At 41.9% G+C, this 136,622-nt stretch overlaps 2 protein-coding genes across 3 annotated transcripts; one reads left to right on the top strand and one right to left on the bottom strand.

The window, feature by feature from the left end:
* Nucleotides 1-16,223: 16,223 nt before the first annotated feature.
* On the top strand, nucleotides 16,224-31,712 carry PPIC (peptidylprolyl isomerase C). 2 transcript variants are annotated; one of them, XM_048503777.1, is made up of 6 exons: nucleotides 16,224-16,434; nucleotides 22,218-22,331; nucleotides 24,312-24,405; nucleotides 25,359-25,543; nucleotides 28,229-28,390; nucleotides 31,519-31,712. In XM_048503777.1, exons 1-5 carry the CDS (start codon nucleotides 16,312-16,314, stop codon nucleotides 28,361-28,363), a joined length of 651 nt encoding a protein of 216 aa, XP_048359734.1. In that variant the 5' UTR covers nucleotides 16,224-16,311; the 3' UTR covers nucleotides 28,364-28,390; nucleotides 31,519-31,712. The 2 variants fall into 2 exon arrangements, with proteins under 2 accessions (XP_048359734.1, XP_048359733.1); XM_048503776.1 differs by having other exon boundaries at nucleotides 31,515-31,712.
* A 3,853-nt stretch (nucleotides 31,713-35,565) lies between these two features.
* SNX24 (sorting nexin 24) lies at nucleotides 35,566-121,197 on the bottom strand. Its single transcript, XM_048503253.1, has 7 exons — nucleotides 120,896-121,197; nucleotides 88,467-88,550; nucleotides 86,114-86,218; nucleotides 42,127-42,221; nucleotides 41,023-41,055; nucleotides 39,008-39,072; nucleotides 35,566-36,418 (listed from the first exon to the last, which is right to left on the bottom strand). Exons 1-7 carry the CDS (start codon nucleotides 120,953-120,955, stop codon nucleotides 36,348-36,350), a joined length of 513 nt encoding a protein of 170 aa, XP_048359210.1. The 5' UTR covers nucleotides 120,956-121,197; the 3' UTR covers nucleotides 35,566-36,347.
* Nucleotides 121,198-136,622: the final 15,425 nt, after the last annotated feature.

The raw sequence follows: 136,622 nt of genomic DNA, 5'->3' as shown, positions 1-136,622 counted from the left end.
CTGTCTTCCCCCACAGGCAGAAACCTATTTTATAAATACCTAAATATCCTTCTGTAGAGGTTCTCCTCTAACTACATTTTATTTTCTCCCCCGCACCCCAACTTAATTAATTATTTCCCGTTCTCTCCCAGGGTAGCTGTTACTTTCATGCCATTCATAAATACTTATGGGTGGAGGTTTTAGAGATTTTTTTATTTTTTTAACAAGCCAAGAACATTGTTCAAAATTTTATTTTATCATAATTATGCAATTAGAAAATTATGATTATTTTCAAAATGAAAAAGATGAGTGACTTGTCTTATGACTGGCAGCTTCCCAGTCAGTACCTGGGCAGGGAGTGAGGCAGGGAGGGACTTTCCCCAGGCCAGCCAGTCCCTGGGCCAGAGAGTGAGGCAGGGAGGGGCTTTCCCTCAGCAGCTTGCCAGCCAGTCCCTGGGCGGGGGTGGGGGGTGGCGGGTAGGCAGGGAGGGGCTTTCCCCAGTCCAGGAGTCTGGTTGGGCTGCTGCTGGGCCCAGGTGGAGAAAGGCAGCGCCCTGGGCCCAGGAGTTAAGTGGGGCATTTGGGGGGGGGGCGTAGTGCAAGGACCCATGGGGGGTGGAAAACTCAGAGTCTGCCCCAGGCTCCATTTTGGCCAGCTACATCTCTGAAAGACAGGATATAAATTCTATAACTAACTATGAGTAACCAAGTCATGGCAATTTCATACTAAATGGCTATAAAGAACCACCTGACTGGGATCTCCCAAATAATATTGGTAATGTGAGATTTTGGATCTCCCTTCCTCCCTTTGAGAAATGCCTCCACCCCTTAATTTAGTAACAGAACCATGAGCCCTGGTCATCTTGTTTTAGCCCAGCTGACTTCCAGCATTCCTAATTTGTTCTGCAAAAGGGATGGAAGCAGCTCACAAATATCTGTTGATGGAGAAAGAGCCAGATTAGACAGTTTTCCTGCAGTAAAAGTCGCAATAGTAAAGGGCAGTCTGCCCATTCTACAATTAAGTTGAAAGAATAAGCATATCTGGCTTCTTTCACAGCAAGCCTATACACATTTATATGTCTCAAATTGCTGAATGTACACAAAGCCCTCAAACATAGTCTAAGTTTGGGTGCATGACCTTCATGGTTTAATGGTATCCAGTCTAAGCTGGAGAATGCATACAAAACTTCATTATTACAGTAATAACAGGACCATAATTAGTAAAGTCTGACTAATGGGAAAGAGATGAAGAATGGTATCTTTTCACCACTTCAAGCTACTTTTTTACATGTAGCAAGTACAATTATGTTACTTTATAAAAATCCATTGTTGCAGCTAGTAATCTTGAGTACTCTAAGGAACAATGAGCAAGACATGCTTGCATAGGACTTTGAACTTTCTGTTAATCAAACCAACAAACTCCGAAGCATCAAGCCTCAATGAATCACCTGCTAAGCTTCCAGGTAATCTTTACTGTTAGAGATTTTTTTTCAATCCATATAATTTTATAGAAATATCTGTCTTATTATCCATGGCTCCAGTCTGCAGATTTAGTTATCTGCAAATTTGGCCATGTTGAAAACTAGATATGAAGACAAGTGGGTGATTTGCAAGTACATACATACATATAACTTTTAATGGTATAAGATTTGTAAGTAGTTGCAAAGGCTTACAGGGGACACCACCTTTCCCTATATCTTTTCCTCACACCATTTTCTCTTTCCACATCCACGTCTTTCCTTGCTTCCTTCTTTCCTTTCCACAAACCCACCTTTTATCTGCTCCTATCTTCAGTAACATGTATTATTTACTTACTTCATTTGTATCCCAGGTTTCTCCCCGGAGGAGACCCAAAGCAGCTTATATTATTTCACTCTTCTTCATTCTGTCTTCATAACAACTCTGTGAGGTAGTTTCATCAGGGAGTATGTGACTAATCCAAGATCACCAAGTGAGCCTCTATAGCAAAGTCAGCATTCAAACCTGGATCTCCCACATTCTAGTATGAAACTCACTATACCATGCTGTCTTTTGTGACTTGGTTGCTGTTGAACAGTAGCAAGCAGCTAGCCCTAGGTGAGTCATGCAAGTCACATGGTATCAAATCACCTGGTGATTGGTGGCACTTGGCCCTGATGCAGTTTGTTATCCATCAAAGGCCAAAATAGCTCTCTAAAGGGCGCTTCCCCTTCTTACTGATAAAAACAAAGGCTTGAAGGTTGGCAATATTACTATATTTACCTAGCAACAACTACTGAGGGTATTCATTTCTTAAAGTTACAATCTCTGCTTCTATTATTTCAGGTGAAAAAGACTGTTTGGCTGTGCCTGTGATGGGGTGGCCCTGTGATAGAGTGGCCCACTGGCGATGTCATCCAGCAGTACAGTGGTCACTGGGTGGCCCCTGGTTCCATTGGCCATGGCTCCCCATAGGCAGCCATGCTCTCGTCGCCCCAGAGGCACCATTCCAACCACTGTGGCTGGTGGAGGCTGGGCTGTCCCATATGCAAATGCCTATGGCAGCTGCTAGAAGAAGAGCTCATAGGTCAGTGCTGCTGGACCACACCTCCAACTGGAGTCTGTGGTGGCTGCAGGGAAGAGGGCACATGGCCTGGAAAGGGCAGGCCCCACGAATGGTCCACTACTATACTGGGGTAGGGTGGGGATCCCAAAACCAAAGTGATGATATATGATTTCCTGATGTCTAGAGTGATCTCCAGGCAGCCATCAGTCTCCCAGTGGACAGGGCCATCTGGAGGGTTGACACTATTGTTTGACCCTATTGGTGACACTCTACTCTCCTTGGTCTTAACCACCATGTGCTCCAGGGCTTTGCCTGGTCTGAGCTGCCAACCCAGTGGTGAGGGCTTGGGATCCAGAGCAATTGACATGCTTTCTTGGAGTCTTTTGTGGGGATGGGGAAATATACCTGGCAGACAGCCTGCAGCAGCTAGTGTTGAGCGAGCCCTTTGTAAGTTTTCTCCTCTTGGCCCACCTGACAATACCTTTCACAGGAATCCACAACATGATTATCTGGGCTAACAGGACTTTACTGGGGGAATCAAAGGTCATGGGTGCATCCAGCCACTGTCTCCACCAGGGACGTAGGTATAGATTTTTAATGGGGGGCGGGTTTTCAGGGATGGGGCCACACACACACCCGCCCCTAGGGCATGGCCACGCCTCCCCAAGCCCCGCCCATGGCCTAGTGCTTAAAAAAGCAGCTCTCCGAGGTTGGGGATGGCAGACTCCCCCGCCCTGCCCCTCCCCTCTGGGCAGAGGCATAGAGGGAAAATGGAGCCTGGTGCAAAATCTGAGTTTTGCACCCCCCCCCCCATGGGCAGCCGCTGTGATGCTGGAATCCACCCCCAAACAGCATCACTTTCAATGGTGTTTAAACTAGAGAGCCCAAATTCTCCTTTTAAATCCACCTTAAAGGGAGAATCTGGGGTCCCTGGATTAAACTTTAACATTGAAAGATGATCGCTGTTTTAGAATGAATTATCCCCACCCTGAAACAGCATCACTTTCAATGTGGCGTAGTGGTTAAGAGCAGGTTCATTCTAACCTGGAGGAACCGGGTTTGATTCCCTGCTCTGCCACTTGAGCTGTGGAGGCTTATCTGGGGAATTCAGATTAGCCTGTGCATTCCCACACATGCCAGCTGGGTGACCTTGGGCTACTTACACAGCTTTTCGGGGCTCTCTCCAGCCCCACCCACCTCACAGGGGTGTTTGTTGTGAGGAGCAAAGGGCAAAGGAAGATTGTAAGCCCCTTTGGAGGTCTCCTACAGGAGAAAAAAGGGGGGGGGATATAAATCAAACTCTTCTTCTTCTTCTAAACAGGGAGGGACCTCAGATTCTCCCTTTAAATCCCATGCCGAAGGGGTGGATTTAAAAAGAAGAATCTCAGAAAAGGGGAAATTGAAGAGGTGCCTGCTTTGGCAGGGGAGTGCAATGGTTAAGCTAGAAGCACAAAACTTTCAGGAGGTATCTTTAGGAGTCTCTCCCTAATGATACCACCCGAGTTTAGTGAAGGTTACGATTCAGGGTCCAAAGTTATGGACCCTCAAAGGGGTGTAGCCCTTCATCATTATTAGCTCCCTTTGGAAACAATGGGGGGGATGAGGGCACGCCCTTTGAGAGATCCATAGCTTTGGACTCCCCGGAACAAGTTCGCTCACAAAGCATACTGGTGGTATCAATAAAGAGAACTCTCCTGATAATAACCCATCCCAGGTTTGGTGAGGGGACGTTTGGTTCAGGGGGTCCAAAGTTATGGACCCTCAAAGGTGTAGCCCCATCTTCTATTAGTTCCCATTGGAAACAATGGAGGATGGGGCACCCCCTTTGGGAGTCCATAACTTTGGACCCCCTGAATCAAACCTCACCAAACCTGGGTAGTATCATCAGGAGAGTCCCCCAAACAATCCCTGAAATTTAGTGCTGGTAGCCCAAACAATGCGCCCCCTGCAGGCCAAAAACCGAAAAACACTAAAAATGTTTTAAAAACCCACAAACGGAGGGGCGGAGCTTCGGACATGAATGGGGGGGTTCAAACCCGAGAACCCCCCCCTTACCTACGTGCATGGTCTCCACCTCTGGGTCTGCCAAGAGCTCATGTACCACTCATGCCTCCAGCCTCTTTCCAACATGGCTGGTCTCCAATGGGGAGTGCATCTGACAGCACCAGTTTCATTCTGGAAAGGTTGCCAGCCTTGTGCAATATCCCACCTGTGGCTTGCCATGACTTTCTTTTGGAAAGACAACAACATGCATGGCCACAGGAAGACACCATTGACTTCCTGGTGGGTTCTTGGGGGATCCTCCAGGATGCTTGACTGGTCCAGTCAGGACATTTGAGGGGCTGGATTACTGTCATTGGAACAATGGGCCCTGCCCCCTTTGGCTTCACCGTGGCACAACTGACACCTCCATCTCATGCCTGGTACTGCTGCACTCACCAACATTTGTTGTTGGATCCTGCTTTCCCTCCTCTCATGGGGAAAAGGGAATTGGAGTTTTGCCCAATGATTTGTGTGTGTGTGTGTGCTTGATTGGCATATGGGTGCTCTCCATTGGTCAGGATATTGATTGGCAAAGTGGTTACACTTTGGCACCTTGTAGGTAGATTGCGCCAATGAGGGGGCCTTGGGAAATGATCAAAATGATGTCCTGTGGGCTGAACCTCCTTTTGGCAGGTGTAAATTTACATCTGTGGGAATGGGAGCTCCTAGGCCCAAAGGGCTTTGGAAGCTGAGTAAAGGTGGCTCTTTCCTTGGGACTGCCCCCTTTTATCCCAGTGCAGAGGTTTGCCCTGATGCTGCACTTTCACTGCCTTAGCACTGGCACCACTGTGCTGCCCTTCTGCACCACATGCTGGTGTTAAGTTTCACCTCCACAACATTTGTGAATTGCCCCTGATTGCGCTGCTATTCTATCATATTAGTGGACTTCTTATATTACCTAGAATCACACAGCTGAATATTAAGCAAGTGTGGTGCAGTGGTTAAGAGCGGGTTTAACTCCCCACTCCTCCACATGAGCAGTGGAATCTTCCCTGGTGAACTGGGTTTCCTTCCCTGTTCCTATGCATAAAGACTGCTGGGTAACCTTGGGCTAGTCACAGTTCTTCAGAATTCTCTCAGCCCCACCTGCCTCACAAGGTGTCTGTTGTGGGGAGAGGAAGGGAAGGAATTTGTAAGCCACTTTGAGATTCTTTACAGGAGAGAAAGGCACAGTATAAATCCAAGCTGTTCTTCTAAGCCTTGTGGAAAATGCCTTGTAATGAACTTGCTTCTTTCTTCTGTGGAATTAATGAATTTACTTCAACGAGGAACAAAATCACCCATTTTCCATGCTAGTCCCCAGTTCCCCAGTACCAATGAGAACTATTTTCCTTTGCTCCAGCCAATATCAGCTGAGGAGTTCTCACTGTCCAGTAGCACATTATGTTATCCTTTTTGCTCCACTTTTTTTGGTTTCAGCAGATGCATTTCCCATTATTCTAATCTCCCGAGTTTCTATTTCCTTTTACAAGCCAAATTCTCAATATCTCTATTCTTTGTTGTACTGCCAAGATTTTATATGAGAACTAGAGCAGCTACCACAGCTTCTGAGGTTTACTTTCTCAAAGGTTCCATGTCGGCGACAGCAAGAATTTTGACAGTCAGGAAATGCAGCAGAATTGAGAACAGTTGTTTAAGAAGTTTTCTTTTCCAAGGATCCTAACTGATTCTTATTGTGAGAGATCTAAATGCAAAAACAGCCTGTGAAAAGAAGAGACTGCAGCATTCGAGTTTGCTGAATTCATACTGAATGGAAGCCAGCTACACAGCGCCAAGTGAAGGGGAAGTGCCTACATAAATATCTCCCTCGACATCCTCTAGCAGTATTTATAGCAAACCAGCAAATAACTAAAGAACTTACTCAAGGTTGTAATAAGCCATAGTTTGGCAATGGACATTGGTACAAATTAATCTGGATGGTGGCGAGGGAGAAAATGAGAAACAATATTAACAGCTTCCGAATATCTGCTAAATATTTCTTCAGCAGTAATCATTATACTGTTAGAGAATTTGCTTCTATGACTTAATAAATTGCTAGGGAACTATTACAGTATTTTAATCAGAGTAATGCTTGGTTTTCCAAAACTGCCAAGAGCCTATGGTACCGTCATTGAGGGGTTCTATCCCATAATAATTAACGGCCCCAATAAAAATGCTAGCTTTTAAGGTGGCAGAAGATACTTTGTGGGTTTTTTTCTTGAACATTTCAACATGGTTGCTTTTTTAGAGCTGGAATTTCAAAGGGATGTGTGATTGAAAACTATGTCAAAGTGTCACTCAAAAGGTAACCCACGATTCCCAAGTTATGATCTGGACTGGATAAAAACGAACAATGAAAGTAATCAGTTAAACATTCCTAGCATTAGCTATCAATATTACAAACTAGCGAAGGAGATTTACTGAGTTTGAGCTAATTTTATAGCCATTACTCATACAACCCCATTGGATTCAAGGAGGATTACTCATGAAAGGGACTGGGTCCTGTAATACTACTTTATTTTTCCATTCATTTGCTTTTCGATCAGACTTTAGCTTGATGACATCAGCAGACAGCTTTACATATTCTACTAAATGATTTCCAAATTACATTGTTAACCATATTGTGTCTGGTTATAATTTTCTATGCTATTGCTCATTTTAATAATACAAATATGTATTCATTTTAATAAAACAAAAATGTATTCACATTTTTCTAAGCTTCTGTTTTGGAAAACAATCAGAGCCATTAAGGTGTCCAAAGGGTGTTGTTGTTGTTGTTTTAAAAAAATCAGAATTAAACAATGTGATTTCAAGGCAGTAATACTGCAAATGTTTATTTTATTATACAGAAGGCAGCAAACTGCATGTGAAGCAGTTATTACAATTTCTGACTTCAATAGAATATATAATCATTTATTCTAAGAGAATTGTTTTCTTCATTCTATGATCAGTCTAGATGGGAAATCCAGGGCTTAAATAAAATCCAGGCAAGCCAAAGTGTGTCTGGGGCTCTTTCTTCACTTCTTTTGTCACTCCAGAAAATCTGTCCATGCCTATAGTACCTTGGTCAATTTCATGACGGCTTACACATATCTTGTATATAGCCAAGTACTGCTGAAAATGATCCAAGATTGCTGAAAAATTGGATATATGTGTACTTTCAGCCCAATCAAGTTGGGGGAGCCTGCACCGCTACATTTGAACTCCCAGCCTCTGTTATTTCCTTTGCCACATGTACTCTCTCTCTCACACACATTATTTCATATTCCAATAGGAGTTTGGCAATGCTAACGCAGAAGACAATCTTTATTTGAGCAAGGTACTACTTCCTATTTCAAGTAATAATCTTTTAATGAGATGGGAACAGTAGAGGTGAAAATGAGTGATTAAGACAAAAAGATAGCCTGCAATTAACTTCTACTTATTTTTGTGTACAGGATGAGCACATGAAAGTGTCATAGAGTGAGTCACAGGAATGTTAGATGAATCTACAATTATGATAGTCACATATTTCTGTGTGTGAAAGACTGATTTAAGATCTGACATCTCTTGATTTTTTTTGTATTTGAAAGCATTGCAGCCATGAGACCTAATGTACACAAACCTATTTAAAGCAATAAATAAAGAAATAAACACAACAGTTTTAAAATAAAACTGGAGTACAACAGTAAGGAAAGTTGCTTCATGTTTGAAGTATATTTTCTCATGGCCAGATGTTAATATAGAAAATCAGCGGGGCCAGACAAAAACTGCTTAATGAAATAGAGCATAATAAGGTAATACATGGGAGAGACAAACTGAGGTCTGCTTATCAACATTCCATTATTGTAATCCAACAATAGGCTATTCCCTAATCCACTGCTTGAGGGTCCCAAAAAAGAAGGGGGAAACTTACTTATGTACCAATTCACACTGGCCTGTTATGAATGAGAGAATTCTAACAATCTATACCTTTTCCTCCCTACCTGAGATTGGAAGGGAGGATCCCTTGGGTAAGGACTGTTAGTTGTTTGGGTGGCAGTGGAATTTAGAATTTTTTTCCTGAACTGAGATAGAGAGGAGTCTTGTTTTCCTGATATAATTAGATTTAATTCTGATATGACAGGATTTGGCTAAAGTTTTTAAAATATCAATGACCTTCCTCTGACTTCTTTTTTGCAAACTCGTGGCACTGATAGGGTGTTTGAGGCCCCTCTGGCTCTGAATCACAGACAATAGCAACAGACCTACTTTGAAAACTCACTGTGTCACATGGTGTTTACTCCTGAATGAACCACATCCAACAGTGAGGTCTCTGTGGTTCTTTTTCAATTACCCCACTTAAAATGTTCTTATAAGGAGGTGGCAAAGTTGAATCCAGTCTTTTTTATTTCAAACTCTTCCTTTTGTTTTCACTATGCTTCTGAGTCTCATTTCCTAATTAATGACAATATAATTTATTCACCATGTTATTTAAAGACAACACTTGTGAAGAGGATGACAGTGTTTATCTTCCATGGGAACACTGGTTGCTTGAAACATGAACACATCACCAGGATGTTTATGAAGAGACTGTCAATTAGATCTTTGGATGTGAAAAAAAAATTGCTGGTTTGAATCTATAGATTCAAATTGGATTAAAAGTATGGAAAAAAAGCAGTTTGCAATTAATCTTTTGCCTCAAGTCTGATTTTATGGGTATGTGTTTTCACAGCAGTTGTGAATATAGACTGGATTTACAATACTACTAAGCTCTCCTACCAAGAGACACATATAAAGCTGTCATGTGGCTGCTTATGCTGTCTGAGGTTAGTGGATGTTGACAAAGAACATTGCTAAGACATAGAAGGCATTGAATTTTCTTCCAACTGCAAGTGAGACAAGGCTCGGGCCAAAGAAGGGGGAAAAAATAGCTATTGGCAAGTTTACTTAACTGTTCACCATAACCTCCCTGTCTTGAACAGTGTCCAGGGCTGGCAATCTTAAGAATGACTTTTTTCTCACTTGTCAACTTGATGGAAGGAAAGACCTTAAAGGAAGAGCTCTGTAAAAAGCTAATTTGCTAGAAGTCTGTTCATGTAATGGGCCCAATGTAATGATAAGAATGCTAATGTTTAAAAAAGCTTGAACATTTTGGAACACAGAGGAATATGGACTTTATCAAGCTGATGTTTTAATGAGGAGAAAAATGCCACCAGTCGTCTTGCCAAGCCAAAATCTTTCTACTTCTAAGAATACCATTGACATGTCCCTAGATACAATCAAAGAAACATCTGCTCTGCTTCTAGGCCACTATTGCTGCTGCTAGAAACCAGGGACATATTCAGACATATGCAAAAATGGACTTTAGAGTAAATCATTTACAGGTAGACATTTAAAACCCATGTTTGAATCCCCAAAGCTTTATTGGAAAAACACTCTAAGATAACAGAGAATGTTAGTATTTAAATAACATTACGTAGTTTTGATAATAAGATAATTATTCCTAACTAATTATGATTCATAAACAGTTTTCACCATCAAAAATTGAACAATATTTTCAAATAATGAAAAAAAGGTATTGAGGAATGACTGCTAGGACTCAAGAAACTGCATCCCACATTCTCCCTTACAATAGGAATGATCAACTTAAAATACTTTCAATTTCATTAGCAGTGACATCCCAAGAAAAGTTACACTGTTCTCAATCCATTGAATTCAATGAGTTTAGAAGGGTGTAAATCTGTTCATAATTGTATTGTAAATGTAGTTTGACATCTCTGTGAAAGATGATAATAACAAACTACAACAGCAACTGTATTGCTTGAGTTTCTTCACCGCAAATGCCTATAGCAGGGGTGGCGAACCTATGGTGCTCCAGATGTTCATGGACTACAATTCCCATCAGCCCCTGCCAGCATGGCCAATTATGTGGTTACTTCTGCATCTAGAAATTAGAAGAAATGTACTATAAAGGGCTGTAAATGTATTATATTCTGTAATTATCTAAATAAACTTTTTAAAAAGTCTGCACAGCTTTTTAAATGCCTGATCAAAATTCTACTGCCTTCGAAAGGCATTGATTATTATTTTTTCTTATATATATCAGGCCAGTTATTGCACTCTCATTTTCTGTGAATGCTTTCAGGTGGGTGAACAGAAGATCAGATTGTGGACTTGCTTTGATTTTTGTCCTGCTGCTTCAACACATATGTTGTCTATATATAAAAAGTTAATTCTGGTGTTTTGAAAATATTTCCTCAAATGTGCTGTCTGAAACTTATGGCAAAAGCAATGTAGGGCTGCTTAGCAAATGCTGTCCATTATATGAATAGCATAAACAGGCTATGTAAATGTGAACAGTGCAGTAATACTCCAGAAGTGCACACACATGAAATCCATGCAGACATCTGGGTTTACAGGGTCTCTTCCATGTCTATTTTCAGACTGATGCTTCTCAAAATTTGCTGTGGGCCTATTTCAGTGGGAATAATGAGGAATGTGGGAGCTCCTCCTCCTTGATACATATACACTCCATATACTGTGTTTTCCCCAAAATAAGACCGGGTCTTATATTAATTTTTGCTCCAAAAGATGCGTTGGGGCTTATTTGGGGGATGTCTTATTTTTTTCCCTGATTTTGCGCCCCCCCCCCATGTGACCAGATCAGCTGCATCGGGGAATCTGTAACTAGGGCTTGCTTTTGGAGTAGGGCTTATGTTTCAAGCATCCTCCAAAAATCATGAAAAATCATGCTGGGTCTTATTTTCAGGGTAGGTCTTATTTTTGGGGAAACAGGGTATGTTCATTCCAGGAGTGATTGTAGAATAATTCACTTGAGGGAGCAACTGGATAACAAAAGAACATTATTGGTGGAACATAGCCAGGTGAACATTGGTGTTCGTAGCCAGGCCAGTTGGTTAGAATGCTATGACCCTTCCATCTGGATTCACTAGCTCCTGTTTCCTTGGTTAGAGACAAGAATGAAGAATTCCTTATTAACAGCCACAAGGGTTTAATGTGTTTAAAAATTAAACACAGACTTTAATCTACTGAGATAAATTGATAATTAAATTGCTGTTTTCTGCTTTTCTGATGAGATGGTGTGGTGTTGGAGAACATCTTTTTGGCAGGGCATTTGGTACCCTTGTAAGCTCATAGAGTGCTCACACAGCAATATGAACACATACAATCTAGCCTTGCTTTTGGCTCACTGGTAGAGCAAGTGCTTTACAAGTAGAAGGTTCACTCCCTGACATCTTCAGTTAAAGGATCTCAGAATGAGGAAGGCTGATGTAATAATTGGGCACTGGGGAAGGCTGATGTAATAATTGTGGACAACAGTTAGTAAACTGGTCATTGTGGGCTTTCTGGGCTGTGTGGCCATGGCCTGGTAGATCTTGTTCCTAATGTTTCGCCTGCATTTGTGGTTGGCATCTTCAGAGGTGAATCACAGTGTGTACCACACTTCTCTCTGTGATACACCTCTGAAGCCACAGATGCAGGCAAAATGTTAGGAATAAGATCTACCAGACCACGGCCACACAGCCCAGAAAGCCCACAACAACCAGTTGAGTCCGGCCGTGAAAGCCTTCGACAATACAGTTAATCGACTGATCAACAGTCTGATCTGGTATAACACAGCTTCATCAATGTAGCGAATTCTCACCATATCCTGTTTGTGGATGCTTAAAGTCAGAGACTGTGACTATGACCAGACCAAACAGTTCTTTCTACAAGACAACCCTAGGCTTGCAGAAAAACCTGACATCTTAAGAAAAACTTAACAAATCCTATAGCTTTAAGAAACAAATGCCCCCTGTGTCTATTGCTAAACTGCAATATCTGTACTGTTCAGGCCTTGGATTTTATAACTAAAAGGCAAGAAGGAGGAAATAGGGCACTTTTGGCCTTTTAGAGAGAACTCTAAAGGGGCCAGGCCCTCCAGCAACCACCAGGTCACTTGCTATCACACAACTGCCATGATTCACCCAGGCCCAATTGCTCACTGTTATTCAACATCAGCCACCTCACAAAAGTCACAGTGGTATATTGGTTATACTTTCAGACTAGGGTCTGGAAGACCCAGGATCTTAAACCTGCTATGCTATGGATGTTTACTTGGTGACCTTTGGCTAGTCACTTACTCTCAGCTTAAGCTACATAGCAAGGTTTTTGTAAAGACCAAATGGAGGAGAATGGTGTGAGTTGCTGTGAGTCCCCATTGGGAGAAAGATAAAAAAGAAAAGTTTGGATTTACACCCTACCTTTCTCTCCTCTAAGGAGACACAAGGTGGCTTACAAACTCATTTCCCTTCCCCTCCCCATAACAGACACAACAGAGGTAGGTGGGGTTGAGTGAGTTTAGTTCAAGAAAAGCTTTATGTGATAACTATGCTGCTAGAAGCTAGAATGACTAAACTGAAACTGCTGTATTTTAGTCACTGGAAAAGACAACAGTGCTAGGAAAAGTTGAAGATGGTAGGAAAAGAGAAACACCTACCAAGAGATGTATTGACCCAATAGAGGAAACCATGGCCCAAAGTCTGCATGACCTGAGCAAGACTATTAATGAGAGGATGTTCTAGAGATCATTAATTCATAAGGATGCCATGTCAGATATGCAATAGAGGCTCCCCTTCTTCCTAGCGGCAGCCTAATTGGGGGAATGAAGCACATGCACTGAAGAACAAGTCATCTGTTTGGGGCAACTGAGCCTCCCCCACCTCTGGCTTCCACCCCCTCTCTGCCCACCCCCTGGGGCAAGTGTCCCATCTGCCCCCATAAATTTATCCCTGATTGCGGCACATAATTGTGACATGGGCTGAACTGGTAGTGTTTAAGAACTCACTCTTTGATGGATATTGAGAAGCAAATAGATTCTAGTCCAGAAGCACCTTAGAGACAAACCACAGTTTCAGGGTACAAGCTTTCGAGTGGCAAATGTTTCCTTTGTTAGACACAAGTAGTGTAGAAAGTGGGTCGGGTACTGTAAAGAATGCTTGCAAAGTATGCAAAGGCACAATACAAAAAGTTTGGTTTAGAAGAAAAATACTCAAATCAATTAATCTAATGGGGATTCATGTGGGTATACTCCTTTAGCTATCCTGACTGATTGTTTGAATATAGGCCTATTTTTATTTAAAATATGTATAGGCCCACCTATTCCTCAACAGTATGGAACTCAAGGCAGGTAACAATACAAATTAAAACAATAAAATATCATGACTTATACAGGAGGAAGTTGCAGGCAGAAATGAGTTTTCCATTGAAACCACTGATTAACTATTCTGAACACTTGCCATTACAATATTAAAGAATCTGAACTGATTGAAACACTTCCATTTCAGATGTAACAAAATTTTTACTTAATCACATTTATATTTTCAAAGACAGAACTGACTACCATAAACTTTTTGATTCTTATATCTAATGCCAATTTAATAGCGATGACCTAAAATTCCTGGCTGCACATACACAGTTGCTTCTTTGTAAAACACATAAACTTGCAATACTTTTTTCCTCATTTTAAAATTAATGTGAGGGAATGGAAAGGGGAGAGTTAGTAACATCATAGGGTCTGCAATCTTTAACTACTCCCCCTTTTAAATAAAGTTTAAATTAATCTTCTTCCAAATATAATTTAACTATCAGTGCTTACACACTTTCCAAGAAAATTCAAAACAGATTTTACAGTATTAAATTACTTTTTTCCAAGTTCAGTTTTCCTCTCGATGCTATCCAGAGTCCACACTGAAATCTCACATTTCTAAAATGAATTATACCATATAAGAGCATGTACTGGAACTCAGTGTTTTGAAATATTTAAGAATGGAAATTTCACTGTATTTATCCTGCAGTAATACTGTAGTTTTCCTTAACTGATCGCATTTTCTTCAATTTTCAACACTAATTATATAAAACATTATTTTCCAGAATATCCAATCTCTTTTGCATTGACTTTGAACCATTAGTCCCTATTCATCTGCATTGCCAGTGCCATGCAGAAGGGCATACAGCGAACTGACCAGGTGCTATGCCAGTGGAGATACACTAGGGTATCATCACAGTGATGCTGCGCTACAGCTGGGCAAGTAAAGCTTCCCAAGTCATCCCAGCCCAGGAATCCCCCCTACAGCCAACAGAAAGTGATGCCAGCAAAATTCATGGCATATACCGATATGACAACAAAGGCTGAATGACCCCCCCCCCAGATGGGCGTGTGTCTGCCCACAAATCCCAGTGTAGCACAAGATGCCAACAAAAACAATAGCAAAGCCCTTTCCCCCACTAATCTATGATGTGCAGACTGGATTATGAAATTGCATTAAAAATGGCTAAGTCTTAAATCTTGATAGTGTGTAAACTAGGGCTGTCATCTCTGGGTTGAGAAATTCTTGGTTATTTTCAGTGGGGGTGGAATGGAGACGGAGAAGGACAGGGTTTGAGGACAGAAAAGACCTAAGCAATCATTTTCTCTAAACAAATCTCTGTCTGGAGATCAGTTGTAATTCCTGGAGGATGGAACCTTAGTGTTGACTCATGCAGACCAGAGCGTGTGAAGAATACAGTGCACTATACACACACACATCAGTTACACTGACAGATTTTTCAAGCTTGCTTAGGAGAAGAACTTTTTCGAAAACTACCCTTTTTAATATGTCCACCCCCCCCCCTCCGAAGTAGACATGTAGAAACTGGCAGTGACTAGATACCCAATAGTATACAGAAACCATTCTGATTAGAAGTGGGCAAAGTTCCTTCAGAACCCAGCAATAGGCTAATGCCTTTTTTGACATGGAACACACATGGAACCACAAGTCAGTGCCATACATAGGGGAGATATGGGACAAAATCTTGCAGTTCCTGGTTGTTGTTAGGCTGCTGGTCTGCGGCTATACAATAAAGAGCAACTGTATACCCTTCTCCCTTGTTTCCTTTTCCCATCACTCAGTTTGATTCCATACAAAAAGAAATGGGACAGCTGGGTCCTCCTTGGTGATTCTTTTAAATGGCAACAGGTGGACACAATGGTATCATTTACATGACTATGGTAGACTGGTCACCAACAAACCCTCTGAGTGTCCCTCTGAGCGGCCACTTTCTCACACCAAAGTCATGCGGCTGTGATTTGTTTCCATATGATTTTTGGTTGGGTTGCAGTGGTGTGAGCCCTACTGGATCAGACCATGGCTCCAGCTACCAGTAGCTCTGATGGGCCAGAAATCCATCAAGTCCTCTGCTAGGCTAGGAAACTGGGCACCGAGGCCTTGTCAGTTCTGAACCCACGAGCAATCAATTGTGTGCAGTTCTCCTGAGTTCTCCAATTATGCGATAGGAAGAAAACATCCTCTCTCTCTCTACTCACATTCTTCCTTCCATGCAAAGGGAACCGTGGCGCCCGGCCGGGGGGGGGCGGGGAGAAAAGCACAGCCAGCCTTGTATGGACCTCGTATGGACTGCAGCCTGCAACTGCCTTTAGCCTAAAACCCCTGGACTGAAGAAGGGCCTCTTCCAGAGCTAGGCCAGGTTTTCTGAGTGCGTCCTAAGATAAGTTGCCCACAGATATGATCACACCTCGATTGACAACGTAGATGACGGTTTACGTGCAACGGCGTCCTCGCCTCGCTTTCTTAAAAGGCAGCTTGAAAATGGCGGCAGGCGTCCGCCCTCAGCCTCTTCACCCGCGCCTTCGAGATCCTTGCGCGTCGCTCCGCCCCCTATCACGGTGTCAAGGGGGGCGGGGAGTGCCGCGCAGGCGTCTAGAGCGGCTGGCGATTTAGTCTCGGTGATGCTGGGCTCAGCCTAGCCGCGGGAGAGGGTCGAGCATGGGCTGTGGCGTCGCCCGTGCAATGGGGCCGTTGGCGCTCGCGTGCGTCTTCTTGTGCCTCTTGGGATGTCTCCCCGAGGCCGACGGCTTCAGGAGGAAAGGACCTACCGTGACGGCCAAGGTGACTATGAACCCGCGGGGAGCAAGACTGGGCTGGGGAGCTCGAAACAGCCCTCCGGATCTGCTGCGAGGGTAAAAGTGGTTTAGGTCCATCCAGCTTGCTGTTGATTGGAGGACAGGTTTTAAGGTTGCCATTTCTCTCTTTCCAGGCAAGATTCCTGTGGTTTTAACGGTTGCACCACTGGAGAAAATTCACCAGCAAAGCTTTCCTCGATCCTTGCGTTTTTAGTCTGGCAAGTTAGTGCTTGTTGGAATTTTGCAGTTCTTAAAAATGCTGGCTGTCGGAAAAATTGGCTGCTTCATGAGGTTGTACCCATCTGATAGCAGCTCTACATGCAGAACTTCTCTTTCTATTTTTTGAGGAGAAATGTTAATTGTGCTTCTTCAGGTCAGGGAGAATCTATATTGTCATCCATTGTGTATTGGGTGGCACATGTCCTGATGTAATCATCTGTGCATCTTATAAAACTTTACACATTCTAGAAGGATATCTGTGTAATTGGTTATAGCAGAATCAAGCAGAAGTGCAATAGCATCTTAATGGCCAACAGATTTTAATCCATTTTTTGGGAAACAGAGCTCACTTCATCAGATAAATTGAGGGTCCACCCCCTTTTCTGTTTCTTGAAGTCTAAAGGATAAATTTAGTTATTTGGATGGACGGTCGGTGGATCTGCTGAAATGAGCTCTATGACTCACAAAAACTTATGCTAGAATTGATGCCCTGCCTCTAAAACTCCTGGAGATACTACCAGTAGCCTGGCACCCCTACCTGTTGAATGATACTGTTCTGGACTTTATATCTGGATTGGAATTCAAGACCTGTTTCTTTATTTTCATGGCAGGCACCACATGCTCCAGATGTTTGCTGAAGAAGCAAAAAAAATCTGGTAGTGATTTGCTTGTAATAATGTTTTCACAGGTTTGAAAGAAAAAGTGGCAGGATTTTATGCATACCTGGTTCCAGACAGACAGGGGGTGAATTCCCACTGGGAAAATAAACTGGGTTCCCCCCAGTTCCATAAACTACAGCACCTTTTCATCCCGGTCTTTGCCTCCCCATTGCAGTGTGCGTCTGTTGAGGAAGTCAAAGTTAATCCCAGGATCAATCACTGTAACTATTTCCATGAACCTCTGACGTTCTTCAGTTCATTGTTCCAACTGGCTGTTGTGTTGGAGTGGGAATGCAGTCCCGCGGCCCCTCCTCTTTGCTTGAGGAAGTTTTTTTTTTTACTTTCCGGCTGTGCAGCTTTGTTGAAACATAGCATGTTTATTTTTTTAACTTTTTGTCTGTGCAACTTTGTTGGTACACACACTCTGCTCTAGCTCTCCTTCTCTTTGCAGGGTCATGCCTACGAAGCAACAACCAGCACAACCCCCCCCCCTTTGCGCGCTCTGTGCCCAGCCCACTATGCTCTGATTGATGCGTGCCTCCTAGGCGGGAAAACTAAACCGGATTGTTTTTCTTCTGCCTCCCCACTGATGTGGAGTCAGCCAAGTTTTTCAAAAAGCTGTACCTTCCTGCAGGTTTTTGAAAAACCTGGGCTGAGAAGGAGAGCACGCACCAGGACCAGGACAGAGTCGAGTTAGGCACGGAAGCAGTGGGAAGTCCTTGCCCAAACTGGGATTTTTAGGGTGAGTATCCTGGGATATTTTGGATGTGGGGATTCGCCCAAGGGATCCCTCCTTCTTGCTATATTGGATGGGAACTGGGGGGTTAGGTGGGTAGCTTTGGACCAAACCCTTTGGCCTTTGTCTAGTCCTTCGAAGGATGCCCAGGGCAACTAGTTCCATTGATTTGGGTTCCCTTTACCCTGCTAATGGCAATGTTGAAGCATCAATGATCAGTATAGAGTTCTCCATTGTACATATTACTTACAGAAATTTTGTTGGAGGCAACCCAGATTATCTTCTGCATTTCCTTTTTCTATGACCATAGGTGTATGTATGTCCTACCATCAAGGACGTAGGTAAGGGGGAGGGGGGTTCTCGGGTTCAACCCCCCCATTGCATGTCCGAAGCTCCGCCCCCATTTGTTTTTTTACATTTTTTGTTTTTTTGTCTTTGGCCTGCAGGGGGCACGTTTTTTTAGGCTAGCAGCACCAAACTTTCAGGGATTGTTTGGGAGAATCTCCTGAGGATACTACCCAGGTTTGGTGAGGTTTGATTCAGGGGGTCCAAAGTTATGGACTCTCAAAGGGGGTGCCCCCATCCTCCATTGTTTCCAATGGGAGCTAATAGGAGATGGGGGCTACACTTTTGAGGAATCCCACAACTTTGAACCCCTGAATTCAAACTTCACCAAACCTGGAGAATATCATCAGGAGGAAACCTCTACTGATACCACCCAGGTTTTGTGAAGTTTGGTCCAGGGGTTCCAAAGCTATGGACTCCCAAAGGGGGGGTTGCCCCCAGCCTCCGTTGTTTCCAATGGGTGCTAATAGGAGATGGATGCTACACCTTTGAGGGGTCCACTTAACTTTGGACCCCTGAACCAAGCTTCACCAAAGTTCCTCCTGGAGTGAAGTATCGATAGGAGAATTTCCTAAGTAAAGATACTCTGAAAGTTTGGTCCTGCTAAGCTTAACGAATTTGCACCCCTGACAGCAGACACCCTCATTTCCCCAGATTCCTCCTTATAAATCCACCTCCTTCCAGCATGGATTTAAAGGGAGTAATCTGAGTTCTCAGTTTAGAACAGGGGTAGGAACCTCTTGTCTCAGATGTTCAGGAACTACAATTCCTATCAGCCTCTGTCAGCATGGCCAATTGGCCATGCTGGTAAAGAGCTGATGGAAGTATGTATTCTCGAGCTTTGAGAGCCGCAGGTTCCCTACCCTGATTTAAAAAAAAAAGAAGAAGGAATTTGGATTTATATCCCCCTTTCTCTCCTGTAGGAGACTCGAAAGGCTTTTTTACAATCCTTGCCCTTGCTCCCTCACAACAAACACCCTGTGAGGTGGGTGTGGGGCTGAGAGAGCCTCCAAAAACTGTGATTGGGGCTTAAGGTCACCCAGCTGTGTAGGAGTGCACAGGCTAATCTGAATTCCCCAGATAAGCCTCCACAGCTCAAGCGGCAGGGCGGGGAATCAAACCTGGTTCCTCCAGATTAGAATGAACCTGCTCTTAACCACTACGCTACGTTGAAAGTGATGCTGTTTCAGGGTGGGGGATAATCCACCCCCAAACAGCATCACTTTCAATGAACAGACTAACTCAGGGACCCTGGATTCTTCCTTTAAGGTGGATTTAAAAGGAGAATTTGGGCTCTCTAGTTTAAACACCATTGAAAGGAATGCTGTTTGGGGGTGGATTCCATCATCACAGTGGCCGCCCATGCGGGGGGAGGGGGGCCAAAACTCAGATCTCTCACTGGGCTCCATTTTCCCTAGCTATGCCTCTGCCCAGAGGGTTGGACAGAAAGAACTGCCGGCTGGGAGCTCAGCTGGTGGAGGGAGGGCAGGGCAGGGGAGTCTGCCATCCCCGGCCTCGGAGAGCTGCTTTTATAAAGCTGAAGGCCGAGTGAGGCTTTAAGGAAGCCGAGGGCCATGCCCACAAGGGGGGGGCCGAGGTGAGGGTGTAAGCCTCTGCCCCTGAACCCCCCCCCCCATAAAAATCTATACCTATGTCCCTGCCTACCATGTATGTCCTACTCTTACTGTATAACTGGATTCTGCAGGAAATTCAGAGCTGGTGCTGCTTCATATTCTTTTTGCCCCTTTTCTGCAATGAATGCTATTTGAACATATTTTCCCTCCCACACAACTGATAGCAAATTATATGAAGAAAGACAGGCCAGTACATAGTGCCATGACATCATTGCATATACTTGACATTATGAGACGAAGGAGAGAGATATGGAGCAGGAACAAGTCCATTACTTTTTTAATGTCAAGTTACACCATTATTTAGTACCAACACACTAATTTGTTCCTGTAAAGACCGGATTCTTATTACATCCTCCACATGTGCAGATCCTCTGTGGATATTTATTATAGGCAAGTGGAATATATGTTGGATTTCATGTAGTTACCTGTGTTTGTCTGTTTATCAGCAAAAGATAGCAAATGTCAGATATCTTCTCTCTGATGATCTATAGACCTTGGAAGTTTCTCTGATTCTATTATATCAGTAGCAGTTGCAATTAACTCTCTACCTGTTCAATCATATTGTGAAAAATGTTTGACCTGTTGAATTACATATACACTTGACCTGTTGAATTACTTCATAGAATGGATAAGACACAGTATTGTAACAAGTGTGACCTTGAAAATTTGAACAGATGCATTACATGTATATGTGTTCAAACTTTGTATAACAGGTGTGGTGATTAACACTTGACCTGCTGGATTGTTGCCCAAAAACTTTGTAGGACAAATACTAAGTTGTTTATTTTGTATGAGTAAGGTTATCTTGATACAAAAAAAATAGACAAATTCAAATTGGCTTATTTCTTTATTGGTTATATTTTTGGTACATTTTGGTTATATTTTTGGTACATATAACTTTCAGGTGAGTTTGACAATAAAACTACCAGCATGTGGATATTACGTTAAATTCTATAGCATTGAAAACACTAAACTTGGAAGAGACCCCAAGGGCCATCAAGTCCAGCCTCCTGCAATGCAGGAACACACAATCAAAGCACTCCTGACAGATGGCCATCCAGCCTCTCCTTAAAAACCTCCAAAGGAGGAGACTCCACCACACTTTGAGGTAAAGCATTCCACTGTTGAACAGCCCTTACTGTCAGGAAGTTTTTCCTGATGTTTAGGTGGAATCCCTTTTCCTTCACCTTGAACCCATTACTCCTGGTCCTAGTCTCTGGAGTAGCAGAATTCAAGCTTGCTCCCTCACCAACATGACATCCCTTCAAATATCTAAACATGGCTATCATGTCACCTCTTAATCTTCTCTTCACCAAACTAAACATACACAGCTCCCTAAGTCTTTCTTTGTAGGGCATGGATTCTAGACCTTTTACCATTTTGGTTGCCATCCTCTGCACCCGTTCCAGCTTGTCAATATTCTTGAATTGAGTCCAGAACTATACACAATATTCCAGGTGAGGTCTAACCAATGCACAATAGAGAGGTACAATTACATCTCCCAATCTTGATACAATACTCCTATTGATTCAGCCCAAAACTGCATTGGCTTTCTTGACCGCCACAGCACACTGTTGATTTATGTTCTATTTGTGGTCTACTAAGACTCCCAGATCCCTTTCACATATAGGGTTGTCAAGCCAGGTGTCACCCATCCTATATCTGTATTATCATCAAACCCACTTATAGCACATTGGTTATTACAAAACTATGTAAATCCTTGACATCTCAGTTCTATTTGACATATCCACTCAGAAGACAAAGGCTCTGAGGGAGTTATAAAACCCACAGAAATTATTTGTCGGATTATATTCTAGTTTACTAGGATCTTGAAAATTGGGAATGAAACCTCATGATGTAATGTAAATCCCTTGTATGGTTGCCAACTCCAGCTTGTAAAATTCCTGGAGAGGGCTGACTTTGAAGAGTAGTTTAATGCTGATGTGATATCACAGGCATAATTTACTCTCTGCAGCTGTCATTTCCTCCAGAGAAACTGAACTCTGGAGTATGGGGATCACTTTAATTCTAGGAGAGCCAAAGGCCCCACCTTGAGGTTAATAATTCAAATTCCTTGAATATCACAGTCTTTAAAAGTACATTTCTTGAAAAGCTTAAATATGTGTATTGATGATGTTTTAATCTTTCATGTTGTTCTATTGTATTTACATTTTAGGTATTCTTTGATATACAGATTGGTGGCAGAGATGTTGGAAGAATTGTAATTGGATTGTTTGGGAAAGTTGTACCAAAGACAGTAGAAAACTTTGTTAAACTTGCAACTGGAGAAGTAAGTTGTTTTTTAAATATTTGAGAGAAATGATGAAAGTCAAAAACACCAATGTAATTTATTTGTATTAAATAATTTTGTTTTGAAACTGAAAACTGCACTAGTGTTTTTTTTTCAGTCTGTTGTGCTTCTCAAGAGAGATATTTTGTCTCTTTTTCTCTCTCTTTTTCCTTCAGTATGCATGGTCAAAATCGAGTCTGACTTATACAGCTATGCAGTTGTATGGCAAACTTATTTATTTATTTATTTATTTTATTTTATTTTTAGATCGCCCTCCCCAGTAGGCTCAGGGCGGTGTACATCATAATTAAAACATACAATAAAATATAAAACAGCAGTTCCATCTGTAATGTAATAAGATATTCCTTGAAATAATGTCAAGAAGCAGTAAAACACCAACTTTCCCCACTGATCCAGGTAGAATGCCATATATGTTAGTTTAATTAAGAATGTGTTCAGACTTCAAAATGCTGTTATGTTCGATTTTGGCAGGCCTCTTTAGGGAAGGAGCTCATATAGCTGAACTGCAGCTGACAAAAACTTGCTCTGTGCTCATAATTATTTCATTTCTTTGACATTCCCCCTTGTGCCTGGCACATGACCTCCAACTACCATAGTTATAAATGCACAGCTAGGTCAGATACACAGCAGACAGCCAGTTCTGCCAGAGTCAGGCTTAATGTGTACATCTGGATAAAAGCAGTCCATACAGCAGTCCTTCTGTAGGGGTTTACATTGCTGATATTTTGCTGCTCTTGTTAAAATGGGTGGATCTGTGTGATTAACTACATACATATGAAATGGTGCTACATTTCAGTTTAACAAGTCTTAGGATTCCACCTTGAATGTCTGTGGGTGCAAAGGCTATATGTATGACTTTTGCTGATTCCCTCCGTATTTAATGAAAATGGTGCCTAAAGCAAGCTCTCAAATGGCCCCACCCCCCCCAGCTGCTTCCCCAGCTGTTTCAAACTCCCCCCTGTGAAAACCTCCCTTATTGCAGTACAGTATGTTTAAAATTCACCTTTGGGAAGTCGGGCCAGCAATAGCGGACTGCTTCTTTGCCCGACTTGCCCACTTTTCTCTTCCCTTTCCCCAGGGTGGAGCAGGGAAGAAGCAGGGGAATGGGGAGAAGAGCAGGCAAGTCAAGTGAAGAGCAAAAGGAAGAAGCTGCCACAACTCCCCAAAGGCCCATTTTAAAGGTATCATACCCCAAGGGGGTTTTTTGGCCGGGAAAAGCACTGGCCCAGTGGTGCCTTTAAAGTTGCAGTGATCTGAGACCTTTGGCACTCAGATGTTTATGGACTACATTTCCCATCAGCTCCCTACCAATTGGCCATGCTGGCAGGGGGCTGATGGGGTTGAATCCCACTCTTTTATCTGGAGTGCCAAAGGTGCTCACTCCCTGCAACTTTAAGTGGTTGCTCTGGGTCATATTAATTTCTTTGGCCCCCCGTAGGATTAAGCTACTGCCTCTCCCCTGTTTTTGAAAGTCCCTTGTCTTCCTGGACCATAATTCAGGGGATATTTTTTGGTTCCTGGGGGAAGGGGCAGTTGGTAAAAATTGCTCTCGTTGTATCCAGAAAAGTTCTAGGTGGGATCCAAGCCACTGTTATTTGATTATAGGAACAGTGTTTAGGTATTACTTACCCTTTTATATAACTTAGTTGGTGAACTGTCCATGTATCTACCTGCTTATTATATAATCTCAAGGCTGTTTATCTTGTCTCTCTATTAATTGTTGTTGCACTGTGACAAATGGGGCTTGGTATTGTCCAAAGTAATTTTATTTTCCCTGAGAGCAGGGAAGAGGGGGAGAGAGGCAGGCAAGCTGCATTCTTATACATGCTTACCTTGAAAAATGGGGTTGTCAGCATTTTTGCTCTTTGAAACATTTAATATTTTATTTAACTTTTCTTTATTACTTTGTATAATGCCTGGCAAAACTGCCACTGTATCATTCTTAATTTTGTCTTTTAGAAAGGTTTTGGGTATAAAGGAAGCAAATTTCATCGTGTTATTAAAGATTTCATGATTCAAGGAGGTGACTTCACAGCAGGAGATGGCACTGGAGGTGACAATTAGTCTATTATGAATTTTTAAATTGTGGACTGTTGTAGCTGAAATCATTTCTAAAGGACAAAAACTTTACAGCAATGCCAATATCTGAAATGTACAGTCATTAGAGTTTCTTCTTACAGATTGAAATCAGAACAAATGCGTCTTTGGCTAAACTGAGCCACCAATAGGTGATTAGCATTCCTAACATGATTCGTAATCCTTATCATCTAGCATCACTGAATTTCTCAACTAGTGTTATAATTATGACATTAAGAATAAATAATTCCCTATGTACTTCTTATGTTTCAAAATGCAAGTTAAAATTTTGAAAATCTTCTAAGTGCTTAGTGTAAAAATTTGACTGTTCTGGGATTGCAGAACAGAAAGATTTTCAGTTACAGGGTTAGTAACTTAGGAAACTTAAAAGGAACAAATCTCCCTTTCTTTCTCAAGTCCTATTTTTGTCTGAACCAACACAGCCCAATTTTATGCATTTAAAAAAAACCTTGGAAGTAAGTCTTCATTGTTTTAAATACTGTCCGTATGACCTGGGGGAAGCGGTGGGGGTGGGGAGTTTCTCCCTACTCATTCAGTGCCTACATTCAATTGAGGGGAGTCCTTCCCTAATCCATTTAATTCAGTGGCGTTAAACAGGATCTTAAAAAAATACTGAGAGGCAGAAGCATAGTCATATGAATACAAATGTAATTTGAGTTCTGCATGTACAATTAAATCCAGCACTCAGAGAAGCTGGATGTGTTACAGAACCTGTAGAGCATGCTACTAACTGTTCTGTTGCCAGCCATGTTTTGAATGCATGGGAAGACCTGAATTTATCTTTGTCCTTTTCTGTTCAGTGTTGCGGGAGGCCAGGTATGAGATACCTACTACAGTGTACTCACATTTTAATTTGTTCTAGGGTGGTAGTCTGTTGATTTTTTATAACCCTCTTATGTTGCTTCCCAGGAGTGAGCATCTATGGAGACCGGTTTCCTGATGAAAACTTTAAACTCAAGCACTATGGTATTGGATGGGTCAGCATGGCTAACTCTGGGCCAGATACTAATGGTTCACAGTTCTTCATTGCCGTGACAAAGCCTGGATGGTTAGATGGAAAACATGTAGTATTTGGAAAAGTCATAGATGGAATGGTAATTTTTTTCCCACAGCAACAGTTTTTATTATTATTTGGGTCCCGTAATTTGGCTCTACTAGTGTTGGTCTCAAAAACATACCTAGAAGTTTAATTTGCTGCATTTCTGGTGTATGATTATGTGAAGAATAGCCATTTAACAATGGTGGAAAGTTGTGTTTACCTAACCCAGTGGTGGCAAACCTATGGCACGGGTGCCAGAAATGGCACTCAGAGCTCTAATGGGCACTTGCGTCTTAGAGTTCCAGAAAGCTCATGTGGTAGTGAGGGGGTGGAAAAATCACCCCCCCCCCCACATACACATCTAGGCTGGCCTGGGCACAATCCTTTACCTGAGAGTAAGCTCAGTTGCTGGCAATGGGGCTTGCTTCTGAGTAAACCCTCCTAGGGTCGTGATTCACCCATTCGAAGCGTTGCATGGTTGCTTCACCAAGCTTACTTCTGAGTAACGCGCATCTCGGAGCCAACCGTTTTTTCTAAACTAAAACCTCAGTATTCAGGTTAAATTGCTGTATTGGCACTTTGCGATAAATAAGTGGGTTTTGGGCTGCAATTTGGGCACTCGGTCTCAAAAAGGTCCACCATCACTGACCTAACCTATTCTATCTCTCCCCCTCCCCCCCCCCCCACAAAAGACCTACTACAGAAATATACTTCTGATCAGCTCAGTAGGCTGGTTTCTTCTATTTGTCTTTAGGAGACTTGTAGATAGTTTGTACCTTTTCCACTCAAGATCTAAGTGCGGTCAGTCGTGGTGCAACGGAAGTGGAAGTACCATGTTTCCACAGGTGAAAATAATCCCAAATGTCTATGAGCATCAAAGAATCAATTTTAAGCGCAGCCTTCGTCAAAACCATCACTTCGTGCACTATTAAACATGGTAGTTGTGATGTAAACCGCCCTGAGCCCTTTGGGGGAGGGCGGTATAAAAGTGGAACAAATAAATAAATAAATAAATAAATAAATAGTTTGATAAAAGAACATATATATTGCATCAAACGACTATCAGCAAAACTTGCCCCCCCCCTCCCACCATAGAACTCTTACTTTCCTTTTTCTAGTGGCCGCTATTTTGTATTGTGCTGCTGCTGCCAGTTGCAGAATGTTCCCAGGAGTTTCTGCTGCTTGCAACTCATCCGTTTCACTATAGTTCATGAATAAAATTTATTTTTCCTGGTGATCCCATGCACATGCCATTTTTCCCTTTTTTTGATTTTGTTTTGAGAGGCGTCTTCATAACTAAGAATCAACACCATGTAAGAATTGCAGCTGTTGAGAGGGCATTAAGCAGCAATGGGTAGACCTACCCATTACTTTCAATTGTGGATAGACCACAAAATGGCTAGAAAAAGGAAAGAGCTCTAAGTTGGGGGTGGGGGGAGGAGGTGGGAAATTGGAAAAATGAAATGTAACTTTGTGTTCCTCTCTCTGGCCTAAGCATCAATCTCCTACAAAGTGGTAAGGGTTTTTACTTTTTTCATTCAAATGGAAAGGCAGGGCGGGAGAATAAGGCAGGCAGTAGGACCCTGCAAAGCATTCTATTACAAATAAGGTCCTGGAAGAAGTGGTGGATAAATTTACATTTGTACATAGATCTTTTGGGTATAGTAGATGCTGCCATAATGCACTATTCCTAATCTCAGATATGGATAATGTTAATATTTTTGTTGTGTCCTCAAGCTGACTGTGGCAGTAAGTGATGCTGTGTCCCAAAATAGACATGTCCCTGTACAGATGTTTTAATTATCTATGAGATTTGTGCTAGGTGCAGCTGGTAGTGTCTTAAACTATTTTCAGATGGGTCTAATTCCTGGGCACATGTATTGTTTTAGTTCTTCAGGACTCTATTTTGTGTTTAAGTGCTTCAGGACATATTTCAGGCTCTTTCAGTATGCCTAGATCAGGGGTGGCCAACTATGGCGCTCCAGATGTTCATGGACTACAATTTTCGTCAGCCCCTGCCAGCATGGCCAATTTGGGCAGGCAGGCAGGGGCTGATGGGAATTGTAGTCCATGAACATCTGGAGCGCCACAAGTTGGCCACTACTGGCCTAGAAGATGGACTGATTTGTGATGAACAGTCCATCAGGCATTTTTTTTATTTCTTCAAATTCAGGCTAACAGTGAATAAAAAGGGTTCACAGAATGGATCTGTCCTCCCCTCTGCACTGTATTGAGAGTCAAGAGACCCTTGGGAACAGGATGGGAAGCTGTCTTGGAGGATACTACAAGAGGGGAGAGTTGTTAGAAAGCATTGGCCTCAACAAACACAGTATTGCTTGTGCTGTTCCTGTTTACACAAGAGCTCATATAACAGTGCAAGGATGTCATTTTGCCATTTTCTTTTCAAGCTGCAGAAGGTCCCTCTGTAACCTGAGGATCCTTGACACTCCAAAACAAAATTTGAGGGACAAAAAGCAACAATTTGTAGAAGGAAGTTCACTCTGTTACTTCCTTTTATTTTCAGTTCACAGGATCCAACATGTGCATTTTTACCTAGTCACTTCCTGTGCCAAGGATCTTTTTGTAGAGTTTGAATTCAGTGATATATAGAGGCAGATTGTCTGTATCCTTAGGGATCAGAGACATGTATATCAGCTTTAAAAAGTACCTTCTCCTTTGCTTGTTTGAGATAAGATATATAATCTTGCTGTATTAAAAACATGTCTTCCTGGATTTTCAGGTTGTGGTACATGCCATAGAACTCCAGCAAACTGATGAACATGACCGCCCTCTCCAAGACTGTATGATTGTAAACAGTGGGAAAATAGATGTGAAAGAACCGTTTGTGGTTGAAGTAGATGAATGGACAAGTTGACAGTGTGTGCAAAAGAACTAAACTTTGGTAAGCACAGTGGGGAAAATATTTTTCAAACAAAAAATGGGTAATCTTACAGGTAGCATTGAAATGTCTGGGTGATAAATCAAGGTATGCTAAGACTACGTTGCCATCAAACACAGGTGGTGAAAATGTGAAACATGGGGTCAAGATGAATGAGACTGGTATCTTACTTGATAAGTAGTACCGATTTAACAGATGGGCTGCCTGACACCCACATAGTGTCACTGAGTTGTCAGAATGAAGCCTTAGAACAAGTCTTCTATTTGGAATATTGAAATGATTAATTGTAGCTTATTTGAATACTTTAATGGAAGCTATCTACTAATACCTCAAAACAGAACTGGCTCAGGTTGAAGTAGCCTTAATTTTTCTTTCCCCAAGAGCTTCTTCCCTGAGTAAGACTAAGGGGGCTGCAGAAGAAATGCCTTTCCCTGCTGGATCAGACCAGTAGTCTATTTAGTATAGTGCCATTTTCACATAGTGGCTGACTGGTCCCAAGGAGAATCAACAAATGGCATAAAGGACTACCTTTGATCTTCTTTCCTAATATTGGTATTCAGAGGTTTACTGCTTCTGAATGTGAAAGGTCTCTTTAATTGTCGTGGTAGTAGCCATTAATGAATCTATCCTCTAAGAATCTGTCTAATCCACTTAAAATCATAATCCTTCAAAACACCCACTGGCATTAATTCCACAATTTAATTACTGGTAAAAAAGTACTTCTTTTTGTTCATCCTGAGTCTATTGCCCATCAGCTTCATTAGCTGTCATAGGCCATTTCCGCACGGCCCATTTATGCCAGCCTGAAACGACCAAAGCCCCAGGCGCCGATTACAGGCGCCCGCTGCTGCAGCAGCAGCGGCGACTTCAGTATCGCTTCCCTCCCCAGAGGCTGACCTCAGGCGCCCTGGCCTAACCCTTTAAAGGGGTGTTGTTGGGAGGAATGCTCTTGGCCTTGATGCGAACGGCATGCGAGCGGCATTCCCCTCCTCCTCCGCCGCGGTGTCCTCGCAGATTTGCGCCTGCGGGGCGTGTAGCCCGCCCACACTGTCCTCCGACCTCCAGGGGTGGGAGGCAGCGTGGTAATGGCACTTCCCGCAGGCATTGTGCAACAAAATGGAAGAAGAGGCTGGGCTCTTCCGTCTTGAGCGCGCCTGCCGTCTACCCGACCTCCGCTTCTCCCGTTCGCATGCTTGCATCGCGAGCAGACTCTGCCGCGCCGCCCGCGCACTCTTGGCGTGAGTACTAAACAAAGCGACCATAGAGTTCTAGTATTATGTGAGAAGTATAAAGAGTTCTATGTTGCCACTTTTCACCACTCCATGCATAACTTTATAAACCTCCATTATGTTTTTACTTAAAGTCTAACCCATATGAATGGTACAGGCAGGGCCAGTATGCTGGAGACAGTGTTGTGCTGCCTCCAACAAGCTTCCTTGGTGGTGTAGGGAGGAAAGAAACTCAAAAGCCCTCCCTGCCACCAGGGATGGGTCCCTCTGCATTTACACCCCCCAATGGGTCCCTCTGCATTTACACCACCCAAAAGGGGCTGCAGGCCAACTAGCACCAAACCCAGGGTGCAAACCTACTAACATTGCCTCCATCCCCAGAAATGCTTCCACTACACTGATGTGACTGGGGGCGGCATGGGAGTACCAACATGAAGCTGGGCACTGCCGCTGGGCTTCGCAGGGCGCTGCAATGACTGAGTGCCAGTGGATTTGCCCCTTCATCGGGATAAGCGCCCTGGGGAGGCCAGTTCTGAAGGTGTAGGCCTGATTCCCCCTTCCGGATTGGGCTTTTCTAAACTGAGAAACTCCAGACCCTTTTTATTGTTGTAGGCCAGGTGCCCCAATCTCTTAATCATGTGGGTTGCCTGCCCACTTCTTCATGTTTCCAGCTCTGCAACACATATGTAGGGACACAACATCCCAAACTGTATACAGCAGGGGCCCCCCACCTTTTTGAGCTTTGGAATTCTGACAGAAGGTGGTGGGCATAACCACTAAATGACTGCTGCAGGAGGTAGAGCCAGTCACAGAATATCAGGGTAGGAGGTTACACACAACACTGATAGTAGCTCTTCAACATTTCTGGCAGCTCTGATTAACAGGATACCTTGTAAATTTAACCTATTGTTTAAAATGTATTCTTGCGTGCATATACGGTCAGCATATATTTTAAGCTAATTATGAAATCCTCTGGCAGTTTTTGTCTTCATTTTGAAGCCATCTAATATATTTACGCAAAGAGGAAAGAAAACAATGCCTTTTCTCCTGCCTATCCCTTTTACATAGCCAAACAATTTTAAATTTGTGTTATAACTGGTAATAACAGTTGGTGCTGAAGGGCTGGTGGCAGCCTTTTATATATGTATACAATAAGAGATTTTGGTCAGATTTTGAAAGGAACATAAACCATTTTTGAAAAGTACCAACATTTGATGCAACTTCCGCCTGACTTGTAAAAATACATTCCAAGCTGAGATCTGGTAACTTCAGTAGACGTTCCAGTTAGAGTGATCCCTAAGAGTTTAATGCATCTAACAACCCTAGAGCTATTTATTATGCATCATTCCTGATTCATAATTCCTGATCCATAATCATTCCAAAACCAAATGTTCCTATTCACTCCAGAGGAGAATTCTCTACCACAGATCTTGCAGCAAACACTACTATCTGTAAACTACTCGGTCAACTGTCTGTTTTCAACTGTCTGCTTCCTAGAATAAAGCTGATCGTCACAGCCATGTTGTTGCCCATGCACCTCTTGTGTTGCTGCTGCTTCAACATGATCCTAGAAGGATTCTAACGAAGTATCTCTGCAAACCAAGAAGCAGTAGTAGAGGAGGGTAACCACATGTAAGCTACTCCTGTTGCCTCCTCCTACATCACTGCCACATTGCCAGTTCACAGCACCTCCTTTGGGAATTGAGTCAGTCTTATCTTTAAAGGCACATATCGTACAGCTTTCCTAGTTGCAAGTTTCTTAAGGTGGAAAAGGAAGAACAGCAGTCTCTGTTTGCAGATTACCACACAGCATTTGCTCTTTCCCCAAAATAAAGAACGTTTGGTTTATTTCCAGTTAACTTGTATATGGATATTGTTCATGAACTTCTTTTTTCCAGACAGATTATCTACATAAATGAGGAATCTTTCCTATACAGTAGAAGAGAAATGAGTTTCAACTTGTTGAAATACAACTTATGCAAAAGGTGAACGTGCAATTGCTACAGCTATATTACGTTGTCATTTAAGAAAAAACTTTCGTTCATTGTACCGAATTTATAGATTATGTATACATTAAATTTCTACTATTGTAAAAAGGTAGTTTGGTCTTCTAAAAATGTTTGGTTTTCTAAATATTTAATGCATAAATATCCCAATATGACCTCAATCAATCAACTAAACATCCTTCTGAATCTGTAAACTTATAGTTTACTGACATGGTACTAAGTGTACAATTTTGAGAGATGTTCTAGATTATTACAAGCTGTATATCTTCTCAGAACAGAGCAGCCTTGAGGGCATGTGTGGTATTGATGAGTTGCTTATATTTGCCAGCATAGTAGTATTCAGGGTTGACACTATTGACCCTGCACTCACCGCGTGAGACCAGAAGCCCCTCTGAAGATGCACCACAGGTTGCTGCAGGGCACGGCCTCAATGAAGTTGTCTTGGGAGTAAGCTAACTTGAAGAAGTCCTGTCGGGCCTCAGAAGCATGTTCAGCAGCAAAAGCCAACCAACTAGAGGCAGCCATGGTGCTGGGATCCAAGGGAGCTCAGGTAAAGGAGCAGGGAGAGTGGGCAGCCCCAGCCTTAGAAGAGATTGGGCGGGGAAGCCAGCCCTTTTAAAAGATCCAGGGAGAAGGGCCAGTAAGCTCACCATAAAGATCCAGTTGGCCCAGGGACCTGTCACTCCCCAAGTTTGAATTGGATAGGGAGGTTTGGCTGAGCCCAGGGTTGCCCTTGAAGCAGCCAGGGAGGAAGAGCCAGACCCATTCCCCAGCACTTGGGAATAGGTAATCAGCAGAGCAGAGTGTGGGAAAGGGGGGAAGAGAACTTCCCCCTGCTGTATTCTGAAGCTATACCTTGGACATTTGAACAAGTTGGACACTTGTCCAACAAAAGCAACCCTGGAGGGTGAGACAATCCTGAACTCAGATGTGACTCCAGCAGAATCTGAAAAGTACCTTTCAAAGAATAATCTTTCAAAAGCATTTATATTTTACTATACTTAGAGCCCTGACTTGCTAGCCCAGACTAGCCCCATTTAATCAGATTTCAGAATCTAAGCACAGTCAGCTCTGTTTATTATTCGGATGGGAGACCACAAAGGAAGTCCAGGGTTGTGATGCAGAGGCAGGCCATAGCAAACATGTCTCTTTTCTTAAAAACGCAATGGGGTCTCCACAGAGGCGTATCAAAGGAAAATGGAGCCCATGGCAAAACCTGATTTTTCTGCCCCCCTCCCATGGGCGAGGGGGAAATCAGCCAACCCTGTTGGCAACACTTTGCATGAGAGTGCTCTTGCTGAAGCGCTGTTGCAAAGCGTGCACAACTTGGCGCAGATGCTGCGACTCCATATCGACTTGGAAACATGGTGATATTTGGCTGAAGACATTCAGTGTGCTTGCCACACATTCCCAGAGCCTGTGAGCAGACAGGCAGGCAGGGGGCCGAACTGGCCCCCTTGCTAATGCAGGTGGGGAGAGTGCCTGGAGCTTGTGCCTCCTAGGAGAGGCTTCCTCGGCATGCGCCTTGGTTTCTGCCTTGGGCTTCTCTATCCGCTTTTGGCACTGGGTCTTCTCCTGTGGCTGCCTCCCCGACTGGACTTCGCCTCGCCTCCATCCCTCCCTGCCCAGTTCAGTGCAGGGGCTTCCCTGCCTGCCACTGGCTCCATTCAATGCGTTGCCCGCTGCTGCATCATTGTCTCAGGCATGTCCCACAGTGTGGGGAGCACTTAGGCAGGCCAGGGAAACGCTGCTTTCTCCTGTGGGGATGGGGGCGCTTGAACAGAGGCATATCAAGGGAAAATGGAGCCTGGGGCGCAGAGGGTTGTTGCCAGGCGGCCGGGGTGTGTGTGTGTGATTTTCCGCCTCCACATGATTAAATGCCCTATGCCCAGGGACATGTGACCCCACATGTCCCCGTGGGCGGTATGCCACTGGGTTTCCGTAAGTTGTGACTTGAGACAAGAAACAAGCAAACGAACAAAAAAATTCCACATAGAAATCTTGAACTGAGGCAAGCATTTAGATTCTGGGCAATATGGAAACAAAATCTTTCACTTCCAATTAACAATCAAATCAACTTTATTGAAAAATATACTTTGATCATCTGTTGCAAGATGATATTTTAACTCCTAGGCAAATGTTTGACAATGTTCCAAATTTATATTTATTCTTTGGGACCAAATAGAGTCATACCTTTTTAAAAACAAGTCTTAGGTCCTTTCCGCACAGGCAGAATACAGCTCCCCAGGGACGGCAAAAATGCCTTCCCTGGGAAAGCGACTGAGGCGCTGCTTTGCAGCAACAAAGTCAAACTGCCCAAGGCATAAAGCTGCTGCTTTAAGCCACCAAGCTCATCCCGAGTGAGGTTTTTTTTAGCTTGGCGTTTTCCCGTCGCCTCCACTGACCTGCCTGTCCAGCGCTGCTCTGGAGGGCTGCAGAGACCCGCCCATGCTGCCCTCCGACCCCTGGAGGTCAGAGGGCAGCGTAGGCGGGTCTCTGCAGCCCTCCAGAGCAACATTGGACAGGCAGGTCAGTGGAGGCAATGGATCGAAGGCGGCTCTGTGCAGAGCCACCTCTCCGGTGTGGTGGATCTGCAGGGCTGCTTGCACGCTGCCGTGCGAGCAGTTCCTGAGCCTCCACCGGCATAATTTATGCTGGTGGAGGTGCATTTCCGTTGCCGTGCAGAAAGGGCCTTCGATCAAGGAGAAAAGTAAACGTTGGATTGTACAAGTTAATTGTCCAAAAAATTCTTCAATATTTTTGGGGCAAAAATTGATTATGTTTTAATTGTGTTTTTAGAAATTGTTGGATTAGAAAATACTTTTAACTTTCGATGCTTGCTGCATTTTATTTTACGTTTTTGCGAGCCAGGGTGGCAAATGAAAGGTAATCCATGGGGTGATGTCGCATTACAATGGTTATTAGGACAGCTATGTTTATGGGGTGGTTTGCCATTGTCTTTCCCAGTCATCTATACTTTTCTCCTTGCAAGCTGTGTTATTTTACTGACTTTGGGAGAATGGAAGGCTGAGTCAACCATTGGCCTTCTGTTGGGATCCAACACAAGTTGTCAGCAGAGCTTGGACTGCAGTACTGCAGCTTACCATGCTGTGCCATGGGCCACATTTTCTTTGGGGAATGGGTGGGTAAAAATATTTAAATAAACAAGCTGTATCTCATGAATCTGTTCTGCTAACAGCAGAAGTTTCCAGTATTAATAAAATGGACTCATGGGTACTAATTATGTTTAATGGAAGCAACTCCCATTGCCCACTATGAGCAGTTCCTTCCAAGTTATAATTTTACAGTGAGATCATTAGCAAGGTTATATACCTCTAAGTCCACTGAATTCACTGATGTTTAAAGGGTGTAATTGTGCTTAGGATTCCACTGTTAGCACTGAAATAACCATTAATGAGAATATATCTGTTCCCAAATATTAGTAGCTTCTGTAGATATCTGGGAATAAAACTTGATGGAAGTCTGAAATATGTTGTAATACTTCTATCAACCCTGAATAATTGTAAAGAATGAGGCAAAGTGAAATTATTGGGGAAGGGAATGGGGTTAATTTATTTATCCCACCACTTAATTTATTTACCCATAGGAAGGCACATTGACACACAACCAGTATGTTCTGAGCTGGCTGAGCTGGTGGTTTGTCAGACAGTTTTATGAAGTTTTTAAACTTTACTTTATCCATAGTGCCAACCACCTTCTAGCCTGGATTTGGCTAGAATTTAAAAATGAAACAGGATAGTCAGGTACTAATTCATTGGGGTCTCAAGTAATCCAAGGAAATTAACATGAAAATATAACATTGATGTATTATAAAGAACCACAAATCAGCATTAGCGTGAAAAAGAGTTCAGCTGGGAGAAGGTAGTGTTTGAATAGTTACTTCCCAGACTCAAACACAAGTAAAACACTAACACATGCCATATTTTATTTTTCACTGTTTATTTAGGAGTCCAACAGCTTGCAAAATAGACATGTTTATGTTCATTTTAGACAGCTGAGCTCTGAATATTTATTAGCTTATTATTTTTATTAGTCGTGTTTTTCTTGTTTTGGTTACAGATTGGGGCAGGTTCATTAATACAAGAAGGTTAGGTTAAACAGGAATAATGTTATTGTCTGGAAGCCCAAGGATTGCGGCCAGGGTCCTGAAGTAAATTAAAGCTACACTGGAGCCAGTCTTCAAGCATATAAGTTTCGCTATCTAGCATTAATATTTACCATCATGAAATAATGACTTCAGAAATACTGATACAATATTTCAAGTTTATATTGCATTTCTAGTTTTGGCAGGTTTTTTCTTAATACTTGCATTTTTCAGCCTTTGTATTAGAATGTCCTTTGTACCTACTGCCAGCAGTGGATACTATACTGATGAACATTCTGAGACAAAACACAAAGGCTTGTGTTATCACTTATTACAAACTGTAAAACATGTAGTGATAGTTTTTAATGCAGTTCTGTTCATGAACCTTTTAAGGTTTCAGTATTTAGAGTTAAGTAAATAGATTGATCAGACTTTTGTTTTCTCAATTCATAATTTTTTAAACAGCAACAATATTAATAACAATGATTTTAATCTTCAAAAGAGACAATGCTCCATAATTACTTTTTACCTTACAGTTGTTATGTCCATGATTTTAAGATAACTGAAGTACACTTGTCATCTTGCTGGAACTAGGTTATTGTCCATACAAACTGATTTTTCTACCTGGGCTGCAGGTGAGGATAAAATAATCCATGGAGTATCCCTTCAATAACTACATTTGGAAAATCATCTGAAAAAAAGAACAGGGGAAGAAAAACTGCTTTCTTAGGTTTGTCAATACGATATAAATGTTTTTGTTGAACTTAACAAGGCAGGGCCCAGTATAATTTAGGATACTGCATCACTACCCTGTTTATCCATGCTCTGGATTATACTATTAGTAATGCTGTTTCAGCACTAAACTCACTTTAGTGTAGCACTGGGCATTGCGTGAATGCACTGCCAGATTTGTAGCTTATTGATTTAAAGGGATGTTCTAATACTTAATGCTGCTAGGCTCCAGCTCTTTATCTGAATGTTTTCTCACAAGGAAGATGGATTACACTTGCAATTCAATTTCTAACAAAATCTCAATATACTTGAAGGAATTCCAAGATTTCTACTGGGAATACTTCACAGCAGTTTTTCCATTGTAGTTTACGCACGGTTTAGTCCAAGTTGACTGGAAGAAGCATATACCATCACATAACCGCCCTGAGCCCTCCGGGGGAGGGCGGTATATAAGTGGAATTATAAATAAAAATAAAAAAAATAAGATTCCCTGAAACAGCAAGACTATAGCATGTCTAGTCCAGGTAAAAAAGGACAAGTTCCTTACAGAAAGTTGCATCGAAAGGGTAATATTCCTAAAAACAAAGAAGCTACTACTATCAATGACATAACGAAAATGACATAAAACTATAATTTAAAAAACTCATTGGGAAGACAAAAATAAATATTGTATTGTATCAGTGTTAGAATTTTCCTCTATACTGTGTTAACTCTGGAGAGACAGACACGCAGTGTAAATAAATAAAAGTTCCTTAAAAACTGAAATACGTCACCTATTTTAAAAAAATACAGGATTGAGCTTTTTTGTTCAAATTTGCCAAATTCTCCTCCTCATTAGTACTGTTCCCCCATAGCTTTTATCAATAGATACCCTAGTGAAGATTTTGGTGGTCAAGTGGATATTTTAATGTAATGTTTTAAAACGGTTTAAAATCAAGCCTTTAAATTTCAACAAGCCCCAACCCCAGCTAGAGCCAGGAAAAAAAATCACTAATCCAATGAAGGTTAAATGCTTGCGGACCAAAGAATCCCTATTTCGGGATATCATTTCTAAAGTAGATGGAAAGAGGCAAGTTTCTTGTGTCGTTTTTCTGAAGAGCTTCAATAGGAACAGAAGTTCCACTGGAACATTACTAGGCTGACTAAAGTAGAGAATAAAACCCAGGTGGAAAGAAAGGTGAAGCATCTATCTGTCCTCGCGGACTTGGCCAAAAGCAGAAGCCTAAGCTTCCTCTTGTCATCTGCTGCTGTTGGCTAGAAAAAATCATGCTGTGAGCATGATGCTGCTTGTGGTCAATCTGTTGGCTATTTTTCCTGCTAAAACTTCCTGTCTGAATGAAGCCTAAGTGAATAAACTAGGCTTTCAAAATATGCAATGGTATATTTTGAAACAACATGCAAAACATATAAAACTAGCACTGAAGCCCATTTTAAATTAAAATGGGCTCAAGAAGGGAGGGAGGAAAATCCCCCCCTCCTCCTCCCCTCCAGGAGAGCAGCCCATATTGTTTGGGCTGGGAGAGGCTTCTGGGTTGGGGGAAGGTGGGCAGGGATGGGATGTCATGAGTCCTTCACACCCATTGGCTGTTTGTTCGTTGTCAGACAGTCCATCATTTAGGCAATTATGTATAAGTATTGGAAATGCTCCATCACATTCTCTTATGCAATCAGAATGCATTTGGGTACCAGGACCACAGGAGCAGCAGTTGGTACAATGTGGGGACTGCAGTGGGAGAAAGAATCTGCAAAAATATCTCCTCACCAACAAAGTACCCCTTTGCCAGTGAAAAACAATGGTTTAATGCAGCCCAAGATTTTAGCCTTTCTTTTTTGTACTTGATACTGGTGTTATGGAACAAATGTAAGGCAGCGAATGCATGAAGAGCCACATATTTATTTTTCCTGTTACTGGTCCTATTCAAGATATAATCCTTCTACCAATGTTTATAGTAAAAAAGACAATCATGTAGCCTGGTTCACAAATCCGCTTTTGCATTGTTCACTGAAATGGCAGTGAAAACTGCATGCAATTATCCCTACAATATAACTCTAACTATACACAACACTGTGAAGCCCCTGCAAGAAAATTATTTTATATGAGCATCATAATCAAGGTCTGGACAGGCTGTGTATCTGCAATAATATCTAAATAGCCATTTACATTTTATATGACAAAAACTAGGGGCAATAGTTCCAACCGAGAAGATGTACAAGTGTTTATTTCTTTGACTTAGCACAAAGTACAAAAAAAAAGCTGTTAGAAATTCACTCTTATCAAAAGAGCTTCAGACTGATGAAGTGTAGCCATAATATAGCATTATGGTGTCATGGTGCTTAAATTAGTGCCTTTGTTATTATTATTATTATTATTATTAGTGTTATTCTTTTTCCATATTTCCTAATAATGATTTTAAATAGGCCTGAAGTAACAACTCCTGATACATAAGCAAATTATTAGAATTTGGGCTCAGCATGTGTTAACAACGTGGTTTGTGTGGTGCAAGGTTAGATCAGTAAAGAGCTGTTAACAGATGACAGGTTTGATTACCATTGGCTGTAGGCAAGACATATGGATCCCTTAGGAACAGCAGCACTGGCTGGTGGGACAGTTTGCTAGAAAGGTCAAGAACAGGAATGTCAGCATCAAGGGACAGTAAAACGAATATGCTACAAACTAGCTCCAATAAAGAAAGATGCAATAGCTAGTTAAATGGTATGTTTGTTTATATAAGCTGACTTTATGGAAAAGGAAAATTCCTTTTTCAAAGTAACAAGCAATTTATTTCAAGGAATAGATTAGGTTAGCATATTTACTTAGAAGCAAGTAACAGTGAGTTCAGTGTTATAAGCAGTGTAGGAACATAGCCATACACGGACATCATTCTCAAATTAATGGCTCTGGAATAATGCCATTGTAAAATGAGCAGTTCAGGACAGTTGTCATAATGCCTTTTTGTGTTAAAACTTCAGCATTAATAAGTTTCTGCTGCTTTGCTACCTTAGGATACTTTGGTCAGATTTTAACATATTGTATTTTTTTACATTTTTCAAATATTTTCTCCAAATGTTACATAAAATATAAACAAGCAGCAGAAAAACCACTTGGCCATTCCTCTGTAAAGCAGAAAACCCCAAACTGATTTAAACAGTTAATTCAAAGAATAATTCTATAAGTTTCTCAGCATCTATAAGTCGATGAAAAATAGTTCTAAATGAAGGCATACAAGATTCTGAACACAAAATAGGTGCTGAGAATCAGTGTCCTCGCCCCCCGCATGTACGAGGGAATCACTGCCCTCCCATTCGCGGCACTAGCACACACCACTTTTCTGCCTAAAAATCAAGGTTTCTCCCTCTATGTTTTTTCCCCACTGCAAAGGGTGGGGGGAGGGTGCTGATTTTCAGTGCCTGTTGATTGGTGGGGTGGCCAGAGTAGTGAGGCAGGAAAAATGGCCTCGGTTCTGCTCCGTGGAGTTTTCCACGGCAGCAGAAGGCACTGGAGCAACAAAGGGGCATTTCAAAAGAACCTCAAATTTAGCAATTCTGGAAATTTGAGGAGCGAAGCCAGTGCTGCAGGGCGGCACTGGGGCAACAATGTGGCAGACACGCTGCAACACCAGAAGCCGTGGAAAACTTCCAGCTGCACCAGACTATTCTCCGTGCTAACAACGGGGCATTTTTACTGTGGAAAATCGGCCTTAGAGGGAAATAAAGATGGCATTATGAGTTATCACAGTGTAGCCTTTTACATACTTGAACCTCAGCATAACACCCCCCCCCCCAAATTACTTTCATAATAAATTAAATGGGAATTTATCTGCCTTTTCCCAACCACCATTTGTATGCCAAAAAGACATCTTCTGAGGGTTAGTGTGTGTGTTGGGGGGAAGGGCCATTAGCTACCTGAAGAAGCGGGCCGTGGGCTAAATCCTCTCCTTGCACGGGTGGAACAAACCCTGGAGCTGAGCTTGTGTTGCCTTAAGAAGAGAAATTTCCCCTGAATCCCCTATTTATTCATTTTTTGCCATTTTCCTGTGTGCCACATTGGCACTTTGTTCAGTAGGATCTTCCAACCTTCAGAAAAGTTTTTCCAGAGCGTGCAAGGAACTGTTGGGGGGTGAAGAAGCAGGAAAAGGCAGGCAAGATCCATCTCTGCCAACTCCTTTTACTTATAGAATTTAGGCTCCAACTTTCAATTGTACAGTACTTATAACAGCGCAACAATAGGCACAACCCAACCAAAGATAAGCACTTTAATTATCAGGGACTCCACTGAGAGAGGTTAAACATGCATAATTCTCTTATTGAAATGGATTGGTCTTCAAAGTGCTCAATTTTGGCTGCTTCATGCCTACTGTTGAAAATGCAAAAACATTCAATATACAGATGTGCTGATTTGTTCAGCACATGGTAATTAAGACAAATCCATAAAGACTGATTCATAAAACAAACCTCATGCAATGCAATACACACAAAATTCTGCTAGGAAGACTGTTTACACAAAACATGACTTTTAAGTATTCCACCATTATCACAGTGATCTCATGTCACTCAGCTTCTTACCTTGAGTCTTCAGATTCTAGCTCTTCAAATGAACTGAAACGTAATAATACATACAAAATAGGTTATACAAAGGATTACATTACTAAGAAATATTTTCTGTTGCACAGGGGCATATCTAATGAAACTGGCACCTGGGGAAAGTTCTCAAAAGGCATCCCCCTATCTGCCCCCCAGCTAAACTCCTCCACCCACCCACCCTTTTTGAGGTATGGTACCTTTAAAATTCACTTTCGAGGAGTTACGGCAGCAGCCGGCTGCTTCCCCATCCCCTCTGACCCACGGAAGAGGCAGCAACCAAGCAACAAGTGAGCAAGGTGAATTTGGGGGGTGGGCTGTGCTGTTCTGTTGGCTTTGGACTTCCGTGCAGTGGCTTCCTTGTCTGGCTTGCCAGTTCTTCCCTTTCCCCATGGAGGAGCAGAAGGAAGAAGCAGGGAACAGGGAAGATGAGCAGGCAAACCAGGCAAAGGAGTAGCCGCACGGGAGTCCAACAATGACAGAGCAGTGCAGCCCCACTGCCTGAACGTGCGTTGCTTATTTGTTGCTTGATCGCTGTAATAGCTGGCTACGGGAACTTCCCAAAGGCGAATTTCAGACACTGCACCCCAAAATAGGGGTTTTTATGGGGGCGGGGGGGACTGGCCCAATGCCCTCCCACATGATGCCTAAAGATGGCATCTGGATCGTATGACTCCTTTGCTTCCCTCGATCCGCTACTGCTGTTACAAGGCAGGGAAATCTCAAGCCTTTTCCTGCTAGTCCCGGTGAATTCTATTTTGGATGGCTAGATAGATCTATATGCCAGCCCAAGTCAAGTCCCCTGTTTCATTTTGGAGGTGTTTAGCCTTTCATTTAAGAAAATGATGGTGGAGGCTTCCCAAGGCTTGGGAAAATATTTGCTGTAACCCCAGGGGGTCTCACTGTTCAGATTTTTTTGATCAACTTGTTGAGACCTTATTTAGGAATTAGATGTATGTTTATGTGAATTAGCAATTACTATTTTCAGGAAGTGGAGTTAGTTTTATAGAGAAAAATACTGGTTCAATTGCTGGGGGCTGGCCTATTTATAACCTACTGCCTTAAAAAAAATTCAGTTAGAAGCCTTACCCACAACTTTCTGCTTTAGGGAGAGAAGGAAAATGCCGAACGTTGAGGAAATCAAGAAAAATTTTAGGAAGTTCTTCATTTTCTAAAATAATATTCTACAAAAAAGAAAAAAATGTATACATTAACATTAATTGTAGTAATATGCCTTTAGAAAAAAAGTTTCAAGACACTTTAAAGCCTAATGAGTTTATTGTGAGATGAACTTTTATGAGAGAGTCCACTTCATCAAATGCATTAAGTGAATCTCTCAAAATAAAGATTGCCTTGCCTGTTTTCCAACTGCATATATTTAATAACTAGTCGCTTCATTTCTAGAGCTTTGAAAGACTCTCATCCATCATGGCAGCATGGAAAAAGAAGTCTCTTGAGTGTCTGGGGGCCCTCCTGGTTTCATTAATGAAAGATTTAGAGCATGTTAACAAGGTGTAGAGAGTGTTTGGCTTGACCGATCAGCTTACAATGCACTGGTTCATCTATAAACAGGTAGTGATCTGGAATGAAACTGAAATGCAGAGAATTACAAGCTCTATGTAAGATGCTACAAGAGACTGAATTTTCACCACAAGCAACCATCACTTAAGAAATGACCTCTCTACATTTTATTAGAAAACCTTAATTGGCAATGGACAATATAAAATAGAACATAAAGTATAAAAAATATACAATAAGTCTCTTTTAGAAGGAACTGGATCAAAATGATGATGATCAAAATAATATAAAACGTTTATCAACCCTCTTCTAGACTTTACTACATCTGTTCTGAAATGTGCAGTTCATATTATGATATGCACACACATGCACACTGAACATTTTTGCCAGCTCCAACATACATATTCCTGAAGGAGAAATGACTAAGTTCTTGACACTTTGCAAACAGATCAGTCTGTCCTTACTACAGTCCATTACTGTAAATGGAAAATGATAGTAAATGGTTGTGTGGAGTAGAAGAATGAATATGACTGATCTAAAATGGATGGGAAAATGAAGTCTGAGACTATCTATTGAAAGTAGTCTTATATGATATAGATAAGTGAGACTGGCTCATAATAAGAATAAGAAGTGAAAGAGATGACCGGGTCATTTGTCCCAACACCAAGGTTGGACTAGCCATTATGGACATTGTGATTTTTCCCAGTAGAACAATGGCCTGGGAGGCTGCTTCTGGTGAGCTGACTTGAGTCCAGTGGTGAGGAGAGTACTGGCCAGTCTGGCCAAGTTGTAATCAAGGAAGGCATCACCTGACCTATGGAGCATAACAAAGGTGCCACCAGGCCTTCACATGTGGCACAGTGAAGGTGCTGCCAAGCCAAGTTGTGGTAGAATGGACTGGCTGGGCAGGCATAGGGCATTGGCTGCATTTCCCTTCCTTAATCGGGTGGGGGAAGAATTGGGGATGGGGCAGGCTGTCGTGCATGGCCTTTTTCCAAGGCCATTTTGTCTGTCTAATTTGCTCCCGTCCAACTCCGTCATTGACTCTGGAACCAATATGACCAAATATTTATGATTGCCAACCCGTGGAAAATGCCTTGAGAGTTGGGGCTAATGCCTGTGGAAGGCAGAGTTTGGTTAAGGAAGCCAACAAGGACATGATGCCCCCCACCCCACCCCACCCCACCCCACCCCAGTCTGTCATTTCCTCCAAGGGAGCTGATCTGTGTAGTGTGGAAATCAGCTTTAATTCTTGGACAACACCAGGCCCACCTTAAAGTTGATATTCCTATTCATAATAAATTTTCCTAGTATTCAAATTAGGAATGTAGACATGGATATACCCAGTCCCAGAAAAGAACCTTACTGGTATTTTCCTGGTAGATCCATATATTTGAATATGCATCAGACAATCTTTGTCAAAGAATCCCAGAACACTAAAGCTACTTCCAGGGACCATTATTCCCCTCTAGTGGTTGTCATTCCAATCAAAGTACTTAGGATACTCCCAGGGGCCGTCCTTCTACTCTGGGGGCTGTTGTTCCAGTCCTGGAGCAGTCTCTCAGAGCCTAGAGATCCTCATTGTAAATCTATTCAGAATGTTCACTGCAACTTTTGTGTGCTAGGATTTCAATGGAGCTTATGCAAGTCAACTGGCATCGCTGGATCTTATTTTATCCAATGGGCATTTCAGCATCTTTCATTGTTTTAAATGGGCAATTCCTGTAATTTGTATGACTACATCTCTCATTGCTGTCAATTTGACTTGGATTCTCTACTTTGACATTAATTGTTTTCGGCTTGCCACATTGCCCTGTTCTATCAGTTTTGCCTAGTTATTGTAGCTTGTTGTGCTGTTGGTTCTGTCTACTTCAAGAGCCTTCTTGCCAGCGGTTGCTTTTGTGTCTCCGGTTTCTGTCTCCATAGCAAGCAGCTGCGAGCACCTTCTTTAGCAGCCTGTAGATCCAATTCACTTGACATTTGGTGGCTACTTAAAGCATGGGCATCAGCAGTTTTGGTGCAATTTTGGTGCAATTTGGTCAAAAAATAGCCCCTCCAGTTCTCTGGAAATATTCCCCATAAGGAATAGGGAATAATGGAGCCAAATCATATTGGAATTCTCTAAAAACCTGGATCGAAATAAAAAACTAATATGTGGCATCTGGTAAACCACAAATACCAATATTTTTCAGCTCCTTTATATCTGGATCCAAGAAATATCATTCAAACCACAGTGCATTACTATACGCTAAGAGAGGTCTTGAAAAATGCACATTACAGAAATATGGCAAATGTTATTTGGGAAAAAAATAAAAAGAAGCCAATATTGTTTTGTCACTCCATCTATTTTTTCTGACTGCAGGATATTTCTACTGGCAGAGCAGATAGCAATGGGGGAAGTGCAAAGTATACTTGATGGTTCCTCAGAAGAAAATAAAACGTTAACCATGTGACTGTCAAGTAGCCAATAAATGCCTGTAATAAAATTAGCCTATCACAAGCTAATTAGTGCTTTATTTTAGCCTTGTGAAAATATGGTTTGTTAAAAACTAACCTATGCAAAGAGGAAGTCAGTCTTGATCAATGTAGGTATCCGTCAGTTCTTACAGGCAAGACATAAAACCTTGGAATTCTGACAGGTACAAAGCCTTTCAGTTCACCTTTAAATGAGAATTCTGCATTAAATGTCTCTTCCATTTGCATTTTGTAAATTCAGCACTCTACCGCTACAAAATTCATCTTGCTCTGCATTCAGGTTATGCATGGTGGGAGGGGTGAAGAGGGATGCAAGTCAAAGGATATGTGAACTGCATAACAATATATACTGTGAGCCCAAACAAAACAAACCATTAATAGTTACTAATCTAGATACTGGAAGAAAACTTCAGAAAACTCTGCAAGCAATTAAAGGTTCCTTTTAACACAGGTAGAAATTACTTCAGTATATGGGCCCACTGGAGGTTATTGGCACAATCCAGTTTTTGTGACCAAATCCAGGGAGGTTGAGCATGCTAGTTGCTGCTACTTGTTTCTAATTTTTTTAAATAATCCTGAACAGAATCAAAGGTTGTTTCCGCACGGGCAGATAACAGCGACCCAGGGACGCTAAAAACTGCGTCCCTGGGGAGGGGTTTGCATGGCCGATGCTGCTGCAACGCAGCAGCGCCTGCCTTGCCACCCCCGAGTGGCACGAAGGCGCTGCTTCCGAACTTTGCTCCCTGAGCGAGGTTTTTTGGAAGCAGCGTCTTCCAACCACTGCTGTGCGAACGGCAGCAGCTGAAAGGCGCCATCCCCCCCCCCCCGTCGCGGAACACTGTACCTCTCCTCCTGGCTTCCGGCGCATTGCAGAATGCGCCCCCTGGCCTGCAACACGCTGGAAGCCAGGAGGAGAGGTACGGCATTCCGTGACAGTGCAGCCTGTGCGAAGGCTGCGCCACTGCCTGCTGCCCTGCCGGGACCGTCCATGTGAACGGTTCCAGGGAGGTGCATCGGCATTGTTGATGCTGACGCCCCCCCGCTTGGTGCCCATTCAGAAAGTGCCAAAGTGTTAGTTAATTACTGTTCATTTTTGCTGGTAAGAACTGTAACAGGCCTAGACACCTTATTTTGCATGAGCAAGAGGAATAAGTTCACAAATATTTTATGGACATTAAACCAACAATTTGCATGCTACCTTTGACATGGCAGTTCCTGTTGCCAAACTATAGAAACTGATTATGCACAAGGGTTTGCTCGGTGGTGGAGGTAAATGTCCATGGTGGCAAGATGTATTTTCTATAGCCCCACTTTCACTTTCCACTCTCTCCAACCCAAGCAAATCATAGCATGATTTTAATTTTGCTTTGCTGCCAGAGCAGGGCAGATTTGCCAGTGGCCACAGTTTTGCCTTGGACCTCTTCCCTCCACCCACAGATGGCCCACCTAGTCTTATCTCCCCATTCCCTTGCACTGCTTTGCATGATTCCCCCTTGCCCTGCTCCTTGTTGCTGACTACTTCCCACTTCTTGTCCTGCTACATTACATCTATTGCCCGTGGCCTCCCTACTCCTACATATCTTTAGATTTAAAAAAATATTAAACAACCATATTGATAGCTCAATAAATCAATACTAATACAAAAAAATGTAAAAATAATGAGACTAGTCGATCAGTCCAAACACCTGATTTGTCCTTGCATTTGATCAACAAAGTGGGAAGTCACCAGCCTCATAGTTTTATATACAAGCAATCAGTTTTGTATACAAGCGATCAGATTTCAGACCACACTGGGAAAAGCCTGTTGGTCTCGACGCTTTGGTTTACAGCACATCAGAAGACGGATGATTGTGAACCTGGGAGTTCAGCAAATGGCAGTTCACCTTTTGTGGTTTTGCAGATTGTATGCTGCATATGCTCCCCCTCACTTCCCACTGTAAAAGACGATCAGTGTTCGGGCAAAGTGTACAGATGCTGTATTCAAGAATTTTCACCTTTTTCGCCTTTTTCTGTCAATCTATCTATCTGTCAAAAGATTGATAGACTGACATATCAACCTATTGATAAGATTAAATATGAAAATTAAAATTAAAAAGAGAATATTAAAAATTAAAGCACACGTGCACAATAGATAACCCACGAAACACTCCTCCCCCCCGGGCGCAAGCAAAAAGCCAGCTGGTGGGTGTTGCCTGGCCCATTGAAAACAGAGCGGTGGATAATAATGATGAACATGGCCCAAACAAAGACTCCCTGCCTGATTCTCTCTGAAGATGCAGGAACCATAAACTGATACTTTTGGAAAAAAGTTTCTTCTAGATCAAATTTAGGAAATTGTTAATGCTTGTCACCACTCCTTCTGGCAAAGATCTTGGAGAGGTGTACATGGAATTGGATCCAGCCTTTCCTTTGCACAAGCACAAGGGCAATTCAAATTAAATAAGTGGGTACAATTTCCACTGATTCCCATGTCCCACTGCAGAGGTTGCCTGTCCAACTTTTACAGTGCTGAGGAGCAGCTCTTTGGAACAGGAGGTTGGGCATAGGATGCTGCAGCAAGATGGGGGGAATTGCTTTCAATTATTAGTTTCTACACCACTGTTCTTTCTTTCAGCATAGAGAAAAGATTATATCTCTGTGAGGAAACTAAAGCTGAAAGAGAACTATTAGCCTAAAGTCACTTAGTATGGTTTACACCTGAGGCAGATTTGACTCTGGGCCTCCAGTCCTAATTAATTTATATTCCATGCTGGATCTGTATTTATTTTATTTTAAAATTAGATACAAAATACAAACATGTTGGCAACACGGGAAAGAATTTTTCTTACAGCCATGAGACACCCAACATTAGTTCCTAGCACCCCATGTTTGATTACTAAGGGTTCAGACATGGTGTGGGTTTTCTAAGATTCCTTCACAAAAGTTTGGATTTATACACAAACTAAGTGAACTTCAGATTATGGTGGTGGAAAGTGCTGTGAAGTCACAGCCAACATACGGCGACCCTGAAGGCAAGAGATGTTCAGAGGTAGTTTGCTATTGCCCCACCCCAGGGCCTCTAATTATCATCCCTACTCATAAATTACTGAATTAGAAGTAGGCTGGGAATTTTTACTGTTTGTCTTTAGACCAGTATTTTGTTTCTAGCTGTTTTCAGCCCAGTGCTTCTAGAATCAAAGCAGAAGTGATTTTGATCACCATTCCCTGTTGACCTACTTTGGCACCTGAAACACTCAACCAACATGGGCACTTTATTGATGTTTCTGGTAAATGTTGATGGTTCCTTGACAAGCTTATAAAATAATCCATTTATGTATGAACTAGCTATAACCCCCCTTTGAGTGAGAAAATACAACTGGCTCTAGAAAGCTGTTGTTTTCAAAGCTGTATCCCGGCTTTACAAATGAGAGGGGGAGCAGGGTACTTGTGAAGATGGGGAGAGTTCTGCCCATCTTCATAGGTACCCTCCCCCCGTTTGCAAAGCTGGATCCCAGTGAGTGCTTGTGGAACTGGGCAGGCAACCCGCCTTAGCAGCTTGGCCAGGCAGGAGGTCTTGGCGTCCAAGAGAGTGAGTGACTGCCTCATTCTGCTCTTTTTTGTGTTGCTTTTTTCCTATTCTGTGTAAGTCCTGTCCCCAAGCCATGTGCATGGTGATTGGCTGAAAGTAAATCATGCATGATTAGCTGGAAGTGGGGTGGAAGTGAGCTATGTGTGGCAATTGCCTGGAAATGAGCTGTCACCACCACAGCGAGCCTTGTATACATACTGAGTATTTGGTCTTTTTCATGGATATGTGTGTATCTAATTTTTAGCAAATAAGATGCAACAAACATGAGATTATGAATTAAGTATGCGCAGTGCTCTTGAGGTGCTCTGAATATGCTCAAAGTCAGTAATACTCTATAAGGAGTTTAAGAAACAGAAGCCAATAACCGCTGTTTCTTGCCTCCATATTAATAAACTGGACGTACAGATCAATGGTAACTGAACTAAAAATTGTGCCTTAGTTTCTTGAAGCGTTTTAGAGACATTCACTATATATTGCTAGATTTTACTAACTGCATTCAGGGATACTAAAATAAAATAAAGAACACTTCCAGAAATGTTTATCAGAAATGTTTTAAAGGCATGCAAGATTATTATGTAATAAATCCCTGAAGTCCCAATTTTTTTACCATTTCAGCTTCATAAAAAACACATTCCCAGAGGATGCCATTGATTAGTCGCACGTGTTCTTTCAGTGACATCCCAAATTCTTAATTGTCAGTTATCTTTTCTCCTTCAGTAAGTAAAATATAGTCACACAATTGCAGAGGGACTTGTTCTGCCTTAACCTTAGCTCTAGATGCCATCATGCAGTGGAAAACAGTGCTAAAATATCACAGGATAATGCTCTCCAGAATGGGAGACATATAAACAGCATAATGATTTCCCACGAGCTTCCTTTTTAAAAAATTGTCACTAAAGCCAGCATAAATGGTGACACATCTTCACACAGGACACCATAAAATCGAACCCTGGCATTCTAGTTAGGTCCAAACCTACTCATCAGCCAATTATAACAGTAACTGAGCAGCTCGCTGAAAACTTAGACAAGACCATTTTGCTAACCTTCTCAGAGCACACCAGAGGACTGCATTGTTTTCACTGATTGATTTTCTTTTTAAACACACAAAACAGCTCTAAAATTCATTTTCCCACCAATCATCCAACCTAGTTGCTCAAGATCCACAGCGTCTTATGCCTTGAAGAGTCAGTGTGGTATATGCTAAGATGCTGTGTTTTTGAAGGTTTAAATTCTTGTTGCAATCTTTTAGTCTGAGATGCCCTATTGTTAGGGTGAAAAAGTTCATGACAGTTTTTTCCTCTCTTCGCAAGGAAGGATGCTTCACAATATCTAATTCAGTGGTGCAGCTAAAAATGGTGGAGAAAAAAATCAATACCTTCTGGCTACAGTAAGTAGGCTTGAGCATCAGCCTCCACTGGGACTAAAACCCAGACTCTTTATAGAACACATTGTAGTATATATTCCTCTGTCTGTATTTCCTCCAACAGTAGCTTAAAGAGCTCTTTCAATGCCAAGTAAAAGTTAACAAAAGAATATACACTAAAAATCAAGCAGCAATCTGGGACTTTTATCTAAAGTTAAACCAAGAATGAGCTTTCTATTGTTTTAAAAAGGAGCGGGGAGAGAACACAGCAGATACATACCACACTTTTCTCCCTTTCAAGATGGCATTAGTTGGTGGTCAACACAGGCTTTCATGGCCTGTTTGTGAGGTTCCTGGTAAGGGGGTGCATTTCAAAAATTAATATTTTAATTCCATATTTGAAATTTGGGAAAGTCATCATTTCCCTTAATATCAGAAGTACTGTTGTTCAGGGAAAAAATGTCAATTTTAATAAACATTTAAAAAGTGCTTCTAATATAGTTGTAAGGCTGAGCACACTCAAACAAAGTCGGCTTAATAAAAAGGAACAAACTTTACTGAATTATGTCGCCCTAGCTACAGGGTGCTGGAACTGAGGATTCTTGTCCTCAGTTCCAGTAGTCTATTTACAAAAACAGGCAGCAACCAATCAACTTTTCCCCTCCCCCAGCTCCTGGCCTCTCATTAGTTCTGAAGCTCCAGTGGAATGTAGCTCCTCAGTTTGCTTTCCGGCTCTTTTTGGAAAAAGGCAGGAGCCAGTGTATGCCGGGAGTTGCAGTCCTGACAATAGTGAAACTTACAATCAAGGCATTTCTGAACTTACAAAAGGAAACTGCAATATTAATTCCTGAAGTGAATCCCCTGAACTGAACCAGCAGAAGAAGGGAGGAAGGAAACAGAGAAAGGGAGGACCCCTCCCTGCCCCCAGCAAGCCTTGTAAGGAGCTCTCTGACAAAGGGTGGATTCCAAGGGCCAGTTCTACTATCCATTATTTTCTGTACACTCCAACTGAGCTGGAGTGCATCACTTTGAAGAGTCTTGGGCACACTTAGTCTTTGCAGACATTTCTGCACTCCTCAACCCAATTCCTGATTCCCAAGAGGGGAGGGACGGTATAGAAATCTAATAAAATAAAATATTATCAAGAGTCAATATATTAGAAATGTCAGGGAATTTTATCTGATTGCAGGGAATTTTATCTGATTTATCTCCTAGGCTGCAGAGACCACTGTCATCTCATTTGAATTTAAGATTTGCACAAATTACATGCAACACATAATGAAATAGAAGTTTAAGAAAATAAGATCTATTAACTGAAAAATGTGGACAGTGAGAAAAAAAGAAACATTCAGTTGCTACAAATGTCCATTCTTTAAAAAATTGAACAACATAGTAAGTAGCAGCAGCCTAGCAATAATACAAAAATTAAATTAATTCTCTTCAAAATGCTAGAAAGCAATAACTTTAAGGAAAGCACACAAGACAGAACAAAAGACACTTCCAACTCTGATTTTTTTTTAAAGACTGACTTGTAACTGTTCAGCGTTAGCAATGATAACAGATCACCGAAGAAGCGGCAAAGCTGTAGCCAAAATAGCTACAAGCAAGTTAAAGACTAGAATATTTATAAACTGGGGGATTTAATTCTCTAGGAGAACTAAAAAACAGACCAACAGCAACATTCGTTATTAACTATATTTAGTTCAGTGGTTGAATTTCCTTCAATGGATTGAGAAAGGAGAATCGTTAGAGAAAGAAGTCACATGCAGAAGGGTAGGGAGAAAAGTACACAACATACTACTTTTTTCAGTGGTGATTTTTCAAGGATTTCCCCAGTATAACTAGTGAAACATGCACATGTATATATCTGTCATTATAAAACACCATAACTGAACTTCAGAAGAAAATTAGCAATATTTTTCACCTGCCAATATTACTGGTAATTTTGACACACAGTTCACAGTGTTACCTGGTTTCCTTGTGATTAAGCAGCAGTATAAGCCTATCCCATCCATCTTATGAAAACAACAGCACTCCAAATGGATGTATAATTCACTCTAAGTCCCATCTCATTTTTTTTTAAAGGGGAAGCAATACATGAATCTATACGGAACTCCTGTGCCACGTACGGTTGTGTCCATGATAACTGCACAAAGGTCTAATAAGAGTATGGGCTTGACTTTATTGACAAGTATATAGCGCAAACAGCACAGTTAGTTAATATGGTGATTATAGTCCAAGGACCTTAAGGTTGAGATTCTGCTTCAGGGTGATTAGTTGAACAAGACAAACCCAAAACATTGAATGTCATTCCATACACCCCAGGGTAGCACTACCACCAGTCTCCTTAACTACCCAGATAGTCAGGAATCAATGAACAAAGTCTTCCTACACCTGAGATCAAGAAAGTTAACACTGCAAGACTGGACACTTACAAGGCAAGTCTCAACACAAATTTCTTTAGCAGCCAATGTAGACCAATAATTAAAGTGATTCTTAAAAGAGTGTGCAGGAATATAATAAAGGAGCAGTTAACATTGAGGATAAAAATAATAAAGCTGAATAACTAACCTAAGCATTTTTACAAGCATTGGCTCCAATCTAGATGTTGCCTTGACAAAACTGAGTGCAAGGTAATTCCAAAGTTCAAGTCACTTAGGTGCCTGTCAGTTCTGGCCCATGCAGAATCAAAAGTTTCCCAAAATTAGTTGTATACCAGACAAACAGCAAAACTGGAATAAAAGCCTCATGGCTAGTAATAGTATGATTTTGGTTGCTCAATCCAGTGTAGGTCCAATGGTATAACTTAACCAAACACTGATGTTACTACCCAGGTGACTCAACTAATTATGTAAAATTGCCAGTTAGCTCTGGCACTCTGCATCTGTACCAGTTCCAATTAAGCAGACACCTTCCTCCAACTCACAATCCTTTGCACTGACAACATGGAATGTGTAATCCCATTCTGGTGGTCTTGAAACTGCTAAGTCTGATCATCAGCCCAGCACCTGTGAAAAACTCCCACCCTCCTCCCCTCTCTCTCTGAAGTTGAAATCAACTTGAGTTTCTCAGGCAGCAAAACATTCCCATGTTTTTTTCTAGGTTTCCACTTGGACCACTGTTTAAATTTTGAAGAAGAGACTATGAAAAAGCCCTAGTCTCTTGACAATTATCATCTGATACCCTTGTCTCCATTAGTATTTAGGTGAGCTGCTGATTTCTAAAAGTTGTTTCTGATAAGTTAACTTGCAGAAATTACAGTGACCTGTGAATCAGATAGGAACTGTCTAGTGACTGTTCCATTAAACAGTACTAAAAAGAAGTTACTATGCTCCCTACATTCAACAGCAGTTTCCAAATTTAGCAGAACAGTATTCCTGTGTTTAGCACTTGCCAATGCCATTGATAAAAACTTCAGTTTTCCAATTCAGTGTCTACACTTCTAAATAGGAACATTTCCCCCCGCTTTCTGATCCCACATACAATACACTTTGACAAGTTCTGAGACATTTACAAGAATTTTAACACTGCTCAAATAATGCTACCTTTGGAGATGATCATAAAAAGAATGTATGCATGTATAACTTCTCTGTAGCTAAGAATAATTGTAGAAAGCCAGGCCAAAGAAAAAATATCCTAATTTACATTTCTCTTCCCCATTATTTGTGACAGAGCATTACAACAAAACAAAATTCTAACCTACAACAACTATTCCAATTTTGTATCAGTTATATCACCATAAATTAAGATGTAAAAATACATAAGAAATTTTCCAAATCACTTTTTGAAACAAACTATGCTGATAAGTACCCTCAAGAAGACGTGGCAAGAAAATACAGATAGCACAGAAGTAACTACATTATCCACTGGGCACTAATTTCTCATGATACTTTTTTCATTTGCAATATAGCAATTTTCCTCAGAAGCTTGAAAAAGAGAAGCGTTTGGATTTATACCTCTCCTTTCTCTCCTGTAAGGAGACTCAAAGGAGCTTACAAACTCTTTTCCCTTCCTCTCTTCACAAAAGACACCTTATGAAGTACATGGGCCTGAGAGAGTTCTGAATGAACTGTGATTAACCCAAAATCACCCAGCAGGAATGTAGGAGTGAGGAAACAAATCTGATTCACCAGATAAAATTCTGTCGCTCATGTGGAGGAGTGGGGAATCAAACCAAGTTCTCCGGATTAGAGTTCACCTGCTCTTAACCACTGTTCCACACTGGCTCTCAAGAGTGTTGCCATTTTGACAGAAAGAGCCAGATCTACAATTTGTGGTTTTATCCATCTTTAAAGTAAGTCTGTGAAAGCTGTAGCTTTGCCAGGTCAGTGCTAGTAGCTAGTGACAGACTGGCTGAGCCTTATTAAGCAAAGGATTAATCCACCCAAGGTTCTGTTCGTTAGTGATATACAACACTCTGGAAGTCACACAACTGCTTTGACTAAACTCATCTTTTCCTTCTCTGTATTTGTGTATGAAATGTGGTCATTTTGTAGCCAATTTATGACAATCCCATAGGATTTTTAAGGCAAGAGATTAACAGAGGTGGCTTGCCATTGCCTGCCTCTGAATAGTGACCATAGACGACATTGGTGCTCTCTCATCCAAATAATTTCCAGGTTGGCCCTGCCTAGCTTCTGACAGGATTCAGCTTGCATGGAACTGCTACGTGAGGGCCTGCAGATCACCAAGAGAGGGGAGGAAAGATTTCTTCAGATTCTCTTCTTGCTGCAGCCCTCCCCTATGTACATCCTGTGTCATCCTTAGGGTTGCAATGGGTATGGCACAGGGGACTGCAGTGAAAAGGAGAAAACTAGCCCCTGACATTACACCAGTGTTAGCAAAACAGGGAGACCTGTTTCTTAAAACAAAACAAAAATACACCAGTTAAAACAAGGCAAAAAACTTACATGTTGCAAAACAGGCCTTTACTCTTTAAAACCCTTCGTTTTTTGCTCATTGTTAACATTATAGCAATCTAAACAAGTTGCTTAAAATTAGCGTGGCTCTGCCAGGCCAAGACAGATACTCTGTTTTGTTTCTACGTTGAATCCATTTTGCCTTGTTGCTCTCAGTGTAGCAGTTTATAAGGTACATCCTTTTGTAGAATGGGGGTGCTGTCTTCCGCCTCTTAAAAGCGTGAGTGCACGCACACACACACCTGAAATGAGCATGCTTAGTTAAATGCTGCTCTGTAACTATAGGAGCTAATCAATAGCAGCTGAATGCCATCTGCTTTGGGCAGCAGAACAGCACCAAAAGTGTGAGCAATGCATCTTCCCTTATTGAAAGGTTATTTTATGCAAGTAAACAATTCATCGTCTTCTTGCACGCTTGATGCTCATTTACCACTTTTGATCAATAAAATATGCAAAACAAAAAAAATGAATCTTAAGAGTAGTTCTGATGCCAGCGTGATAGCTAATCAATATTCAGGTCTCCACACTCCAAAAGACTAGTGGTGGGAGTATTCTCTATGTATGAACCCCTGAATTTAAGGAAATGCATATTGCTGCTTCTAAAATAAGGCAGCTTTGAAAACAATTATTTGCGTAATTGTAAAAAGAAGAATAAGAACTACTGTCGAGCTCCAACGCTCAGCGCTTCCTCTGGGCCAGCTCTGGGCTCACCTTCAGCTCTTTCCTGTTTCAGGTGAACGTTTTTCTGCTAAAACCAAATGACAAGTTTTGTTTGTTTTTGCAGGGTGTACTTTGAGCCAGACTGCTTGCTGCCTTATTGCATAAGGCCTCCTGACAATTCATTTAAGTACAATAATTCTTGGCCAACACTGTAAAGTATATCACTTTATAGACATTTCAAAACTGTCTCCAAAACCACCACTCAAACAAAATGCTAGAACTTCTGTTTTCAAAACTAGCTCTTTGCAGCATACCTAGCCCAGTAAGTCTGTATTATGGATGAACTAAGTTCAGACACACCAAACCTAAACATATTTGTTTGGAAAGCAGAAACCATTGATTTCAAATGGTATTTAAATACAGTAAAGTGAGTTTAAGATTACAGCCATGGAAGAAATGTCACTTCAAAAAGAGAAGTGCTCCATGGAGTATTAGAAGATAAATTGTATATTTATTACATTTCCAATATATCTTTCTTTGGACTTGAAACAACTATTTAAATGTTTACAACTGAATGCAGGAAAAGTATTGTCAATTAACTTGCTGGACAATAAGCAAACATCTGTTATTCTCCCCCCCCTCCCCCCCCGGTTTCCATATTGATTTAAAAATAGCTAGTTAAACAAGAAAAATCAGTTTGTCAGAGTGGTGCTTTTACAACAGAGGCATTATCTGCATTTACTTTTTACTCATAATTTGTATTTTTATCAAAGTCTGTTTATTAAAAGCTTTCCATGGAAGTCTTGCAATCCTATCCAGAGCAATTACTCCAGACTGAGGCCATTGAAGTCAATGGGCATAGACTGGAATAACTCTGTTCTGGATTGCACTGTTAAATACTGTTGCTTGGAATCTTTGTTCATAGCAGTAAAGATATAAGTGAATTTACAGCAGTGCTCTATATTCTGTTAACATGAATTGGAAGTGGTGGAGGTTCCTGGCAAATGGAATTCTACGGTTGCTATGCTAAGAATATCTAGAAATGTATATCTAGAAATCTTGTACATTATTAACTGGTGAAATAGATTTAAATGAAAACAGATTTCTTGAAATCTATACTATATGCATGCAGCAAATGTGTATTAATAACTGGTTACAACACCTCTGTTGTAAATGTCCTATGTAACAATTTGGAAAGCTTCAAGCTTTTAAAAAATTACACCAGACAGCTCTCATTCAGCTGCACATGGCATAAGCATTTGTTTAATTCTATTCAACTGCAGTCTATCTCTTTTAAACAGGTTTCCAAAAAAGGTTCCGTGTAACCCGAGCTATATGAACCCCACATGATTTTGACCAAATGAATAATATAGAACATGGCATGGGAAGTGTGGTAGCTTTGAGTCAATGACCCAGCTAGCAGCAAGAGTATAATTTAAAGGCAGAAATTTCCAGTGCATGCACCGTTAGCCACAGTGAACCTGTTACTGCTCTAAAGGGAATTGTTTGCCTCTTATTAGATTTTCTACAGCACAGCTATAAGTGATAAATGTACTGCTGTACTCACTGTCAAGTTAATCAATGCTGCCAAAGTTTTGTTGACCTAACAGTAATCCATAAAGTGAGCAGCATTTTCTCTGTCCATATGACATCTCAGTCCACAGTGGGATAGGAATCCTACAGCAGCTTTGTAAAAAGACCATCAGACTAAAATAGAGGAAGTAGGGAGAGAAACAAAGAGAGAATTTTCAAAATTTTCTGTTTTTAAAGCAGCAGACATCAGGATCCTTTGCCTGCTTGAGGAGCAGAAACACAAAATAAGACTTGCTCTGAAAGGTAAAACACTAGCAAATTGATGACTTCACAGATGATAGAACGTCTTGTTTGTAAAAACTCCACGAATCTCAAACAGAATAGCTGGGAACAGAATAGCTGTCTCTAGTTGAGTGCACCAGCTCAGAGTCAGTGCCAGGGGCAGTAACTTTATTTCTTTTGCTACAAATTGGAGTAATTTAGTCCATGTGAAAGGAGTGACCACCAAAAAGCCTAAAAGACAATAACTGCAACAAAAAAACCCTAAAACATGAAACGTCTTCCAGTGCAAAAACATTCCCAGAAACTTGCTCAGCTTTCACCAGCAATTATAGGCATATGAAATATGAATTCCAATTGATTTTTCTTTTAGGGGTCACTTGGCTCCATGTTTTATGCACTCTAGACATTTATTTGGGTGGCAAACAGACATGTTTTTATAGGATAACTTGAGCAATATAATCCTTGCTCAGTCAAAGGCACTTCATTGTAGCTTCTTTCTTTGCCATTTTTCCCTCCCCAACCTCAAGTGTGAAGGATTTCTAAATAAAATCAGGGAAAATAAAATGGCCAATTTAAAAAGCTAACATGAGGCAGCCAATCAATAGTTGCTAACTTTTAAACTGCAGGCCATTTTTATAATTAATAAACATCACAGGCCTGACAACTACACATTACAGAGTTGGGCAACAGATATTTTGTTCTGACATCCTTCCATCATTTATCACAGGGGTGGATATTTTTTTCCTCTCCTAACAAGAAAACTGAAAATTTACCTGCTCTATAAAACCAATCAAATGTTTTATTTTTTATTGAACTAACTGCTTTAAATTAAAACCTTCTTTACATACTGTTTTCTACAAAGGAATGTAACAGATTAACTAGACAACCATGTATACCATTTTTCTGAGTGTTATCATAATATACATTCCTTAGTAGCTCTCCAAGAGCTTACGACTGGCCTGTGCTGAAGAGGTATGGACTACTACCTCAGCCACTTAACCCATTCTGCTGGAGTTGCAAGTACATAACAGACAGAGAACAACATTTGTTCAGTATTTGTTTTCATATTCTTATTTTTCAGTTGCAGATAAGGATGTACATTTGGATATTTGAACCAAAAAAGCCACAAAAGCCACTTGATCTGAAAAAAAGCTTTTTTTGAAAAAGTCAAATATAAAGCTCTTTACAATTTAAAGAGTACAGCTCCATTGAATCCTATAGGGAATGTCTGCAGGCTTGAGCTCTCTCTCTCTCTCTCTCTCTCTCTCTGTGTGTGTGTGTGTGTCAAGGTAGATGCACCAAATTTGAAGCAAAGCTGCTAGTGACTCTCTTGTATAAACCCCCAAATTTGGTTGTTTGTGTCAGGGGGTCCAATTTTATGGGGGCCCATTTTAGTTCCATTGGAAACAAGGGATGAAAGGGTACACCCTCTTTGGGGGCCCATAAAATTGGACTCCCTCACCCAATCTTTATCAAACTCAGAGGGTTGTTCTAAGGAGGGCCACAAGAAGTTATACGGCACATTTGATTCCTCTGCCTTAGAAAACTGCTGTCTGTGAGCCCCACAAATATTTCCCCACACATATTTCCTATAAAGAGGGTTTCTGAGGGTGGGGCCAATCTACGTCAGTCTCCAGAGGCTGGTTGGTCTCCTTACACTGCTGCAGCTGCCAGAGCTGCTGGTGGAGATACGCCATGATTTCCATGGCTTATCTCTGTGCCCCACTATGGGGGATTTTTGCCTGTCTTTTAAAAAAACAGTTTTTAGGGCTTCCTGCAATGCAGAAAAGCCCTCTGGGTGGTGGGGCAGTGCCATCCTCGCCTGGCCATCAGTTCTGGATTGGGCTGATAGTATTTTAAAGAATGTTTTTGATTAAATGTAAATAATGTTGGCAACAAATAATCTGGTAATGTGTTCCATGATAATTACTTCACTTCAGTATTTTCTTTTTTAAAAAAAAGTAAAGCATTTTTATTGGTTTTTTAAACATCTACAACAAAAAAGAGAAAAACATGGGGTAAAGCACTGGTAATCCAGCCACCCTATTCTACTTACACGACAAAGATTAATACTACACAGATAGACTACATATACCTAAATGACTTCCTGCTCATGTCCTGTTGTCAATCTTATCCAGCACATTTCTTCATTGTTTGTTAAACTCCTAGCCCAACCCAAGTTCCTCCTTTTAAAAAATATTTTCTAGCATATCAACATAAAATTTGAGGCAATTTACAACAAATTTAAAAAACCCAGCAACTTATCCTCCTACCTTAAGTTCCAGTAGTCAAGGATTTTTAGCAAAAATTCTGCCTTCCCTCCCTTATCTCCCTTCACGTAACAATATACCTGATTTTACCCTCCTAGTTTAATTATCATTAGTCTCCCAAATGCCCATTTCCTTTCTCTTTTTCTAAATCATTGATTGATCTTACAGAACAATTTTTATTTAAGGTCTTTTCTTGAAGATCTCTTTAGCACTCATTACTTACATGATTCTTTCTTATTGTAACTGAAGAAAACTCCTTCCCCTCTGAGCCACTCAAATCTTATGTTTTTTTCTTAACATGTCCACCAAAAATGCAGAATATTTCCTTTTCTGTAAAAATCTTAAGGGATTTCCCTCATGACAACGATGTCTTTGTCTTCTGTCTTGATTACTGGTTTCTTGTGTATTTCCAGAATCTGTCATTTTTAAGAGTAGAAATAAACAACAATGTCTCTATACAATTCTTTTTCTTTTGGTTCTTTGATGTGACTTTATAAATCTTCTCAATCTGTGACACCATTTCATCTTCATTCATCTTGAAATGTTTGACCAGGACTGAGGCAGTTTTCTTATTTAACTCCTCTTCTGCTGGATTTGAATCCTCTGGTACCTTTCACAGCCTCAAAGCCTTCTCTTTAATTTGATATTCCAAATGAAGAATGGTTAAATCATGTATTTTAACCTTCAATTGTACAGAGTTCATATTTTGTTTTAAAGATTTTACTTCCTCTCTGGTCCTTCTCAGCTTTTTTTCTACTTGTGCAATTTTTTGAAATTCAACCTTTATATCTTTAATATTCTTGATTAACTCTGACATCATGTTTGGTATATTGGTATTGACAGAGTCTTTCAGAGAATCAGTTTCTGCCTTGAGACTTAACATATTAACTCTTAAGATTTGTGGCCACCTCAGTTATTTCAAGGGACAATGAGCCCTTTTTTGTAGATTCCATGTCCACTAAATGTTGCTGTTTCCACAGTTTCCCAAAATTATCTGTAGTTTTATGCAGGGCTCAAATTTCTCTTCTGGTTGCTGACATGTCTGTAAAGTCACTTCTTTTCTGGTTTTAATTTGGCAACTCACCAACTGAGGGAGACAAATCTGATTTTTTTTGTCTTAAAACAGTTATCTCACTCTAGTGCCTTCTCCTCTGGGAATATCTTTTAATATGGCTTTAAAACTTTTTACCACACTCTGCACATTATACACTTATTTGTCATTCCATACATCTTAGGAAGATCTCCTGGTTTTTGTCGGGCTTAACAGCAGCAAGATATGAACTCCTCTTTCAATCTCGTTATATTTTCATTCCATACATAATGATACACAATTTGGATGTTTCCTCTTGAGGAAGGTCAGTAGCTCAAGTTGGAAAAGATGGTGACTACTGCTGAATCCAGCTTCTCAGCTCTAGCAGATGCCTACAGTGAGTGATTCCACACAATCCTGCTTAGAGGAGATTGCTGCAGGGGTCAATGCGGCTTCTCTGGCTCTTTCCTTCATCCAGAGGGGCTTTTGCCACTTTTCAGAACTGCAAACTTGAGCTTTGTTCCATGGCAAAGCTAGAGCAAAGGCACATCCATCCAATGCCATATTCAGTACTGAAAGTTCAGTGTTTTCAATCTTATAAAGTTTAGCTTAATATTAAAATATGTTAGTAGTCATACCTATTGTGAACTATGAAATTTCTATTAAAATAATACACTTTCTTTTGTTCATACAGAACTCTACCTTCAATTTCTACATTTCCTACATCTGAGATAGCAAAAATTAAAGGAGTTTGCAACTCTTTCCTAAAATTTACACTTGAAATATGCCAAATAGTGCAATCTATATGCTAACTTTTACTATATTATTTGTTTTATGTTAAATAAGTAAAAGAAGTTCAGATTAGATAGGAAATATACATATCACATATATTGCAATCCCCCCACCCCCCAAAAGTATATTTCCCTAAAACCAACAAGGTTTTCCTCATGGCTTCAAAATTTCCAGAAATTTTACATCTTCATAAATTTATTCTTGTCTTTGTAACCATAACAACATCTGCAGGGTATAACTGTGATCTGTCAACTCAAAGGTCATTCCAAGCCATGTTTAGTAAACCATGTTTTCTGATTCTGGTTTGACAGCTAATTGCAAACCAGTGTTGTAAAGCCAGGCTGTAATTAAGCCTCTACCACCACAGTTAGGTGTGACTGAATGAAACCACTGTCTGACAGAATGCCCTGAGAATTCCTGAGGAAAAAAAACATTGGGTAGATAGGAATTTAACTACAAAGCACTATTGATCATGATGAATTATTATTAATGCTGCTCTGGTATAGATATGATGATAATGAAGAAAATTCATAATAATCTTTCTTTATGCTAGATGATTTACAATGAACTAAGTTGGAAGCCAGGACTGATAAGAGTATAGAACCAAACCAAAACCAGATATGTATATAAGAAATGAGTAACAAACACATATCTGTTTTTGGTTTTGTTCTATACGCTGTCCTGGCTTGCAACTCAATTAATTGTTAATGATTTTAAATAAACAAAGATTGCTTCAGTCCTGGTCCTGACTTTGGAAGATATGCCATTTATGTAGTAAATAATATTTACACTGAATTTCTATTTAACTCAACAGATTTTTTCCAGTGCAATCCTAAACCGAGTTACAATGGATTTAGGAGGGTATAACTTTGCTTAGGAATACACTGTTATAAGTTAACTAGAACAACATATACAAAAACAAGGCAAAGGGAATATATATTCCCTTTGCCTTGTTTTTGTATATGTTGTGTGTGTGTGTGTGTGTGTGTGTGTGTGTGTGTGTATAAAATAAGAATAACCTTGCATTTCCTTTGTTAACTTAGTTGCTGTAAATGCAATGTCATAATATTTTCTGGCATGTACAGAGTGCTGTGGCACTGTGCCTGTATACTTCACATAAACAACATGACTGTTGAGGCCAAGCTGGTTGCTTCAGAATAGCAAAAAGGCTGCTGAAATCACATCCTGTCCTTCTATATAATGGGCTGCATTCAAAGTTGTCTTCCACTAATGGAAGGAGGGGTAATTTTCTATGATTCCCCCTTCTACCACATTCCTTAAAATCAAACCCCAATGCTTTTTTGATCCCCAGAAGCAGCATTTTGGGGAACACCACAAGAACAGAGAATCAAGAAAGATCTACTCTGCTAGTGAAACTCCACTCACGGTTATTTGGATCCAAACCTATGTCTTTGAGTTACAGCAAGGTATGATAGTAACTACTAATCCTAGCAGTGCCATCCACCAGTCAGATTAAAAAACAAACGAACAAACAGCTAGTATTAGCTAGCATGCCTAATAGGCACAGATAAACCCATTCATCATAAATTTATCTTTAAGGTGATATGAAAGAATGCTGTTATTAATGTAACTATGGCTCATTCCACACATGCAGAATAATGCACTTTCAGACTGCTTTCAGTGCTCTTTGAAGCTGTGCGGAATGGCAAAATCCACTTGCAAACAGTTGTGAAAGTGGTTTGAAAACGCATTATTTTGCGTGTGCGGAAGGGGCCTTATATTCTTCAGAAATCTTTATGCTTCTCAATATAGATACATGTTTTTGACACAGTAATTTTTGTTCATGGACCATTTTCCAACTGCTTATCTTTCTAGTTACGTAACTCCCTTCATCTTGGTGACACATGGTAAAGAAGACTGATCCCATGTTATTATAGGAAATTTCCAGCAGAAGCAGACAGAAATTGTAATCCTCAAACTACCTCTGCTGGAGTACTGCCAGGGAATAGGATTGAGGATGGTCAACAAAGAGATTTTCCCAAGCCTGTGCAAAATGTATATGGCAGAGCAGAAAATTGAACCCAGGTCTCCCGAGGGATTTGCTAACTGGAATAATAAGATGGCAAAAGCTAAAATGTTTCTAATCCAAGAAATAATTTATTTTATGTCAAATCTGTAGTCATTGACAGCATTGGCTTTGTCCGACTTTTATACTAAGCCTTGAATTAATTGCTCTCAATTAATCTGTTCCAGTCTTTGATAGCTTATTTATCAGACAGGAAAGATAGATTTAATGGTGCTTGCTTGAAGCAGGTTCTTTAATTGGAAACACCAGAGTGTTTAGCTCACTTTGTGTTCTAGCAATTAAGGACAATTTGGAGAAGTGTTTTTTCCCCCTACTATTGTCTCCTTGATTAGATTTCCAAAGAGGCAGACAAAACAAATGACAATACTATCTAGCAATATTGGTTCAAATAAAAGCCCAACAGCCAAATTACTTACTATGAGAAATGTGAGCCATCCCCATCAATTCCAGCACTGTCTTACCTTTATTTCATTTTATCTTTGCCTCCTCTGCAAAGCAAATGGCTATATTTCTTACAAAATGTACGGCCAACACATTCTTTTGCACAATTATGCATCCCTCCAAATAAGCCAAATCAACAGAAGAAATTATTTTTCTTGATTAAAGGCCCACATTTCTCTAGGGATGAAACAAAACGAACAATTAATCTTTCCTTATTTGTTCTCCAAAGGACCTGAATTCTTTACGTGTACGATACCAGGTACTTGTGGCAGCCAGTCGGCAGCAATTAGGCTTGAGCTGAAAATGAATGGACTACAGTCAGAGAGCCTAATCTGCTGAGAGTTTCTTCTAGAGGGCAAGGTTACACCGAGAAAATTCCCCTGCTGTGGAAATACTGTTAAAAATTACCTCTTGACTTCAGCATAATTAACCAGGCTTGGGAATTTATATGAACTAAGTAATTGGAAAGAATTAGCAAGAGATATATACATTAATCTTCACCAGTTACTTGGTGTTTAATGAAATTAAAAGAACCAGGCTTACTTTGTACTTGTTTTAGTTTATGCAAACTTTATACATTTGACCTGTAGATCAGAAAAAAATGGAGCAAGGGAACAACAATGAGGAAATGATAAAAAGACAGAGACATGCAATTTTCTCAGTGTTGCCCATGCTCACTTATTAGGGTTCCCAGTGTCAACAACAGGACTTTGGTGTATACACCCCCTCCAGACCGCAGTAATTTAGTCAAAGTACTTCTTCCTCAGGTCTTATAGAATGAAAAACTAATAAGCTGAGCTTCAGTGGTGAATTGCTAGCTTTTTAGCCATGCATATAATAAGTATAAATGTTTGAATTAGTGAGATTGGTGTACAATACAGAATGGACTTCTAGAAACACCAAACAAGAAACTTGCCGATACTTTCTATCTAACAAACTTTTTTGTTAGACTCTTTAACAGTACGATATTTATTAAAAACAAAGCAGCATGTTTTCCCGAAAATAAGACATCCCCTGAAAATAAGACGTAGTAGAGGTTTTGCTGAAGTGCTAAATATAAAGCATCTCCCGAAAGTAAGACGTAGCAAAGTTTTTGTTTGGAAGCATGCCCGTCAACCATGCAGCTGTGGAGCATGCAGCTGTGGAGCAGAAAAAATAAGACATCCCCTGAAAATAAGACATAGCGCATCTTTGGGAGCAAAAATTAATATAAGACACTGTCTTATTTTCGGGGAAACATAGTGAATTCACTATGATGTTAATGCATTAATTGCCCCTTATTTTCTATACATCTAGATAGAAGTAAATGAAAGAAAAAATTACAGGTAACCATACATACCTATTACTGTGAAAATGAATAATACTAAGCCAACCTAAGACAGTTAGTGTCCCTCTATAGTATTGTGTGTGTACGTGGAGAGTATCCATTCACTGGTTCTTCTATACACAATTTGATTCAAAGAGAAATTGCTGTAGAGACCTTTAGGAGCTGACCCAGTGTTCCATTCTCCCCTTCAGGTTAATTTAACATTTATATGCAACTGCTTGGACAGATAGTAAGGAGATTTGGAAAACAACTTTTATACCAACTGCAGTTTCTGAGCACTATATTTCTTTAACCAATCAACCAGAAGCAACTATCTCTGTTCCAAGTTGACAATGCCACATTTAAATTTTGTTCCTTGATATCACAGTTAAGCGGTTATGTAATGGCAACAAGAAATATGGTCTTCATCCTCAGATGCTTCAATGAGATGGTGGTAAGCGGTTCGAATGGAGGACCTGTGAGGACCTGTAGTACCGTGTGTAACCAGCAGGAGGGGAAGTGGTGACTGATGGGCTTATCCCTAAGGCTTGCTCCTCTTAGGAACCTTTTAATGTGGGGATGCAATGTCAGACTGCAGCTATCGAGAAATAGGATGATTGAGGCAATAGCTGTCACTTTCCTGCATTAGGTGGAAGAACAGAGTCCAGATTCCAGGCCAAAATGTTTTTAGTCTCTGGAGATGTAGGAGAGACCTCCTTCGTCCAGCCCCAACAAACAAATTCCAGGTTGTGTTGTAGATTCGTCTGGTAGATGTATGCCTAGAAGACAGTATAGTATTTGTATCCTCATTGCTGTAGCCTTGCGTAGCTAGACTGCTCTGCTCAATTTCCAGGCTGTCAAGTTTAGCCAACCTGGGTTTGGATGTACTATGGGTCCCTGATGTAGTAGGTCCTGGGATTGAGGAAGACAGAGTGGTCTGCGTATTGACATTTTTAGAATATTGGCAAACCATGGTCTCCGTGGCCACCAGGGAGTCACCAAAACAGGGACGTAGGTATAGATTTTTTATGGGGGGGTTCAGGGATGGGGCCACACCCCCACCCGCCCCTAGGACATGGCCATGCCTCCTCAAGCCCCGCCCCTGGCCTAGCGCTTATAAAAGCAGCTCTCCGAGGTCGGGGATGGCAGACTCCCCTGCCCTGCCCTCCCCTGCCCCTCCCCTCTGGGCAGAGGCATAGAGGGAAAATGGAGCTTGGTGCAAAATCTGAGTTTTGCACCCCCCCCCCCGGGGCAGCCGCTGTGATGCTGGAATCCACCCCAAACAGCATCACTTTCAATGGTGTTTAAACTAGAGAGCCCAAATTCTCCTTTTAAATCCACCTTGAAGGGAGAATCTGGGGTCCCTAGTTAAACAACATTGAAAGTGATACTGTTTTGGGGTGGATTATCACCCACCCTGAAACAGCATCACTTTCAATGTGGCGTAGTAGTTAAGAGCAGGTGCATTCTAATCTGGAGGAACCGGGTTTGATTCCCTGCTCTGCCACTTGAGCTGTGGAGGCTTATCTGGGGAATTCAGATTAACCTGTGCACTCCCACACATGCCAGCTGGGTGACCTTGGGCTAATCACAGCTTTTCAGAGCTCTCTCAGCCCCACCCACCTCACAGGGTGTTTGTTGTGAGGGAGCAAGGGCAAGGAGATTGTAAGCCCCTTTGAGTCTCCTACAGGAGAGAAAGGGGGATATAAATCCAAACTCTTCTTCTTCTTCTAAACTGAGGACCTCAGATTCTCCCTTTAAATCCATGCCGAAGAGGGTGGATTTAAAAGGAGAATCTGGGGAAATGTGGGGGGTGCCTGCTGTCAGGAATGCAATTGTTAAGCTAGAAGCACCAAACTTTCAGGGGGTCCAAAGTTATGGACCCTAAAAGATGTAGCCTTCATCTTCTATTAGCTCCCATTGAAAACAATGGGGGATGGGGCACTCCCTTTGGTAGTCCATAGCTTTGGACCCCCTGGACCAAACTTCACAAAACCTGGGTGGTACCAGTAAGAGACTCTCCTGATAATACATCCCAGGTTTGGTGAAGTTTGGTTCAGGGGGTCCAAAGTTATGGAGCCTCAAAGGTATAGCCCCCATCTTCTATTAGCTCCCATTGGAAACAATGGAGAATGGGGGCACCCCCTTTGGGAGTCCATAACTTTGGACCCCCTGAACCAAACTCCACCAAACCTGGGTAGTATCATCAGGAGAGTCCCCCAAACAACCCCTGAAAGGTTGGTGCTGCTAGCCCAAACAATGCGCCCCCTGCAGGCCAAAAACCGAAAAAGCACTATAATGTTTTTAAAACCCACAAATGGAGGGGCGGAGCTTCGGACATGAATGGGGGGGGTTCAAACCCGAGAACCCCCCTTACCTATGTCCATGCACCAAAATGATCTCCACCTTTTCGTCCTGCACTTTGCAAATCAGTCTGAGAATAAGCAGAATGGGGGGAAAGGCAGAGAGTAAGCCTGATGGCCACTTGGAAGATAGGGTGTCCATAGCTTCCACTTGGCAGTGCTGGAACCGGGAAAAGAACCTGGACATGTTTGTTGTGGAATGAGGCGAATAGGTCCAGGATAGGCTCTCCCAGGGTCTGTATGATTAGGAAAAAGATCTCCCTCTTCAGTGACCATTTCCCTGGGTGTGGCAACTAAGCCAGTCCACTTGCACATTCTGGATCCCTTGGATGTGCTCCGCTCGGACCAACAGGATGTGTTTCTCTGCCCATTGAAAGATGCATGCTGCTTCTCTCTGCAGAGCTGGAGATTTGGATTCCCCTTGTTGATTCAGATATGTTTTGGCCGCTATGTTGTTGGTTCTCACCAACACATGAGTCTATTAGGACCAGCTGGCAAAGCATAAAGTTTACATAAGAAACTTGGGTACTGTCTGTTTGCTGCAGGCTTATCCCATTCCTTTGTGACCTGAGTCTCGAAGGACTCTGGGAAGGGGAGCACCTTTTTGGCGGGGTTAGAAGATGGGAAGTACTCTGCATCCCCCTTATGAATAGGTATGCATTTGCCTGGATCTTCGCCACCTTCCACCACCTCAAGATGGAGTGCTGCTACTGATTTTGTCAACAAATATTGGTAGTCCTCTGGGTTGAAAAACCTAGAGGCTTGTTCAGGGACCTGGATATCCTCAAGGTCCTCTTACCCTGAAGAGAACTTCCCTTCCTCCCCCACTGAAATGCAGTTCAGGCTGATTCTGGGCTTCTTTAAGGCTGCTTTGGTTTTCCAGCCTGATGGCCCTCTCTTGAATGGTCTGGGGGGTGGAGAGTGGGTAGGGACTCCACCTCACACTGGGGAGGGTCCTGAGCGGTATCTCCCTTGAGGTGCGAGCTGAAGATCTCCTCTCTTAGGACTGCTTTTTCCTGTTTAAATTCACCACTTATAAATTCAGCCAGCTCCGCCTTGAGACTTTTAGCTTTGGAAACTTCTCTGCTATCTGGGAGGTCTTGAGGGTCATCCTACAGAGCTGTTTCCATGCCCACAGGATACTGGATGTAAGCTTCTTCATGAGTTTGGCCATTTGGCGCCAAAACACGTTTTGCCACGTTACCGGCAGCCATCTAGGAGGTGCTCTTCTTTCTCGCGCCTGAAGTGCTGGGTTAAGGGCTTGCTGGCCAGCCACGCTCCTCCGGTGGAGAAAGGGATTGGGCAGCCCTGATCGAGACTATGCCTGCCCGCTCCAAAGCCTCTGACATCACTGCCACGTTCTCTTCCTCAGAGGAGAGAAAAACATCCTTTGGTTTGGGCATGCTGAGGCAAGCCTGTAGGAAGTCGCTGAGGATAAATTTGGAGGCTATGAGTGCAAAAGGCACTCGAGTCATTTAAACTCACAGTCCTCAAAGGGGAGTGTAAGCAGTGATGGGATTCAGCAGGTTCGCAGCACTTCGGCAGAACCAGTTGTTAAAATGGTGCTTGTAAATAACCAGTTGTTAAATTATTTGAATCCCAACACTGGAACCGGTTATTAAATTATTTGAATCCCACCACTGAGTGTAAGGCTCTCCCGTCTCAAGGTAGAAGAAAAGGTTTTTTAAAAAAGAGTTTTAGAAAGCACACAGAAGAAAAAAGGTAGGAATTTTGAAGACAGGCAACTGTATTCAACAGCTCTCCCTAGGAGGAAGAAAACTGGCGCTTGAAGGGGCGGACTAAGCGTAAGGGGAAGCTGTAAAAAGCTAATTAGAATCCTGCCTCCCTGATTGGTCACAAGGATGAACCCTAGATATCCTAAATCTGAATGGAGAGCAGCACTTCTTCTGGACTGAGCATGGCTTTGAAAACTGGTTTGGCTTCCTTTGCAGGCTCATATGCAGGTGAGATGGAGGATCTCAGGCCACCTTTCTGGGTGGTCCAACCAACCAACCTTATGGGTCCCAGGAGGGGTGGGGGGTTTGGGCTATCAGGTAACCCTCCAGCAGCCACTAAGTAGCATTTCCTAAAGGCAGGGGACATGGCAGCTGGCCACAACCACTGTTTGGCTCCTCTCCTTTTTTCTCTGCTATACTCCTACAATAACCAGGCTACCACTGCCTTCAACAGGGCTTCAGCCAGGGCTTTTGTAACTTCTTTTCTGCCCCCCCCCCCCCCGAATTGCCACAGACTGCAGCTCATGAATCAGCCAGCCCAGAGGCATTTGCGTAAAAGGAAATTGCAGCTCAGGATTTCCCAGAGGTGGGAAATCAGCTCAGGATTTCCCAGAGGTGGTTGCCTCTAAGGTTAGTAAGGAATGCACCGCAGGTAGGATCGTGGGCCCTTTCCTGGAACCTCCCATGTCTAACCTAAGGGTTTTCCTCCTGGAGGTAGTCTCCAAGAAGGCACTCGGGGAGTTCAGGCTTATCCATCACCTGTCTTTCCTGAAGGGGTCCTCAGTAAATGATACTTCTGACCTGGACCTCTGTCTCTGTGCGGTTTGGTTCACTGAACCAGGCCATTGAGATCATATGTGCTTGTGGCAGGTGTGTTTGTGTGTATGTGCTCCTCACAATATGCAAGATTCAGTTCACCTTCCACTTGCTGCCTATCTACCCTAAGGACTACTACCTCTTGGGTTTCAAATCTCAGGGCCAATGGTATGAGGATAAGGCCAGGCTGATGGGGTGCTCGGTGGCTTGTGCAACCTTTGATCTTTCAGTACCTTTTCTGAATGGGTTGTTAAAGAGCACACCCACTGCCTGCACAAAGTGCATTATTTGGATGATTTCCTCTTTGTGGCACTTCAGCTTGTGCAGATCATTTTGTTGCTTTTCAGGCATTAGTACAGGAAGTGGGGGTCCCATTAGCAGAGCAAAAGACCAGGGGCGTGCCTCAAGCTTAGTCTACCTGGACATGTCTCTGGACACTGAGCAGGGCACCTTCAGCCTCTCAACTGAGAAGCTTAGGAGTCTGAGGGCTTTAATTTTGAACCTTCTAGGTCAGACAAAGTGCATGCTATGGCAGCTCCAAATGGTGCTCAAACACTTAATTTCCCACACAGGGTGATCTCCCCTAGCCAGACCTCTTGCTCACAGCTTGCAAGGGACCCATCCAGAGTCTCCACCCCACACCATTACATATGCATTTTCAAGGGCATGACTCTGGACACTGCAGTCTGGCTGAAGTTCCTACACTTTAATGTGGTTTCTCTGTAGGAGGCCCCTCTCCAGACCGGGGAGACCCTCCAAATGCATTTGGATGCATCTGGCAGCCTTGGATTTAGGGTGTTTTTCAGGAATCGCTGTTGTGCCCAGGACTGACCCCTCACTGGGAGGCCATGGGCATTCTCAATGACCTCAAATTCCTAGAATTATTTCCAATAGTAATGGTAGTGTGCATTTGGAAGGACCTTTATCAGGGCAGGACCTTTTTCAGGGTAAGCAGGTGCCATTCTAATGTGACAACCAGGCAATAGTCAGGATGGTTAACAGACCTCTCAGTCACAGAAGGTGATGCCCTTGGTATGTAAGTTGGTTATTACTTGCCTGGTGCATAACAACTCATTTTCAGCCCAATACATTCCAGGTACCAGTAACTGTATTGTGGATGCATTATCTTGATTCTAGGAAGAAGGGTTCAGGACCCTGGCCCCCGGTGCTCACCAACACTGTTATGCCTTCCTGGAGGACCCGTGGAACCTTGGCAGCAGAATGGAGGGAAATCTGTTGATGTGTTGGTTCTTCAGTACTTGGTGAATTTGAAAGCTCGGGGGTTAATCCCAGGACGATGCAAGTTCAGCCAGCTGCAATTTCCTTTTACGCAAATGCCTCTGGGCTGGCTGATTCATGTCATTCTTTCCTTACGAGGAGGGCTGTAGAGAGCTAGAGTCACATATCTCCTCGCACCTGCGATGGTTGTAGGACCATAATGCTGTGCATGCTGGGTTTGATGGTCAGTATCCTCTGGGACCTCTGTTTTTCCTCATTTGAGGTCACCCTTTTCCAACCAGCATTTCTTTGACCTGTTTTGGTGCCTTTTGTTGCAATGAGTTTGTTTCTGACTTGCATGCCAACTCCAGAAGGCGAGCTTTAGCCATCTGGGATACAGCCCTGCTGGAATCTGAGTTACACATGCGACTACACAGGCCTAAGTCTGACCAAAGGGTGATGTTCAAAGCAAGCCCATGCTTGTGCTGGTCACTGAGGGATATCTCTCTGTGTGGCCACCATGGCCCATTACTTATACATGCTGATGGATCTTGTCTGACACATTTCCAGCATGTAAATAACTTTCACACATGCATCAGCAGGCCACAGTTCTTGAGCTACACTTGTTCAGGATAGGCACTGTGACCTCCACAGCCAAGCAAGAATGCTCACCAGAACACATCAAGCCCATCAGGTGTTGGTGCTCTGGGGCAAACAAGGGGTATATCTGCCCTGGAGTGGATTACTGACATTGTCTTTTGCTTAGTCTTTTTAGGCTCTAGAAAGGTGTGGATGGTGGGGAACAACATCATCCACTGGGCCTGCAAGCATGCACCCTCATCCAGTTAGGACAGCGACCTGGGCCTGGGGTTCAAGTAAAGGTATCATGGTTCGGACATCATAAGAACATAAGAACATAAGAACAAGCCAGCTGGATCAGACCAGAGTCCATCTAGTCCAGCTCTCTGCTACTCGCAGTGGCCCACCAGGTGCCTTTGGGAGTTCACATGTAGGATGTGAAAGCAATGGCCTTCTGCGGCCATGGGATATGTTGGGACTCACTGTTATCCATAGTCACAGCAGTCTTCAAGAGAGGTCTCCCTCATTCCACTATTTTCCAGCTAGGGGAGAATGACTTCCTGGCCGGAAGGGCATGCTGCTCATCTGCTACATGGTGGAAAACCTGGGAATTCTTAATCAAAAGTTACCACACATGATGCTGATCTGGTGTGCCAGAGCAGTGCATATAGCAGGACAACATGCCCTAAACAAAGTGAACTTGGTTTGGCGCAAGGCCTGCAAGGCTGTGGTGCAGTATGTGTACACCTTTGGGGGCAGGTCTATTTAACATCCCAACATCTCTTTCCAATCAGCAGGATGGTGTACACCTGAACGGATGGGGAATGGATATCTGGCTTTACAGCATCTGGCAGGTATTTTGCAATTGGTTACAGGCTTAGGAGCTTTGGGCAAGAGCCCAGAAATGGAGGTCCACACTCCTTGGTGGGTTTCACATGGGGACTGATTCTTTTGGGGGAGGCAGAGACTGTGCACCTGTATCTCCATTGTTGGGAGGCCCCAAGGGGCCTTGGGCAGTGGGGTAGGCCTCATGACCATGCTTAAGAGGCAATGCCAGTCAGCCTACACTTCCAGGTGACAAGAGGAGTTCCATTGATTGGCCTGTGCCCAAATGGCTCCCACAGACTTGTTCCATGTTTCCTCCAGCATCCAGGTTGGGGGAAAGGCGTTGTGTTGGTTTCAGCAAGCGTGCTGCCTAACAGGATCTGTCCCCTATGCTGTGCCCATTGCTCCTTTTGTCCATAATTAATAAAAACAAGCCATGGAAGTTATTTTATCATTTAATGGGGTATCATTATTTCTGCAGGCCGCACTTTTCTTTCTCCACCTTGGACCAATAAGGTCCAAACAAAACATATAGCTGGTTGTGCTGGCTGGTTGTGGGTTTTCCGGGCTCTGTGGCCATGGTCTGAAAAACCCACCACAACCAGTTGAATCCGGCCGTGAAAGTCTTCGACAATACATAAAACATATAGCTGATCATATTCTCCATGCCCAAGAGCATTCCAATTAGATAAAGCAAGAACAAATTAGGTAGAAGGTGCGTGTGGACACGTGTTTGGGATTCATTTTATCAAGGAGCTTAAGTATTGTCTGACGTTTAACTAAATGGATAACATTTGCTTAAATATAGGCTTGAATTCTAAAAACAATGAAAAAGATGAAAAATTGTCTAGGAAGTTTCAGAAGTACTCTATGTAGCTTTTGAACTTATACAGCAAAAACGTAGGACCCCAAGTTAAGCATCTTGAAGCTTATACCAAATCAGACTATTGGTCCATTAAGCTCAGTATTGTCCAGCAACTCTCTAGAAACTCTCAGGCAAAGAAAGATATCTCTCAACATGAGATCCTTTAACTGGAGATTCTAGGGACCACTGAGTGAACAAAGCAGGTGTTCTGACACTGAGTCACGACCTTTCTTCTCCGCACAGGAAACAAAATGATTTGTGATTTGACAAAATTAACTAGACATTTTCAAGACCCCAAACCCCTAAGGATGTTTTAAAAACACTGCAAATAAAAGCTAGTGTGAGAGCTGTAAAACTATTGTCTTTCAAGAGTGTCAAGCAACAATAATTTGTGTTTTGTATTATTAGCACAAGATTTTTGCTACCTTTTGTCTCAAGAAGAGATACTATTATATGTTCCAGATGCTTCAAAAACTACAGACTTGTGAAAACTTTGCTGCATTCTATACCAAATACAAAAGAAATGTGTTCGCTCTAAAGAATCTGAAAACAGCTGGTAGCAACAATGATGGATTTAAGTTATTAACAGGTCAAAAAAAGATGGATGGTGTTCTGCTTTTCTTAATCTACATCATCATCTAGATCTATTTAAAGATATGTGCTGCACTAACAAACTTAGTTAAGGTTTCGATAAAATCAGTAGAATAATCTGCCCCGTTACATTGAGTCTGCATTGATCAATAAAATCACTTGTACTAGGAAAGTACTGTTAAACACTGACAATCCTGGCCATTAATATTATTTAACACACTGTTCACAATCTTTAATGAGGATAAAGAACATTTTGTCTCTTTACACTTATCATACTGTCCCTTCTAGAGATCCTTATAACCACAGTACAAGACTGATTACTCGAAACTAATCGGGGTTTTGGAGGGGGAAGGATACAATAATTTCAAGTAGGTTTTCGGTGAGATTAATTGACACTCTTAGTGGCGCCCTTTTAAAAATTAGATAAAATAGAAGTTAAATGTGTTTGCATTTTCCTTCTCTCAAGATGAACATACGTTCATTTACAGCCATCAACAAGCCTGTTCCACTGTTTCTACGTTCTCTTCCTGAAGTGATGAAGCCACTACTTCAAATATTTTAATCTTGACTTACGGCCTGTCAAAACAAAATATCCATACATAAAAAAGATCATAAAAAGAAACACAGAGAAGAAATGCAGTCACACTGTTTAAGTGCTATACAATTGTGATTCATTTTTTTAGAGATTTCTCAGCTTTTGGTTTATTTAATTAAGTTTAAGTGATACAGAAGTTATGACAATCATATAGAATTGGTTGAAGAAGATGGAAAAAAAGAGCACCATAGAACAAAGGTCAACCACTTCCCCCCTTAAATGTAGCTAATTTTGGCAGCTGCAGGAGGAGAATCTCTCATTGTGTGTGGGAGATATGGTGCTGATCCGCCACAGGGAAGGTCAAAAGCTATTCTCCTCCCATCTAGTTGTTCCTTCCTTTTCACTTCTCTCTCTCTCTCTCCAACCAGGTCCAAGGCTAAGTGCAATTGTGATTATCACCTGCTTGGCCTGTAGCTGTGAGGATTTAAATAGGCACTCGTAGCCCTTGCAAATCTGCCCCCCTTTTCTCCCCCAATGAAGCAATCTCCCACTGTAGGAATTTTCTTGTCCTCCTTTGGCTGAGTCAAGTTTCCTGCAGCAGATCCTACAGGTCCCCTAGGAAAGCTGGCACTTTCTTGTTTGGCTGTGCTGGGTTGCCATAGAGTTGAGATCATGGGCTTGCTAGCCAGCTGGGCTGAGGGAGTTAAATGATCAGTCATTGCTGTTTCCAGCAGTGTTACTGAATGGTAGCTGGAGTTAACCACTGGGTCAAGAAACCCTTGCTGCAGTCAGATGCTTGGGCCAGATAAATGTGGGTCACAATGGTCTTTCCTTTTTGGCAAGTGGGTTTGGATGATCTTGAGGCTGAAGCTGTGCAGCTTGCCTGGCCCTGGACACTCATAAAGCAATCTGGCAGGATCCAGAAAGTTACCTGAGCCCTGCCTCCAGCCAAGAGTAAGATTTCCCTCATGCTTTTCTTGCATTTGATATATCCAGAAATTGAATTAAAATTCCCTTTTGGGGGCTAATAAAAGACATTTAACAGTCTATATTGTACTTTACATTTCTTCTTCACCTCTACGAAGCCTACTGAAGATGGTCTTGTCCAATACATCTGCTCTAAAGAAAGAGCAACTACTTCCTGTTGGAAATGCCATCTCAACTCTATGGATAGCTTCATGCCAACTGGAGGTAGACAGATGAAATTTTGAAGACATTAATAATGGGAATTATATTACTGCTCATCAACACCAAATATCCTATTACTTCTAGGCTGTTACTGGAATAAATAGAGGTCAAATGCGTAGTTCCTGGCGAACATTTATGCATTTGTCTCCATCCCCCATTTTTTATTAAACTTCAAATGCGACCAATGTAAAGGTAAAAGTATAGTAGTGTAAAATGACAGTAGCAAATTGGCTGTGACCTAAAGCTGCATCTTTCAGCTTGCATGGAAATAACCAAACTCATTTAAATAGCTTGACCATCTTCCTGAGCCAAATCAACAGGATCTAAAGGACTGTAGGTGACAATTTAAGGAATATCCTTTCAGTGCCAGCTTTTCAATTGTCCATTTTAAAAAGCAATTACCATATTTAAGTTATTTTAACATAACATAAATGTAAAAAAATAGTTACTTGACATTTGCATTAAAAATGTAAACCACAAAAAATTATTTTTGGTCTAATGTTTTAGACATTTCTTTGAAAGACTGCTTGTGGATTTGCAACACATACAAATAGCAGCCACATTATTAACATGTTATAAAGAAAATCTATATATCTAATTCCCACATTTGCTCCTTGCCTATGAATGCCTAAATCATAGGTTAGCGGCCTATGAATGATGGCCACTAACCTGGATAGTTTTAAAAGGAGCACAGTGAGCCCAGCAGTGATGCAAGCTGGGAGCTGCTCTGGCCTGGTCTGTGACAATCAAGGCAAAATAAAATCTGTGCTGGAGAGAGAAAGGCATGAAGGATGGGGTCTGAGGCATGGCTACACTCCCAGTGGAAAGGGAAGGTGTGGGAACTGTTCCCTCTTCCCCTCCCCCTGCTTCCCCATTGAGCAGGAGCCAAAGAGTGGGTACTCAGCGAGGGGGTGAGAGAGAGAGAGCGAGAGAGAGAGCGAGCGCAGAGGGATTAAGAAACAATTATGACAACTTGTGTATGGCACACATGGAGAGGACTACAATGGAAAAAGAAAGAAATTAAGGATAGTGTGTACATGACACCAGAGGAACACAGAAAGAGAGATTAACAACAGAATATATGTGTATTAATATGGGGGATGTCAGTATATGTGTGTGTGTGTGTGTGTGTGTGTGTGTTTCAGAAGACACCGAGGATGCAGAAAGAATGAGTGACAGCCAGGCTTATGGGATAAATAACAAGTACAAGATAGGCATTGGGGGAGGGAGAAACAGAGAGATAAAAAGTGAGAAAAGGCGTGAGAGAGAGCAATGGGAGCAAAAATGGAGGGATTATGATGGCCATTCCTGCAATCTCTTTTTGGGTTCCCAATTGTACATTATACTTCAGCGTGCTGAAATGAAATGTCCTTCCCATTTTTTCTGGTTGTTGTTAAATGCTACTATTTAAATTAAGCAATTTAAAAATCAGCTTGCATCAATTTAATTTTCCAAAAGAATTATTTTCCTAGACAGCTCTCATATTGTTTTCATTTAATTATTTCCTGCAGTTATGTAGGTCAAGCAAGCCACAGCTAAAGCTGCAAGAGACACTTACAGCCTGTCTTTGTTTTTATTTTTTAATTATGTATGAAGAAGATGACTGAGCAACTAAAATTGTCAGGTAGGGCCAAGCTGCTCTTTAATGTCAGAAGATAACTTGCTAGGTTAATGTTAGAGGATTATTCCTTCTTTATAAAAGAATCAGATACTGATTTTAAATATCTGGTTTTCATTCAGTGTTCAACCTAAGATGCACTAATATGTCCCAAGAGATTCTGGTTAAGTAAAAGTCAACACTTTAAAGAAAAACAAAAAACCCACTGGGGCTCTCCACATAGGATCGCCTATACTCTTTTCCACTGAAAGATCCAAGCAGAATTGTAACTTCACCCACCACATGCTGTGCTGTCTTTGATTTAGAATACTCCGCTTGGGTCCTAGCACCTAACTTATAGAACTAGGAATCAAAATTCTTATTCTAACAATGAACTGCTTCTGTTAAGCTAAAATGCTTTTTACAGCCTCTGATACCTAAGCATCATGTTAACAAAATACAGAAACAAATAGCAATACAATTGTTCTGCTGAAAGGTTTAGATATTATCTCTATGTTGATACTCAGAATATAAATACAGACCAGAATTTAGAGCTATGAAACTGGCTGACAGTAAGATTCACTGACAAGGCATTTCATTATGTGTATTACATCTGTTAGTGACCATTTATTGAAGTCATGAAACATGAGGAGAGAAATTAACTTAACAAAAGTGCCCCAATATAATATACAATTCAATTTTTTAATTTAAATGTTTTCTACCATCACTCATATCATCACCATATATATGCTGGAGAGATAAATATTTTGTGTTCAAGCTGCTTAGTTGGATCTAACAAAGTGCTGATAGTTACAGATCTATTCCACTTTCCCCTTTTGCCAGAAGTCCTTTCTGAACTGGGAAAGTTGATTCTTGGGATCTCAAAATTGGTGTGGAATAAGAAATATTGATTGTTTGGCTGTAGTGAGGAGCAAAAAGGAAGAGAAACTTGTCTTCCTGTCTCTTCTGTCACAGCAGATCTAGGGATGGAAGAAGGGACAATTTCATCCCTTTGCACTTCCTCACTGCAAGGAACCAGACCATGTAGCTATTGCTTTATGTAGGTCCTGCAAGCCTGGGAAACAGTTTTGTTGGGTTTAGAATAGATGCTGTGGGGAAAGGAAAGTGGGAAAGATCCAGTATCCTTGTGTGAGGATTACTGGATCAAACCCAGTATGTATTTGAAAAACTACAAAAGTTATTGTAACATCAAATTAGTGCTTAAGACAGGTATATCCTTGCTCAGTCGCAAAACCTTTACATTAGCATTATAGTAGAGACACATTAGAAAAAGACTCCTGCATATATCTTTCTTATTGGAATTACTAAGTAGTAATATGAATGACAAGTATTTATTATATATTATAACCTACAGGTTGACTGTTGATTTTCTCTTTATCTGGATTCAATGTGATCATAATTATGGACACTTTCAGATGTGTAGTCAAATTAAGTCTGTAGTAGCAGAACAAAAGTTGTGTCCAGCAGCATCTTAAAAACCAACAACATTTTCCAGGGTATAAACTTTTGTGAGTCAAAGCCCTTGGTCAGACAGGATGAAGAAAATTATATGACATATCATCAGATAAGTTTTGACAGTAGCAGGTTAGACACTTATTGAACTTTTAATAATACAAATATGTTCTATGTTTACATGTTTTAAGATGCACATACTCTAAGGAATAATTCATATTAAACACTTGATTAATAAGGGAAGACAACTATAAATGTAACAAGTGAGAGAATAACCTAGTGCACATGGCACCATCACATGTCCACTGAATGGCAGGGAGGGAGAATGGGAGTATGCTGGCCCAACGTCCTGCCCCTGGGCAGTTGATTTCAGAGGCCATCGAACAGAGCAAGTGGCTAGGCAACCTCTTTCTCTATGATCAGTGACAATGGTTTTGGAATGTCATTGATCAGGGGAAGGGAGAGTTATACTGTTCTAACAGTTAGAAGCGATGATTGAATTAGATCTGTTAAATTTATTTTCTAATGGTAAATACTTATAAATTTTCATACAGCATTGCCTAGGCTGGTTATTTTCACAAGCTAGGAAAATGCACATGCTAGGAAATTCCACAAGCTAGGAAAAGAGCCCTTAGGGCAGTGATGGCGAACCTTTTTGAGACCGAGTGCCCAAATTGCAACCCAAAACCCACTTATTTATCGCAGTGCCAATACGGCAATTTAACCTGAATACTGAGGTTTCAGTTTAGAAAAAACAGTAGGCTCTGAGGCACGCGTTACTCGGGAGTAAGCTTGGTGAAGCAACTGTGCAACACTTTGAATGGGTGAATCACTACCCTAGGAGGGTTTACTCAGAAGCAAGCCCCATTGCCAGCAACTGAGCTTACTCCCAGGTAAAGATTGTGCCCAGGTCAGCCTAAATGTGTGTCTGTGTGTGTGGGTGTGTGGGTGTGTGGGTGTGATTTTCCGCCCCCCTTACATGACGAACTCTGTGCGTGCGTGCCCACAGAAAAGGCTCTGAGTGCCACCTCTGGCACCCGTGCCATAGGTTCACCACCGCTGCCTTAGGGGGTGGGCGGGTTATTAAGTTGAATTAACAACAACAACAACGAGAGATGGTGGATTAAAATAAGGAATTTCATGGTACTGAAAAAATTAACTAATAATGTTGGAATACTACAAGGAAGAAAAAAGGAAGATATTTTAGGAGAATCTCTATATATACAAAGCTAACAGTGACTTTGTTAGTCATGCCCTAACGCCGAAACGGCTGGGCGGATCGCTCCCAAATTTTCACATGACGTTCCTCCCTGTTGCAGGCAGGTAATCGGACCTTCAAATCGCCGAAAGTGGCCAGGCCCCTCTAGTTTGGAATAATTTTGCAAGGTATTTAATGAAATTTCCAGGCTTGAAAATATGTAGCAATCTTTTATAAATACAGAACCGGTCTTGGATATAGGGATTTGTACAACATATTTCTCTATATAGATTGTATATGGAATCTATTGCCAACGATGGAAGTTTTTCTCTGTCTTTTTCCCTTTCTTCTGTCTTTGTTCTTTTACTGTTAAGTTTGCTATATGTTGGTATCAATCTCAGTACCAGTAAATAATTGCTCTATTATGTATTGGAGATGGAGATGGGATTGCTGGAATATTGTCTTTTTTTAATGCTTTGCAAATTTTGTGTATTTGTGTATTTCCCTTTTCTTTTTTCTCTTGTTATATATAAAAAATAAAAAAAACTATTTAAAAATGTTCTAATAACCTAATCAAATATTGTCAAAGCTTTTCACAGCCAGAAAAACTGGCTGTTATGATTTTCTGGGCTTTGTGGTATGGTAGTTTTTGCTTCTAACATTTTGCTTGCATCTATGGCTGGCATCTTCAGAGATAAGATGTTTTTCTCACCACATTGTACCATGGAGAGAAACGCATCTTACTGTGATATGCCTCTGAGGATGCCAGTCATAGATGTGGGTGAAATGACAGGAGCAAAAACTACCAGACCATGGCCAGAAAGCTCAGAAAACCCACAACAGAAAATCTAACCAAATTTGCCAACTTCCAAGATTTCTTTTAAAAAAGAAAGCAAATCTCTTTCCCCTTTCATTGTGGAGAAACAAGGGGAAAGGAATTTCTGCAATGAATAGGGCCAAGAGGCTTAAAATAAAGAATGCTGGGAATTTAGTGAACCTGATAGATTGTTATAATGTTGTCATGATACAATGATATGTTAATTGCCAATTTTATTTATTTATTTTAAATATCTCAAATGGCAGGAAGAAAATGGCTGCTGTGAGGAAACGGGAGCATAGAAGAATCACACAAAGCCCATTTCCTAAGAGCATCCAAAACCGCACAAACAACCATTGTTCCTCTTTGCCTCCTCCATGTAGCAATTCTTGAGGTATTTGAAATATCCTGTTACCATATATAGTCGTGTATAAGTTGAGTTTTTCAGCCCTTCATTTTGGCTGAAAAATGCCCTCCCCGACTTATACGTGAGTCCCCACTTACCAGCAATTTGAAGAAGGCGTCTGGAGCTGCTGCCTGCAGAAATGGCTGCTTGTTGCTGCTTGTCTGGGTGTGGGGGAAAACCCCACCCCGGACTTCCCTGGAAGGCAAAGGGGAACCCCCCCAGCTGGCCAAATCGCCGCCCGGGTGGTGGTTGGTGCAAGGCTGGGAGATTTTAAAAATTGCGATTTGCATCGCAGGGGCTTTCCTGCGGCCGCACTATAGCCCAGCGCCAAACACAGCAGCAGTAGCAGCCGGGATCGCAGGACTTGGAGCTCTCCCCTTTCTTCTCCCAAAAGCTGTGTAAAATTATCAACCCCAAGGGGAGGGTGTGTGTGGATTAAACCTCAAGACAAATTGGATTTGGAACAATGAACCACCATGGAAATGAATGGCATTGGCTGGCTACTGGGTGGGGGAATTCTAGCTGAGTGTCAAACACGTGTGCTTTACAAAAAAAAAAAAGAGAGGGAGGGAGGGAGGGAGGGGGAGCAGAAGGAAAGGAGTTTTTTTCTCCCTTCCTTAGCTTCTCTTAAAGAATGGCTTTCTGTCGGGGAGAGGTGGGCGTCCTGCAGCCCAGTGCATAAAAGCTCCAAAAAGTGCACCTTGCCCCACATTCCAAATATGTTATGTAAACAAGCTCCAGTCTAAACTGCAAACTTGTCTTTTCTTTAAAAGCTTCTTTTTTTTCAAATAGCTTCTTAATCTACAGCTCCTTAGGGATGAGTTTGGCTCTTGATTTCAGCCCTGTACTTAAGATTGGGGGGAGGAAAAAGCGGGGAGCGATGCGATGCAAATCTATCCACAGCTGTTAGCAATGGCTGGTGCAAGGCTGGGAGATCAAACAAAATAATGCAATTTGCATCTGAGGGGCTTTCTTGCGGCCGTACTATAGGCCAGCGCCAAATGCAGCAGACACATAAATATAAGGAAATCCTCTTCGCCTCCCATGGGGCTTGGGTGACGCTCCTTCCATGAGAATCCCTTCGCCCCCTCCCCACTCTTTTCTTCTGCTTCACCCCCCCCCCCCACGCTCCCCAGGGGTTCTCCAGCTTCTCTTTGTTTGCTTTAGACAAGTAGGGTTTTTAATGCAAATTTTGATGCCCAGTCCTGGGCTGCTGGAACTGCACCTCTTCCCCAGTTTCTTCCCTCCTCCTCCTCCTTTGGGGTGTCTTTTTGTTGAAGGAACATTGGAAGTGGGGGTGTCTTGTTTAATCTGGAAGACCCTATAGATTTATGGGGGGGGTGTCTTCTAAATTGGGTGAGTTCACAGCCCCCGTTTCCCAAGACTATCCTTGGATTTATCCAACAGGAGTTGATGGATTTTTAAAACAGCCTCCCAGATTTTTCAATCCGGATTCTTCCTAAAGGGTTCCAATTACAATTCGGGTTTGTTATCTGCTTTTGGCTACCCAGAGCAGATGCGAGGCAGCATGGAGAGGTTGGGGGTTTACTCACAAGTAGAGCACTGCTCAGTTACATGGGGCTTACTCCCAAGTAAATGAGCACCAGACTATGGTTGCCCCACCTTGCAGAGATGTCCGGCTGAAAACTTCACTCAGCCCTGAAACCAACTGCACTTGTGATGGTCTCGTGACCTGATATACCTTGCAGGGGTGTTGTGATGGTAAAAAGGGTGTTTTAGCTTGGTTGCTTGGTTATTGAGCTAAGGTTTTTGCACTTTTAAAGTAGTTTACTGTTTTTCTTTGAAATAAATATTCAAAAACATTTAACCTACTGATGCCTCAATGTAATTTTATTGGTATCTATTTTTATTTTTGAAATTTACCAGTATCTGCTGCATTTCCCACCCTCGACTTAAACGTGAGTCAATAAGTCTTCCCAGGTTTTGGTGGTAAAATTAGGTGCCTCGACTTATACGCGGGTCAACTTATACACGAGTATATACGGTAATCTCTTCTTCTCTATGCTAAACACTAAAACAAAGACATTGCATATGAGTCCATAGTCCTCTGGTTCATAGCACAGCCTCTTTATCCATTATGCTCCTCTGCAGCTTTCTTTTTCACGTCAAGAAATAAGCAAGGACTCTTCATTCTCCTACAGGGGTCATTTCATATGTTATTATAGAACAATTTTACACATTTTTGATACTTTCATTTGTTTCTTTTCCTCTTCCAGTTTCTCTTTATTTTTTCCTGCTTCTTTCATTGTACCATCATAAGCAGAGCTACACCCTTCAAAGACCATGGAAGTCAATGGGCTTTCAAGGGAGCAAAACAAAGTTGAACTAATCTGTAACTATTGTTCATCAAGTGTTTTATGCGCAGTCCTGCATGGGACTGTGCAGGCGCAGGCTGGCCACAGAACTGACCAGAAGGCTTTGAGAAGCTTCAGAGTGCTTGGAGCACTCTCCCCCTCCCCACTGGAGCCAACAGCAAGCTGGTTTTTCATCCAAACAGTCACGTAAAAGGAGGAGCAGGGGACGCTCCTCTCAGTTCTCCCTTCACCGTGGTGGAAGAACACCATTAGCAGAGACAATAGCCCACAGGAGGGAAAAGAGGGTGGGATGTGTGCCTGCACAGAAGACGCACAATGAACAACAGTTATAGATAAGTGCTTGGCCAGAGAGACAAGTTGGGACTGCTACTGGTGTACTATGCACTATACAAAATGGTTTTATAAACTGGCTTGGATAAATGATTAGGAACTGTGGTCCATGGATGTAGGTAAGGAAGGGTTCTCGGGTTTGAACCCCCCCATTCATGTCAGAAGCTCCGCCCCTCCGTTTGTGGGTTTTAAAAACATTTTAGTGCTTTTTTGGTTTTTGGCCTGCAGGGGGCGCATTGTTTGGGCTAACAGCACCAAACTTTCAGGGATTGTTTGGGGGACTCTCCTGATGATACTACCCAGGTTTGGTTGAGTTTGGTTCAGGGGGTCCAAAGTTATGGACTCCCAAAGGGGGTGCCCCATCCTCCATTGTTTCCAATGGGAGCTAATAGAAGATGGGGGCTACACCTTTGAGGCTCCATAACTTTGGACATCCTGAACCAAACTTCACCGAACCTGGGATGTATTATCAGGAGAGTCTCTTATTGATACCACCCAGGTTTTGTGAAGTTTGGTCCAGGGGGTCCAAAGCTATGGACTACCAAAAGGGGTGCCCCATCCCCCATTGTTTCCAATGGGAGCTAATAGGAAATGGGGGCTACACCTTTTAGGGTCCATAACTTTGGACCCCCTGAACCAAACTTCACCAAACCTGGGTGGTATCATTAGGAGAAACTCCTAAAGATACCCTGAAAGTTTGGTGCTTCTAGCTCAGGGGTAGGGAACCTGCGGCTCTCCAGATGTTCAGGAACTACAATTCCCATCAGCCCCTACCAGCATGGCCAATTGGCCATGCTGACAGAGGCTGATGGGAATTGTAGTTCCTGAACATCTGGAGAGCCGCAGGTTCCCTACCCCTGTTCTAGCTTAACCATTGCACCCCTGACAGCAGGCACCCCCCAAATTTCCCCAGATTCTCCTTTTAAATCCACCCCCTTCGGCATGGATTTAAAGGGAGAATCTGAGGTCCTCAGTTTAGAAGAAGAAGAAGAGTTTGGATTTATATCCCCCCTTTCTCTCCTGTAGGAGACTCAAAGGGGCTTACAATCTCCTTGCCCTTGCTCCCTCACAACAAACACCCTGTGAGGTGGGTGGGGCTGAAAGAGCTCCGAAAAGCTGTGACTAGCCCAAGGTCACCCAGCTGGCGTGTGTGGGAGTGCACAGGTTAATCTGAATTCCCCAGATAAGCCTCCACAGCTCAAGTGGCAGAGCAGGGAATCAAACCCGGTTCCTCCAGATTAGAATGCACCTGCTCTTAACCACTACGCCACATTGAAAGTGATGCTGTTTCAGGGTGGGGGATAATCCACCCCAAAACAGCATCACTTTCAATGTTGTTTAACTAGGGACCCCATATTATCCCTTTAAGGTGGATTTAAAAGGAGAAGTTGGGCTCTCTAGTTTAAACACTATTGAATTGATGCTGTTTGGGGGTGGATTCCAGCATCACAGCAGTTGGCCGGGAGGGGGCGGCGCAAAACTCAGATTTTGCACCAAGCTCCATTTTCCCTCTATGCCTCTGCCCAGAGGGGAGGGGCAAGGGAGGGCAGGGCAGGGGAGTCTGCCATCCCCGACCTCGGAGAGCTGCTTTTATAAGCGCTAGGCCAGGGGCGGGGCTTGGGGAGGCATGGCCATGCCCTAGGGGCAAATGGAGGTGTGGCCCCACCCCTGAACCCCCCCATAAAAAATCTATACCTATGTCCCTGCTGTGGTCTATACTGCTGTGCACAGCTTATTGTAAGGTGGATCCTATCTATGCAATTTCTTACCACTTACAGTGTCATAGTTATACTGTGCTTCACTTCTTTCTGGTGATTCCAGATTTCTAAAATCCTAATGCATTATTACTGAATGTCCCATTTTTTGTGAATGTACTGAATCAATATATGTATCTATCTTGAGTCCTGGTGGGATAGGCAGACTATAAATAATGTAAATAAATAAATAAAAATTAAGTTGGTAACATAATCTTTTATAGGCACTGTTAAAAGAACCTCACCTGTAAATAAGCTTCCAAGCCTTGACGACGCTGTTCCAAAACTTTGGGAACCCAGTTCCTTACATGCTTAGAAGGGATTTCTGGAGTTCTTATGAATTTCTTAAGCTAGAAATATAAACAACAGGCAAATATAACAACCTTTTCCCTAAAAGTCTAGAAATAAAACATTACAAAGATAAACTATGAAAATCAATTATATAAGTTTACATGTAGAAAAACATGAAAATGAATAATGACAAAAGTATGGTTGCCTTAATTTTGTAATCACATTTTCTCAGAAATAAACTGATTTTATTCAACCACAGAAGTTATATAAGGTGCTGTGAGTTTGATATTCACAGTCATCACAGGCCACATGCTGGACAATTTCTCAAGTTAGGAACTAAAGACGCCATTATATCAGCTAAATGTAGCTAGTTGGATAGGTCAATCCTCAGGCCTAATTAAATCCGAAGAATTTGGTTTAGCATAAATTTCACTTGTACTATTGTACATTAGAATGAAACCTCAAAAAGTGCATCATGTGTGCAAAATGCAATTGACTTTAGCCCCTTTGAAGGATTCAATGTTTTTAAAACAAAGTATGCTAGCCCATAATATATATTAAATTATAGTAATTTATTTCTGAACTATAGCTGAACAGAAGAGCAGCAATCTATTGATTTCAGAAATTGAAAAGAATTTTTGTAGTTTGCAGTTAGATATTTGGGAAATAGCAAGTAACTGAGTGGCCGGCTCTCAGAGACTCTATCTGAGATAATAATATAAGAACATAACAATTGGCCCGCTGTATCCTCTGCAGAGGAAAATTTATTGGTGGTCCCTAGCCCCACAATGATGCGGCTGGCCTCTACCCAGGCCAGGGCTTTCTCGGCCCTGGTGGAACGCTCTTCCTCCAGCTGTTAGGGCCCTGCGGGACCTTGGTGAGTTCTGCAGGGCCTGCAAAACTGAGCTGTTCCACTGGGCCTTTGGGGAGGCTAGCCGCGGATTGTCTGCCCCCTCCTGATGCCCCATGTACCATCTGTTTACCATCTGCCGATCCCATGTACCATCTGGTTACTATCTGCTGATCCCTTCCCATGGGGGCAGGAGGTGGAGCGTTATATTGTTGTATTATGTTTCATCACTACTTGTTGTTGGTTTTATTGTACACCGGGAGGACAATGCAACGTGACACACACTGGGCTCTGGCAACTCAAAATTTATGAACATATTTGTTATGGATTTCAAAGCACTGACCTCTTCTCTCTACCATAAACTCTGATCAATGTGAGTAGAAAGTTTTAAAAAGGGCTGAATCCCATTTACTTGGATCCAAATTAGGATCCTTTGCAATATCTATAGCAGCCCTGACACCATCCTAAAGGGCCCAGCTTCCAGCTCCTCCAAGAAGGGCAATGACTACACTTCCCAGCAGCCCTTGCAAATGATGATGCTGTAGGGAATGCTGCTACCTTTGTGCAACACTTCCCTGTCCTCTTTGGAAAGCAACTGCACATACCACCTTCACACAGGCACTTTCCAAATAGAAGGGTTGCAAAAGCAGCTGCATGAAGGAAATAGGCACCCTGCTGGCTCCCCCCGTTGCAAAGCTGGGATTTGTCCTCATCTTTACAGGCACCCTGGTGGCTCCTCCCCTCCAGCTTTGCAAATGGGGCAAGGGTTCCCATGAAAATGGGGAGAACTTTCCCCATTTTCACAAGCACCCCGCGGCCCACTGCCTTTGCAAAGCTTGGATCCAGCTTTGCAAACGGGGGATGATGCTTTAGAGGCATCTTGCTGCTGCTCCCTTTGTAAAGCTGGAATCTTAGAGGGTGACTTTGGCCAGTCACATGGCACAGCTTTGTGTGAGTACCTAGAGAAATGGGGAGTACCATCTTCCACATTTTCCACAGGAAATGGGGAGTACCATCTCCCCATCTTCACAGGTACCCTGCTTCCCACCCTTTGTAAAGCCAGGATCCAACTTTGCAAACAATAGTTTTATAGAGACTGTTGCATTTTCTTGGACTTTATTGCTAGTTGTAATATAATTCACATTTTATAATTTGGCAAACATTTTTCTCTGTTTGTGTGCCCAAAACCTGGTCAGTCTTGTCTAGGGGAGACTGAATTTTCTGAGTTCTGCAAAACTATTTTCCACTTTATTCAGTATTTAAATGAAGGCATGCAGCAGTAGCCAAAATAAAAGTATGAAGTGTTTTCCACTTATACAACCAAGCCCAAAAACCTCTAAAACCAAGACCACCATGATTTTTGTAAGGGTAAAAAAGAAGAAGAATATACAGCATTAGTTTTACAATAATTTACTATTTAATATAGTAAATGTACCATACTATATGCATTTACTTACCTTTTTATGAAGAGCGTGAAATTCGCTATACCTTTTTTCAACAAAGTGCTTTCTTCCATTCATTAGCACCTCTATCTTAAAGACCTAGAAAAATAGTATTTAAAAATGGATTATTTCCATCTGTGATAGTTTTGATACCTAATATTTTTGTCAGATGTTGAATTTGTAATTTCTGACTTTTCTTCAACTATCATAGTTGCCCCCCCCCCCCCAAAATACCTCCAGGTGCAGAAAGAATTAATGAATACTCTTATTACATGCTTCACCCAACCCTTATATCACTTCTAAGGACTAGTTATTTCACATCTAAGGACAATTAAGATTTCTAGTGTTTTAAAAAAAATTATATTGTACTTCAATGATTTCCATTAATTATTATGATTGCAAAACAGTAACATACACACAATTTGGAAAATACTGTCTTTCACTTTTTCAGTCATGTATACAAAATGCTAACAACCTTACAGATGTACAGTTCAATGAAAATGGTAACATATCTTGTGAAGCACAAGAGATATAAATGCAAAGACTACACTGCAAGTTAATTTCCTCCTACACTGCAGGTTAATTTCCTCTTACATTTTCATCTCCAGTCTCATCTGGGTTTGCTCTACTGTTTACACCATTAGAAAAAAATGAGGTGCTTTGAGGTGCTCATTTTCTTTGTGTGATGTGTATGACAGCTTTTATTGCTGCCTGTAGAAGGTTGAAAGGCCAGATAAAGACGCTATCTAGATCCACTAATTAGTGACCACTAACATGACATTTTCTTGATTTTTGGGTCCCTGGGTCAGATCTCAGGGTAGATGACAAGATACCTCAAAAGCCTCAGAATCTAGTGAACCAAGATCAGTAGAAAGAATGGTAATTAGAAACCACCTACTGTTGCCAAAGGTTCCTATGTTTAGATTTCTTGTATTAGGAAACATGAACTAGGCAATATTGCCGGCAAGGGGCAGGGGGGAGGCACTTGCTTAGGACTCCTTTGAAAAATAAAACTAAGAATGGATTTTTGATTAGAAAAACTTGAAACTCTTAGAAAATAATAATAATAATATTACTAGTAAAATATTTGTTTTTACAACCAAAAGCAAACATGGGTCAAAATACTGCAAAGTTCTCCTGGGAGATTACATCTCTGCTTTATTTTTTCCAAAAGAAATTAATAGCAGCAATTTCCTTTGCTGGGAGAAAATAAAGGTATGTTAAAAATATCTGGATGGGAACTATTATCCTTTTGACTACAGATTCTTGGAGAGAGGAAGTCTTACCCAGCCTTGACTATTGCAGCCCATTTTTTACATAGTCAGAATCTTTAATTACTGAACCACCTCCTAACTCCATCTTACAGTTTGTTTGTTTTAAATGTATCATAACTAACAGAATAACTGCTGATTAGGAAGGTTAGGTACATTGGACACAGAGTTCAATAAACAGTGTTCAAAGAGACATGGCACAAGAGTAGGAAAGAACAGGCACTGGAGAAAACATTTCAGATTGGAGACCATCATTTCCTATCCCAAGGCCACAGAATCTGCCTCCTTCTTGCCAGAGGATCCTTTCATAATATCAGAATCAACTGTTCACACCGGAAAGACCTACTTTTGCAAACCCCTTCCATTCAATATAATATCTTCCTCTACCAGATATAGGAATCATCATGTCACATACCAGAACCAAATGCAACAGATCTAGTCACCAATACTTCTTCTCCTGTTTCTTATAATTTTGCTGGTATAAGATATTTATTTCTACAGTCTTGCATAGAAATGCCTTCAGAAAAACTTGTAGTGGCAGTCATGGTGAAAACTAAATGACTAAACAGTATTATTTTCAGTGTTGACTGTTTATAAGCAACAATGAAAGTTTTTAAACTTGGGTTGGACATTTCACTAGAAAACACAGATAAGCCGGTCCCTAACTGCTGAGCGATATGGATGCAAACGGTCACGGCTGCCTGCACTACCAAATGATTCCAAGATGAAAGGCATTCTTGGTTTCATAGAATATTTGGCAATGATTAATCATAATCCACACACAATTAGTTAATTAACCAATAACCTAACTTTATGTTCAACTACTGTGCATTGTTTAAACTTGATCACAAATGATATATTAGTCCATATCACACCTTATTGTGCTCTTATAATTATTACAGTGTTCTAGTAGTCTGGGAAATGTCACAAGACTCTAGAAATTCTTTAGCTAATGTTCCTTAACAACTGAAATATTAAAATTCTAGCCATGTGAGGTTTAAAGCCAAGAGAGTTTATTTTTATTAATTTAAAACATTTATGAGTTTCCTTTCTACCCTGTGACACCTAAGGTGGCTTACAATATAAATTAAAGTTATAAAACACATAAAAGATATGTTGAAAATCACAACTAGGATTGTCAATAAATAAAACCCAAATCAGTCAAATGCAGTCCTAAATAAGACTTTCAACTGCCTCCTGAAGATGGGCAGTGAGGGGGCCTAACACACCTCCCTAGGGAGGTTGTTCCAGAATTGTGGGGCTGCCACTGAAAAGTTGAATGGTTCAGTACTGATTGATATCTATATTATTCCCTTGCCATGAGCTAACCATTACCTGGTGACGTTCAAACAATGAAAATTCAAAATCTCTGCATGATTCATATAGTCTGCCATCCAAAGGCTGTAGTATCCTCTGGAGACCAGTGTGTAAGATTGAGCTTATCCAGTCAGCATGCAGGAGATTGGCAGCTTTAACAATATGCTTCTTTATTGCTTCCCATACCACCAACAGAGAAAACAGGAACTCTCATATAGGCCTTGCGGGGGGGACTGGTATATATCACAGAGGTTGATGGCTATTGGTGGATTCTGGATAGCTCTCGAGAAGTTTCATGAGACTTAACTGGTGCTTCTTTCACAGGATTGGTGTCTTTGTATGAGTGAAAAGAAGTTCTCATTACACAAAGGGGAATCTGTGATTTTGTTGTGATTTAGACTTATACTTATGCTGCAGTCATTCCATATTATGCATCCTGCCCTTCCCCTGAAGGTCCCACAGTACTCCAGATAATCTTTGTGTGATTCAAGGCTCTGCATAAAACAGAGGTGGGGGGCAGGGAGATGGTTCTTTGGGATCCAACCCAAACATTTTGTCATGCATTATTGAGAGTGTATTACATGGGATATATTCTGGAAACATACACATTTGCATAGAAAAGAAAACATTCCAGAAGTTGAAAAATACTTAAGAAATGGACATGTCTCATACTAATTTAATGGAAGAACTGAAGGCACACTGACAGAATAACAATGTAAGGAAATCAAAACACCAAGTAAAAGAGCCAAAATAAAGAAGTTGGAGCTATGTAAGGAAATAACTAAATGGCTGACACTGAACAAGCTTGCTTAACTGCTCATAAATAATATCCTCTAGAAAAAGTCTCTTATCAAATAACTTGTCATGATTTAACAATCATTTATCATGTACCTATGCCTTATAACGGTATAATTAGACAAAACAAGCTGAATCTACAACTATTTGACAAACAAATAATCTTAATCTGTCTTAATTTCCACAATAATGCATGTTCAGTCTTTAACAATATTTTGTCTGCATAGAGCTAACAGGGATACTCATTAGCCATTACAAGTCTTCCAGAATTTAACTAATGTAAACAATGAATAAGATTAATAGTTACGTTAGAAACTCATCTCTTTCTCTATCATGCCAAAAAGATGACATTTTAGCTCATAGCTATAAAAAAAACTGGATAGAGGAACTGAGGCTATTAAATGAAAGTCCTGTCTTAAGAACTTTTTCAGGGAAGCCATAACAAAGTTTTTCATAGTTTTGGAACAATCTGCTTAGCAGCTGTCTTCATTTAAAGTGAATTTTAAAAACAGAACAGTATGTCATAAACTGGTTGACTTCATATATTTTATTATAATTAATAATAAATTAAATGGGAGACATCATCTCCCATCAGTCTATTATCAAAGTATAAAAATGCCTCTTCAATTCTTGGGACAAAACCATATTTCTCCTTTGATTGTTACTTTATGGTTTTTTATACACACTGACTAAGGCATACAGTGCTTTGGTCAAGGCCAAGTACAAATTTGAACAGAGGTTTCACTAATTCAAATCCACCACACCAGTAAGTTATCTTCAACTGCAACTAATTTCCTTGAAAGACCACTTCTCTGTTATTGATTTTTCAGTGAAATGTGCTGATGCAAAAAAAGCATTAGGTGCTATTTGTTCACATACATACTGTCTACTAAGAATGACAGTCCAACAGACTTGGCCCTCACCCTGCATGAACTTAGTATGTGCCCTGGAACATGCTTTAAAATCCTTTTGTATTTACATGCATTTAATTACAGTGCTGCATAGCAGAAGACCAGGAATTCCGACCTAGGCAGACAAGTTGGAAGTGTACTCTTGAGGGGAATAAGTAGGAAAATCACTGTACATTGAACAGTGATGCTATCAGAATTAAAGAAAGTTTCATACTTTGTCATGGCCATCCTTAGGAGTTAGTTGCAATGGTCAAATATTTGGAAAAAGTTGCTTAAAATAATGTCTGATTTTAAAATGGATTTTGTCTAGCTCCAACCTCAAATATTCTTTTTGTTATTCCTTCCCTCTTACAGTTTCACTTAGAGTGACTTCCCTTCTCTCCTAAACATACTAATCAAATCACTTCTATCTCATCTGTTCATCTTCCAAAATGTTAAATGTGATCAAGGAGTGAGGACAACATCCTCCTTTGGCATGTAAAAAGTAATTTTCCTAGTTGTTCTATTCCCCTTTTTACACTTTATGATAAAGAACTGCAGTACCGCTTACAAACAGCTATTAATTCAGTATCAATATATCTAATTCTGAGTGTGGCACCATCTGTGGATACTTAAATCCAGAGACTGGATCCATGGATAGACAAGTCGGATCTTTTTAGAAACCAAAGAAAATACCACAGTTTGCAGGAAAACCTGAAATCTAAACAAACAAAAGAGGGGAATTACCTCCCCCCCCCCCACACCAAGATAATGGTAAAAGTAGCATGTGTAGCTTCAAGAAACAGTTCCCCTTAGATGGGTAACCACAATGGTATTCAAGGTTTCTGTCTGGAAGAGGCAGGGGGATGAACATCAGCCCTTTCTCTGGCTGTTTTGGGCTTCGAAGGGGGACTCATTGAGGCCAGGCTTGGCAGCAGACAACAACTTGTCCCCAGAGCCCTTCGGGGATGGGGCGGTCTACAAATCCAAATAATAAATAATAAATAAATAAACTTGTTACCACACAACTTGTGTTACTCAGGCTGAGATGCTTGCTGCTGTTCAACAGTTTCAGTCTAGAAGCTGGGAAACCCAGGCTCCAATTCTAGCTCTGCTGCAAAAGCTGTACAGATTCAGGATGGACAAAAGGAAATACTTCTTTATGAAACAGGTGATTAGGTTTGCTAGGTCCCCACTCCAGCGACTGATGGGGGATGGCAATAAGGTTGCCAGATCCAGGTTCAGAAACTCCAGGAGATTTGGGGGTGGAACCTGGCGAGGACAGCGACCTCAATAGGGTACAATGCCGCAGAGTCCAGCCTTCAAAACATCCATTTTCTCCAAGGAAATTGATCTCTGTAGTCTGGAGAGGAGTTGTAATTCCGGGGGATCCTCAGATCCCACCTGAAGGCTGGCATCCCTGCAAGCAAATTAAGATGTAGAATTTGCCACCAGAAGAAATAGTGATGGTTGGAAGTGCTGCTGCAAAGTGTCCAATCTGCCATTTTACCCACCTCCTACTTACTTGTTCCGTCTGTGAAACCTCTGTCTGGGGCAGTTACTAGCTACCTTTGTGTGTGTGTGTGCACACACTGTCTGTGGTCTAGCATTAGTTTGCTAGATTATGTAAATTTTATGTCAATCTCATCATGGGGTGGGGGAAACAACCCTTTTGATCCTTCTGAAGTGGTGGCCAGAAGACTGGGAGAAACTGTTGTGTGAATGAGGGAAGGTGGGGAGGAGCACAAAAACCTGGAAGAAGCAAAACACATGTGGATTCTTTCTGCAGTCCCTGCACAGGGACTGCAAAAGAGCAGTAACTGAGTGTGTGCATAATTGAGAATCCAAACTGAAGGGAATGTATGCTCCATGTGAAGAAGACCACAAGTGCACAAATGGTCCATGACATTCCTGACATTCTCTTCATGAGAAGTCAAGAAATTCCTCTTCCGAAAGCAACCACTCATTGACATCCTCATGTAAAATTAGTCTTCATGTACATAGCCCCTATCCTACATGTTACAGCTAGAGAAAAAGAGTTGAGCTAAGGTATTTTATATAGTTCACAAGTTATATTGTACCATAGCCAGGTGATTTGCCCTCCACTTTGAAAGGACAAAAACGTTGAAATGCAAAGTATGAAGTAGTAGAGGAGATTTCTTCTTTAGCTGCTAATTAATATGAATAGACAAACTGCAATGCTGAATATGGATAAATTCCTGAAGGCACTTTATATTCTGTAAATTTTATACTCTTTGTCCATACATTTTATACTTTTTATCCAGAAATATGTCAGTTGAAATAAATTTAATAAAACAAATTTAATCACATTCTCTTGCTTTAGGAGTAACACATACCAAGTCAGCCCCAAAGTATAGTCAGTCAAAAGCACACAAGCCAGCGTGGTGTAGTGGTTAAGAGCAGGTGCACTCTAATCTGGAGAACTGGATTTGCTTCCCCGCTCTGCCACTTGAGCTGTGTGGGCTTATCTGGTGAACTAGATTATCTTGTGCTCTCCAACACATGCCAGCTGGATGACCTTGGGCTAGTCACAGTTCTTCAAAGCTCTCTCAGTCCCACCTACCTCATGGTGTTTGTTGTGAGGGGGGAAGGGAAAAGAGTTTGTAAGCCCCCTTGAGTCTCCTTCAGGAGAGAAAGGGTGGATATAAATCCAATTCTTTTTTATAAATCTCAAATTGTATGTCACCCATAAGACAAGTACTTAAGTAACTTCTTTGGAGTATTGGTATTTTCTACATTTTAAACTGAAAAATTATTTCACATTCTAATTGAAAGATGTTTCTACTCCATTAACACAATACCTTAGTTTCTGGCATTGCTAACGTAAAAAAGAGAAAACTCAGTCCCAAAAATTTCAAATGACTTGCATTCAAATTGGAATTGTATTATCCCTTTCAAGATAGCTATTTACATGAAATCTCTTATAGTTTCTCTGTCGGCATAAAATGCAGATGCCACTGCACATCAGCCCTATGTATGCCTCTTTGCACAGACAGTCCAAAACAGTTTTCCTGATCTGTTTCAACTTGAAATGTTGTCAATATATGGATTGTCTTGCTTTCTAATTCAGTGAAAAATCTAGTTTTCCATTAGTCTCTGCCTTTCTAATTTTCAATACAGCTTTACTAAATGTAATTATTAAAGGCAGATTCAAGAAAGCAATTACTGAGCTACTGGTTTGTATCTCTGAAGTCTTAATAAGTAGTAAAAAAATGGAAGCACAAGGAATGGTTAAATTTAAAAAAAAATTAATAAAATAGGTGATAATACAGAAGATATAACATTTCACAAAACGAGGCTGAATTAGGGCTTAAGCTGTGATCTAGAAGACCCCATACATAAATCTTGCATGTGTGCAAGGGGAGGTTCACAGTTTTTTCCAACAGAATTCTAGATTCTGCCAGAGGTTGCTTCTGAAGTTCCTTGATTTCCAGATATTTGTGGGGAAAGTAAAACACCCATGCAACTTATCATACAGTCTTTTGAATTGAGGCCTTCATCTCTTCACGTTTGAAAGGGCATAAGAATAACTGTGGCAATGCACTTTATTTGCCTTACTGCACAACCAATTCTAGGCATCTGAGGCCGTTTCCGCACGGCCAAAAGCAGCGACGCGATGACGTCGCAAATTGCGACGCATCCCAAAAAAAGCGTTCACACAGACAGGCGGAGCTGCGGGCGTCCGCAGCCCCGCAGAAATGTGACGGTTCGCACGGCAGCGCTGCGGAAGCGGCGTCTCGCGATGTTAGCCTGGCGCGCTTATGCGGCCGTGCAGGCCCGACGCCATTTTGACGACAGCTCCGTGGCGGCTGTTAAGCGCGAGTCGCGGGCGTCGATCGCGTCACATGGGGAAAAGAGTGGTTTTAAGCGTTTTCCTGAATACACCGTCCTTGGCGCCGGTTTAAGCGTTTTGGCGGCGAGTAGCGACTCTGCGCCGCTGGCGCTGCGTGCCGTAACGCTCTCGCTCTGACGCTTCTTTTTCCGTTGCGACGACGTCATATTTTGCCCGTGCGGAAACGGCCTGAGATAGCTAAGGTTTATGTTCCTCATCTAACCATTTGTGAGATATTGTTTCTTGTATCATCTGTATTTATATGTGTACTGTACATATAAACACTTATATATTTACATTCTAGAACTAATTTTATTTATTTTACATCACACCTTACTGCCCTCCGAAGGACCACCAATTTAAGACATACATGATAAAATCACATTTTAAAACCAATAAAATCAACACACAGTCCCTCAAAACATACATTAAAAGAAAATTTAAAACAGGGTTAAAATATGTATGGAGACATAAAAACAGCAATTATAATTACTTATTTTATATATGAATTGGTAACATTGGAAATAAGTTCAATTTTGGCAAAATGTTCATTTTGATGGTGGAAATTCTTTCTAATTTGGTCCATCTCAGCATGCCTTCTGTATTCTTACTTACTTACTTATTTATTTATCCATGCCATTTTATATTTATATTTAAATAATGTGTTGTTTTGCCCAGTCAGGCTTCTTTCTAGATTTTTGACTCTGCTTGAAGTCACATTACATCTGGTGATTTCACTGACTTGCTTGGCAACAGAATTTTCATTACAGCTGGATGGGACAACTTTGCCAGGCAATAAATCTTTGGTTTTTACTTACGTATGCTTTATAAAAGAAAAAAGTTTGGCTCAAATGTTATTTGCAAGGCAATTAAAAACAGATACTAAAGAAGCATCACTATTTCTTGTTGTTGAGCAGTTCCTTAAAGACAAGAAAATTCTGCTTACTAACATGCTTATACAATTGATAGAACAACATCAATAACTGGTCGCTATGGTGGGTGTGCTGCTTGCTTGAAAAAAAGCTGTGCCAATGCCTTTACTGTGCCATTCATTGCAAAGACCTGGCTGCAAAAAATCTCAATGATTGCCTGAGCAAGTCATTACAAATTGCCATCACAATTTTATTCATTACAGTAGTGAATAAAATTAAAGCCCGTGCTCTCAGTGATCAACTACTCTGGGATTTCTTTGCTGAGAATGATGACCATTTGAATATCTGCTGCTTCATAATGAAGTTTGTTGGCTATCAAAAGCAACTATGGGAAATGCTTTTTACAACCTTTTTGAAATTGTTGTGGAGTTTTTTGAAGACACCAATGCTTTGGTCAGTGATGAATTCAAAGGCATGATACTGTTTACATATCAAAACTATTTGCAAAGTTCAATTAAATGAATTTACTGTTGCAAGAAAACAAGATCAGTCTTTATTAAGGCCAAATCTGTGGGTGAGGTAGTATTCCCTCCTATGTGAACTCCCCACTTTACCCCTTTTCAGTATTAAATAGTTTCAAACTGTGGTTTAAAGCTGACTATAGGTAGTTTTGGTGCACCAAGGGAAGTGAAAAAAGAGAGAGTGTAGACTTTTCAGGGGAAGTTAGAAGAGGAGAAGGGAAGTAAAGTTAATTTGTCACCCAGCCCTGATTGCTACAGGAGCATAAAACTCACCTGTTTTTCATATTATACTCAGTGCACCAGCACAAATGTGGATTTCACAATGCAAGATGCAAGTAAATGGAAGGAGGAGGCTGTACCCCAGTATGTGGATGTTTTTCAAGAGTATAATGGCATTTCCCCTGATATCCTGAGCTATAATTCATTAATTACATCACATGATCAGTTTAACATGCTTCCTGAGTAATTTAAAAGCATACAGATTTTAAATTTAAAAAATATTTGCATGTTCCAGTGTAAAAGAACTTAATGGCTGCCCTTTATTTGGGCAACAGCCATTTATCGAAGCATTCTTAGACAGTAGAAAAGAAGTTTTGTGTGTAGCAATACCAAATTATTTATACACAGCAGATGTCAGCTGTCATCTCTGTCAATTGCATCAGTCTCCCCCTCTGTCTTTCCCTCCTTAGTCCCAGTGAGCTGTCAAGTTTCTAGTTTCTGATGTGTATTTACATCACTCAATGATACTTGACAGTAGTGAAAGGCCACAGAAAACTGCTTATTGATCAGAGCAAAACTAGATGGAACAGATGAGGTTGTATTACTGAATTGCAGCTACACTCAGGTGATGACATTTTGTTCCCTTGTATACAAGCGCTTAATGGAATACAACTTCATTATATCATGCCACTAGTGCTTAAAGCACTGCACACATTTCATGACTGTTTTGTCTACACAGTGATGAGGACAATCTATTTGTATTGGTATCAATGTGCCACTAACCGTATTTGCTCATGAATGCTTGCAAACCACTAGTCAACTTGCCAGGATGAATACAGCCAACAGACACTGATGTCTCAATCTGGCCAAAATCTAGTTGAGCTGACCTTTGTTTTTGTTTTTGTTTTTTAAACTTGAGTTATAATGTAGTAGGACAATACCACACCAGTTCAAACTCTTTTACAACTTATGTTGCCAACTAAACACATTCACATGCTTATTCTTAATGTCTGCAACTTGTGAGTTTGCCAGTAACAAAGATCTCAGCAACTTTCCTACAATCCAGAGAAAAACTCAAGAGTGCAGGTGGAGTTGTGAAGAAAGCAGGAAGAGCTCTATCTGAAGTAAAGAAAGAGGGAGAAAATTAAGATTATTGGGTGGGAGGAAGGATGGTGTTTGTAGCTATCAATAGCAGAATTTGCTTTTAAGATCTGATATGTTTTTTTCCTTGTCAGGTCATAGCTGACAAATGGCGACCCCCGATGGGGTTTTCAAGGCAACAGATGTTCAGAGGTGCTTTGTCATTGTCTGCATCCACATCAAGCTCCTGCTATTCCTTGCAGACTTCCCATCAAACTATTTGCTAGGATTGAGGCTGACAGCGTGTGATTGGTCCAAAGTCACCCAGCAAGTTTCCATGACAAAGTGAGGATTCAAACTTGTTTTCCCCAGATCCAGTCCAACACTTAAACCACTACGCCAGTGCTGGCTCCTATTCATGAAGTAATCATATGTTATTATGCCTTTCTGCCAATGCACTTAAGGTAGTTCACAATTTAAAACAATGACATTCAAATTTCAATCTAAAACATAATACAAAAAGAAAGGGCTTCAAGGGAGAAAGACAAAATATAAGAAAAGTACCAACTCTTTCCTAAAGTTATACAATGAAGTTACATTAGGACCAGATGGAATTGCCACAGCTGGAGACAATTGTGGGAGGGGAGGAGACAAGTGATTGCTGGTCCCACATGGCTATAGGTTAAATGGTCACTGGACTCAGTAAGGCCAATTGAGAAGGTCTCTCTCTGACACAGTCAAGCAGAATGGTCACTCCACAGGACTTAAAACTATTTCTGCAAATTTCTTAGAATTCATCAAACAGCCTCTCCATCACTATCATACAAATACAAGCATTTTTCCTGACCCTATTCTCAAAAACAGATATACTTTTTTTTACTGAAACCTAAAAGGGGAAAAAATCTGCCTGAGGCAAAGACCTGGTATGTAAATTCTCAATGGACTGAAGTCTGGCAAACCTATAAGCTATTCCAAATAACAGGAAATAACAGCTCTTAATAATAGCTGTTGTATCTTGAGATATAATGGATAGATAAGTATCGGCCAGTATCAACATTTTAGTGGGAGCCATTATAGGCAGCTTTAAGTGTGTGTTTACATAGACATTTTTCAATACACAGGTCTGGAAGGGATTTCAGGAAGAAATATGCAAAATGTGTTTTATCTCTTGTTACTACCCAGAAGAAGGTGAAACTAAGTTAAAGGTAAGGAAGTGTATTAAGTTCGGTGAACTGGCAAACATAATTTTCTAAATAATTGGACAAGATAATTCTATAATATCAGGACATGAAAAGTTCATCAAAGCCTTAACCATGAAGTGGCCAGTTGAAATGGAGCCACTTGCTCTTACCCCAGCAATTTCAGACAGCTGCAGTGAGGGGGAGGCAGTAAAGCTCCACTGAACCATTAGAAAATGTACCCTGCAATCCTGGAGGGGGAGGGCTCAGGATATGATGTGACCCCTGCATTGGTGTAGTTTATTTATTTATTAGTTAGATTTTTATATGTCACACTACATATTGTAAGTGGCATCCATGTTGATGGGCACTAACACTAGCACCAAGGATGCCTGGGCGCAAATGCTGCAGCTGTGCTGGTGCTTCTCCGGGGCAAAAGCCTGCGTCATTGACTATTGGGGGGGGGGGGTGTTCCTGGAGGTGGAGTGGACCTCAGTTGGTTTCCTGACACCTTTCAGCCTGGGAGCACCAGTTTTTGCTGGCATAGACTGACATCAGCAAAAAAAAAAAGTGGCACAGGCCATTGGGTTTCATAGGTAGCTTGCCGCTGGGAAACTTATCTGGGTTTTTTCTTCCCCATGCCTCTGCAAACCTCTCTGGAGGCAGTGGGGCTGTGTCATGGCCGGCCACTGCCCATCTACCTTTCCCCCTTCAGGAATGGGCTACCTGTCTGGCTCCAACCCATTATGTGGGCATACTGGTCTTGACCGTCAGAATGAGATAGATGTTACAGTGTCGGACTAGGATCTGGGAGACTGAGGTTTGAAGAAGAAAAGAGTTTGGATTTAGATCCTGCTGTTCCCTCCTATAAGGAGTCTCAAAGAGGCTTACAAACTCCTTCTTTTCCTCTCCCCCCAACAGACACCTAACGAGGTAGGCAGGGCTCAGAGAGTTCTGAGAGAACTGTAACTAGCTCAAGGTCACCCAACATGTTCCATGTTTAGGAGCAGAGAAACAAATCCAGTTCACCAAATAAGAGTCCACTGCTCATGTGGAAAAGTGGGGAATCAAACACGGTTCTCCAGATTAGAGTCCACTGTTCTAAATCACGACACCACTCTACCGTGGAAGTCTACTGGGTGATCTTGGGCCAGTAACACTCTCAACATCACCTACCTCAGAGGGTTGAAGTGAGGATAAAATAGAGGAGAGCAATGTAAGCTGCTTTCCCCGCTAGGGAGAAAATGAGCTAAATAAATAGTTCCCTATGTATTTATTATGTATTTATTTATTAAGATTATGTATTTATTTAAATATTTCTATCCCCTTTTCTCCTCACTGAGAATCACAGTGACATAAAGGAATACAAATAATGTACAGTGCAATCTTGGGGAAGGGAACAGAACCACACAGCAAGTCATTTAAGCATTATGCCAGTGTATCTCTGGCCCCTTCCGCACACGCAAAATAATGCATTTTCAAACCATTTTCACAACTGTTTGCAAGTGGATTTTGCTATTCCGCACAGCTTCAAAGATCACTGAAAGCAGTTTGAAAGTGCATTATTCTGCAAGTGCGAAATGAGCCTCTGAGATGCACAAATGGTGTACCCCAGCAAGGCAGTGCTGTAGAGTGATGCTGCTGCCAGCAACTGGATTGGCAGGAAAAGAAGATAACCCAGGAGCATGGCAGCAATTAATCCATCCTTTAAGCTGCCTCAGCCCAGAAATGCAGCCAAATCTGATGGAAAGTTATGCCATAGAACAGCCTGCAGGTGTTCCTGCAGGTACAACAGAAAAGGTCAAGCACCTACCCATAAACCATGGTACAGCACATGATGCTGTTGAAAGCCACAGCAAATTCCCCCCTTCCTGGAGCAGCAGTGGCGTAGTGGTTAAAAGAAGTTGCATTCTAATCTGGAGGAACCGGGTTTGATTCTTTGCTCTGCCACTTGAGCTGTGGAGGCTTATCTGGGGAATTCAGATTAGCTTGTGCACTCCCACACACACCAGCTGGGTGACTTTAGACTAGTCACAGTTCTTTTGCGCTCTCTCAGCCCCACCTACCTCACAGGGTGTTTGTTGTGAAGGGTTAAGGGCAAGGTGATTGTAAGCCCCTTTGAGTCTCCTACAGGAGAGAAAGGGGGGATATAAATCCAAACTCCTCCTCCTCCTTTCCCTAAGGTGGTCAACCCTGAACATTGCACAATCACAACCCTCCTCCAGCACTACATAAACTCATCCATGATACCCCATTAGTTCATTAGGTAAGGTGTACAGCCCAGGACTTTGTCTCTGATGTCTCTTGTCTTAAGCCCCTCTGACTTAGGCCCCTTCTGCACATGCAGAATAATGCACTTTCAATCCACTTTCAATGTACTTTGCAGATGAATTTTACTGTGCAGAATAGCAAAATCCATTTGAAAACAACTGTGGAAGTGGACTGACAGTGCAATATTCTGCATGTGCAGAAGGGGCCTTAGAGTGCAGAGTATTGCACTTTGGTGGTAGGGGAGGTACAGAGTGCACACCAAATACCACTGTGGGAGCTCTTTGTGCTATCTCCAATGGGGCAGAGCAAACCCCACGCTGTGTGGCTAAAATGTTTAATTTCAGAACTCTTATTTCAGAAGAAACTCAAAGCAATGAATACATACTGACAGGTCAGCCGGGACTGGAATTGAGCTGGTACAGCCTAAGAATCCACATTACCACCCCTGTACTCTTTGGATTAGCCCAGGTGTTGCTTCAACAATACTGGCTTCTACACCCAAGGTTAGCAGTGAATACATATAGGAAAATCTTGAGCCAGGCCTATCTGGCACTATGTGCCATGTCATGCAATGGGGCACACTTCCAGGGAAGTAAATTTAGGAGAGCTGGCTATGATGGTAGGGCAGGAACGCTGATAGCCTCATACTGGGCTGTTAGCATATTCCCTTACCCTTACTCTTGATTGGTACTTCATAAATGTCTGGTAATGCTCTAAATGTCTGGTAACGCATATTCCCTTGCCAGAGAAACCCTCCCTCCAGGAAGGGGATAAAACACAACTATGGTTTGTGGTGCATGGCAGCTGCCCCATTGTGCCCTATGGATCAGCTAGCCAAATAACAAAAAGGAGAACAGGACAGCCTAGCTGATTGTCTGCCCTGGAGATGTATCACATGGGAGCCAAGGCATGTGCTGCCACTAGGCTCCTGCATGTGGACATCAAATCAGGAGCCCTGGCCACATTATCCCACCATCTTTCCACTGAGCCTTGCCTGTCCATGTAATGGTCTCTGCCTGGCCCCATGTGGCTTATGGTGATGCCAGATCTGCAGTAGAGTGCCAACTGCCTAATGGCACACTTCCATTCAACCTACCCTCTTGTCCCAATTATTAGGGTGGTGTTTTTGAGCTTGGGTGTGGAGCTGTGGTGGGGGTAGGGTTGCCTCTTTTTTACTATTTCACGGGAAGGGAGTATGAGGCTCAGAGCAGAGTTGGTTACATTATAGCAGCACTTTTTCTGTTTATCAGGTCCTTGCCAAAAATGGGATGGATGTCATCTCTGCTGCATAAGTGACTTTCCCCTATGGCCTAGGGAGGCATTTGAGTCATGTGCCTCTGTTGGGGATGTGCTGTTGTTGTCTTTCCTCCCTGTCTGCTGACTCTCCAGGGGATGGGTATTATCAAGAAGCAGTGGCCAGATCAGCAGGTGGTGACTGGCTGCAATTGTATGTACCATTCCCAGGGGTACTGGCTGCCATTGTCTGATTGGTGAATGTTGCCAGGATTCCTATGGACTCTGGTATGCATGCTATGCTGTCTGTGCCTTGCACAATGATGTGTGTTATGTTGCCCACGGAAAGCCCATAAGGAATGAAGCAGAGATGCCACTTCTGCATCAACCACTGGTCACCACCATCACTTCAGTAGCTGTGCTGCCCAACTAATGAACAACATTAACTCCAGGACTGCGCAATAGGAAAGCTCGCTTGGGGACACAGGCTGCAAGACATGGACTAAGAGCCAAAGACCAAAACCCCTTTACCTCTTTGGTTTGCATCTTTGGCTACATATATATACTTCTAACAAAAGGGAAAGAGAAGCTCAGTCCAAATCTTACTAGCTGGCAGAAATACTCCCAACTTTCCTTTCTCTGATGGAAAAGTTGCTGTTGTGTGTTAAATAAATACTGTTTATTCTGTGTTGTTTTTCCTATGCATTTGCAGTTTTTTTCAAAATATGGCTTAGAAAAGAGTGACTTGCATGGCATTAATTTAGAGTCTGTCCTGAAGACTATTACAGAAGAAACAAACAAAACAGGCATATATTTTTTGGAGCGGTAGTGGTCAGGAAATAATTTTGAGTGTATGATTTGAAGGATGGCCACATCACTACATAAGCCTTCAAAAGTCAGAAACTGACTCTTTGTGACAGGAATATGTGAACTGGGTAAATACCTAAGATACTGCTTTAAGCATGCCTGTAGCACTATCATTACTTGTTTTCAAAAAAGCACAGTAGCTGGAACAATGACTACTTAAACTCAGAGGTGCTCAGTCAAAAAACTTTTTAAAGTATGCAACACATTGTTGTGATCTCTGTCACCTTGTGGGTCAAAAGATCAGTATGTGTCTTGGCATACACAAAGGCTTTGTTTGCATGTATCATGATATAGATAAATATTTGAGCTTTTTTCCCCAGTCTGAATCCCTGGTCGATTTCCCACTGAAAATTAAAGGTAGATTAATCCAAGTTTCAAAATGAACCACAACGTTTCATTGTGGATTCAACATCCTCACTGCACCATTTTTCCAGGGAAGACTTGTAGGCCTGCCTCGGATTCCAGAAATGCAACAATCCCCACTGCTGCGTGATCGGCTTGGCGGGTCTTGGCGGGTCTCTCCTGATTGACTGTCGTGTCATGTTGGGGTGGGAACTTTTCTTCACATCATCACGTCAGCCAGTGAAGACCATGAGACCATGAGCAAGACACCCCCTCTGAGTTTAAACGTTCTCTCGTCAGAGAGGCTTAACGTTAGAAAATGAAACAAAAACAAAAAGAAATAACTGGGCCACCACGCTCTGATTGGCTGGCAGCATTTGCATCACTGTGAACGGCGGGAAATTGAACTACATCAGGCCCCTGAACCTCCCCACCGATGCGGATTGGTAACGTGTTTTGCCAGAAAGTTGCACAAGCAACCAGGTACGCAGGAGGGAGAGTGACCGAGCCGAGATTGATTGTGTTCCGCGGTTCGGCAGTGGGGAGATTGCGAGGAAACCTGGATATTTTGGGTGACTATCCCAGGATTAATCGCCAGTGGAAAATCGCCCCCTGTGTCAAGGAAATTAATGTAACTGTGCCAAGGAAAGGGAAGATTTGAATTTTTCAAAAGACAATACCAAAAGAAGTTAGAAGACCCTAAGGGAAAAGGAGGAGGAAACTATGATTCAGCTAAACTACTGAAAATCCACAAAAGACGCAAATACCAAACAAGAGTGAAAAGATACCAGTCAGATAATTAATGTCAAAATAATTTGTAAAAAGTAAAACATCTGGATAGACAAGACAAAGTTACAACTGTGCTACTATCAAAATTTTACCACTTTCTGTTTGAAGGGAAATAAAATTAAGAAACAAATATAAAGGAGACAATGATCACATTGAGAGTTGAGATCACCAAGGGGAATTAAAATGTTTTCTACAGTAAAAATCTATCTGTGGTCTTGAATAAAGTAAGTTCCAAATTACACTATCTTCTTTTTTTTAAAAGAAAAAGGCTTCCTAAATTCTTGCATAAACAAACAACTCCTATTTAAAAATAATGTGCATATATCTATTTTTCAAACCACATTTTGTCTTCTTATTTAACTTTCCTTGAACACACAGTTCTCTTAATTGAAATTTAAAATGCCATGTCAAATGTAAAGTACACAGTGACCCCTATTGTTATGTATGATGGATATTCAAATAAATGGAATTACAAGTTGACGAACCTGTTGATTGGTTTATTGCAATTGTAAGCTGTTCCATTTCCAAAGATTGTTCTTTACAAGTCTAAAAAAATCAACAATTTGTGGATGAATTTACAATTCCAAAAATTTTGAAGTTTCAATCCATCTCACAATAATAACGTCTTATTTCCCTCCACTCAGAAAAATATTTTTCTCTGCCTTTTGAATTGTTGACACATATGAACCTCATCTACCTACTGTTTGAGCTATAACCAGTGCCACAAAAAGCAGACAGTAGGAAGGAATTCAACTAATATGCAAAGTGTAAGAGAAACACCTTGAAGCACAAATGAGGCAGCAGACCAGCTTACCACAAGAGCGCTTGTCAAATTGTCAGTGATATTTTTCAGCAAGGCTGAGGCCTTTTAGTGGTGGAAAGTGCTGCCAAATCACAGTCAACTTATGGCAACCTCATAGAGTTTTCAAGGCAAGAGACCTTCAGAGATAGTTTGCCTTGTCTGTTTCTGCACAGCCACTTGGTCTTCGGTGATCTCTTGTCCAAATACTAACCAGGGCTGCCCCAGCTTAGCTTTCAATTTCTGAGAGATCAGGCTAGCCTGGGTCATCCAGGTCAGGGCTAGTGCCTTTAAAAGCAACAGAATTACTGCACTATGCTTTTAAGAACTATGAAGAACTAGTTTTATTATAGATTTTTAAAACTTCCATTTCATTCAGCATTTCTGAGCCTCAAAGCCATCAAAAATGTCAGTCTTTAAGGTGCCACAAAATGCATTGTTTCTGAAGTATTCGTCAGTCCTTTTCATTTATACAATCAATTATTTTGAACAAGAATTTACATGAAGCCTTGTACTGGCCCTTTAAACAGCAAATAGACAAGGCACGTCACAAGCTCACATACTACAGAATCTGTACACTGTGTGGAATTATCTTATTATTGCAGATAATATTGTAACAGAAGTGGACTTTACAGCTGGCTTGTTAAAAACAATAGCTTGCTACCAAGCCCAGCCACGATTTATAGATCCCTGTGTATCATACTTTTTATCAAGCTCTTATTAAATGTAATCACATTGTTTGCTGCCATTATTGTTTTAGGAGCTCCAGCTTTATACTGTGGGCTCTGCTCCCAAACTCCCTCATGGAGTTTGGGGGCAAGGAAGCACTGCTGGCTGGCACTCAACTGCACTTGTGCCCCAAACTCCACAAGGATTTTGGGGATGTGGCAAAGTTGTGAGGGGGTGAGGAACAGCCATGGGGGGTGGGACCATGGTAAGCCCCGGGAGCCATTTTACACAGTTGTGCCCCTGTGCAAAGGGAAGGGAAAATCCATTGCTGAATCTGTGATTCCTAAGGGAAATAACGTTTATTGTAAGTGATGAAGAATAGGACATACTTGTGAACTACTGTTTGCTATCTCAGCTTGTTGCCTCTGGCTTGAAACCCATGATATACTAGGGTTGCTTACTAGGATGCTTACAAGGGTGGGGGATTTGGGGCCAGCACATGGAGGGGCTTCAAGGTTTTGTGTGCCACTATGTCATTTCTTGGTAAATCCCAAAGTGACCTGAGGAAGTTCTAGCAATTGCCAGGAATGCTACAGTAAAACTGAAAGTGATGTGGGGAAGTTCTAGGAATTGCTATAGTGTTTCTTGCAATACCTAGAGCTAACCATTGTCACTTCTGGGTTTCCCCTACAAGTTACATAACAGCACATGTAATGCTGCTTGGAGCGGTGGTGGGCAATGGGAGCCTAGGGGCGGGAAAATATACTTGTGGAAATTACTTCTCATCACACCCTGCAATGACACTGAAATCCTGTGCTGAGGGAAGGGGGATCAGTATGCAAGAAACAAGGAGTTTGGAACTTATGCTTCCTGATTTTTCAAATATATATATTTCAATATATATATTGTAAACTGACTATGCTTCAATTTAGATTGTACCTTTTGAAGTGTTACCTTCAAGTCACAGCTAACAGTAGGGTGTTCCAGGCAAGAGACATTCAGAGGTGGCTCCCATTGCTGGACTCTGCATCGTAAATGTGGTATTTCTTGGAGATCTCCCATACAAATACTAGCCAAGGTCACCCCTGCTAAGTTTCTGAGATCTGATGAGATCAAGCTAGTCTAGGGCTATCCCCTAGTTTGCCAGGTCCTGTTTGGTAACCAGTGAGTGAGTGAGTGAGTGAGTGAGTGAGTGAGTGAGTGAGTGAGTGAGTGAGTGAGTGAGTGAGTGAGTGAGTGAGTGAGTGAGTGAGTGAGTGAGTGAGTGAGTGAGTGAGTGAGTGAGTGAGTGAGTGAGTGAGGGATGCCAGTACCAATGCCATTTCTAGAAATGACATCATGTTGCTGATGTTGTTGGAGATGCTTTGGTATTTGGGCAAAAACTCTATGGTAGAAGTCAGACTTTTGCCCAAATACTTTTGCCCAGAGCATCTCCCAGGATGTTGACAACGCAATGACCTCACTTTCAGAAATGACATTCTTGCATCGACAGTGACCGGGCTAAGGCCTACATTTACCACTACTAAGACCCCCCACTGGCCAGCTGAATGGTGCTGGAGAGAGAGGGATCAAAGCAAGGAATTCCCCCCTTCCTCAGTGGGAACCCGGCAACCCTAAGCTATCCAGGTCAGCTTGCACCTTGCACAACTAAAATCATGTATTTGTTATTATACGTTAATATTGATTTGGAAAGCTAGGCTGAAGGCCTAAAAAAGCCATAAAAGATGTAGATATTTATGGCTGGGTATGATTGTATCTATTTGAAACCCACGCGAAAGCAAGCTACATGAAGCAACTGAATCTGTTCCATTGGTTTCAGTATACATAAGCTACAAAGAAAGAAGATAGTTTTTCCTGTTTGTGGAGAACATAATGGGAGATTTTGTACCTAACTGCATTCCTCACCTCAGCCCTTCTACATTGAGTTGATTCTTGGCTACCTCTGAAGACAGCCGTGGATCAGGACCCACCAAGTCTCCAGCATTATCCCACCACAACCTTCTCAAACTGTCCCAGTTTTTCCAAGAAAACTGTGGAACTACTCACCTGCATCAAGCCTATTCCCATTCCACTCCTAGAAAAAAAGAGGCAAACCATGCAGATCTTGAAACACAAAGCAGTATAAAAACAAGAAAAGGGCAAGGGAGAGGCACAATCTCTTTTACCATCCATTGGCATTCTCCAATTCAAATTTTACTGCTTGCATCTAAAGCTGGGGAAGGTTAGGGACATGAAATGTGTAATATCACTGAGATCACTATATCCTTGATACAACCTGGAAGTGACATGGGATAGCTGTAGGAATTGCCACAAACTCTGTGGTAAAATCATACAATTTCTGCCAATACTTAAAGGTATCTGTTGTCACTGCTGGGTATAAACCAGAAGTGAAATACCAGTACAGAAGTTAACAGCAATTTTGAAAAATATTCTATCACATAATGGGCAACAGGAACAAACATATCTACTCGGTATGAATGGATGTAAGCCTCTGTATGAGTGGAACACAACAAGGTTTTGAATTTCTTTCATGTGAAATTAATAAACATCACTTCTGTATTCAAGAACTTATTACCGCTCTGGCTCACTCTCTCACCTCTGGACTGGTTACAAGAGCATCTCAACATTGTTCCTTCAAAGAGAACGCAAGCCCAGCCAGATGTCTTTTCTGCCCAGTCAAAGCTGGTAAAAAGCACTCCTGGCCACAGCTGCTACTTGCTTATCCAGCAACTTAAGTCCTCTGCAGTTTAAATATTAATATATCTATTTCTACACTAATGTTCAACAACTAGAAGTCTACTATTTTTCAGGAACTCATTCATACCACTCTAGAGAAATCCTTGTAGATTAAAAAAAAGAGTATATGCTCTGGAAGCTTTTAGCTACAGACTTCTGAATGTTTCTTATATGAAATGACTAACATTAATACCTTTATGGTAATCGATTGGTGTCAACAGGACTTCTAGAGAGCTATGCTGCAGGAGCTAACATCACAGATGGAATCAATTAAGGGAGTCAGTTAAAAATGATGTAAAGAACAGTTGTCAATGGCAAAATAATCTTATCTAGTGATGTCAAAAGTAGAGCAAAATATGCCATTTATTTCATGATGCAACTGAATTAATTTTCTGTGGCAACCAAATGCCTATGTTCAAAAACAATTTTCTAATGTTGATTTCCTAAATATTGTATGTAAATAAGTATTGATTTTATGTTCTATTCATTCTTCATTATGCTAGAAAGACCTATGTTTCATACAATCCAGGTGAGAAGATGAATAAAATTACAATATCATTCTGTCTTTGATGTTCTAATACGGGGGTCTCCCATAATAAAGAGTATACAGTTTGATCCAAGGCATGTAGATATTTTTGTTCAGCTAATGCTAAGGGTTTGTTTTAATTTTAAAAAATCAACATATGCAGCTTCCCCTATAAAAAGTATGAAATATAGCATCTATGTAATTTGATTATCCAATACTTTTAATGCTTGGGAAACATAAAACAACAATAAATAGAAGCATATCTGCATTCTAACAGGACATAACAAAATATTCACAATGGGGGGAAGCTTTATATTTCAGAAAAGGGATTAATGGTTAAACAAGTCTTGACATTTCCTTTAGAAAATTTGTCACAGCTGTCAATATCAGATTTTAGTAAAACCACACAAGGCAGCCTCCTCATCTTTTGTACATTTTTTTTGTGTCAAGGCATCACCATTCTAGGTAGTTACTACTACACTACATACAACAGAAAAAGGCAACAAGCAATACAAACTCTAGTGCATTCCTTACTTTCACAAGCAAACCATCAGAATCTACTAAAATTACCTTAAACTGATAGCACTAGAGACATGACAAATCACAGGCCAAGAGTCAGATACCAAGGAATGTGTATCAGGGCCTTGAGGCCAGGCCCATTTGCAAGCAAATGATATTGTGTAGACCTGGCATGCTCAGTGCATGACAAACTGATGCAATTTCAGTACTGTCGGAGAAACTGGGTGAGATTTCTCTGATGCCGGCTATGGTTACCTCAGAGAATTGTGCAGAGTTCTCAGATTTGAATCACTCGGGGCCTGAAAGGGCGTCACTTGACAAGTCACAAATAATTACACTGCACTCTTTCTATTGTACTCTATTATTTTGCCCCTCTTATCTCTAGGCTTTGAACACTTGTGAACAAGAAAGGTCGCTTCTATTTTGACCACAACACAAGAAAACATTGTTCTTTGCTGATATGATAAATAAAACAAAGGCCAAGGGGACTAACCATTTTTATCAAATCTATTTTCTATTTTTATAAGCAAAAGCAACTTTGCTTGTTAGAAAAGTTGAGGCTAGAAATCTGTGTGAGCAAGTTCATGAGCTTTTCACTTAAGGTTATATAGCTATCTAGTTACTGTAAAAAGAGATTTTAGAAACAGGGTGTTAAGTTCATAGCCTCTAACAGGAAAAATTATTTACAGATTATTTTAGAAGAGCTTTTCCCCCCGCTTTCAAATGAGTGAGTTTTGACAATATCGTCTACAAGTAGCAGAAAACAGAATCTGCTTTTATGTTGCCAGGTTTTCTCCAGAAACAACAGATGTGTTCATTGAGCATCATGAAACTTATATTTCCTTTAAATGACAGAAAGATGTATCATGTAACATTGTATTTTTATATGAAGAAAGAAAGCTGAACCTGTAGGATTCAGCCCACAAAAACTGCACAAAGGTACCTGTATTTTTCAATCAGTAGCTTTACTTTTCCCCCTCTTCTTTGCTTTTCTCCAAAATGATCAATAGAGGGAAAAATGCTTCTTGTGTGTAAGGGATGTTACTCAATGGCACAGCCACTGCTTTTCACGCAGAAGTTCCCTGGTTCAATCTCTGGCATCTCCAGTGAAAAAGGATCAAGCAGTAGATAATGTTAAAGACCCTGGAGTGCCACTGCTAGTCTGGACAGCCAGCACTGACCTTGATGGACTGATGATCTTATTCAGTATAAGACAGCTTCATGTGAATTTATGTGTGTATTCAGTGTGTATATGCCAATTTCACTCCATTTCACCACAGTCCATGTATATTAGATGGAAATCAAAGGCATAGCAGTCCTTTGAATAAAATTCAGTTTCAGTTCTTTAGAAACATGGGCCAAGATTCAAAGAATTGCTTTTAGATAGATCCAAGAGCTTATTGACAACTTTTTTCCAAAAATTGTGTCACATGAGGGAGCAGCCTCAGAGCGTATATCTTTGGGACAAGTCTGCAGGCCACCATAAACTTCTCAAATGCAAGCAGGAGGGAGAGAGCCTTACCTAAGCATATATCACATGAGTTCCAACATAAACATGAAGGTACTGAGGGTAACAGCTTTGGGTCTTGTTTATACAGTACCACTGGGTGTGCAAAGAAGCTATTTAATTTGCACAATCATATAATGTGATGTAGTGGCCAGGGACCTCTGACATGCAACCTAAGCATGTGTAGCTACTTTATACGAGCAGCAGCTAGCGTTACCCATGTGGGGACAATAGGGTAGGTGGGCATGATGTCAACACTCTGCTATGTCACTTCCAAATGCAACCCAGAAGTGACAAAGGATAGCTCTAGGAATTGCCAGAAACACAATGGCAGGAGTCCCCAAATGTTTTAAGCTTCCATGCACATTTGCGTTTCTGACACGGCATAATGGGTGTAGCAACTTCAGTAACACCATGTTGACCCTTGTTCTGTGCTAGCTGCTGCTGCCAAAGAAACATTTAAAAAATCTGAACAAACAATCAAACTCCAATAGTCCATCAGAAGCCTTGTTGGCCCAACCTGACCCTGCTCACATCCTAAAAACATTTGGCGGACACCTGAAAAGGTGATGGTGGGCATTATAGCACCAGCATATAATTTATAAGATATGTTAATTATATACATATATACAAAGACACAATATGTTTATTATATATGGGGGCATTATTTTGTACCTTCGCAACCTTCAAAAAATGTAGATCCAGTCCTGCAAAGAACTGCTTGGGGGGAAAGGCAGTGGAGATCTGGAAAGCCAGTGTGGTGTAGTGGTTAAGAGAAGGTGTACTCTAATCTGGAGTTTGATTCCCCGCTTTGCCACTTGAGCTGTGGAGGCTTATCTGATGAACTAGATTAGCTTGTGCTCTCCAACACATGCCAGCTGGGTGGCCTTGGGCTAGTCACAGTTCTTCAGCGCTCTCTCAGCCCCACCTACCTCACAGGGTGTTTGTTGTGAGGGGGGGAAGGGAAAGGAGTTTGTAAGCCCCTTTGAGTCTCCTTACAGGAGAGAAAGGGGGAGTATAAATCAAACTCTTCTTCTTTTGCAAGCTTCTATAAACTCATCCTTATGACTGGACTTGGGGAAATGTTTTTAAATTTGAAACTACACTAGAATATGATAATTTTTATCAGATCATGCTTCATCTTTTCAAGAGCTGGAAAAATTTCTAGCAAATTTGCTGTACAATCTCTAGTGTCTCTTTCTTTTCTGAATCCAACTTGAACTTCTGACAATTCTTGACCCATACATGGAAACAATCTTGGTTGCAAACTTTGAAGCATCACTTTATTCCTGCAAGAAATTTAATGTAATGGTCTGATAGTTGCTGCAGTCTCTGACATCTCAATCTATGCAGTCTGAAATAACTCTATTGACAGCCTACCTATTCCTAGTAATTTGTTTATCTCAATTGTTTTGAGAGCAGCTTTCAATTCCTAGAACTGCAGGTCCTTCTTCAAAATATCTTCAAATGCCTTACTACCATATTTTCAAGTGCTGGTGAAGCTCAGGATGCCAGCTAAAACTATATCCAATCACAGTCCTCAGGACTAGCAAATCACAAGCATTACATAAACCCCAGCAAGAACATCCAAAGCTCATATAATAGAATATGTGTAGGGCTGCCAAGAAAAATAATCTCTAAAATTTGTGGTTGGACAACAGCATTACATCTCTTCTGGGGAAAACCCATATCTGTCATGTCCTCTCTATGAATTGCTTTAACTCTATGGTTACTTAAAGAGGTGTGGTGATTCCTGGAGAAGTGTGGCATCACTTCCATATTTTCTCCAGAAGTGACTAATGTCATCACTGGTAGTGCCCATGTCCCTGCCCAATCTGAAACACTCTGGGGGTGCTTTCTGTCCCAACTGAGGGCTGTATGTGTACTGATGGGCCATATCTGTGGTTCCCTCTTGGACCTCATGGGCGCCATGATGCCTGCTGACACCTTTTCTGGCACCAGCCAAGTGATTTTGTGAAGTCGGCAGGGTCAGGTAGGGTTTTTTCCCCAACAAGGCTTCTTATGGACTAATTTCATGAATTTCAGAGGACTTCAAATAGCGTAAGTCTGCTTTCAATGGCACCACTTGTCTCTCCCAGCCTTTCTTAAATAATAGTTTCAGACATTTAGCTTTTCCATTTGAGAAAATGATCCCACTTTACACAAAACTGGCAGTTTTACTTCTATCATGTATTTTTGTGACTGGCCAAACTCCAACACACATGAATACATGTATAACAAATACCCAAAGACTTACAGGTATGTTTAACCATCAAGGAAGAAAGATGACTAGTAGAAATGATGACAGGTTACTTCCAAGATTTCAAAGTTCTCATTTATGAATTATTCATTTATACAAGTAAAAATGCAGTACAGGAACTTAGAGTATGCTAGAATCTGGTAATTCCTGAAAGAATCAGTGTCCATGTAGAATACACAAATGTTCTGTAAAGAAGCATCAAAGATATTTCAGCAAGCAAATAATTCTCTTATCCTATTGTTCAACTTCCTGAACACATCAGATTCATTTCTGCTCTTACAGCGCAGTCCTTCCTGCTATTGAATTGACAGACTGACTCACAGGTTTTAGATTGTAGTACTGAAGAAAGGGGGAAATGCTCTGTAGCTACACTGCTAGCTTAAAATGCTTTTCTCTTGCTGTTGCACATGTAAGTCATGCAAGGCAAAGCTACAAAGTCAGGCTGTATTCGAAGGAAGTGTCTTTTAAAATAGAACATAACTAGGTAGCTCCACCAGATTTGTCAAATGTAGCATCCTACAGGACAGGATTGGAACATTAACAAATAGGAAGTGAATTTATTCCCATCCTGCAACAAGATACTGTTTTAGCGGACAATACAAAACAGTTTTAAGAGCAAGTTAGAGACTGTATTTACTAACACAAAGAATGAACATTTCATGATATTATAAGGAAGAAAGACTATTAGTATAAAGCCAAAACCTTTGACATCTTAGTTTAGCTCTCCACATTCTGCTACTTCAAAAAGCAATGAATGGCTAGTATTTAAAACTGTAATTAAGGACATTATAAGAAGATAATCAGTCAAATATGCCCTTTGCTCCTCAGTCCATTTAAACATGTGTCACCTTGACCTGCAACATACCAATGGACCATTTTTGGGTCAATATAAATCAAGCGTATGCTAATTTATTCAGCACGTGTCCAAGGATCTGAATCAACATTAGAAATCTAACTAGTACTTGCTATTCTGTTATTGACAAAAGAAGCATACTTAAATGATAACAAGTGCTTATGGGTGTCATTTTGAAGCTAAATTGTTCCCCAAGGATATATTCACAAAACATCTACATTTAAAGGTCACTCATTGCCAAATTATGAACAACTGTTGCATTTATAAGCAGAGACTCAATACTTTGGAGATCTAGTAATCAATCTAAAGTGGCAACAAAAAAGTTTAATGGTTGACTGGTATTAAATGAGGGAAAAAATCTGTATGAATATGCAGTGTCAACAAACAGAGAGGCCTAAAGATAATCTCATGGTCTAATTGGGGGGAAAAGGTAAATTAGGAATGCCCGATTTGATCCCAGTGGATGCCATGTCGTCCACAGATACCTTCCTGGCACTCACTAAGTGTTTTTAGAATGTGGTGGGTCCAGATGGATCTTTTGCCCCAAAAGACTTCTGATTTAACTGGCTAAGCAGATTTTTTTAATGTTACTTAGACAGCAACTCCCACCACAGCACCAGGATCTTCTCTGTGTGACTGAGGATAAGCTGCAGCAGGCATTTTGTGTCTGACTCTACCTTCTGCAGCAGCTGTTTTGTGGCACCCATTTTCTGGCTGTACCCACCAAGCTATATCAGAATTCCAAACGTGCCTGTAGGCTCAAAAAGGCTAGGGACCCCTGCTCTGAAGTTTATTTATTTATGTATATTTAAAACATTTATTAGCCACCTTTCTTCCTTACAGAGTTCAAGACATTATAAATTAAATACATAAAATAGTGAACGTAAAAATACATAAAACCAAAATTTAAAATCCCAGTTTAAGAGTGCTGTAACCAAATGCTGTCCTAAATAAAACAATCTTCAGCTGCCTTCCAAAGCTCAAAAGTGAGAGGGCCAGGTGCATTTCCCTGGGGAGGTTGTTTCATAATCGTGGGGCTGCCACTGAAAAGGCCCCTCCTTGTATACCCACTAAATAAGCTTCTTTGATTTACGTGACAATCAGGAGAGCTTCTCCACGTGATCTTAATTCTCAGGCAGGAACATATGGAAGATGACAGTGCATCAAATACCACAGTCCCAGTGCATGTAGGTCAAAACCAACACCTTGAATTGGTCTTGGGAACTGATCAGTAGTCAATGTAATTGCTGCAGAACCAGAGTCACATTCTTTCAATAGCTAGCCCTGACCAGCAGTCTAGCCCCAGCATTCTGTACTAGTTACAGTTCCTAAAAACTGTTCAATGGTAGCCCAAAGTAAAGTGCACTGCAATAGTCCTGGCTGGTTTACAACAAGTCACATATTGGAAGCTTGATTTTTTGTTATAATGATATTGAAGAGGTCTACTTTAAGAATGGAAAGGCAGATTCCAATAGAAAGGTCATGGGATAGTGGATGGCAGAAAGAATCATACAAGTGAAAACAGAACAGAGATTAGTCTTCAAACACTAACCAACTTTTCAGCCAAAGTTCATCAGCTAGGAAAGTAATGACATGGGATAAACACTCTATATGTTTAAAAGGGAAACCACAAGTATTTCAAGACTTGATTTTAATTGGTGCTTCCACCTACTTTTCTTGCTTCAGTTTTATAATCACTGCCTCACATAACAATAGTTTTGAGCTATTATATTTATTTATTTATTTATTTTATTTATTTTTTGAACTTATATACCGCCCCATCCCCAAGGGGCTCTGGGCGGTGTACAACATTAAAAAGACAATATAAGCAATTAAAACATTTAAAAGCAGCGAAAACCATAAGATATTTCCAATAATATAATAAACTACAGTAAAATAAAATAGATGGCGTTCAGCAATCTGCTATTGTTATTCTGTCCCTTCCCTAAAGGGGGAACCAGTATCCCATATTCCGATCTAAAAACGAGTCAAGGGCCCCTTCCACACATGCAGAATAATACACTTTCAATCCACTTTCATGTAAGTGTTCATGTAAGAGGGAAGTATTCATCAGCCGAACCAAATTTCCCACTTCCCAACTCCTCCTCTGTTTTCAGTCTGTATCAGAGGTAATGGGTTTTCATTTGGGTTATGGGTGGGTGTTTGCCTGACTGAACAACCAAAATTTCCTGCTCACAGAAAAAATGCTAAACCTTCCCCACTGACACAACAGGGTTTTATTTTTATTTTATAAAAAAGAATGTTAAACCTGGTGAACTGACACCTATTCTAACATGAAGTCCAGAAGCAGGTTTACCACTCTGATCTCAGGCCTGTTCCACACTGGCCTCGCAAGCGGGGGTGCACCGGTATGTTTGATGCTGGTGCACCCCCGGGACCATTCGCACGGTACCCTGCAAACAGCCCCAGTGCCCCAGCGGCCCACAGGCCCATGTTCGCACAGGTCCGCCGTCGCAGATCCCCTTTCACCTTGTCTCCCGGCCGCCATCACTCTGGAGGCCAGGAGGCGTGTCCCCTGGCATCTCCGGAGTGACGGTGACTGGGAGACAAGGTGAGCGGGAATCTGTGTTGGTACAGGGAGAACACTGGCATCCCACCTGGTGCTATTCGCTTAGATTTAGATAGAAAACGCTGGTGTCCACCTGGTGCTGTTCGCTCGACACCAGGTGAATGCCGGCGTTTCCCAAAAGAAAACGGTGTTTTGGGGGGGATGCACTGCGCTCCAGCAGCGGCAGTGGTGCAAAGTCCTCCCCCACAAGGGCGTTTTTACCGGCCCCACACCAGTCTTTATGGCCCATGTGGAACAGGCCTCTGAGTCAGTTACGTGTTAAATACAGAGAATAAGTCATCAACACTTGCTTTCACAATACGTGAATTCAGACACAAACATTTCTCTTCACATAATTTATTATTTTTTTTACAAAGCATAACAGAGAGTGGGGGGGAGGGAAGGACCACAGGAAAGAAAAAAAATACAAAAATTCCCCCAAAAGAGAGCAACCAGAAAAAGTTAAAGTAAAACATCTAGAGAACAGAGAGGTGGAAAAGAGGAAAGGCAGCTTTTAAAAGCCAAATGGCTGACACACACATTACTGATCCTGAGTTGTATCGGAACAAGACCCCTTCAGCATGCAGAGTAATGCACTTTCAATCCACTTTCAATGCACTTTGCAGCTGTGAGGAATAGAAAAATCCACTTGCAAACAATTGTGAAAATGGATTGAAAGTGAATTATACTGCGTGTGTGGAAGAGACCCTAGTGAGTAAAAAAAATCTCCACAGTTGTTGGAGAGGCTAGGACCCAGCTCTGTCTCCCCTAATGCCAGCAATTGCCCAGTAATGTGTGGCAGACAGCTCCCAAAGGCTCATTTGTTCCAAGCACCATTTTTTTGGATGTCCTCAAATGTCTTTGCAGATGAGGTGTGTACACACTTGTATGGCAAGGGTTAGACATGCTTCTGCTTTCCCTACTATATCTTGCAAATCAGGCAGGGCTTTGGGGGAATACTTAAGATCTTCACTCTTGCTCACAGCAGTAACTTCACCACTTTGATAGTTTGATCACCACTCATGACCTGAATTTGATCCCAATGGAAGTCAGTTTCAGGTATCTGGCTCAAGGTTGACTCAGCCTTCCAAGGTAGATACCCAGCTTGCTGGGAGTAAAATGTAGATGACTGAGGAAGGCAATGGCAAACCATCCCATAAACAAAGTCTGCCTAGTAAATGTCACAATAAAATGTCACCCCATGGATCAGTAATGACCCAGTGCTTGCACCTTTACCTAAATTACTATTCCTCTCTGTTGTTTTGACTGTCACTTATTATTTATCTTAAAACATATCTCCTCTCTCAAACAGAGACTGGAAGCCAAAACAGGTCTATACTATTTAAAACACTAAGCAGACAATCAGAACGAGCAAAAAAATTGACTGAGAATAAAAAAATGCACATTACAGCACAAACATTATCCAATTATAATGCTGTCAATATAAAGTTTTCAGCCAGTCTGAAAGACAGAGCCTAGTAAGAGGTTTCAGCAAAACTGAGTCCACTTACTGAGAAGGCCCAAAAATTGCAGGTAACCACAACAGAGGTTCAGCTAAAGGTATTTATCACGGGTTTATTTCCATATAGGAAAGAAGTTAATTACAGCTTGCTTTAGTTGACAAGCAATACAGTTAGCAAAATAACTTGTTCTTTATCTCATACTGAATTTCTCCCAAATTAACCACTATAACTCAGTTAAGGTTTGCTTTCTTAAACTCTCATGTGGCAGAACTAGGATAGCTCACTGCCAACACAGCTATGCTTAAAAGATAGCAATAAAACCCAAAATAGTTGAGCATAAATTAGCCTTCCCTTTTATAGAGACTACTCGCAAGACTATGTGCATAATATGTGTTCTCACCAAACATACAGCTAATATATGTTTTAAAATATCAGTTTACATCACGGGATCCACTGTATTAACACTGGATGCACCAAGCCCAATATCCTGTAGTGGCCTACCAGATGCCCCAGAGTAGATAAGGAAGCATTAAAAAGAAAAGTACCCTGCACAGTCAACCAACTTCCTTCCCTAGGAATGGACCTTTTCCTCTTGGTGACTTCCCCACATTCTCAGAGATAATCAGAACCAAGTGGAAAGATCTTTGTAAACAACTTCGCTAAACCCAGGAACAAGAACTGAACCAAGATTGCTGGAATGGGAGTCTCTGAGCCCAGATCTTCAAACAATAGGCCAATACCGAGAAATGGACCACCAGCTACCCAAAAAAGTAGGCGGCAGCAGCACACTCACTGGCACCGAATCCACTTTTTTTTCTCTGCCTCTCTATTCAGAGCCTGCCAAGGCAACCAGAACTATTAATATCTCTCTCTTTCATTTCGGTGCGATTTTTCAGACATTCGCTTGGTGATTTGGGCAGAGCCTTCTGGGGCTTCCCCCTCAGCACCTGAAGCAGGCAAGCAAGCAACGCTTCATACCGAGCCACGCCATCCCCCAAAAGAAGGGGAGGGGGGCAGTTCATATCGCCTTCGACCCGCCACTCACCGTGTAGCCTCTCTCCAATTCGCTCTCCTCGTAGCGAAACGAGGGGATGAAAACCTCCATAGTAAGAGCAGGGCGAGCGAAGACTGGCTGGAGTCGCCACGGAATGGGGAAGGAGAAGGGGCGAGGAAAGAGGGGCGCGCCGGTGGGGGGACTTCACGGCCCCCGATTAGCTCCAAGCCTGGCAGCGGGAGCCATCTGCAAGGGCAAATCATGTGACCGGCTGGGACCAGCCTTTTTCCTATCTCTATGGGAACCACCGCCTCGCTTTCTCGCCCTCACGTGATTCTTGCTCCAGAGCCTGGGAAAGGCCGGGAATGGGGGGAGAGCCTAGCGGGGAGCGACGTGGGGCGGAGAGACGAGAAAAAGGGACGTGGGTGGAAGAAGCAGCGCCAGCCTTTCCTCTGCACAAGACTCTGGGCTACAGCGACAGCGCATGACAGGGTGACCGTTAGAACTGAAATACCTCATCTTAATTCCCTTGCAGAAATTGCAGGCTGCTCTGCTGCGGGTGGTGGTGATGGTGTGGAAATAAATTATCCTTAGAACCAAAACGTATTTTTTGGGTTTCATCAGAGGCGTAGCTAGGGGAAATGGAGCCCAGGGCAAAATCTGAGTTTTGCGCCCCTCGCCCCACCACAGGCAACTGCCCCCCCCATCAAACAATGGATTTTTTTTTGCACCAGATCATTCTAAAAGGGGCAGGGGGGCAGCTAGGAGAGCTTGATTTGTCCATGAATCCTGTGATCCATGGGCAGAGCCAGATTGCTGGGATGCGGGGGAGGGGGGGCTGGAAGAGCTGATTCTGTCCATGGATCCTGTGATCCATGGGCACAGCCAGACTGCTGGGAGTGAGGGGTGGCAGAGCTGTCTCTGTCCATGGATCCTGTCGTCCATGGGCACAGACAGACTGCTGGGGATGGGCTGGGGGGGGGCGGGCAGAGCTGTTTCTTTCCATGGATCCTGTCATCCATGGGGACAGACAGACTGCTGGGGATGGGGGGAAGGCTGGGAGAACTTGTTCTGCCCATGGATGCTATGATCCATGGGCAGAGTAAAATGGTAAAGGATGGGGACTGGGATAGCTTTCCCAGGAGAAAGGATGGTTTCTTGCCCTGCAGAGGCGAGCAACCCCGTTGCTTGCCCTTGCAGGGATGAGAAAAGCCCCTTGATTGCCCTTGCAGGAGTAAGCAAGCCTGTTGCTCGCCCTTGGAGGGGCGAGTGGCAGCGGGCTTTTCCCAGCCTCAGATCACTCAAATCGTGCAGTTCTAATATCTAGCACTTAAGTCTATTTGTATTATGAAGATTTGGATAAGAACTATAATATCAATACTTGAGAAAAATGAGGAAGCAGCTAGAGCTGCAAACCTCTGGTTCGATCTGCAGTTCTCCTGGAATTACAGCTGATCTCCAAACTACAGAGAAGTTTTCTTGCTGTAAATTGCAACTTCAGAGTGTCGACTCTATGGCATCATTTCTCCACTGAGCTGGCTTCCTTTGCCAAACACCCTCTCCAAATCTCCAGGAATTTTCCAAGCTGTTGGCACCCTTATTACCACACCATGCCACAGTCACTCCCATAACTGTTTTTTATAATTTGTTTTAAATATCACTATGACTGCTTGATTACAGCAATCCTGTTATTGAGTCTTTCCAGAGGTCCACATTTTACAAATGCAAGGAAGGGTGGATTAGTATTTTATGCATCTCTACCCCAGGTGTGCAATTTATTGCAATTTTGGCATTATTTCTGTTCCTCAAAGGATTCACAACTGAAATTATATATTTCAGAATTAGAATATACAATATACTTTCAAAAAGGACAGTTTCCCACAGAGTAGAGATCCTTCTCTTCTATTATACTAAACTTACCACTACCTATTATCTTACATGATTCTTTTTTAATTTAAACAATTTTATTTTTGTAAATAAAAGAGGAGGAAAGAGAGAAAAAGGAAACAGAGCAACAAAATAATACAGTTTCTGCAAAAGAAAAGAAAACAATAATAATGAACAGTAAATGGTGAAATAATAAATATTGAGTGGTGATTACTGTAATAATAAATCTAAGCAAAATTTCTAAAAATTATTTCCAGATATTGGAAAATAAATCTATATATAATTGTCTTTTACCTGCTATTCATTCAAATGTTTTTCTCCATTAAATGTTTTTTAATACAAGATAAATCTAAAAATAGTAACTCAGCTTCTCCTTCCTCTGCTTCCCATTTCATGAGAATAGTATGAATAATATGCGTCCCATTTATGTTGAAATTCTGAGACTGGTCTGTTGCTCACATAACTTGTTAATTTTGCAGTTATTGTATATTCTGCTTGTTTACTTTCTGTTATTCCAGCCATGGACAATCTTCTGCTTTCCATTTTGTTGCAAATATAACTCTGGCCACCATTATATATCTGAATAATTCTTCCAAAAATTTGGGAGATTTTTAGGCAAGATGTCCAGAATACTCTTAATGTCTATAGAATTTTTTAAAATCTGGATTTTGCCATTTCTAATACTTTTTTTGTCTGTTTGCAAATCCCTCACATATGATAGAAGGTACCATTCAACTCTTTGCATTTCCAACATTTTCCTAATGCTTATCCATGTTTTTCAATACCCATTGGACTGATATACCATCAATCAAATATCTCACACAAATGTTTGCTTAATACTTGACTTGCTACAAATTTTATATCTTTCATCCATAAGGTTTCCATTGTTGGAGAGATATCTCTTCCTTAAGATTTTGCATTCATCTACAGTATTCAAACAGTATTTTACAATATTTTCAAACAGGGTTTAACTTGTTCTGTTTCTGTATCAAATTGGAGTAACAGCTTATAAATTAATCCTAGCAAATGTTCTTTTTGATGTTATCACACTTTCACATTCTGTCAGCCCCCTTATTGCATCTCTTGCTCCATTGATGTCCTTTTTAAATCTTAAAACTAGTTGTAAATATAACAGCCATTGTATATTTTTGCAGCATGATTCTTTATCAGTTGTTGGCTGTAACAGCTGGCTACTCCTTTAATATTCCCCATATTGTAAAATACTGGTTTGTATCTGAAGACCTATGTTAGGTCAAATCCCCACTACTGTCTTAGCCAGGTTTCAGAACACAAACTAACAAGGTTTGAGGGACAACCTCCGCATTGCTTGCGTGGCAGATTCCGTTTCTGGCGCTCGTTCTCCCCGTTAACCCACGTTCCGGCAGGACCTGGTTGCAAGTGGCATAGACCCCATTAACACGGTTCAGAGCTTATCCGAGGGGAGGGATGAGGGTTGAAACCCTGGCTCGTTTTCCGACCTGGAGTGTGACACGGAATTTGGGCAACCAATCAGCGCTGTGATGCGCGCACAGGAGCAGCAGTGGCGTAGGAGGTTAAGAGCTCGTGTATCTTATCCGGAGGAACCGGGTTTGATTCCCAGCTCTGCCGCCTGAGCTGTGGAGGCTTATCTGGGGAATTCAGGTTAGCCTGTGCACTCCCACACATGCCAGCTGGGTGACCTTGGGCTAGTCACAGCTTCCCGGAGCTCTCTCAGCCCCACCTACCTCACAGGGTGTTTGTTGTGAGGGGGGAAGGGCAAGGAGATTGTAAGCCCCTTTGAGTCTCCTGCAGGAGAGAAAGGGGGGATATAAATCCAAACTCTTCTTCTTCTTCCTTGGTTTCGTTTCCGCTTTTGCGATCGGCCAGCAGAAGGGGACGCAAACGTTAAATGTGTAACTTTGAATCGAAAATGGTTTACACAGGTAACGATTAACTGTTTGCACAGTTAATCGTTAAACTTTCACACGTTGCGGTTTTTTTATTACACCCCTACAATGTATGTTTCCGCAGTGGGAAAAGGTCCCGCTTCATTAAGGCATGCCAGCCAATCAGGGGAGACCGGCGAAGCGAGCTCACCTGGTAGTGGGGATTGCTAAGAGTTCTGCAACTGGGTGTGTCTGCTGTGTGCTCGCTGCGGTGGGGAGGGAGAAACTCCGATGAAGAGGACACGGTTTCACAACGAACAGGTTTGGATCTGCATGCAAATTTCAAGTGGGGATTCGACCTTATATAGTTTAATGGAATTTGTCAAATAAGTTTCTAGTGCTTGGTACTATGGCTATGTCACTGAGGCCCACTCTGCACGGGCCAATAAACACGGGTTTAGAATGGGGAAAAATATGGGGGGGGGGGCATTTTGCACAGATCTCATCCCTAAAGCAAGTCTGCCCTGTGTTATTTTTCACAAACCAGTTTTTTTGAGAATCATGCTCTTCACAAGTCTTGAAAAATCCCAGTTGCAGCCGCTTGCAAGCGAACGGCCATTCAGGAGGAACTTTATTCTCCTCCCTTTTCCTTTTTTTTAAAAAAATTGCGACTTACATCTGCATAGCCATGCAGGTGCTTATGGTCATACCCTGGTATCATGAGACGTCAGCATGGCTGTGGGGTTCATTTGTGCATACCTGCATAGCTACGCATTGGTGGGAGGTAAATAAAAATAAACACACTTCCATGCGAAGGCACAACAGCAACCAGCATTGTTTCTGGGGGTTCCAATTGTTGCCTGCACAGATGCATGCAGACACAAAAACAGGAAAATGTGTTACTTTATCCCAACTGCAACCCTCTATACGTTTGCCATGCAGAGTGGGCCTCAGTCACTATTTAAATTTGGTTTAAATTACCTAGCACTGAGGCCCCTTCCGCACATGAAAAATAATGCACTTTCAGTCCACTTTCACAATTGTTGCAAGTGGATTTTGCTATTCTGCACAGTTGCAAAGTGCATTGAAAGTGCATTATTCTGCATGTGTGGGACTCTTTCCACACAGCGAATTTGGATTGGGTTGCAGCCAGGATAAACAAACCCGGCATAGCCCCAGGCTGTTTGCCAGCACATTGGTGGGGGTGGGGGGGGGGACGCATTCTCATGGAGGCTCTTAAAAAACATTTTGTAAACTTACCTCCCTCCAAAGTGCAACTATGCAGGCAAGCACACATGCTCCCCCAGAGCAACAGTGCCTGCGTGGCTCCGTAGATGGGAGCCGGGAGGGGAACAAAAAGAAAAGCGCAGCTGCACAACATGCCTTGCAGCCCCGGCCATTCACTTGGCCGCAGCTGCAAGGTGCATTAAAACAAAAGAATAGTAGAAATCGTGATTCTTATAAAACCCGAGTTGGAGGAGGGACCCAGGGCAGACGTGCTTTATAGGGTTTTTTTAAACTTTTGCACTGTGCACTCTTGATTTTGTATTATATCTGATGATCACACACATCCTGTAAACAGTAACAAGGGCAAGGTGATGGGTCCACCTCAAATCTGTCATATATGTCTCTTAAAATGGAACAAATCCTTTGTAAATATTAAACTTTGCCTTTATTTTAAGCTTGTATTACACATTAAGGTCTATAGCTACTTGTTAAAACAAGGCAGGGATCCAAGGAAATCTTTAGACTAATCTGAGACTGCACACACCCAATAAATGTTGATGCTTTGATCAGCTGACCCCTGTTCCATACTGAGCAGTTTCAAAAAGAAATGTTTGAGGAAAATCAAGTTTAAATCCCTTGGTTCTGGAAGTTACTTGTAATTTCTTTGGATCCTAATCCATGTCTATGAGAGAATAGATAGATTAATAGTCGTTTGGTATTTCATTACATAGGTCTATTGTCTTGTACAAAAGCATAGTGCAGTTCTAATACAACTTGTTTAATGATCACCCACCTAGACTTACTGCCATTGTTACCGAAAGTATATTACATGTTATTGTTACTGGCCTAACAGGGGAAGGGGTTTTATAAAAGGGATTCTCCACCAGCTGCTAAGAGTGTAACAGCACACATTAAGGTTTTTAAAGGTAGCAAAGGGGAATGAGCATTCAACGTTGGCAGTGAGAGGGGGCCAGGGGGAATCTTTTAGACTGTATAATACGAGGAAGGAATTCTGGCAATGAATATTCCACAGAGAAACGCAAGAGTCCAAATTAAATTTAACGTATTTATATAATTTTGGTTCAACAACACACACATACAGTAAGGCACAAGAGTGCATACATCCAAGTTCTAGTATATAAAAAGGTTTGAAATATAGATGGGAGGATAGAGAGGGAATTGGGAATTGCAGGGTGATACGTTACCTAACGATTTCACAGAAGTAGACGAAGTAGAAGGCAGGGATTCCACGCCAGCACAGAAACCCGGTGAAGGACAATATCGTGTCTCAAAACTGACCAGACCAAGGGAGGTACAGGCTAGTAATGAGCAAGGTGTTGCAGGTGAACTAAACCTTTATAGGGTAGATCGTTCCTTGGCGGGAAAAGGAACCAATCACATTAAGTTTCGTTTCTGCTCACCTGTGCTGGGTTAGGGGGTGCTGATCTTGATGAGTCAGCTCACCTATTGCTAACCCCGTGACAATAGGGCCAAAATTGCATTGTTAGTCTAAATGAGGAGCTGCTGTAAGGCTTCCATGCAGATTAACCTTTTAAGGTTACTGCCCAAGATATTCAGATTTTAGCTGAGACCTTTGGACCAGGACAAGGAAAGGGGTTTAGGAGAATCATTCTAAAGAAAGGGAAATGCGGAGAAGTAAGTATTTGTTGCTGACCTGGGTGGGTGGAGGAAATGCAGTATCTAATGGCAAGGTGGCTTTCTATATCCTTTGTCTTTAACAGTTTCCATAGCAAGGTGTGGTAATCAAGCATGCTATTAACTCAAATGAGACCTCCAAGCTGCTAGGAGTAACTCATTATCTTATCTTAGTTTTTGTTAAGGCAGTTCTGACCTTTTGGCTTGTTGTCATGTGACCATGCGGCTACCTACACCCAGAGGAGTGCTTTGGCAACTGGCTTTTTGGCCAATATGTTTTTAAAGCAAAAATATATAAATAATATTCTGGGGGTGTCAGGGGCCATAACATTATATAGAAAAATATGTTGATGCCTGTACTGAACAGTCCAAGACTTCTGATCTTTGATGGATATCAACCTAGTCCACAGAACAATTTCAGTTCTGTGAGACTTTTGACATAGGCAACACAAACGGGTTAAATGAACCCATATTGCCTGTTTTGCTGTGTGCATGGTGGACGCAGGGTCCATCCAGGAGACTGAGAGCCGGGCAACAGGATGCGACATGGTTTGCACAGAAAACAATCTGTTTCCCTGCAAACCACACATCCAAGAATTCCCCCCTTACAAACATACTGCCACAAAATGGCAGCCGCCTAGAGAATCCATTCTAATGGTGGCTGCCTATAGAATCCACTCTAATGGTGGCTGCTTATAGAATCCACCATAATGGTGGACAGAAGAGCATGAAATATAATTCTCCCTGCTTGTGGTAGTTCACACAGCCCAGCAGGAAGTGTGTGAAACCCAGGTTAAAGGAAAAACAGTTTAGCAACTTTCTTTTAACCCGGGTTCAGCAAAACAAAACGGGTTAGAAGTGTTTTTTTTGGGGGGGTGAGTTCTGTGCAAACTTCTCCCCCATAATGAGTTCTGTGCTAACTTCTCCCCCAAAATGCTTTTTTCACACCCCTTAACCCATTATATTTTGCCTGTGTGGAATCACCTGTTGTTATCCTATTATATTGTTAGCATTCTTATACTACGACAATGCACATATTCTGTCTTTCAAAGGAATTTAACAAGACGAACTTTTACTGCACCAATAAGGTGAATATAGTAACTGAACAGCTCAGAAAACATATAGAAGTCAGCAAAAGTTTGTTTTAATTGCAACCGATCTTTTTTTTTCTGTACTTCAACCAAGACCTGTGACAAAGCCCTTGATCAAGCCATGTGGTCTTCAGAATTTCCTAACACACAGCATTTTTTTTAGTGGGTAGCTATACTGGATAACAATTATGAAACATGAATTCTGGAGAAGGAGACAACATGTTGAATAAGCAGTAGAAAGCTGTGTGTTGAATATCTATTACCATCTCAAAAAGAGATACAAGTAAAACCCCATTACGTCCTAGATGGTTACTGTGTGAAACAGTATGCTGGACTAGATGGATGACCAGTCTAATCCAGCAGAGCTCTTCTTATATCCACTAATGCAAAGAACGTTGGCTGTTAAGAATACAAATATGTTCCTAGAGAATCGAATGTTTAACTACTTTACAAAGTAAAATTTATTTGAAAAAAATCTGGGTGGAATACTGAGCAGTTTTCTGAATTTATTAAAAAAAACTTTAACACACATAGAAATCCTTTATGTAGGAGGGACCTGTACACATGGCTAAACTTCCTTTCCTATATAAATGAGTACTTTGGTACGTTAAATACATGACTAAGGTGCAGATCCTACGAATAAGTTCCACACAATATTTTGTGACATGGAAAACACTTCCTTTCCACTAAAACTTCAGTGAGTTCAAGAGTCCTTTGAAAACCATTGATCTTGTACAGATGTAAGTTTTAAAGGAAAACCACTGAAGAGACTCCAATTTAGTTCGTATGTTTCTCATTCATAGAATCCCAAACTAAATTTCATACAGCTCGGTTTTGAAAGTGAAAACATAAGATGAAAATACCTACCTTTTCTATGGCAGATCAAGCCTTCTATACTACCTTGAAAGTTTTGAAGCTGCTGATCTAAATTTTTAAACTGTTTTTTCCTCAGACCACTGGCAATGTGAAAAAATCAACCCATTAGAAATTACCATTGCAGACTATCCCCCCCCACCCCAATTTTAAGGAAACAAATTAACTCAGTATAACCATGGTGGTCAACTGATACAATTGAGAAGCCAAGCCAATAAGTAAATTAATATCCGATTTTCTACTCCTACAGTCTTAAAATGCAACTGTTGAGCCTCATTAATTCATCTCATTATTCAAGTCGAAAAATCAGCTCTTACTGCATCCGATTCATTCATCTTGATTGTCATTTTGTTGACAGTGTCGGCAGCCTTGTTCACCATCCTCAATATTCCCGCTCCACTCAGAGCCTGGGCATTAACTGGTCTCGGCAGCTGGAATTGAATGACAAATAAGGGCAAACAAACCAGTTAAAAGGCTGGAGGTTTAACTGGGCACCAAAGGGACTGAAAAGGATGTAGTGTTTTCTTCCCTCTCATATATTTCAATATAGTGGAACCTAATTTCTCAAGTTTACTACTTTTACATTCTCAGAGGAAAACTTAAAAAAATAGACTTTCAATTTGCTTTTCTTCTACACCTTTACATTTAGATGGAACACAGAGACCATTTGTCAAAAGTTGTTACACCACCACCAAATGCTTTAACTGGCCATCTGTATACAAATAACAGCAACACAGGTTTCAAGAACGATGTCCTCCTACAACTGTAAAAGTTATAGCGCAGTAGCATAATATAATGGGTACAATATAAAATACTTCAGGAATATAAACAATTCCAACTTATGTTGCTATGCTAAGACCAAAGTTTTCTTGAACACTGAAATCTACAACTGTGTTCAACAGCAATGTTTTACTAACAATTTCAGTCTCAAATGCTGTGAGGATTATATGACTTCACGTTTCAGTGAATTTAATTTACCTTCACATGAGAGCTCAAAAATCTCTTCAGTCCAGTGGTGGAGAAAGAACACCAATCTCTAGCTTCATGCCTACCAACATCTCACTTTGGGAAATTTCTCCAGAATCCAAACACCAAGGAGAATAATGGTCATTTAAGCAAGCCATTCCACACTCTCTGGTTAGTGTGGAAGTGGTTGTGGTAGGTCGGATCAAGAGTAGATAAGAGTTTGATTTATACCTCAATTTCTCAACCATAAGGAGCCGCAAAGCAGCTTACAAACTCTTTCCCCTCCTCTCTCCACAACAGGCATCTTGTGAGGTAGGTGAAATTGAGAGAGTTCACAGAAAACTATGACTCACTAGCCCAAGGTCATCCAGCAGGCTTCATGTGTAGGAATGGGGATACAAATTCAGTTCTCCGGATTAGGTTTATGCTTGGACTTGAAAAGTGTAAATCAACAAATGACTAATTATATTACCCAAAAAGCAGAGAATGACGAAAGCAAACATATAATATCAAATTTATAACAAAACAACCACATTTTCATTGGCAATTTGCTTCTTGCTCTTACTAATCTGGATTTGTGAAAAACCAAAGTTCTTTGCATGGAAGATTAAGAAAAATGTGTCATGAAAAAGATAGCTAAAGTCAGAAACAAGAGTTAATACTATGCTACAACCAGCCTTAAGCATGTCTTTTAAGCAGGTCTCCAGCCTTTTTGAGCCTTTGGGCATCTTTGGAGTTCTGACAAACTGTGTGTAAGGATCTCAGTCGTTCTTGTTTCCCTTACAGCCTAACCTGGCCTTGACGGAGATTCTTTTGGCCGGGCGCCCGGCCAAAACCTGCACCAACCTTGTGAGAATGCTTATCTCGCTTTTGCATAGTAGAATTCCGTTCTCATGAGAACGGGGCAGGGGGGATGGGTTAGTCAGCATTATAACCTGTTGTTTGAGCGGGGTTGCTCATTCCTGCCATGTCGTGTGTGTGTGCTTTCCAGGATGTCTGAATAAACGGACTTATAATCAAAAGCCTTTTTATTTCTGCTCTTTGGAATTCCTTACATTATGGCAGGAATCTAACTCATTTTTTTTCTTGACTGTGTTTGGATCTCTGGTGTTCTAACATGCAGAGATTGAGTACTCTTGACCATGTGGAAGGCACGATAGCCCCCATAGAGGGTTTCGAGCCTTCCCTTCCAGACTCCGAGGATCCGGGGGATGATCCGGTTTCGCTGGTGACTCTCTCCCGACCTCGGTCCAGTTCGAGTCTGCCTCTCTTCCCTTGGGACGATCGACATGGTTCCGATCGTGTGGAGATGCATGAGAATTTTGGGGCGCTATCTATGGATCGAGCGCCTGTTGACCGGTTCATTTCCACCCGGCAACGTGTGGATTACAAACCCCAGATGCAGCCAGTCCCTGAGGAGTTTGGATTATCTACCATTCATGCTGACACCCAAGAATCCATTGAAAGGTTCCTGGACAAATACTTCGAGGATATTCCCAAAGATCAGCAGTGGCATAGCACCGGAGCTCGTCCTAAAGTTACAGCGGAAGCTGGGACGATGACGAGGGTTGGATCGATGATCGGTAGAGGGTTCCACACCAAACCCGGGAGCGAACGAGCGAATGGGTGAAATCCGTGGAGCAGTTGGAGGCGTGGAGGAAAAACCATCAGAGGAGGAACTGGATCCCGATCCCGAATCGTTACCCATGCCCTCGAAAGAAAATTGGGACGATGCGGTGGCCATGCTGCGGGGCGTAAACCACGCCTGGGAGCGCTAGCGCGAACTGTGGGAAGAGGAGCGCGAAAATCTGCAACGGGACCGTGAAAGTCTGCAACGGGACCGTGAAAAGCAACGCAAGGAAATCCAAATGGAGTTGGACCGTGAAAGAGAAGCGTTGCGTCAACAGTATCAACAGAATCTAACGATTCATGACAAAGTGCTGGATCAGTCCAAACTGGATTTACAGCGCCAGCGCGAAAACATCAAAGCCATCCAAACCCAGAATGAACTGGCGTTAGCCGTTCCAGCGAGACGAAAAGACCCAAATTGGATCGAGAGAGGGCAGCTTTGCACACGCACCAAGATGCCTTAACACGCAAGGAAAGGGAATTGGCTGAGCGGGAGCAAACTCTACGACGGCAGCGTGAGGCGTTGGATTTAGAGCCCCAGTTGGTGCCTACACCTTCACCCCGCACCGTGACCCTCCCTCCTGCCGGAGGCTGGCGCCTCAGCGGCCCGGTTCCAACTTTTCAACTTGGGGCACCTCCTCAACCCACCTGCTCCTCCAGCTACCTATCCAGTACAACAACCAGGTTACATGCAGCAGCAACCCCAACACGCACCTAGAAGCTGATTGAAAGAGGGTTCTACAGACCCCCATCCCAGCTTCGTTTTGATGGTGCGTCCAAACTTCCTTACTTTATCCTGCAACTCGATGCTCATATGCAAGAATTTCATGATCTATATCGTTCTGAGCGAAAAAATAATGGAGACATTGGGTCGGTGTTGGATGGAGTAGCCGCTGAGTGGTTTGTTACTCTTTATGAATTGCAAGGGGACGATACCCGCTTGCGGTAGTGGGCTTCCCTCAAAGCGTTGCGCATTCGGTTCCAAGATCCAAATGCTGAAAACGATGCTATCCGTACAGTAAAACCACCCAACAGGGCAACCCGGCTCCTTTGCTGATTTTGCCCGTGAATTCCGAGCAGCTGACCAGTAAACTTCCACGGACTGGCTACGGCGCATGAAATCACGAGTATTTTTTCGAAGCAATGGATATTAAACTTCGTGAAACAGTGATCCTTATTCGGATCCCGCAAACGCTTGCGGATTGGATCGAGCTCGGCTCACAGGTTGCTGCCCGTCTTGCCTATGCCCGCGCTGGAGGCCGCCCACGCCTGAAACCAGCCAACACGCCAGCGCCGGCCGCTAGAAAACCAAGCCCGGCCATAGCGGCCGAGACCACGTCGGAACGCCGTCGCCGTTTGGGATTGTGCCTCTACTGCGGAGGGCCTGGCCACCTGGCTGCCAACTGCCCGAAGAAGCAGAAGCCTCCCCTTCCGGGGGCCCGCACTCCGTCTGCCAAGCCTCCACGCAAATCCAGCCTGCCAACTCAAGGATCGTCCAAAGCTACTTTTGATGAGGATGTCGAAGAGGAAGAAACTGTGCTTAGTCTTTCCAGCAGCACCCGTGGATCTTAATCCTTCTCCTGATCCGGTGAGTGAAGGCAGCGCGCCCATTACTATTTTGACTTCCTTAGCCAACCCCAGTAAACATACGCGTATTTTGGCCTCTGTACTTGTGGACTCAGGTTGCTCCCACTGTCTTATGAGACCGCAAGTGGCCGAGGAACTCGGTTTAGACCGAGTTCCCTTGGTGAAGCCCATTCCTTTCACCCAAATGGACGGTAGCCCACTGGGTGGTGAGGGTCCAGCCCGGTTCAAAACCCAACCGGTACTTCTCCGTTGCAACGATCATTGGGAAAAGATTAGTTTCATTCTTGCTCCAGTTGCAAAGCACTCCATTGTATTAGGTATGCCATGGCTACTTTTACACGAACCAACCTTCGTTTGGAAGGAACGAATCCTTCAATTCTCAGATCCCCCCTGCGGAGATCACATGGATGGGGGGAAGATCCGTCGGTAGGGGAGGGGGAAGCAACCATCGCTACAGCTTTCAATGTACTGTCGGCTCCCCTTGCTGTAGAAATCCCAAAGGCGTATCAAGACCTATCCAGAGTTTTCCAGGAACAGGAGTGTGATCAGCTTCCCCCCATAGAGATACCGATTGCAAGATCCTGCTACAACCCGGAGCCCAATTACCTAAGGGTAGGATCTATCGCATGAGTCCCACCGAGGAAAAGGAGCTCCGCGCCTTCTTAGATAAAAATTTAGCCTGCGGATTCATACGGCGAGCCACAAAACACACCCATGCTGCCCCTGTTTTATTTGTTAAGAAAAAGGACGGTTCGTTAAGACTTTGTACTGATTATCGTGGACTAAATGCTGTTTCCGTCTCCAACAAATATCCTTTGCCCTTAATAAAGGACCTCTTGGATGCCCTAGGCAAAGGCCGGATTTTTACCAAATTGGATTTGCGGGAAGCTTATTATCGTGTTCGCATCGCGGAGGGGTACGAACATTTAACAGCATTTAATACAAAATTCGGGCAATATGAATATTTAATAATGCCCTTCGGATTAACTGGGGCCCCAGGGGCTTTCATGGCCCTCATAAACGAAGTACTACATGATTTGTTGTACAAGGGAGTAGTCGTATATTTGGATGATGTTTTGATTTACTCACAGACCCTGGAAGAGCATGAGGCTTTAGTCCGGGAAGTTTTACAATGTTTACTTGATAACTCCCTCTTTGCCAAGTTGTCAAAGTGCTGTTTTCACCAATCCTCCATAGACTACCTGGGCTATCGAATATCCTCTGACGGTCTAGAAATGGACCCGGCTAAAGTGGCCGCAGTGGTTGACTGGCCTGCCCCCACCAATAGAAGGGAATTGCAATCTTTCTTAGGCTTTGCTAACTTCTATCGTGACTTCATTCCCCATTTTGCCAAACTTGCCTTACCGCTCACTGATCTCTTACGCACTAAAGGAAAGGACGCCCAAGCGGCCAAGCCCGGGGCCCCCCTCCCCTGGTCGCAGGAATGCCAATTAGCGTTCCAGCAGCTGAAAACAGCTTTCACAACTGAGCCAATTCTGACACATCCCGACCCTGAGCTTCCGTTCTTCGTTCACGTGAATGCTTGGACAAGGCGCTGGGCGCTGCCCTCTTGCAGAAAAAAATAAAGACAATAAACTGGTACCGTGGTGCTTATTTATCCAAAAAAATTTCTGGTTCGAACTAAACTGGACTGTTGGAGATAAAGGAAACGCTGCCATCAAACTTCGCGTTGAGCACTTGGCGCCATTGGTTAGAAGGAGCCACGCACCCCTTTCAAATCGGGTCGGATCATAAAAATTTGGCAGCGCTTTCCACACCCCTCAAAATGTCCGCTAAACAATTACGTTGGGCTGATTTTTTCTCTCGCTTCTCCTTTACGGTCCATTTTTCCCTGGTAAAAGCAATAAAGCTGGCTGATGCATTGTCCTCGCTTCCCCGGGGAGGGAGACGCATCCCTACGGGATATTCCGCACCGTTCTCTCTCCCTCCCAGCTAGGATTGGCTTCGTCACCCGCTCACAATCTTCTCGTCACCCCCCATACGCCCATCCCAGCCATCGTCTCCCCTTCCTCCAGGAACTCAAGGCGGCGGGATTACGCGACCCGCCAACAGAGAAAAAAGATGCACAGCTACGCTTGGAAGATGGTGTCTGGAAAAGGGGGGGTGTTGGTACGTTCCTCCTCTCCTCCGAAAGCAGGTTCTTCAAGCATGCCATGATGCTTTCGTCAGGCTGGAGCACTTCGGGCTTGTGACCACCCTTCCTCTAGCCCGCCGCCAGTCTTGGTGGCGCCCTATGCGCAAGGACGTTGAGTCTTACATTAAAGTGTGTTCCATATGCGCGGAGGCCAAGTCAATACCGGGGAAAGCCTCATGGATTACTGGAAACCTATCCCGTTGCCTCCCGACCCTGGCAGGTTATTTCAATGGATTTTATCACTGACTTGCCGGACAATCACGGGAACACTGTTTTGTGGGTGGTGGTGGATCTCTTTTCCAAACAGAAGCATTTCATTCCTTTGCACCACCATACCTTCAGCTCCCAAACTAGCCGGTTGTTCATTCAACACATCTACCGCCTACATTCCTCTCCTGAGAAGGTGGTATCGGATCGTGGCCCTCAATTCATTTCCCGATTTTGGAAGGCTTTCCTGGAGTTGTTGGGAACCACACCAGCAGTCGCCGCCCCTACCACGTTCAAAGTGACGGGCAAAGTGAACGGATCTAACAGAACACTAGAGCAATATTTACGTTGTTATACAAACTACCATCAGGACAACTGGTGTGAATTGCTTCCCTTCGCAGAGTATGCTTACAATAATGCAATTCATAGCAGTACGCAGAAAACCCCATTCGAAGTAGTCTCTGGCCGATCCTTTCCGCCGTTGCCCCAGCTGCCGGCGGAGGTATTGCAGCCACCAGAATTCAACCAATGGATTTTGTCACTAGCTGAAGGCTGGAAAACAGTTCAGTCTACCTTAAAACAGGCTCAAGAAGCCCAAAAGTTTCAGGCAGATAAACACCGCTCAGAATTCCCCT

The sequence above is a fragment of the Sphaerodactylus townsendi genome, linkage group LG07 (assembly GCF_021028975.2).
Source record: "Sphaerodactylus townsendi isolate TG3544 linkage group LG07, MPM_Stown_v2.3, whole genome shotgun sequence".
NCBI classification, from domain to species: domain Eukaryota; kingdom Metazoa; phylum Chordata; class Lepidosauria; order Squamata; family Sphaerodactylidae; genus Sphaerodactylus; species Sphaerodactylus townsendi.
The sequence above is the reverse complement of the archived record's forward strand: the minus strand, read 5'-3'. Positions and strand labels throughout refer to the sequence as shown.

Coding starts and splice junctions, on each gene's coding strand:
- SNX24 (XM_048503253.1), bottom strand. CDS start 120,955: ATGGAGGTTTTCATCCCCTCGTTTCGCTACGAGGAGAGCGAATTGGAG. Junction 41,056..42,126: donor CCTAAAGCAGAAAGTTGTGG/GTAAGGCTTCTA, acceptor ATTACGTTTCAG/TTCATTTGAAGAGCTAGAAT. Junction 39,073..41,022: donor CTAGAATCTGAAGACTCAAG/GTAAGAAGCTGA, acceptor TGACCTTTCTAG/CAAACTGTCCCACCAGCCAG.
- PPIC (XM_048503777.1), top strand. CDS start 16,312: ATGGGCTGTGGCGTCGCCCGTGCAATGGGGCCGTTGGCGCTCGCGTGC. Junction 24,406..25,358: donor AGCAGGAGATGGCACTGGAG/GTGACAATTAGT, acceptor GTTGCTTCCCAG/GAGTGAGCATCTATGGAGAC. Junction 25,544..28,228: donor GAAAAGTCATAGATGGAATG/GTAATTTTTTTC, acceptor CTGGATTTTCAG/GTTGTGGTACATGCCATAGA.